The sequence below is a fragment of the Dipteris shenzhenensis genome, chromosome 27 (genome assembly GCF_047967505.1).
Source record: "Dipteris shenzhenensis isolate YYH24624 ecotype China chromosome 27, Dip_SZ_1.0, whole genome shotgun sequence".
Classification (NCBI taxonomy): Eukaryota; Viridiplantae; Streptophyta; class Polypodiopsida; order Gleicheniales; family Dipteridaceae; genus Dipteris; species Dipteris shenzhenensis.
In genome coordinates this window covers 1329703-1473881 of record NC_141622.1, presented here as the reverse complement: position 1 = coordinate 1473881, position 144179 = coordinate 1329703, and the positions used below count along the sequence as shown (strand labels likewise).

The 144179-nt window shown below is 41.2% G+C and overlaps 2 protein-coding genes across 4 annotated transcripts; one reads left to right on the top strand and one right to left on the bottom strand.

Annotated features, from left to right (window-relative positions):
- The first annotated feature begins 49550 nt into the window (after positions 1-49550).
- Positions 49551-74188, top strand: LOC147883715 (uncharacterized). The gene is made up of 13 exons (XM_087398834.1): positions 49551-49619; positions 49818-49904; positions 53633-53737; positions 56732-56815; positions 56910-57025; positions 57179-57280; positions 58441-58554; positions 58694-58750; positions 58914-58980; positions 59189-59242; positions 72878-72952; positions 73564-73599; positions 73715-74188. The coding sequence occupies exons 1-13, from the start codon at positions 49551-49553 to the stop codon at positions 73805-73807; spliced, it is 1059 nt and encodes a 352-aa protein (XP_087254960.1). The 3' UTR covers positions 73808-74188.
- A 22917-nt stretch (positions 74189-97105) lies between these two features.
- On the bottom strand, positions 97106-122600 carry LOC147883714 (uncharacterized). 3 transcript variants are annotated; one of them, XM_087398896.1, is made up of 5 exons: positions 122467-122600; positions 122269-122373; positions 113603-113673; positions 113420-113488; positions 97112-97628 (listed from the first exon to the last, which is right to left on the bottom strand). In XM_087398896.1, exons 1-5 carry the CDS (start codon positions 122540-122542, stop codon positions 97401-97403), a joined length of 549 nt encoding a protein of 182 aa, XP_087255022.1. In that variant the 5' UTR covers positions 122543-122600; the 3' UTR covers positions 97112-97400. The 3 variants fall into 3 exon arrangements, with proteins under 3 accessions (XP_087255023.1, XP_087255022.1, XP_087255024.1); XM_087398898.1 differs by having other exon boundaries at positions 97404-97615; XM_087398897.1 differs by lacking the exon at positions 113420-113488 and having other exon boundaries at positions 97106-97628.
- Positions 122601-144179: the final 21579 nt, after the last annotated feature.

Here is a 144179-nt window from a genome sequence, read left to right as displayed (position 1 = left end):
TCTTGCTCAATAGTGGCCTTGGATTGGGGTAGCATTTTATATGCCCTTTTCACCAAAATGAACAGTGTGTTGACGTGCTATCCATTTTGGTAGAAATAGCACTAAAATGCACACTACTAATGTGTGCTTTCACAGTTGCATTCAACCTATACATTTTAAGATTTTTATTAAATATGAATGCTCTTTGGACATAAGATCTCAAAGAGGAAGAGTGAAGTAGATATAAGGTCGACATAAATGTCATCTATGTAGCTTTCAATTCTGCAAGTTATTTTGACCACAAGGATGATTTTGCCAACACATTGTATGCTTTTGCTTTTAATCTACATTCTTGAATCATGCCTCAAGTTAAAGGAGGAACTCCTTGATTGAGGAAAGTCCTCTATGGAGGGCGGTGAGAGTTTGTGGAATATTGGGAGAAATCCCCAAAAGATCGCCACATGTACATGTATTACACAATACATGTATATATATAGACATGCTTAAGTATTCATAGACATGTATGTGTGTTATACATTTATTGTACATTTATTTATGTCCATATGTCATGTATGAAAATGTCAAGATGTATATATGGAAGTCTGTTGTAAATGTAAACATATGCATGGAAGATGCAGTCTCTTCCATTAGCAAATGAGTGCTGTATGGGTTTGAGAGTTTGAGAGGTTATGTATGTATATGTAGATATAAATTCATACATAGATAAGTTTACACATGCATACATAAAACTATTTACATGTGTTTTTTTATTTGTACATAGAAAAGGATATGCATACATATGCATAAATATGTGAAAACAGATGTGTTTAAAGATAAATAAAGACATGTGTATAAAGATAAATAAATATGTTTAGATATTCCTTTATACACATCTATGTATAGGAGTTTGAATGTTAGCTCTATGTATCAATAATAGTATGTTAGTTTGACTATTAGCTGGGGACGAGCATTTTCTGAGCGAAATCTTCCGAGCGTCCGAGCGAAGGAAAAAAAAAGCTTCCAACTATGCATAAATATGGCAAAAATCGATCAGAAGAAAACATAGTTTCACTTAGAAATATGCAAAGTATCATAGCAATGCCTATTTTATACCAAAATCTTTAGGTGAATCTGTAGGAATGGTGAGAGCATAATGGGATGGCTTTTGAAGAAAAACCCACATGTAGAGTAGACTTCTCTATGAAAATTCCCTTATGATCCTTCTTACAACTTTTACTTAATAGGGGGTGACATTGAAAACCCTCTCTCAACCTATCTTCATGAAAGAGTTTCTTCAAAGAAAACTCATTGAAGCAAGCCATCCAGGTAGTTTCGCCAGCGAAACCCCTTTGAAGCAAGTCTCCCAAGGTAGTTTCGCTGGCGAAACTACCTTGGACAGCACTTTTAAAAGTGACATAACTTTCATATCCAATGTCCAAATATAGTCATTCAACCACTCAAATTGATCGAAACACCCCATTTGAGCACATCTATGGAGTTATATTTTGGAAAATCTTTCATATATAGGATTAAATATTACATCTATTTTATGAGAGTGATATATAAGCCTAAGTTAATACTTATTTATAGTAATTTAAACTTCTTTAGAAACATGTCCATAAATATGCTATAAAAACACTAAAAAGATATTGCCATATGATATAAATGTGTTAATAAGTAATTATATATGCATAGTATTATTACATTGAGAGTAATTATGAGGAATGTTTCTTAAAGGAATCAACACTTTTTTAAGGTAATAACAGGGGTACAAAGGGATGTCTCTAAATAAGAAAATTATGTTGTGTAAAAATGAATGAGTGACTAGTCTGTATATTTTTATGATAAAGGGATCTAGTTCTAGTGAAAATAAAAGTGTAAAAACCATGTTTCCTAAAGAAAAACATTTTTAAAAATCTCTTGAAAAACACGCTCGGATAAACCTGCTCATAGGTTTTTGCTCGTAAAATTGACGCATCCACTATTAGCTCTATGTATCTATAATAGTATAGGAGTTTAACTGTTGGCTCTAAGATAAACTAGACCCTAAATGCATGTGTTCAAAATGATAGTGTAAACATGTCTCTGGTTAGTGTTTAAAAAATTTAATAGTTGTGCTCACATTGAACTCTTGATCTTCATAGAATGTTTTGGAGAAGAATAGCATGTGCCGTGAACAATAGATTTTTTCTATAGTTTGCTATGCTATATTTGCTCTTGGATTAGATTTTCATTGTCTTGCAATCTCATTTCATATGTGACCAGTGTATGAAAAGGTGTTATTTTTGTATTTCATTTCAGGATGACTGGAAGGAAAGGTAAAAAGCCTTAAGAGGCTCTGCCTCCAAAGTTAGCAAGAGGAAAGAAAATAGATCCCCCTGGCCAATCATCAGTAGGTGGGACAGAAGAACTAGGGAGTGCAGCAGGTTGTGAGCCTGATACATCCTCTGCTCGAAGAGATGAAGGACCAAGATTAGAGGAGGTTGAATTGGATGACATTGAAGTGCAAGTGGAAGGAGGAGGTGATGTGATTGGAAAATGTAGGATGCTTGATTCAGTTCATTGTCCTCACATTCCATTATGTAGATTGATCCCCTACGCACGAGTATGCGGACTGCGTGATGATGTGTCTTCACTAAAATGTGCATTCCAAGTGGAGGGCTACCTTCCAGAGAAAGGATCTTTCATAGTGTCCGTTTGCAAAAGTGATGGAGAGGAGGAAGTAGTGACAGGTGATATGATGGAGAGGTGGTCTGCCACTTGGAGAGATGTTGATGAAGAGTTTGAGAATGGCGTGCTATCAAGTCATGAATTTAAATTTATGTCAAGAAGGATGTTTTTTGTTTGGGAGGGAAATCGTAGGACTACTGCTTGGATGAGTGTTATAAAGGATATCTTTCCTACAAACAAAAACGACACATAAGAGTGGTTTGCACAATAATTGATCCTAGAAAAATAAGTGAGATTGCTCTATTGGCTGGCCTACAGCGCATGAATTCGTAAGTACTTTGATACCTTTTTTTCTTTCATTATTTTTTGTTGTATAATTCTTTACCTTCATTATTTTTATTTTGTACAAACGAACTAATCTTTTGATGTATCTTGTAGTATGAATGAGCATGCCATCATCAAACCTAGCCTCCAAGACACACTTATAAATGCACACAACATTTGTGAGTGTGATCCTACGATATTTATGAAATCATTATCTCCTAATGAAGTGAAATCCATAGAGAACTAGAGGGCTCGTGAGATTAAAGGAAAAAGGCCCTGGTTTCCATTGACAAGAGGCTATCTTGCAAGATTGGTCTTTTAGGTTTAATGCTACACTTCTCTTGGTGCTTATTCTCTTTCATTCATTTTCTTTCTATAAAAGGAAATCTTTTGTGTAGGTTGAGTACAATACAGAGCTTAAAAAAGCAATTGATAAGATATCCACGATGCCTATAGACCAAAGAATGGAAGCTGAAGGAAAGCAACGCGTCCTAATTCAAAAGAGAATTGCTGACAGGATGGGAAAGGTGAGAGTTTAATTCTTCTTGTTGTTACATTTTTTAATCATTTTATGCATCTAACATGCAATTCTTGGGTAGGTTTTGAATTGCATAGATCCAAGCTTGGGTGAGGCCTCGTTGAAAAAGTTATTTGCCTTGCGATTTGATGGTCTGGACTCTTGTGTAACTTTGGAGAAGCTGCAACTCATAGCAAAGTTTGATTTGAGATTGGAGAAAAAAATCATTTTTTTTCCTTGTTGGAGGCTACCAAACCAATGAGGGATATGTATTTCATGCCTGTGGGGGATGATGAGTATAGAGGGTGAGTTGTTCCTTTCATAAATAAACTTATTTTGCACAGTGTTTATATGTATGTTTATATGTATTATAGAAGTGCCATAAGTCTTAGTTGTGTGAATACTTTGTTTTTCACTTGTGTAGATGGATTAATAAGGAGATATTTCTTGAGAAAGTAGAGACCTAGGCTTTGAAAGTTCTTGATAACTTGATGATTATAACAACCATGGGCGTTCCTTTAGAGACACCAAAAGATTACACAATGCAACAGTACATGGAGGACATAAAATTAGAAGGAAGAAAGCATTTGTTCTTAGCTCTACGATCAAAGGATTCAAAGATTGAGAGTAAGGGAGGAAAGAAAGTAGACGGTCTCTCTGAGTTGGACATGGCCGCTCATAGGGTTGTCTACAGGTTGGTCCCTTTTAGTTTTAATGATGGTGCTTTTCTATTTGTTTTGTGAAGCTTATAACAACATTGAACTTGACAATCATTTTTATTTGTCTCAGTTTTTTTGTGAACCTTTCTTTATATAGGAGGTCCAAATAATTAGTGATTGTTGATGAATCACTTTCCAGGATGTGAATCCATTTGCATATGTTAATATACATCAAGTTGTCGATGCATCAAATGTGTGGGAAATGGTGCCACCAGGTACTCCCACAGGTACACAATCAAGGGCAGAGGATGGATCATCTATTGGCGGAAATGATGAGCCAAATGTGGCTGATATGCAATGCTGCTTGTATGTATCCTCCTGGCATGCACAATCACTCGCAATGGGAACTTGCAAATTGTCCTTGGTGGATAGACTTCCCCAAAAGAGAAGTCTTGGTGCATGAGAGAGACTTTCACAAGAAATATGCCTCATCTAAGAACATTGAAGAAAGTAAGGATAAAATGGGGGGAAGCTCTAGAAAAACAAAAACACAAGCACAAAAACAAGAACAAGCTCAAAAGAAAGGTAAGAAATATACATACATGTTGAGTCCCTAATGTTGTTTATGATGAGGGTTTGGAATAGTATACTGATGTTATTCTTTCCTATCCATTTAGATGAGGAGCCATCTAGTCCACCAAGGCAAGATAAGGATCAAATGGAGCATGCAAGTAAGGTTCTAGTTATTTTTTGTTCTTGCTATCGGTGTTTCAAAATTTCCTTTGGTTGTGTTTGATATAAATTTTCCATGTAGGTTCACAATCTATCACAAAGCTAGTACAACATTATGTATTTCATAAGGCACAGTCACCGGATAGTCTATCGACTCGTGGTATCATTCCATTATATGCTTGTATGGTGGGTGATTACATAACCATGGGCATGGACTTTTCACAGTCCAAGAAAAATGAAAAGTATACTATTTTGCATGAGTTTTTCATGAATGTAGTTAGCCCTGATTGAGACTACATGTAGTTGGGTAAGAAGATTAAGTGGGCTACGGATTTTATATTGGTTGACTTTCCCACTTGATGAGAGAACCCATCCCAGTTTGGAACCTCTTATTGGAGGACCATGTGCATTATGGGCTTGCCGTTGCAGCAGCTTCATTATCAGATAGTGGTTGGCTGGCAATTATATGTCCTATGGCAGATAAGGTTCAATATCTAGCACTATTGTTGTTATATGTCCTCTATTTCCATTTTTCTTGTATGAGATAGTGTCATTTGATTGTAGGAGGACACTGTATTTCATGGATGGAGCGCTTTGCATTTGTTCAAGGCTTGGAAGTTGTTAGATGTGTAGTCATTCATGACAAGCTTCCACATGGATACTATAAATACCATGGTATAACTCTTAAGGTATGCTACAATTCCATGCATGGTGTGTTGTAATGCTACATTCATGAACTTTTTAATGTGTTTCTTTATGTGGGATTGATAGATGCCATGTTACATGTAGTATGCATGCTAGGTTTTGATGGTAAAATCATATATTTCATTTGTGTTCCATATGTGTGGTCACATGTAGTCTTTCATGCTATGATACTTGTTGGCTAAGGTCATTCTTTGGTATGTGGTTCTCTATGCATGATTCATAGATGCAGTCATCTATGTTGGCCCTAGTATGTAGAGCTAAGAAGACTCCATAAATTTATTTGGAAGAGTGTTCCATATTTCAAAACCTTTCCATTGATCCGCTATCTGATTTATGGACTCACTATGTGCCTCTCAGTGAGAGGACAATAGTGCCTATGTCTTCTCAGATGGCTCGAGGTGGACTTGAGCGATGTTGCTACTTTGTTGGGTGCCTTTTGTCTCTCTTATGTGTTCCAGGAGGATTGGTTTTAGAGATGGGTTGTGGCACAGCTCCTCTCATGCGTGCTTGTAGACCTTGTCTTTCTTTTGATTCAGATAGCAGTATTATGGCTACCATTGTTGAGCCACTTGTAGCAGACCATTCCGGGAAACGGGTGAGGTCAAAGCATGATGGTGATGGGGATGAAGATAGAGTGGACCCCATCACAAATCCATATGATGATTAGTATGGTACTGAACTTAGATCTTTCTTTGATGACATTTGGATATTTTTGGATTGTTGTTATTGTATCTTTAACGTTTTGACTTACTATGGTTTCAAATGTATGTTTGATTGTAGTTTATTACCATGCTATGCAGAAGAAATGGCAAGATTCATGTCAACTGAAAGAAGATATGATGAGAGGCATTCAGATAGGCCACGAGCTCACATTTACTTTGTTGATGATGAGTGTCAAGAGGAGTAGAATATGATTTAAAAGACCATTTTGATGAGAGCTTGGTGATACTTGTGAAAAGAAGTCCCATTTTGAATATGGTAATATTGCTCTATGTATTATGAAATCTTATGCTTTCAGATGACACTTGGATTTCTTGACATATGGGTGAGCTAACAGTAATGTGGTAATATTTCTCTATGTATTATGCAATCCTATGCTTTCAAATGACACTTGGGTTCTCCCACATATGGGTGAAGTGGTATTAATGTTATTAAGTATAATTTCAAGCAATGTGGATGTTTTGATTGTAGGAAAATAAAACCCATTTTGAATGCAAAAGAATTGTTGTGTATGTGATGCAATCCCACGTTTTGAAGTGACACTTCACTTTCTTTTGATTACTAATGACACATATTGGAAGTTACATTATTGAGATAATTCTAATCAATTTTGTATCTTTTCTTGTACTGTTAGTCCAAAACATCACTTTTTGACCTTGGGTTTGTATACAAGTCATTTGACACCCAAATCATTTCAACTTCAAGAAACATGTATTTCATAGACACAATGTATTTCACATGCACAATTTAAATGGGATAGGAAGGACAAATACAATTACCATTTGAGAAAGCAAAATGTACAAGATGTTGTGCTTGGATAGTTAAATACAATGAAAACATTAAAAAAGGCGTGAGATATGTTTGCAACTTTATAAGAGGCAAATGAATACCTAGGATCTTGATGAAGAGAAAGCAAATCAATAAAAGCTTTTGACATGCATATATAGTGAGACTCATAGGCATGAATATACAACTTGCAGCCATATGAGGGACTATGAAATATCAATAAATTGTGTAAGTCATCGTCAATAGACTCACTAAAGGATATGAGAATTGAGTTGTTGGAAAAGTGTTAGTTGCTTTAGTCTCTCCTATGCTACCAAGTCCAAGTTACATTATCAAGATAATTATAATATATCATCAACTTGCTTTACTCTCCCAAATATGGAAAGTAGGTTAAGTTTCATTTTGGATATTCTTCCCAAATAGTGGATTTCACAGAGCTATGTTGGCTACCTCTATAAGGGATTGTGGAAAGATCGCTCGCTTTTTTGGGCCCGCTCGCTTTTTCTTGCTCACTCTATCGACTACCCCCATGAGAGATATTTTAGGCAAACTTCTATCAAAGATAGAACCACTATAGGCCTTGACCTTTCAATCGAGTTGAATGGCTTTGAGCATTGTAAGCCTTGGCATATCAAGAAACTCAAAGACAAGAATGTGTTGTTGTAAAACACATATAGACTTTGACGTGGCCTAGCAAGACTGGAATGACTTCAAATGCATGCATGTTGGAGCATTGCTTCATGGAGATAGGTGCCCATGTCTTGCATGTGAATTCTTAGTTTATAGGACACTTGGATCTTCATCATGTGTTGCGAGGGAGACCAAGTTTCATAGCCTAAGTGCTATGTGGGATCCAATGCTCTGTCCAAAGGGAGAGTGGCACTCCATTAAATGCATTTGTGGAAAATGCAAACATTGAGCTATAAAGGTGAAGCAAACAAGTCTACCCAAACAAAATGAGGGAAGACAACCATGTTTTTGTAAAATGGAGGAGATTTGAACATGTTGATGTTGAAGGATATTACAAAAAGACATGGCTACTATAGTACAAGAGCCCTCAGCCAAGGGAACTTATAGATCCCTTGGTTACTATAGTACAAGAGCACTCAACCAAAGGAACTTATAGATCCCTTGGTTAAATCCATCCCAAAATATGTGCTTTATAATTTGTCTAGCTGGCAAGAGAAGCAACTTATGACACACCTCTCTATCATTTTTGTAACTTCTCTATCCTTTTAGCTTAAGTAGAACCAACTTCACGAGAGGGGACACATACTTTCTAGGTACAAAATTGATTTCAATTTGAAATTTACCTCTTTGCTAAGTCTCTTCCATAAAGAGTTGTGCCATGGGTTCTTATCATTCCTCTTCAATCAATTGTGTCAAAATTTGGTTTTAACGATTAATAGGATGCAAAGGATTAAGTACTAACTTTGGATGTACATTTCATATGCTCTCCAACAAAAAACTTCAATATCTCTTTTGCCATGTATGTTGCATACCTTTGTGTTAGTTTTTCTATTATTTCCCAATGCAATCGTAGAAGCTTCACCATTAGTGAATATGTCAAACACAATTTCATGCTGATCCGTGAATGCTTATATTGTGGCATTTATCACATGTTCTTTATTTCTTTCTTTGTAACACCCTTTCAACTCTCACTTTCTCTTCAAGGCCATCACCATCCTCATCTTCCTTAAGATCGGCAACATACAAAGTATTTGACTTATTGAAATTGTTAACACTTATTTCATTAATTTTGGACACATATGTCTACATTTGGACTATTCCTTAAAATCCTTCCCAAATGAAAAGTTTACTTTATGAAAACATCATTTGAGAATCAAAAGTTTACTTTTTGGCACTATCACTTCCACATAATACATTTCAGAATATCTCTCTACAAGAAACATTTGCTTGTTCGAATGTCCTTTTCTATCGTCACAGAAATGAGCGATCCAAACATTTGCTTGTTTGAATGTCCTTTTTGTCGTCACTTGTCACTTGGGTGCCATCTTCATTCACTCTCATCTGACCACCACCACCTTCACTCTTTCTCGATATTTGAATGGTGTTATCATGGGCATTCTTCACTTGCGCTATCTCCTTCTACTTCCTCCTTGGCGAGCATCTTTATGAACTTTGTACTGTGCGAAATAATTGGTTGCAGTAATTTTATTTTTTCTTCTACATCATACCCCATGTGCTTCTTTGTTTTCTTCGTCCTTGATTTCCAAGATACTATGATTGTCTCTATGGAAAGTTTTGAATTTGCATCATGATTTGGCTTCCATTCCTTTTTCAGACAACTACTATACAATGCATTGTTATCTTGGTTCTCCTTCCTACCCCTTGGCTCATACCATACTACTATAAATGTTGTAGCTCTCCCTTGGTCATCCATGCTCATGTCCACTACTTTTGCAACCCAAAACTTCATGTTCTCATGTTCATCATCCGATGGTCAAACTACAACAAAATATTGGACGTCTATGTCTATTTATGGCATAAACTCTCTCCTCTTGGGTCCATAATATGGGCATGGAAGAAATGATTCAAACTCATTTTCAAAGAGACCACATGCTAGGCACAAGTTGTTACCAATATTTGGCCAAAATAAAGGCCGTACTGCCTTAATATCATCTTCTCACATTTTTGCAAGGTCCTTTATCAATTGATAGGTCTTGCTAATCACAACAGTAGTGTGTTCCTTCTAAGAGGGCTTCCAATCAGCAGAATCTCTGGAGCATTTCCTCTTTGTAGATGTAATAAAAGCTTTTAAGCCTTCTATTCCACCTTTGGATTTCTCGCTAAATTCTTTTATAGGAGCCCATGTTGGATGCGTTTCTTTGCTCAGAATTGAAGTTAAGAGGAGAGAGTAAGGTTCTTCATATATTATTTTGTATCAAGAGAATAGAGTTGCCACTGCATCCCTGGTTTTTTACCCTTTAATAAAAAACGAAAATAGTATGTAGTGCCATGACCTATTAGGGCATCACCACCTTTTTGTATGACGGGTAGAATAAAGCTCTTCCAATCATACATCCTTTCAAGCATATTGTTCCTTCCTTGCGGCCACGAACTTGCCTCCCACATTTTCTTATAAAGTCATCCATCGTGTCCATGTCCTTGTGTTTTAGTTCTCTCCATGTCCTTGTGTTTTAATTCTCTTGAAACCATGCTAAATACCTGATCGATATCCTTGTGTGTGCCCAACCAACAAAAACCCAACTTCAATCTCATTGAAGATTCTATGAGCGATCAGCACTGAGCAAAATGCAAAGAAGAGTACATTCTTCTTCTCTCGTCTGCAATTGTCTGCCTGTAATCTCAAAGTTGCTGGTAGGCGACCTTTTTCTGCATGTACATTGTGAATTGCCTTCATAACGGATGTTGCAACTTGATTGGTATCATGTGGATGCAAGGAATCAATCCATATGTCTGCAAAAAACTTAAATCCATGCACTAACACTCCACATAGATGTGTCTTTCAAAAGTATTTTCCTTGTAGCTTAGGTGGAGTGTTAATGAATTGAGGTAATGTTGTTGTATTTTGATCCATCCATCTACAATAACGTACATGTACTCATTTGGATGAGAAATGGCTTGCTCCTTCCAAAATGCATATTTTATTCTAGAATGTCGAACAAGTCCATGATGAAATTCTCTCTTTTTTTGGTATGCTTCTTTTTGTTTTGGAGATGTTGCACTCTCATGTGCTCACTTTAGATTATTACAGTCATTGCATTTTGACATTTTTTGCCTCTTTAGGATTTTAACATGTCCAAAGCTTTTTTTCCAAAGAGTATACAAAGTATGAAAAGATGCAGGTGCATGCCCTCTTTGCCTCTGTGTTTCTCTAATAGAGTTAAATACTTCTTTTTTTGTCAAACCTATCGAAAGATGCATTTATGATAGATGGGGTTGTGGCATTTTCATGAATGTAGTCTTTCAAAATTACTATTGCCGCAGCCATTGAGGCTCTTGTTTTGTGCCTTCCTATGTTTCCATGAATGTTAAATTTTACTCCATACTTTTCTTTATTAGCCAAATTCCAATATGTGCCATGTGATAATCCTGTAATAATGCGATATGCATTATTGCAAATACTTTTTCCATTTATAAGAGGCCTTATCTGTTGTCCTAAACTTTGCCTTCTTTGATCATTTACAAGAATGCAAGATAGTCTCGTGAGTAGGTATTTATTTCTTTTGCCCCCTTCCTTCCCCAGACATGTTCTCTATAGCCCTTGATGTCATGTAAGTTAATGGATCACATACATCTATGCTTACAGCATGTAGATCGCATTGCTTTTAGCATAACATCTTCATTTATTACTGTTATTCTCTTTGGTTGCTTTTCTGGATCTTCCTGGACTGGCTTTCATTTCATGCATCTGTATGTCCATTTTGGGACCTTTTGTACATCCTTATTTGGACTTGTGCAGTTCTCCTTGTAAGATTTATTTGTCACTTTGTTTTCATGGGATGTTGTATCCTTGATCTTTTCACTCTAATAGTCAAATACTGAATAGTCCTTTGTTGATCTCATCCCTACTTTTGATACATTTGTAGAACCATTTGTAACATTAACTGTTTCATAGTCAAAGTCAAATACTGAATAGTCTTTTGTTGATCTCATCCCTACTTTTGATACAATCATAGAACCACTTGTCATAGTGGTGATAGAGTGTCTAGAATGATCTTCAAATTCCTCTATGCCTGAGAGAACATCACTCATGATGCACTTTCCATGGATTTCATAACTCCATAGTTTTGAAACTCCTCTACTCCTGAGAGAACATCACTCATTATATCATCCTGCATGATTTCCATAATTCCATAGCTACTTGGTTTGACTCCAAGAACTTTATCAGTATCCATGAAGCCATTCATGCTTTATAAGATATCACTTTTGACATCTTTGCCCAAGTTCTCAATGTGTATGAACTCATCCACCTTGGATAAGGCATCACTTGTGAAATCTTTTTCTTTCTCAGTACCAATGAACTCATCGACTCTTGATAAGATGTCAGTGGTATAGTTGAGTGCATTGGAATCATCCATCTTCTTTCTGATCTTTAAAAATTGCATGCTCCATCTCAAATCCTTACCTACCTCATAGTAGGGACTGTCCAATGAGATTGAGTTATCATCCATATCATCATCAGTAACTTTTTGAATTCTCATCTGTGCAAATGTCCAGTGTTCCACTTGTTCAAATCCCAAGACTTAACCTTCTGCTACGTTCTTATTTATTGTGTTGGATAAGTCTTATCTCTGTCCCATGCAATAAATGCTTTGTTGGAAGTATTATAGGGCATAACATCTCCAAGGATTTCCATATCCCCACACTTATGCTTTAGCTCAACATGTGCATTAAGAATCTTTGATATGATAACCACCACCTTATCTTTGCCAAGTCTTCTAAAGTGACAAATAGAATTTGGATTACTTTCATGGATTGTAGCAAATGTAACTACTTCTCTTTTGCAACATAGAATCACCTCCATCCCCAAAATAAAATGTGTACCCATCTCCTTTGTGAGTTTCCTTTGCAAACAAGCTGTAACAACCATTATAAAGAACATTAGTCTCTTCTCAATAATCTACTTTAGTAATTATTTAGAAATGTAGATCTTTTTTAGAAAATATGGGAGGTCTTATTTAGAAATCTGTGTTTTCAATAAAGGATTTAAGATTTAGTAATTAGCAATTTGCTAAACCCAAATCCTCTAAACCCTACCTCCTAAAATAATTCCCTAAATCCTAAATCCTTAACCCAAACACTCTAAACCCTAATCCTTGCTCTTTAAACCCTAAACCCTAATCTTACCTCCCTAAACCCTAAACCCTACACCCTAACCCCTAATCCCCAAACCCTAAACCCTAATTCTAGCCCTCAAAACCATAAACCATAAACAATAAACCCTAAACCCTAACCCCTTGAAACTTAATCCCTAAATCCCAAACCCTAAACCCCAAACCCTAAATCCTAAACCCTAACCCCTAATCCCTAAATCCTAATTTTGGCCCTCAAAACCATAAACCCTAAACCCTAAATCCTAACCCCTTAACCCTTAACTCCTAATCCCTAAACCCTAAATCCTAAACCCTAAACCCTAAATCCTAAACCTTAAACCCTAAATCCTAAACCCTAAAATTGAATCCCTAGTCGATAAACCCTAAATCCTAATCCTAGCCCTCAATACATTAAATTCTATACCCTAACCCCTACGTCCCAAACCCTAAACCCTAAACCTAAATCCTAAACCCCTAAATCCTAATCTATAAACCCTAACCCCTAATCCCTAATCCCAAAATCCTAAACCTAAACCCCTAAACCCTAATCCCTAATGCCTAAACCTAAATTCTAATCCTAGACCTCTTAACCCTAAGCCCTAACCCTATACCCTAAACCCTAACCCCTAAACCTTAAACCCTAATCTTGGCCCCCTAACCCCTAAACCTTAAACCCTAATCTTGGCCCTCTAGACCCTAACCCCCAAACCCTAACTCCCAAACCCTAACTCGTAAACCCTTATCCCTAATCCCTAAATCTTAAATCCTAATCCCTAATCCCTAAATCTTAAACCCTAATCTTGGCTCTCTAAACCCTAAATCCTAACATCCACCCCTAACTCCTAAACCCTAACACCTAATCCCTAAATCGTAAACACTATTCTTGACCCTCTAAACCCTAAACTCTAACCCGTAAAAACGAACCCCTAATCCTTAAACACTAAACTCTAAACCCCAAACCCTAAACCCTAAACCCAAAACCCTAAACTAAAACCCCGAAACCCTAAACTTTAAACCCTATGGTTGATTTAAGTAATATCATTCATTTAAGTAATAGTTTTCATTAGGATTGATAAGTGGGAGTGAAATTGATAGTAGGAATGTGGAAATGGGAGTGGGAGGTGGGAGGGTGGGAGTGGGAGAAAGGGAGAGTGGGAGTGTGGAAGTGGGAGTGGGAGTGGGAGTGGGAGAGGGGGAGGTAAGCATGGGAGTGGGAGAGGGAATGGGAGTGGGGGAGGTGGGGGTGGGACTGGGAGGGTGGGAGTGGGAGTGGGTGGGAGAGGGGGAGGTGGGAGAGGGGAGGGTAGGAGAGACCAATGGAAGAGTAGGTACTTGGATGGAGGGGCAAATGGGAGAGGAAATAATGTGATGGAGGGGCCAATGGGAGAGGAGACAATGAAATGTATGGACCAATGAGAGAGAAGCACTTAAATCCCTAGCTTTTCTTATATATACTCTCCTCCTCTCATTGTTTCTCCCATTTCAACAAGGAAGAGTAAGAGGAGAAGCAAAAGGAGGAGCAAGAGCAAAAGCAAGCACAAGCATACGTTTCAATTATCTCAACTTTCTTCTAGGTATTTTTTTTAAATTTTCTTCTTTGAAATCTTATTATAGAGAGAGAGAGCTTAGAGAGAGAAAGAAAAGAGAGAGAGAGAGAGAGGGGGGGTAGGAGAGAGTACCGATGCCACCGCGAGAGAGAGAGAGAGAGAGAGAGAGAGAGAGAGAGAGAGAGAGAGAGAGATGTAGGGAGAGAGTGCCACTATCACAGTAGAGAGAGAGAGAGAGAGAGAGGTTTAGGGAGAGAGTGCCGCTACCGCAGTAGTGCGAGAGTATGAGAGAGAGAGAAAGGTAGGGAGAAAGAGAGAGAGAGAGAGAGAGAGAGAGAGAGAGAGAGAGAGAGAGAGAGAGAGAGAGAGAGAGAGAGCAAAGGAGAGGGAGGGGAGATAAGTTCTTTTCAGTTTTAAGTGAAATTAATTTGAATTAAAAAAGGGTTTGGGGCTTTGGGTTTAAGGTTTGAGGATTGGGGGTTTAGGGTTTAGGAGTTAGGGTTTAAGTTTTAGGGATTAAGGTTTGGGGTTAGCGAATGAATTGGATGGTTATCTTGCATGAGCACAGCCCCAAAACCCTATCCACTAGCATCAGTAACCATGACAAAGAAGGGTCTCGTAAAGTCCGGCATGGTCAAAACTGGTGTGTGTGTGTGATTGCACCCTTAAGTCGTTGAAAAGCTAAAGTGTGCTGCTCATCCCAAGAGAAAGCACGAGTCTTACGCAGTAGTTTAGTCAATGGATGTGCCTTGTGTGCAGAATTTCTAACAAATCTATGATAGAAACTACACAGACCTAGAAAAGATCGTAACTCATGGATATCTTTAGGCTGTGGCCAGTTTACTATCACTTCTACCTTCTTGGAATCTACTCGAATGCCTTCAGCTGAAACAATGTGTCCAAGATATTCAATTTCAGACTGGAAAAAAGAACTTTTCTCCAGGTTGGCATACAGTTGGTTCTCACGTAAGAGAGAAAACAAGATCCAAGTGTTTCTCATGTTCCTCTCGACTCTTGCTATAAATCATGATATCATCAAAGAAAACTACCACAAAGTCTTGATAAAGTAGGAAGATATGATTCATCATTCGACTAAATGTGGCAAGTGCATTGGTCAATCCAAAAGGCATAACAAGAAATTCATAGTGATCAGCTTGGTTCTAAAAGCAATCATGAAAATATCAGGCTCGATCATTCTCACTTGATGATATCCTGACTTAAGATCGATCTTACTAAAGATTGTGGATCCTTTCAACTTGTCGAGTAGATCATCAACTCTCAGAATGGGGTATTGATTTTTTACAGTGATTTTATTTTAGGCACAATAATCGATGCACATTCGAAAAGTTCCATTTTTCTTCTTGACAAGAAGAACAAGTGTCCCAAATGGTGAGCTACTAGATCGAATTAGGCCTCTAGCCAAAAGATCTTCTATTTGGAATTGAATCTCTTGCTGCTCAGTAGGATTGTGTCTATATGGTGATCTACACGATGTGCGCTACCTGGAATAAGGTCAATCTTATGATCCTCAGGTCTAGATTGAGGTAGGCCAGGGGGTAAGTCTTCCATAAAGCAGTCATCATAGGTAGCTAGAAAAGGATCCAAAGGCTTTTGCTTAGTTTTCTTAGTCTTAGAACTTAGCCTCAATCTTATTGACCATAACCAGGTATGTCTTCTCATGTTTTTGCAAAGCTCTTTTAGCTTGGGTATGTGACAATATAGGCCAAGAGGGAAGATTCTTATTGCATTCTAGAGTCATAGTCTCAGTGCTTTGAGTCACAATAATGGTGCGTTCAAGATAATTAGGTTTGGCATTATGATCGACGCGACAAGGCATCCTTAGAATGAGATCTTACTCATGCAAAGGAGTGACTAAGAAATCACGGCTCTCAACTAATGGCCCTAAAGTCACCTCAAGATCCTTAACCATTTGCAAACAATTATAATTTGATCCTTAAAAAAATTTGACTTTATATTGTGTTTTGATGGTTGCGAGCCCTAACTTTTCAACTAAACGTTGCGAAATGAAATCATGGGTGCTTCCATCATCAAATAAGACTATGTTCTTTTTCGTGCAATAGTGCAGTCATATGTAACAAAAAAGTACAAAAATAAGATGCACTTTTACCTGAATAACACTTACCTGAAGGGGTGTAGTCGGTATCTTCAGTGTCGTCATGCTCATCCTCACCCTCTTGCTAAAAAGATTTATCATGGGATCCATCATCAATGTAGTTGATCCACCATGCAAAGTTGCTGCACTGACTATTACTATTGGTACGTCCATTGGTTCTTCCTCCAATGCCTTCGTTGTTGTTGGTAGCAACTGGAGGCAGAATATGCAAGCACACATTCTTTGGGATATAGTGGAACTCCTCAAAGTGTGCTCCACAATCTTCGATTGCAAGGGAAGAAGCATCTTGACCTTTGGGTGGATGGAAACTTGTATCCTTTAGACCCTGCCACCCAAAAGAGTCCTCCTTTTCATACATTGCATGATGTTGTTCGGTTTTGGCAAGGAACATGCTGGATTGCTTGGTTATTGCAATCGATTGAACCATTCTCAGACATTGGCTATGCAAGCAAGCGAGGTGCAGAGAGCCCAAGCAGAAAAACTTGCACATTTGGGAAATATTACTATTGTGGCAATGCATAATAGTATGCAGGATCTCCAATTGCAAAACAAAGAACTCAGTGACAAAGCACATGCACTGGACTTGGAGTGACATGAGTTGGAAGAATCAATCCAAAAGCTTGCTAAAAGAAAACAAGATTTGGAAAGGTCTATCTATGGCCAAGTTCAACGTGCTGTGGAGAAGGAACGACAGAAGTCGATAGAACGAGTACAAAAGTTAAAGGGAACACCTTTGGGATTGAAGGAGAGGAAAAGACAATTGCAATTTGTGGATGCATTGTCAACCAATAGTGGTACTCGAAAGAGGAGAATACGGGCTGCAAGGTTAGTTCCCCAAATTTTCAATGAAATTTCTTACCCCAAAATATTGGTGGTGTTGCATTCTTTCCACTAAGACTCATTTGTACTCTACTTTAGGAATTTCATGGAGGATGTGATGGGAACAATGGAAATGGATGATAGTGATTCTTCATATCTTCTAAGAAGTTTAATAAAGCCAAGTGATGTCATGGAAGTGTTGAAGGACCCTAGATAAAAAGGGCCACGTAAACAAGTTGCTAGAGAGGTAATGAAGGATTTCAAGGGCCTCGTCCAAGCAAAGGAGGTGCTTGGAGCTTGTGATGCTGCTGGTGTAAGTCGTGAAGCTTACAACTCTGTTTTTAAAATTTTCAAGTCTGCTATGGAGGAAAAGTATAAGATATCTATAATGCCATTGCCAACACCGTGGTCTATAAGGCTCACATGTCAAGAAACAAACCAATGTGCTAGAGAAAAGCTTGGAGGATACCATTGTGTAAGTGGCACAATGACTTGGAAGAGTAAAAAGAAATCTGGCATCCAAATGTTTGAGATGAATGCATTCAATAATGTTTATGTGGATGTAGAGAATTTGCAGAGAGCCATGGTCAAATTCTATGGGATGAGAGAAGAAGGTAAGAGAAATTCCCTCTTCACATTCAACTTTATTTCTTCTTATTTCTATATCCTTTGAATTTCTCTTTCATTGTATAGATCGCAAGCTAGTATTTGTTATAAAAATGGATGAAGCTCAATTGGTAAAAGAGCACAAGCTAGAGAGGGTGAGCATTTGCATTATGAACAACACCTTGCATTTTGCTCAAGGGGATGAGGAAGTTGAGCAGGGTTTCTCAATCCAATCTGAGGACATATGGTCGCTTGCAGCCTTTGAGACCCCAAAGGAGTGCCACGAGACATTGAAGTGGGTTTTGGAGAGAACCGGCATCCCATTGATTATTTGAAGACAAGAGGTAGGGCAAACCTTAATTGTGGATGGGCATGGAATGTTTCAAGTTGAATGGCATCTAGCTGGTGATTTAAAGACCCTCAAGTGCTTGTATGGTTGTGATACAGGTGTAGATGCAAAATGGACACGCTTGTATTGCACCCACTCTCAGAAGATGCAAAAGGGAAGCCTACAGTGGGAAAATGGCATCCTTTCTTGCAACCAAAGTGCAGCCCTGATCGTCATAAAAAGGATCCTAAGTGGGATGCCATTCTACCAATTCCATTGGAGTGGGTACACGTGTGTACTTTGCATGCTGAACCGCGTATACTTGATAAGTTACTCTATCTCGATCTAGTTTATGCTTGGAATTTGAGGCCACAGCAAGTATCTACACAATGCATTGCAAAAGCTGAAGAACTACTCTCACTAATGGGACTTCACAGAGGCAATGTGAAGCTTAAGCAGGAGAAGAAACAATTAAGAAAGACACAAAATCTTCCTGCTAAAGTGTCCATGGGTGGAGGAAAGGCAAGGAGGTCCTTGTCCAACCACAATGCTGATAAAGAAAAACATACATTGGCTCAAAGCACCCTAGGTTGGGAGTACTAGAAAGATCTGTGTGAGTGCACCACAAATCAAGCTTCACATCCACGAATTGCTACTTTGAGAGCAAAACTATGGACAAAGCTTGATGCATTTATAAAGTTGCTTAGACAAGGTCAAACAGATGAGCTTTATTATGAGAGATTCAAAACAGCATTGGGAGAATTCATATCATTGATGGTAGAAGCATGGGGGGAGTCACATATTACACATTACATGGTAATCCTCCTTAGGTTGAAATTTTGTGCTTTAAACTTGAGTCAGTTTATGTTTCTAATACAATGTTTTTCTTTACAGCATATTCTTTACGCACATGCACCATGGTTTGTGGAGCAATGGGGCCCTCTGTCCATTTGGAATACTCAAGGAATGGAGAAATCACACTATAGAGCAAAGGTAGCATACTTCAAGAATACAAGGCATGGGGGTGGTATTGCACGAAGCAATGCACTACACGAAATGTTTAATTGGTTTTATAGATGTTTAGAGGCCAGGACTCTCAAGTGCAATAAGGTAGAGGTCTCAAGTCTCGCAAAAGTGGTTCAACATGTCAAGAAGACAAGGAGATGTGCTGCTTGGAAGTCCTCAACAGGGAGCCATCAATAGGGAGCCAAGGGGTTGCACTTTGGTTGCAACATAGAGTCAGATAGGGGAGGCATTGGGTCCTAAGAGAGCCCTAAATGTAAAATGTTTGATGAAAATTAACACTATTTTGAGTCAATTATAGATTCCAAAATTCACAAATTTGTTTGGAAATTGCAGAATTGCATGTGCGACATGGCAAAGCGGAGGGGTGAGTGGGTTGGGAGGGAGAGTGGTGAAGATTAAGTATTACCAAACTGGAGATAAAAGAATGGGGAGGAGGAGGTGCACTCAAAAAAACCTAATTTAAAAGAAAAACCCTAAAGTGCTTTAAAAAAGACTATATAAAGCTCTTCAAAACCCTAAAATCCCTCATTTCTATGGCACGAGTTAAAGGAACTACTAGACCCACTGGAGGCTGTTTAGATGCTACCTGTTGTCCTCCTCACAATGCCATGGCCTCCAAACACACTGCAAGCCCTAGTGGCCAAGAGGGCAATAATCACCAAGGATCTGAAGGTGGTTCTCATCATCAGGAGTCCAAGCAACGTGAGTCCCCACCATCTGACTCTCATGGGGGATCCCAGGGATCTCAGCACCATGAGGAATCCCAGCATGATGAAGGATCCAAGCACAATGAGGGGTCCTCTCAGTCCTTCCACACAACTAATCGTGGAAGTAGAGAGGTCTTCCGAGAGGGGCAAAATAGTCCAGTCAATCCTGATCAACTACCCCTCCCTCCTCCGTGGGGTCCTGGCATGGAGCATCTAGACCAACAAGGGGAGCAAGAAAGACAAAGAGAGGAGATGGAGAGATTACAGGGGCCACAACAAGAGGAAGTATTTGGCGGGCTCGCAGATATAATGAACCTTGTCCCCAATCCTCCAACCAAGCAGACCACACAGAAGAGCACCATCAACCTTCTGTGCCTCGAGATGATCAGATATGAGGAGCCTCTAGTACGAGCTGAGCAAGAGCCTCAGCCTGCTGTCTCACAGCCTCGTGAAAAGGAAAAGAGACCAAGGACAAAGTAGACCCCTAGGCATGAGAGGCCATCTCGAATGACCCAGCAAACATAGGAAGAGGAGTCTGAAGAGGTGGTTGCAAGGGAGGAGAGGCGAAAGAAGTTCAAAGTGGACAAGCGACCATGGAACCATGTCCAAAGGCTAGTGTAGGGTCCCTCAAAGATTAAGAGGTGCAAAAAATTAGGAGTGAAGGCACTTCAGGAGATCCACAAGTTCCGAACCACTGTGGACAATCTCATTCCCTGTGCACCCTTCCAGTGTGTGTTGAGAGTTCACGCTCAACATCATGTGATCATGTGTGCATAGCACCATCACGTGATCATATGTGCATAGCACTAACCTTATAGAGTGCTATAAAGGAAAGGGTTAGCTTCCCTAACCCTAACCCTAAAAGGGTTTGTATATATTCTATTTTTTCAACTAATTCTAGTGTACAGTTAGTCATTTGTGGTGTGCTCTCTAGCTGTGCCCTCTCTCCTCATCTCCACTCTTCTCCTCTCCCCTCTTCATATTTTGTCATGGTATCAGAGCTTGGTTCTGCCTTCCGTTGAGGCGCCATCCTTCTTGTGAGAGTGATTGTGAGATTGAGAGTTCTCTTGAGTGATTGTGAGATTCTTCCGTTCACTTCCGTTGAGAGAATTTCCGTCCATTGAAAGAAATTTCCGTCATTGTTCTGGAGAGATTTCCATTGTGACAAAGAGAGTGCTTTACTTGCGAGGTATTCTTCTCTTAACTGAGATATAGAGAGAGATATAGGGAGAAATTCTGCTGTGATAATGTATGAATAGAGTCTTGTTTGAGAGCAAGAAAGACTTGGCGGGTAGCATAAGGCTTCTAGCTATCCATTCGGTCACCAACTCCTTCTACAGTAGCAACGTTGCAAAACAACAAGGCCTCAACAACGAAGCGCTCCATCTCCAACTTCTGCATCCAGCGCGACTGCCGAAGGCCTACAGCCGACCTTCATTCACATCTGCCTTCAAAACCACAGCGAGCTCTGCATAGTTGGGGACGTACCACACCCGCACTGCCCTCACCACGCCGATGTCAATGCCGTGATAATCCTCGAATCCGTAAATCCCTACGTTCACGATGCCCGCGAGATCGTCCCTCAAGCTCGCACTCACCGTCCTCCTCGAGTCTTGCTGTCCTGAAACCTTGGTGAGCAGTGGCTCCGTCTAAATGTTGAGGAAGACGATCGGCACCCCTGAAGCTTGCGCTGCGGCAAGCCACACCATGGCGCGGGCGACTGTGTCGTCCACGTTGTTGTAGAGCGGCACGGAGCCGTCCGGTGCGTGAGGAACCACTAGCATGGAGAACACCATGCTAGAGCTCGCCGACGATTGTAGCTGCTTCATCTTCTCCTCCCATGGATACGGCATGTACAGATCTGTGAGCTGAGTGTTTGCGAGGTGCGATACAAGACGCGCACATCGCATTTCCTGCAGCGCGAGACACTCCTCCTCTGTTGAATCCGTGAACGTCACCACATGATTCGGGTCTTCCGGTGCTCTGAGCACGTACTGCTTCTTCAGCACAGTTGAATCATCCGGCACAATGGACGCCTTGACGGTGGCAATCTTCATTCCTTCAACGCAGCTCCTATGCTCCAACTGCTCCAGCGTTCCATCGAAACGTTGACCACGCAGCAGAAGTGCCTCCACTGAAGGTCGACCCGTCAACGACCTCTGTCGCCATCTGTAGCTTCCATCTCCATCGACTTCTCGGAGAACGCCAACGCGAACGTAGAGCTCAAGGCTCTCACGACCGACTCGACGGAATCTCCTTAGATTCCGTTAGAATCTTCAAAAAGATTCTGTGAAGCGACCTAGCGACACGTGGCAGATAGCCTTAGCCACATCTGCCACGTCATCTTATCTGCCACGTGGCAAATAAGCGCCTTATAAATCTGACACGTGGCAATCGACCGCCACGTCAGCAGACACGTCAGCACCGACTGACACGTCACCTCTGCCACGTCAGCTGACACGTCAGCACTGCCACGTCATCATTGCCACGTCATCAGTGACACGTCATCAGGCCACGTCACCTGCCACGTCATCAGTGACACGTCATTAGCCACGTCACCAGTGACACGTCATCAGCCACGTCAGCACTGCCACGTCATCTGTGCCACGTCATCTGCCACATCATCTGTGCCACGTCATCTGCCACGTCACTTGTGCCACGTCAGCACTGCCACGTCATCTGTGCCACGTCATCTGCCACGTCATCTGTGCCACGTCACTTGTGCCACGTCATCATTGCCACGTCATCAGTGCCACGTCATCTGTGACACCTCAGCACTGCCACCTCAGCACAGAGCTTCACTGGCACACCTCTTGCTAAGCACAGTGCCACATCATCACTGCATGTGACTCACAGTGACACATCATCATTGAGCACCATTTGCACTCCTTTTGCCCCTCCACCTAGATCAAGTCATATCTCTTGATCCAGGAAGAATTTGAGGGTGCTCCAAAAAGGAAAGTCGCTCGATTTTTTGTGCTCTACGCGCTCGTTACATCACGCGCACATTTCGGCGCAAGTTACACTCACATTTAAGCCTCGCCAACAAAACCACTTCCTTCACGCACATTTGCCTCTACATCGACGCATCTGACCCAGCACTTAAAAAGAACAAAGGAAAAGGAATTATTTGCTGCTCTTTCATCGATCGACGGTTGGTTTAGATCTAGATCAGAGTAGACTAGATCGCCATAGAGGGGACGCTTTGAATTCCCCAAGTTGCCAATCTAAGCCATGCCCGAAATTCCCGACTAGTACCTACTCGGAGTCAGTCCATACGCTCACATCCGATTTCACATCATTACATTACCTGAAATCTTACGTTCATCAGTTCAGTGAGCAGACTTCAGAGTTCAGAGGCATTGCAGATTGATTCAGTGGGCAGATAGCACTTGATTTCACACACACATGCCACCATTGTAAAGCCTAGTTGGCTATCTCACGGCATCGTGCACATCATTTTTCAGCCTTGTAAAGCCTCTTGGCTATTCCCGGCATCATTGCCACAAGCCTTGTAATACAGGTCAGATCTTATTTACTGCAGTTCTATCTTCACCGACGGTACAGAGATTTCACTTGGCATCTTCAGTGTATTTGCAGTTGATTCATACAGAGTTTTTCCAGGACATTTTTTGAGTACATTGTTTGCACCATGTCGACTAGCAACCTCAATCTGGAGGCATCTGCTAAGTTAGACAACTCCAATTACGGTACATGGAAATACCGAATGGAGACCATTCTTGTGCTTCAGGACAAATGGGAGTATGTTGATGGATCCATACCTAGACCATTGGCCGATCCAGCCACCAGTAGCTCTACTCCATCTGTTGTCACAGCACCAGCAACGGGATCTACATCGGGATCTACATCTACACAAACAGTTTCCGCACCAGTAGCAGATCCTGCTATTGCCCGAGCTCAAGCAGAATGGGATAAGAAAGACAAGTATGCCTATCACCTGATCAAGCAGAATGTGCAAGATGTCATGCTAGCACAGCTCAACACAGTCAAGACATCAAAAGAAGCATGGGATATGTTCGCAGCTCTCTACGAGTCCAAGAACACATCCAGGATTCTCACCTTGAGAAACCAGATCAACCAGAGTTTCTGCAATAGCAATGAAACCGGTCATGCTTATGTACTCCGCATCAAAGACTACAACTATCAACTTGCAGCAGCAGGAGAGACTATGAATCCCGCAGAAATGGTTCAAGTAATCCTGAATGGACTAGGAGAAGGATATGAGAATCTAGTCCAGAGTATTGCCATCCAACGGCAAATTCCAACACTGGAAGAACTTCAGTCAGTTCTACTTGGTGAAGAACTCAGGACTCAAGCCATTCAAGCACGTAAAGGTCATTCTAATGATCAGGCATTCACAGCTTCAGACAGAAGCAGAGGCAAAGGCAGAAACAGAGGTAGATCATATCAGAAAAGTGGTCAAAATCAAAGTCAGAATCAGCATCAGCATCAGCAGCATCCTCAGCAACATCAAAATCAGCAAAGAGGAAATCATTCCAACCGAGGAAGATTCCAAGGACGAGGGAATGCATCCACCAATGTGTCAAACATTCAATGCAACTATTGTCACAAGTTTGGACACTATGAAAGAGATTGCTGCAAGAAGCAGTATGACCAAGGCAGTCAATCCAGCAGTAATCGAGGGAATTCCCAAGGAAGAGGAAATCATCGTGGTGGACATTCTAGTCACAGCCATTTTGCAAATGAACATGGCAATATGTTTCTTGCAAGCGAGGAATTGCATCAGACTAATACAATGCACCAAGACACTGATTTCAATCCCAAAGAGGATTTCAGCTATCAAGTCGACCAAGTGGAACAGGATCCTTGGTACATCGACAGCGGTGCATCATCTCATATGACAAATCATCAGGAATGGTTCACAGAAATGAAGCCATTAGAAGGTCAAAAGAATGTCATCTATACAGCAGACAATACACCGAATCCGGTTCAAGGGACAGGTGTTATCCCTATGAACAATTTCACTGGTGCAAAAGGATTAGTCAAAGATGTGCTCTATGTTCCGAAGCTCAGCAAGAACCTTTTGTCAGTAGGTCAAATGACGGAACACAACTACAAAGTCATCTTCGACGGTGATGAATGCACTATCAGAGACAAATCCAAAAGAGGTCAGCTAGTAGCAAAAGGTGTCAAGGAAGGACGCTTATACAGGATGCTAGCTACAGTACCAGATCAACATGCCATGTCAGCCCAAATGCAACAGATGCCACTATCTGCAAAATGGCACAAGAGATATGGTCATGTCAACTTCAAGTACTTGTTAGATCTAAGGAATCAAAATATGGCAATTGGGATTCCGAAGCTACAGTTTCTTGGAAAGGTTTGTGAAGCATGCTGCTTCGGCAAACAAAAGCGAACCAACTTTGTCAGAAGTACCTCTCGTGCACGAGGTATTCTTGATTTAATTCATACAGATGTATGGGGTTATGCCCAGACCCGCAGCATCAATGGTTCACTTTATTACTTGACCTTCATCGACGACTACAGCAGATATTGTTGGGTCTACTTTCTGAAAGAGAAATCTGAAGTGTTTGCCAGATTTCAAGAATTCAAAGCCATGGTAGAAAACCAGACAGGCAGAAAGATCAAGGTCATGAGATCAGACAGAGGAGGTGAATACATGTCTTCAGCCTTCATGAACTTTTGCAAAACTCACGGCATTCGAAGACAATTCACATGTGCAGATACTCCTCAGCAAAATGCAATAGCTGAAAGGAAGAATGGGACTTTAGCAGACAGTGCTAGAGCAATGCTTAGTGAAAAGCATCTTCCGAATCAGTATTGGGCAGAAGCAATAGCTACAGCTAACTACTTGCTTAATCGGCTTCCTACCGAACCGATACAAGGTATGACTCCTTATGAAGCATTCACTGGACACAAGCCACGCATTGGGCATCTCCGCATATTTGGTTGCATAGCATATGCCCACATACATGATGATCATCGCAGGAAATTGGATGCTAAGTCACGCAAATGCATCATGGTTGGCTACAGTGAAGAAAGTAAAGCATACAAATTGTATGATCCCATCAACCGCAAAGTCATTATCTCCAGAGATGTAATCTTCGATGAGGAATCAGAATGGAAAACCTCACCTACACAGGAGATAGACGCATCGACTTCACAGTCATCTACAGAACAGGTTGATGAAGAAGAGCAAGAATTGCCAGCAACACCCCAATCAGCGTCACAGCAGCTCAGACGGTCTACTAGGGAAAGCAGACCCCCAGCCAGATTGACATATGCTCAGAAAGGCAAAGCAATTCAGGTGGAAACCACCAACTATGCTCTTATGACTACCATCATGGCTACAGAAGAGCCAGTGTACTTCGAAGACGCAGTAGATAAGCCAGAATGGCAAACTGCAATGAATGAAGAAATGGATGCTTTGTATAAAAATAACACTTGGGTATTATGCGACCTTCCACCAGGAAAGAAGGCCATAGCCAACAAATGGGTATACAAAGTGAAGTACAATCCAGATGGCAGTATTCAAAGATACAAAGCCAGATTAGTTGCAAAAGGATTTGCACAACAATATGGTCAAGATTATGATGAGACTTATGCTCCAGTAGCAAAGATGGATTCCATACGGTTCTTGATATCACTAGCGACACTCAGTAAATGGAATGTGTATCAGCTCGATGTCAAGAATGCATTTCTCAATGGTTATCTAGACGAGGAAGTCTACATGCAACAACCAGCCGGTTATATTGAACCAGGACAGGAGAACAAGGTTTGCCATCTCAAGAAAAGTCTCTATGGCTTAAAGCAAGCACCCAGAAGTTGGTACAGCAGAATTGACAAGTATTTTGCTGATCTGGGATACCTGAAGTCAAATGCAGATCATACTCTCTACTCCAACGTTCAAGGGGAGGATATTACTATTGCACTTTTGTACGTAGATGATCTGATTGTGACAGGAAGCAAGGATAGCTTCATCAGAAAACTAAAACAAGACTTATCTGCAGAGTTCGACATGAAAGATCTTGGACTTATGCACTATTGTCTTGGAATTGAGTTCTGGAGAGATTCAGATAGCACATTCATGAGTCAGCTCAAATATGTTGACAGTCTCCTGAAGAAGTTTCATATGGCAGATTGCAAGATTGCAGCCACTCCCATGGAACAGAGTTTGAAACTTACTAAAGATTCAGAAAAGCCTACAGTCAATGACAGATACTACAGGCAACTCATTGGATCTCTTATATATCTGACAATCACACGGCCAGATATTTGTTATGCAGTAAGCTCACTAGCACAGTTTATGGCAAATCCAAAACAGTCTCACTGGAATGCAGCCAAAAGAGTCTTGAGATACATCAGAGGTACAAGACAATTTGGGATAGAATACAGAGGAAGTCATCCACGGTTGCATGGATACTGTGATAGTGACTATGCTGGAGATCATGAGACCAGGAGATCGACACAGGGATATGCATTTTTCCTTGGTCAAGGTGCTATATCATGGTTGTCAAACAAACAGCCAACTGTTTCTTTGTCTTCGACTGAAGCAGAATATAGAGCACTCACTACAGGTGCATGTGAGGCTATATGGCTCAGAAGACTATTGTTAGAAACAGATTACTTTGATGAGTCAAAGCCAACAACAATATACTGTGATAATCAATCGGCTCAAGCATTGGCCAAAAATCCAGTATATCACTCCAGAACAAAGCACATTGATGTCAGAGAGCACTTCATCAGAGAAAGAGTGTTACTTGGTGACATCACACTGCAGCATTGTGATAGCAAAGAAAATGTTGCAGATATCTTTACCAAACCACTCGGTAAAGAGCTATTCGAGAAACACCGACTAGCTCTTGGTTTGATGCAGAGGAAGGACATTCCCATTAAAGGGGTGTGATGGAATGTAATGCTCAGTCCTTCTTCGATTCCCCAGAATCATCATCTTGAGGGAAGGCCTACTTCATGATGTTGATCTTGAGGGAAGGTGTTGAGAGTTCACGCTCAACATCATGTGATCATGTGTGCATAGCACCATCACGTGATCATATGTGCATAGCACTAACCTTATAGAGTGCTATAAAGGAAAGGGTTAGCTTCCCTAACCCTAACCCTAAAAGGGTTTGTATATATTCTATTTTTTCAACTAATTCTAGTGTACAGTTAGTCATTTGTGGTGTGCTCTCTAGCTGTGCCCTCTCTCCTCATCTCCACTCTTCTCCTCTCCCCTCTTCATATTTTGTCAGTGTGTTATACGTGAAATAGCACAGCATTACAAGAGTGATGTGCATTTCACTTCAAGCACTATGGGAGCAATTCAGGAGGCAACGGAGCAGATGACAATATGTCTTTTTGAAGATGCGAACTTATGTGCTATCCATGCCAAAAGAGTAACAATGATGAACAAGGACCTTGCACTCGCCAAGTGCATCCACTCTGATCCCTCCCTTAAGCCCTAGATGTTGTTTAGGTTCATTTGGTGTAACCTAAATCATTTTGTAAATCTCTGCCCTTTGAGGCCATTGAATAAAAGATATTTTTATGTTCTATTACTGTGTGACAGTTGGTCAAACAGGCCCCATATGTGCCATAGCAGGTTTTGCCATTTTTGGGCTCCCCGTGCAATGTTAAACACATTTGCCTTCTATCATACAGTGAGATTCTTATTGGATTGCTCAGAAATGACCATTATAGCACAAATATTTATCTGATCGCATAGAATAGTGAATGAAGATATTAATGCTAACAAAAATTAAAAATACAAAATACAATTATAGTATAAAATAAAGTTTGTAAAAGAACACAAAATGGGGCACTGTATAAAAAGTATAGATGTATTCATATAAAATAAAATTTCTATACAAAAAGGCTTCAGAGCCTTTCTCTCTTCTCTAAAACACTAAGAACATTGGGCTTTGAATTCCCAGACACACTCCTAGCTCTAAACCTAGTCAATAGAGAGTCATTGCTATTTTGCTGGCTAGGGACATGGCTACTGCCGTCAATGCCATACCTTGAAAATTAGTTCCAAAGGCATTGAGGGCAGCCATGCGGTTCACCAAAATGACCTTGTCAGCATTGCGATTGATGTCAGCATGACCAATCACTCTTGACAAGGCCTTGCACTTCAAGAGGTCATCAATGCCATGTGGAGAAAACTTTTTGTGGATAACCACAAAGCGCCCTTTTGCTTGGCCAAGGTAATGTGCCAGTGAGTGATCTCGGCCGAAGCTACTACGAACAAGGCGTTGCCGAGATGAGAATAGGTCGACCTCAACTGCCTCCTGCAACAGTCCAACATTACATTAGAATTCCATTAAAGCAAAATTATACCAAGAGAGAAGATATCTAAAGCTCATAGTTTCTTACCACTATGGAGTCATCATGCTCAATCCCTTCCTCTTTGTCAATGAGGATGGATCCAAAGGCCTCCTACTGTCTGGAGTGAAATGTGGAGGCTTCTTCTAGAACATCAGGCAGGTGGAGTAGATTGATGTCTTTGCATCTTTGATTTGGGCCAGTGTTAAAGCAAGAACCTCTTCTATTGAATCATCTGCTCCCAAAAACCCAGGTTCTTGCATAGTCATGTCCACCTCGTATCCACACAGGATACCAAGAGCTTCATCCTCCCGGAGACCAAAGATAACCTCTATGTCATGGAGAAAGAGGTATTGTTCTCCATCAACAAGAAGGGGAGCAAGAAACCATATCATTGTTGCGAGGTCAACAGAGGTGTACCCAAGGTGGATGGAATTTGAGAAGTAGAATGGGGTTCAGGAGGTGCTGGAGCACTTCCAGGGCTAATGTAGCTTCCCACTTCTTAGCTTCTTCATCTATGGGCTCTTCATTGTAGATGTTGGGCTCATCTATAGAAATAAGAGGATCGAAAAGGGCAGGGGTAGGGTTAGGGCTTGAGGTCAAGGCCTCCTCTTCCATTTGCCCCTCCTGGAGAAGGAAAATAAAGGTCATTTCCCAAGATAGGAATCTATTTCCTGTGTTTTCGATGACTCCACATGCTAGGAGGTCATCAGTGTCCACCTCCCTAAACCCTAGGGGTGTGAGCTGGGCTCGAAAGCGATCTAAATGCTTCACAAACTTGGGTTCTTGATTAAACAAGTACTTCAAATAATCAATCGGGACCCATCTTTTTATAGACTCATCAAGTTAATATGCAAAACTCATGATGTAGTCTTGCATGTACTTAATGAGGTCTTGAAAGTCATCTCGGGCTCCCAAGTAGGTGCCTAGGACATCTATGCTCTCATCAAAGACTTGAAATAACTCCTCTCTATCAATTAATGGAGTATAGGAGATGAAATCGTGGAAGGCAGACCTAGCAGAATCCATGGTAGTTTGGTAGCTAGGAGAACTATGGCTATGATAGTGAAACTTTGAAACTAAAGTAACTTTATAACCTATATATACCCAAATGTTCTAAATATAAAAAATAAAAAGAAATATAAAATTTTGGGGAAAAACTTGACATTGACATGAAACAAGACCATTCAAAACATCAAAATTAATTGCACCACTACTAATTGGAAAATGTTAACATCCACAATTGTTCCACCCCACATTTTCTAGACAATCTTCAATATTGCAGGAGGGATAAAAGTGGCACTATGCATGAGCTTCTCTGCATGCTTTCCTACCTTTTCACCATTTAAGGTAAAGTGAAAGGACACAAACATGCCATCCTCCATGACCAATAGGTGTTCCCGCACGTCCCTGAGAGTCCACTGTGATGTGACAGTGACATTCTTAACATCTCCTAAATGAGAACCAATACATAAACTTACCCCTGTATTATCATCATCGTTAGAGTCAAGGGGGAGCCAATTGTCACCTGTTTTCTTCCAGCACCTATATTGGAAAGCAAAATATAACATTTAGCGGGAGATGTGGTACTTGACAACCACATTGTCCTTACATACATGGCATTGAAATAGATCACCCTTTTGATCACCTGACCTGCTTCCCCAATTCACCCCAAGCAATTCCTCAAGGGAATTCTCATGTAAGCACTTGCATGACCACATAGTTTTTGTTCTGTGCATCTGGATATTATGAAAACAAGAAGCAAAAATGTGTAGAGGCATAAACCAAGACAACCTTACCCATTTAGAGCCAAATGTAAATTTCATGGCCATGCCCACATCCTTTGCAATCTTTTCCTTATATGATTGCATTGTTCTTGTGTCCACCATGCTGCAATCCATGTCTTCAAGTTGTGGTGTTGCAATGCATTGAAGATGGCCATAGCCTGATGCCATCCTTGGAGTAATGTACTTGGCATTATACCAATAGATATTTCTCTGTTTCAAAGCAGAGGACTTATCTCCAGCATGCATTTGCCTTCCTAAATCCTCATGAATGGCAGCAAAATACAATTTCAAACTGACTCATTACACTAGTTCTATCTCAAAATACAATTTCAAGTTGACTCATTACACTTCAAAATCTTACACAAGATGCAGACTTACAATGCGATGGTATTGTCGATTGATTGCTTGACAGAGGAAGGCGCATGTCCTTCCCCTTGTAGATGTGTTGCACCTTTGCAAGCAATCCTTTCTTCCCAAGCTTGAACTTCATGATGGTGCCCTTCCAATCATGTAAAAGATCACCTCTTTTGCTCTTGGGACGCTTATGTGGACCCTTGGCAGATCCTCTCATGACTATCCAATCATTCAAGATGTAGGTGCAAGGCACCCATTCACCCAGTGCATTTTTGCTCCTGTGGGACACAGAGTACATGTATGGTCTCCTCACCATGGTTGTACAGAGGTCACAACAGCAATAGTGGACTAGAAAGTGCAGCTTGGAGGGAGAGAGCAACTCCGATAGAGGGAGAGAGAGGGAGAAGGTATAGAGGGTGCAACTGAAGCTTGAGAGAAGCTCCAAGAGGTGCTGTAGCTAGGAATGGAGGGAGAAAGAGTAAAGGGGGATGCTAGGAATGGAGGGAGAAAGAGCAGAGGGGGATGAGTAGCCACTACAGGAGGTACTATAGCTAGGAATGGAGGAAGAAAGAGCAGAGGGGGATGAGCAGCTGCTACTGTAGGAGGTGTTGTATCTAGGAGTGGAGAGAGAATGAGCAGCTACTACAAGAGGTGCTGGAGAGGGAGAAACAAAGTGGACTAGAGCACGCGGGGGCAGAGAAGATGCCGAATGCATTCCCACATTTGAAAAATAGAAGGAGAATGGAGCTGGACTAGAGAAGAGGAGGGGACAGGCCTATAACAAGCTGAGAGGGGGGAAATTTTCACCCAGAAGGGCCCACCACCTCTTGAATGACTTGTAGGTTTGTTTGGGGGAGGTGCATGTGGGAGAAGGGTCAAGCATGGGTTGAGGGGGGGGGATGGTTTGAGTGGTCCCCAACATAAGAGGAGTAGCCAGTAGGGGCTGTTTGCAGGTCTGCCCGCCATCCACCTCAACATGGCATTGCTCCACAAAAAGGAGCACTCCCATTGGTACACCTCAAATACCTCACTAATCCCTTGAAATTAGGAAACACTAATTGGGGGCCCTTTGGAGACCCCGATTCTCCCCTAATGTTATCATTAGCAAGCGACCTCATGTTTTGACATTTGGTAGCAAGGAAGTTACAACCCTCTCCGACCCTTTGAAAGAGGCTAATGACAAAGTCATGATGGCCATCCTCAGGTTTGATATGAACTTCTCTTGGCTTGATACTTCAATCATTTGATTCAATTTGCTTCCAACATTTGTTTATTTATTGTTGCAGTACGATTATAATCTCACTTTCCTAGATAAGTACAGAATCATGTGTTTATGCTCAATTCTCTCCTTTCGGCTGTACTTAGTGATACCAAGAAGATGGTAGATGATGTTTGTTCAATGCTACAACCTTTAGACTTGAATGGCATGCTAGTCGTCTTTTTGCCATATTATGAGAAGTATCATCTCAATCTTTCTTTTATTCTTTTATTTGTAATATTATGTGAGTTAATACTTAATATTGTGTCAATAAATTTTTTTTTCTTTATCGGTGATGTAGCTCACATTAGAGCCTGATAGTATGGGATCTCTTGATGACAACCATTATTTGTTTGTCAATTCATTTAGAGGCTTTCACGAGGTGTTCAAGTAAGTGTTCTTTTATCAAATCATTATGAACATGCATCTTATTATTTACTACTACACAAATTCACTTTGTCATATGTCATGATGGACAGGTCTGCAAACAAGTTAGTATCTGCAATTATAAAAATCAAGGAGCATCAAGACCAACCAAATTTCTAGACATGCCTCATAGTGGAGCAGAAAGATGGGTTTAGTAGTGGGTTAAGAGTTGCCTATAGCTTCATGTTGTTCCTCAATGTCTCAATAGAAGCATATACAAAGCTTGAGCTACAAGATTTTATGGCTAAAACTATTCAAGACCTAACTGCTACCATTGGGAAACAACATGGAGCCAAAGAAAAACAAGAGACAATTTAGTCTCCTTGTGCATCATAGCCTCAAGCAGAGAATGAGTCTATAGCAAAAACATTACAGTCTCCACTTGAATTAGAGACTCAATGCATTCTTCCTACATAAGAAGTAGAGACTCAATGTGCATCTACAACATCACATCTTGAGGAGGAAGAGATTGAGTCTATCCTAAGATTAGCCCTACCAGGCTTGTTATAGATTGCACCAGAAGTAGAAACTCAATATACACCATCTACTCAAGAAGTAGAGACTCAATGTACTCTTAGAGCATCACAGCCTCAAGAGGATTCATCAAACTCTATTCCATTGTAAAGCATGTAGAAAGAAACATGAGTTCTTGAATAATTTTTACCTTGTTTGTGTTGATTAATGATAGTGTTTCTTTTACTTATGTTAAATGTTACAATACATTAGGATATTTACTTATGATATTTATTCAATTTGTATTATTATTTGATTATATGTGAATACATAAGGGGCATTTTTCACAGATACACTTGATGAGAATTTGCAATTCAAAACAATAAGATTACTCAAATCATGCTATAGGGTCAAAGTTTATAACATTATAGAGTCATAAGGGCCACACTGCATGAGAATTTGCTACTCAAAAATAAATTGTATTAGCAATTCTTATATGATCTGCTCAGCCCTACCAAGTTTGTTGTAGAGAATACAAAATAAGATTAACAACTATTATAGGCCACACACGTTGAGATCACACTAGAAGATCTCATCATTAGTATCTCTTATCTTCTCAACAACAACCCAATCTTCCACGGACTCCACATCCGTATCCTCAACATAATAACAATGAAGGAAGAAATTCAAGCAGTCACAGATTGTTTCTTTATAATCTCTTTGGGAGGCCCTTATTGTTCTTTCAGCATCTGCATCAAATCGGCCATACCAAGTGTTGTGATAATGTAGGTTGCTTAAGAAGTCTAAGAGATCTTGTCATGCTTTTATAATACATTGTAGACATCTTTCGCTCTCTACTATCTTCTGACTCTCCTCCCTCTCTACTCGCCTCTGTGCATCGAATTCCTCTCTCTCCATCTGTGTAAGTGGAGAGCCTTGTCACATTATTGCATCTCTCCTTGCTCCTTGGTCACAACAATCCATTCTTTGAGACTGTCAATTCTGGACTCCACGTCTGCGATGATGCCAAGGACATCCATGGTGGGTGGGGAGATGATAAATTAAGAGTGATGAAAGAAGAATGTGCTTGTAGAAGGACTAGGATGGACAAAAGAAGGGAGTGTCATAATAATATTATTCATGTCTTCAATCACTTTATTTCATAGATTTAAATGTATTCAAAATCTATCATCTCATATGTCTCTCACATTACAGTCTTGCATCTTTTACTTCACTCAATTGACAACTCACCTCTCCAAATTTCTTTAGTCAATTTACTTTATTTGAAGTATAACTTATTATATACAATAAATATCTCATGATATGAGAATCTAATAATTACATCATTCTTGTGTTCCATCACTTTATTTTATAGATTTCACTGTACTCAAAATCTATCATCTCACATGTCTCGCATTACAGTCTTGCATCTGCAAGTCTAACTTATTATATAAAATAAATAGCTCATGATGAGAATCTAATAATTATATCATTCTTGTGTTCCATCACTTTATTTATAGATTTCAATGTACTCAAAATCTACCATCTCACATGTCTTGCATTACGGTCTTGCATCTATTACTTCACACAATCTAGTAGTCTAGCGTTCTCCAAACATCATCTTAGCGACATCTCAGCCTCTCCCAATTCTTTATTCTAAATATTTCATCTCACATTATGAGTCTCTAGTTCTATAAATCCCTCTCTAGTCGTTCGTCTTCTACATCTTGCCCACAACTTTATAGCCAAACATTTCTTCCACTTTGCTCTCATTACCTTCCTCCTCTCCTCAAGCTTACTCCTTTCATCTTGCCAACAGTCTTACAGCAAAACACTTCTTCCACTTTGCTCTTGTTACCTTCCTCCTCTACTCAAGCTTACTTTTTCCATCTTGCCTGTAGCCTTATGGCTAAACACTTCTTCTACTTTGCTCTCATTACCTTCCTCCTCTCCTCAAGCTTACTCCTTCCATCTTGCCCACAGCCTTACTCTAGAACTCAAGTCTACTCCCATTATCATTCTTGCACTCATCTCATAGCCTTACTCTCAAAATCTTCTTTCATCTCGCCTTACTCCCTCACTATCTCTTGTTCCTATGGTCCATATTCCCATACCTTAAATCTCCATGGATCTTTTTGAAGTCATCGATTCCGTGGAGCAAGTCATTAGCACCAAGAAAGAATGGATCGGTGAGAATGAGGCAAAGAGGGAGTAGAGAAAGAGACCAAGCTCCATTAACCCAAGATAAAAAGGACGGATTTGCTTGTTAAAAGAGCCTAGAAAAGGAGGAGAGGAAAAATAAGTATGTCTACTAGCAAAATAGATAGATTACATTAATATAGGAGAGAGCCAATGGACTTTCTTAGTGAGGTTACTTCATGTGTGGCTCGTTATGGGAGATTTCCACCCCAGGAAGTGCAAGCCATACGTAATCAAGAAAGTGCTATGCAAGAGAAAATTTATAATTCCTTACTTCTCTTTTGTAGTTTTAACTACATCGATGATGATGAGATGAACTCAACCCTTGAATGGGTTGAATCTAGGATTTCAAGAGAAAATATTAATGCCTTCCAGTGAGAGGCTTGTTGTAACTTTTGGTGTTTATCAACACCTTTATAAATATTGTGAGAATTTGCTTAATATTGTAACTTTTTAAGGTATTTGCTAACACCATTATAAGTATTAAGAGAGTTTACAACTACTGAATCTTATTTTTTGGTGTAACTTATCTGTGTCACATTAAATTTTATAATTTTAGTTTCATCTCCTTTAAAAATCTCAAAAAAATTGCTTGTTTTTATGTTTTCATTTGTGCTTTAAAGATTGGGTTTTTTCTTAAATTTTATCCAGAAACTAGTCCAAAAGTATATGTAAAAATGAATTTGTACATTGACAAGTGCAAAATTAATGAAATAAGTGTTTGATACGCATAATCTCCAAGGTACTAAAATCCTTACCTTTGCTTACAAGTGTCAATGTAATAAATGAATCAATGGCACCACTAGTAAAAGTGTTGGTAGTCGGTATGAATTCAACACTCCCTTTCAATGTAATGTAATTGCTAGAATTTGCTCAAAGGCATATTTCAAGGCAACCAGGTTCTGAGTCACGAACAACAACATCATGAATTGCTTGATATCACTTGTGATTTCTAGCATTGACTTCAATATGAGAAGCATTCCATTTCATTCCAATCACATCATGTGTTGCATCCATTATAGCTACACCAATGGTAATGGGTTCTTTATACACATTCTATATTAGGTTAGTTCTTCCAAGTTTCTTCCAATCACATATACTTGCCAACATGGATCAAAGGATTCATGTTGAGGATTATGCTTCCTGCCCACCACAAAATTTACAATATCCCTTGAACCACTATGTAGTTGACTTACATCACTATGGGCAAGCTTCTTTGATATCCAATCACTACAAACACCCACAAAATTTGGATAAACCTTATCATTAATATCACATTCCACAATAAGCTCATGCCAAGGTTTGATTGTGCCACTTTGTGGTATTAACCCATTGAAAAGAACCATCAATGCATGTTGCATTATTTTGTCTTATTTCATTTGTCTAGCCCTTGTCTCCATATCAATGTCTTTGTTGTTTCTTAGTAGTAATATATTTTTCTATTTGATATCTTCTTCCAATGAGCTCATCTGCTTTAAACCCCATTAGACAATGAAATTTTGATGGTGGTGAAGCCTATCTTTCCTTCTTTCCTAAGGTCTCATCTTGTGATAGAAGCTCAATCTTGTTGTATCTCTTCATAATAGCAACCCAACCATAAAATATCTCCTTGGAACTAACCACCATGTGGCTATCTCTTTGTGCAAATTTCTCTTCTACATATTGTACAAATCTTTGTAAAAACAAACCTTAGTGTTAAGACTAGGTACGATGCTTTGGTTCACTAAGCATAGTGTCGTTATGACTAGGTGCACAAGTCATGAAAAGAAACTATTGGTGCTAGCCTTGTTACATTCAAAGAAGGTGGCCAAGTGATGGGCAATGTGGAAGGGTGAGATGGTTTTGTCAGCGAGTGCTTGCCAACATGGCAAGGTCATCAAGCAAAGAAACAACACCTAATGGCGATGCCACATTATGCCGTTGAGCTCCATTTCACTAGAAGTACTTGTTGGCCTGGTTTAAGTCTTCCATGGATTATTTGTGAAGCATAAATCACAAGAAAATAAGGACCGTCAAGTGAATTCCAATGTATGTGAGGAGTGGGCAAATGGAAACTTAAGCATGGGAAATAAAGTATCATGACATGATAATGAGATGGAGACCCTTCTACCAACTAAATACTAGGTTAGAGAGGGTGAAAAATAAATTGTTGGGTTACAAAAAAAAGTTTGGCTGTAGTAGCTTAGCCACCATGGGGAGATTGAACTTTCCTATCAATGATGCAACAATAACCTCACTAGCAGCTAGCCATAATGTGGGGATGTGCTCTTACATGCTACAGCCTACCACTCCCATCCTTGCCCTAGGTCTAGAATAGGCCAATCTATTAGTAGCCCAATCCATAATTTGGGGATGTGCTCTTACATGCTATCAGTATGTGTAAATGAGCCCTTAGTGATCCATTTCTTATTGTAAAGGTCATGAGGTTGACGAATAATCAATCCCCACTGTCTAATCAAACACAATGAAAAGAGAGAAATTATCATGTGGCTTTCCCAAACACCAATTCCAACAACCACTCCTATCATTGAAATCTAAATTTTCCCAAAGTTTACCATAGTTAACTACTGGCATGCCTACCATATCTATAAGTAACATGTGTCAACAACAAAATAGACCAAATGCATGTCCCCAATTGAAGAGCCAATCCCCCACTAACACCACATTCTCATCCATAATATCATCTTCTCCACATGGAGGACATCCCATTCTTTGAGCTCTGCATAGAAGATCAAACCCCCCTTCTGATAACTCCTCCATTCTCGAAGCACCTCCCTCTAACAAAAACAAGTACAGATGAAGGCAATGGACATCGATGCAATGGAGACATTTGATCTTAGAGTCAGACATCCAAAGTTCCACGTCTTAACCTAGACAATCATAGACCAAGTGTTCAAAGGAGGTGAAATTCACAGACAACGAGATGAAAGATGATTGGGCCTACTGCCTGACCATTGGAGAAGAAAGAAAGGTATGGATATGAGCACTGTAATTGAAAAAATCATGTTTGAGCTAAACGGCCTCAAAACATTCTTTCTTCAAGTTATCAAATTAAATAGGAAGATATACAAGCTTACGGAGCATGTATAGATGCTTTGGACGGCTCCTATGGAAAGAAAAAGAGGTTTGTATAGCCCACATAAGAACAATAGAGGTGCCATCAAACATTTTCATGATAATCCAATCTTCAAAGGAAGCTAAAAGGCACTCATTGTAGTGCTGAGCAGGTTCATGAAAGAAGGATGCTCAAGATCTAGGTCAAAATAGGTCTACAATAGGAACCAGTAATCCTCTAGAACTTTGACTTTACCACAGCCTCACCACGTGGATCCAATGCCAATTTGCCTTCTACAACCTTTCCAGATTCTGCATACATATGATGGAGCAAAGCTATAAACGATTTGACTTCATGTGACAACATATGATTCAATAGGACTTTTCTAGAGTACGAGTTGACTTTCAAACATTACTAACAATTCTAAATTTCCATCCATTACAGATACTAACTTCCTTGCATGCAATGCCGATACAAAAAAAGGCTCTCGAAGAATTATAAAGTTGACAAGCAACACTACAACAACGAACACTTGTGCCCTCCAATTTGCATCAAAGAAGCAGATCTCTTGCTTACGCATTCGTAATATGAGAAGCATCTCCCTCCAATTGATTCCATCGACACATAGGAAAATAACCAATTCATGTTCCTACAACCAATCCTAAATCCAAGGGGAATTGTAGGTTCCAATACCTTACACAGTCAAATAGAATAAATTTCAGCAAATTCTATTGTGCATCTAACACTGCTACAGGTACTAGATTTGGTACAATAAAAACAGGATAGGAAGAAAGACACTTGCTACAATCATATAGATACATCAATCCAGGTAATTAGATTTGCTATAATCATACAGATACATAATCTAGGTAATTTAATAAACAATTCTCTATTCAATTTGTTTCACAACTTAAATAAATAAATTGTTTCTCTACTTGCAACAACAATTCACAACATCCGATACAAATTCACACTCGAGAGACCAACACCACAAACAAATTTATTCTTCACATCCCAAGGTATGTATGCCAAAAATTTTTATGATTTTTGCACTCAGTTAACATGCACACACACTAAAATGTAAATGATAGTGCTCTACACGCCACTAAAGATACAATTTGTAAAGCAATTCTAGATCTATCTCAACACCGCAAATCACAGACATCAATGCTCCAATATAGATTCAACTCGTAGCAACTGATATACAGAATATGACCTCTCCAATAGACAAATCTTCCATCTTTACAAATAGCTACCACCATAGCCACAACCAAGGGACTACATACTTGAAATTCATCCAAGAATGCTGGACCTAAGTAGCAAAAGTGCTAGACATGGAGAAATGTAGCATCTTCATCAGATCCTCAATAGCCAGCATTCAACAATATGTGGAGGCACATCTTTGGTAAAAAAGGATTGAATTTTAGCAATTATCTCTCTGTCTAATTCAAAAAACATACAATAGATAAGACTAAAGCAAAATGCATAAATTTTCATTTGGCATACTTGTTAGAATAGTTTTTGAATAGTTTCATATGGAATAGTTCTTACAACAATTTCAAGCAACACCTTTTGGATGCTGTGAGGTTCCATTCAAAAAATGAATATTAATACAAACTCTACTGAGAGTTTATATCTTATTGAAATTGTGTCTTTCATACTCCCCATCGCCGGCCCATTCACCCTCTCCATCTACTATTAAAACCAGCCTTAAATGGCCCTCCTCGTCTTCTTCTCCCTGATGCCCATTCTTTCCTCATGTTTTGTTTGCTTAATGTGCTGCTTGTCCACAATAAATTCAGAACTTACTACACGATTCCAAAAATTCTTCAAATCACATGGTTCCCTTATCGTGGTACTTGAGTATCCACTACGCCTCACACTTCTCTTGCATCGTGTTGCTGAGTGTATCCTTATAAAGTTAGGGGTAGTGATATTGTAAGCCAATAATTTCTCTCTCGAACTTTTGCCCCAAACATTGCTTTATAATGGTTGTTAGCCTAGCCTAAATTATAGCACCGGTAGCCAAATTGTGGTTGATAGATTGTACACAATAGTTCCAATCTATTTGTAGCTTAGAAGGTGCATCGAATGTGCTAATGACCCTTCAACAACCGTGCTCGTTTGGATTGCTAATACCTTCATTGCAAGAGATGGTATTATACATAAGTGGATGCCTCAGCTTCCAAGTAAGCCTACATTTGTACTAAAAGACCAATACATTATGATATTAAGCATGTATAAAGCACTCTTCCAAGCAAAAGGAGTAAAAGGAAGAAACACATTGACTCTAGTAAATGATCTTGCACTCTTGTCATCTTTCTTTGGCAGAATGATGAATCCTATTTTTCGATGGTCCTGCCTCTTCCAATGAAACCTTGCATGCTAAACAAGTTGTGTGAATGGAAGGAACGCATTGACTCGTATAGAATAATGTTGCACCCTTGTGATCTTTCTTCAATTAAATGACACATGCTATTTTTTTATAGTACTTCAAGTGATCCAATAGAGTCAATGAATAAATCACGTATCTTCTCTCAATACTAACTTGCTCTATAGCAAGTTCACAATGAGCGGCATAGCTTCTTTTCAATGGCATAAATCCACATTTGAATTTGATCTCTATGGCATGCTTGCAGCATTTTAGAAGGGAAAAACAGCAAACAACAATTAGCACTAGTAAGACACCTATATAAACCTGCTTTCAAGAATTCACCAACATAAAGCACCTATGTATATTGGAGGCACAGAAAAAGCACTTGACATATATTCAAGTCACTCAAATGGGTTTAAGAACATTGCTCCACCTCAGATAGGCATTAGAGCCATTCGAATGATGAGTGAAAGCCATTTATACAAGGAATAAGTAAAAACCTTCAAAATCATCCAAATAGAATCTAACATTAAAGAACCAAATACAATATGCATTTTGGAAAGGGGAACAACACCTCTCTCTCTCTCTCTCTCTCTCTCTCTCTCCCCCACCCCCAACACACACACACACACATGTGACACAACCTTGTGGATCCATGTGATCAATGGGTGTGCTTATAGTTTTATTAAGGGTGTAACGACAAAAGTTTCATTCCCAAACATGAGATGGGTGATGGGGCAAATGTTTTGATCCTAAGTTTTTCTATATTTCATCCAAATTGTAAGAGTATTTTGAGAATCTAGAATATTGCATTTGTGAATAGGTTAATAGTTGGCAGTTGCAATAATGGAGGAGAAGGATGGACACTTCTACAATGGATGTTAATTGGTGGTGGGAGAATAAATCTTGTGATGAATATATGTACCCTACACTCATTGATGTGGGAAGCACACAAGAAGCACGTGCGCTTGAGGGTAAAGGAAAAAGTAAAGGCTCGTCCCTAGCCATCCATAAAAATCATATCAGTACTTCAAAATAAGTTATGTATTGGTAGTAGCAGTAATGAAGGAAGAGTATGGACACAAGTACATTGGGTGCCAATGGATGGAGTACTCAGAAAATTCAAGACAATTTGCTTGGGAAACTCATTGAAACTTCTACTTGCTTGCCTCCAAACACATCTCCACAACTCGAGCAGCTTGAACTCCTTCCATCCAAGGCTCACCTTCCACCAAAACGTAATGTCTTGAAAGAGGCATGTGAATTGAGCAGGCTCCCTACTCATACGCAGCTTGAGGGAAGGCTCTCACACTGGTAGCTTGTGAAGGAACATCAGTCCTCGCTTTGTAGAAGGGTCTCACAAGGAGGTCAAGATACCCGAATGGCTCTCAACACTAGTCGCCAGCCAGGTATTACATGTTGTTTACTTGTACCTTATCATATCATAGGAATGGTGGAATCAATGAAGTGTGACGGAATGTCTCCTCCTCTTCTGTTATGGAATCTCCTTCCTCCATACCATTTATGCCTCAAATATAGCAACAAGAATGAGCTTCGATTCTAATAGTGCCACTAGCTTTGGATTATTAGAGTAAGAAGAAGACAATGTAAGTTCTCAACTCTTTGAGACATCTAACCATTGCACCAGAGATACTCGCCACCCATGTTAAGAACCGGGGGGGTAGAGAACTACTACAAGGTCCTCGAACAAGGGATTGATAATAGTTGATTGGCCATCTGCTCCGTGTATACGAATTCCATGCACCACAGTGCCGCAAGCATAAGAGCGTCCTACTAGAGACATCAAGAGAATGCAATATATGCATGACCTTAATTCTTGTATTCTTTGGCGGATCAATTAGGCCCTAGGAACCGGTATTCTCACAAATATTGCTCTGGCATCAACTCAATCCTGGGCTCTTCCTACTGACTGTTATGGGTTCTCCCTCAAGGGGAACCAGGACCTTTAAGCCCATTTGGTTTATCTCCTCCTCTATCGAAACTTATTTAGCGAACGCTTGACCACTCACGTAAATAGCGAACCATAGATGTGGCGGAGTAGCCAGATGGTTCTAGGGAACTAGCTAAACGTGGAGTCGAGACCCAGGTAAGGATCCATACTAGCCACCATTCTCTCACTAATCTATTATGTCCTGGCCTGAGGCCGTGAGGATCCATTACTTGAACTGTATCTTGGTATCTTGGTATCTTTTGCAAGTAGGCCGTAAGGATCCATCTCATTTTTTCTACTAACTAGCTTTGAGCTAGACTCACCGATGCATGATAGCCTTTTAGAAGCTTCGTAATGCTTGGTCACGGTCTTTTTCTTCAATGGGCTAGATTTTTTTTTAGAAGCATGGACCTTCAATCGGCTGAATTTTCTCTATTTCGCTTACGGTTACACAATTTCTCTATTGGAATGAACTTCCCTCACCTGCTGCTAAATTACTAGCTACTTTATATCCTGATTTGGAGGATGCTCTTGTTTGATATGCCATTGTCTTAATTTGACTACTACCCGAACCTTGTTTGGGACAATGTACACAAAACTGGGAGGTCAGAACCTATTCTCAGGAGGATTGCTCGCTCTCTTATGACTCAGAGTGCTCTCTACTTGTCTACAAATGTATCTACTACAAACCCTTACTATCAACCACCAACTCTACATATGATTCGACAAATAGATGGAGAGCCACGATTAACTACTATTTTTCGGCTCCAATACATATAGAATTTTGTAGTTCAAAGGTTACAATGCTCTGGGCTCCTTCAGGTAATCTGGGTTCCCTTTCAACCCCTTGCATTGCACATTTTTCAACAATTGCTACTATGATGGAGATTAGATAATCTAAAGAGAGCTTGGATGGAACTATCCTCTAGCCTACGAAAGGCGAAGCTTGGCATAATGGTTTGACAAGTAGATGGGAGAAGCAACTTTCTGAACATGTCAAAGGTTGCTCCTCAATTGTGGAGCTTTTATGATTGTTCATCAACTACATTGAACTTCCCTCACGTCATGTTATATTCGTTCAAGAGATAGTTCAGTTGCTCTTTAGTTATAACATGGTCTTCTACTAGTAGAGACATTACACTCATTGATCATCCTATCTCTAATTAGAGTGTTTAGCAGGATTTCGACATACTCTTGATACTTTTATTTGGCAAAATTATGGGCAAACTGTTAGGACAACTATACATTAGGGGACAATCCCACATACATATAATGCATTGGATAATCTTACTACCCCCTACTATTGGGGTTTCCATGTGTTCCCTTAGAGATCTACTTAGAACTATGTAAGGCACTTTGTAAATGTCTACATTACAAGAGGTGGGGAGCATTTTATTTTCAATTATTATTGGTTATGATTTTGACTTTGCTCTTGAAATTCATGCTATAACTGAGTTCTCTAGAATTTCTTAATACCACATGGTTCTTGTCATGTTTAACATATGATGGCATTGCTTCACACCCATGAAGATCTAAGACATTATCTTTGGGCCAATTCTCTATATGATTTCCCTAGGAAAATGGGACCGTATTACATGGGAATATACCACCTATAATTTGCTATTGATAGAAGAATTACCATCACACTCTTCTTTTATCTTATTAGGTATCTTATGGAGAGATTTCCTATCTACTAAATTAAGAAACATTCATAGTTTAATTATTAATAGAAGTCAAGAATATAGCATGAGTTTAAGTGTGAAATGGTGAAAAGGCCATGTAGCATGGAGTCTGTCCTTCAATTTTGACATTCTCAAGGACCTTATCGCACTTTGATGTGTGCATAAATTTAATTGTGATACTGATAATTGGAAAGTGCCAATAGGAGATCGAGGAAAGGTATACGTATATTGAGATTATATTTGGATTTTTTGACCTTGGGAATTCCCCTGGACTAGGTTGGAATACCCAAATTTATGGTTTACTTGAGATTCCCACTAATTACTTGGATTTCACTAACATTTTATATGCATTAAATTTCTTCATATCTTTAATTGCCCACCTCTGATTACTATTGAATAGTAAAATGCCAAGATTTGATTATGCTAATCTAGATCGAGTGACACAGATAACAACTGTGTGCCAACATTGAAGGCTGGCTTCCATAGCTTAAATGAATTGTCCTGACTTTCATTTGGTTGTGATGATGCCAGCTGAGTCAGCATACCTCTCCATCAGGTTTGCATTAGAAAATCTAAGGCATGAAGATGTGGTGTTGGCAACTTCAAGGAGCACTCTACAATAGATTTTCTCCAAATACTGCGAAGTAAGATTGAACTCTTTATTGGAGACTAGTCATCAGTATCGTTGTACTTTATGCAATGTACTGACATAGATGTGAGTATAATAATTGACTCCCACTTTGACACCTTGTTAAGAGGAATGGTATGATATGGATTATTCTCACTTATGTGGTATTGAGAGGTTGGTTATTAACAGACTACTCTCACTAGGTGTTTGAAAAGGGCAATAGTAGATGTTTGCAATTGGTTTACTTTGACATTGAAAACTGGTCAAATAGTATAGTAGGATAGATGTTTGATAGGATGAACACACACACAACTTGCATGATATGAGAACTAAGTACAAGGCGTATGCAAAATGCAAGAGAAATATTAGTTAGTTCCATATTAGCCTTGTCATATTTTGCACAAGAGCTACAGAAAGTTGAAATGAAAGATTGTCCCTAGCCCTCACTTAGCTATTGAAATGAAAGGCCCTCATAGAACTAAAAAGCAATTGGAGTATTGTAAAACATATAAAAATGCAAAACCAAAAAACAATTGCAACATCATATAAAAAATGCACACCGTGCTACACAAAGCTCTCCAGATATGCCTTCATGAAGGACCTTTCCAACCATTCCCTAGCTCTCACTGAGCAAAAAGGCACTTGAGTAAATGGCACATTGTATGACCTCTGAACCTGCAGCTTGTGCCATAGACCAACTCTTGTTGGTAAGAAAAATGGCCTAATGACAATGTCAAAATCATATCATTGGCTTTCCATTGTAGATCCATTCACTAAAATGTCTAACATACTAGTATTGCTTCAGCACTGTCAGGAAACCAATAATGATTCAAAGAGAATTGCTTCCTTGGGGGGTTCAGTCCATAAAGGACAGCAATGTCGAGCTCAGAGACCAATGCATAAATTGAGTCAATGATATTCATGCCTGGACGTTAATCCAAAGATGCTGATACGCCTGATGCAAGTAATCATGCACATAAAGAGTTACATCTTGACTGAATTCATTCAGTCAAGAAGGTAGATCTATCCCTTGCTGCTCAAAATTTAGGAAAATAAGACTGTCTTGCACCATGGAAGAAGGGCACTCTACTCAATTTGACTATTGTGGGGTTCTAGATCCATTCTTAAGGCCTCACTCTAGAAAAAGAACACCCCAAATGTTCTCTTCATGGTCAAGACTATTAGCAAAAGACCTTCATAGGGAGGCATACTATCTTCTCAATCGAATGAATTTAGTCTAAATGCAACTTTTTATGTGTCCATTTCCTCATCAAGCATATGAGCATCTTTGCATTATCATCTAGCCAAAAATATTATCGACCCAATCTATGAGTTGGTATGTGAGTTAGCATAGTCTAATGGATGTATACATGCAGCATCCTATATTTAAAAGCCCACCTATATACATGTAGCTTCTTATATTTAAGATATATACTTCAAAATAAGCATCATAAAATTTCTTTTGTATACATTTAATGTTATTATAATATAAGCTACAGGTCTTAGGAACACTCACGATATCATATGATCAAAACTGTGAGAGACTTGCTACATGTGACCCTAAGATCATCACTTAAATCATGCTAAGCTCACCTTGGAATTTTAGCATATTCATGATCAACAAATAAATTGAGCTCAATTGAAAAGCTCATTATATTTTGGCCTTCATCAAGCATCTATGAATCCACCTAATGAAAAAGGAAATGTGAGAGAATAATTGTGCAAGCATACCATTGTATGTGATACCTTCCTTCCTTGAAATTTAAGGTATATTACATTCCAACATTTAAGCATTTCAGACACAATTTCTTCATTATAACATAGAAACACTAGAGCATATCCTACTTATATCGAAAGCCTAGCCTATCGAATAAGGCATTACAAGGAGGAATTGAGAGTGTAAAGCACTGATAATGAAGTTGGTGACAAACATATGAAGTCCTCCCAATTGTCTTTGTCAATGTCCCAGGTTGGTGGAAATGAAATTCCCATTTTTTGATCTCAATCCCTTCCAAGTGATGCTCAACCACTTATCTCACCAACACGTGTGTAAGGGGAGGATTGACTTGTGCATGTGTGCAATGTAACAACTGCCGAGCAAAACTAACCAATAGGGTTCAACCACTACAATAGACTTTGTAGACACTTTACACATGCATTCCCCAACCTTGACAACAAGAGCAATATCAAACTCAACCAAGGAGAGACACCTCTACATAAGAATACTACTTGATAATCCCACAAGTATTTTAAGGATAGATTCAAATCTTGTTATAGCTTTAAGAAACTAGTTCATTGGAATAACAAAATCCACCTATCCCAATTGATGCTTTGATAAGCATACTCGGATTCTCCACTAGGAAAGGAAATCTAGTCAAGTTGCTCATTGGTAGGATCAAGGATGATTAAGTCGAATCTTGAGAGGATCACAAGACTTCAAAGGGTTTTTAATCGATACTGATTAACCATTACATAAATGTTCTATGAAAGACTTCCAACTGCAAATGCCTCTCTGGATTCCTAATGATGGTGCATATGCAAGCCCTGATGGATAGAGCAGTTACCTAGAACCATAGGATTCAGATAGTTTGGAAGGCCAATCCATCTTTCAAGCTACATTTGTTACTGTGGAAAGTGATTGTGGGCAAGTTGCCAGTTATGGAAAGGCTTGCGAAATGGAATTCAAGGATTTCTCCTATGTGCCTGTTATGCAGAATTTTAAAAAAAACTCGCTTTCATATTTTTTATGGTGATTCACAATGTCTAGTGAAAGGTGTGTAAGGGCATCGAAGCATATTATGTTTTTATCATACCCTCATGGAAGATGGCCATCTTGGGTGACAAGCCTAACCTTAATGATACTCTTTATGCAATATGGCAAATTGTGAGGGCTTTGTTCATTTGGCATAGCTGGAAGATGAGGAATCAGATAGCGTTTAGGAAATCTATGTTTTTGATTAGTCCCCTTCATCAAGAGGTTCTTCAAGACTTATTTGCAACTGTGAAGTATTCGCTAGGAAGATGAGATGTCTAAGTAGCTGTCATCTATCATGGGCCACTGAGTTTTCTCTGCCTTCCTTTTACAGAAGGTTGTTATCTGTGTATTCTTTTTTGTGCTTAATGTATAATATCTCTTTTTTTTACGGAAAACAAACAAACAAAACCAACCTAGTATAAATTGTTCCATCAACAAGTACCCTTAATTTATACTACATGGTGCAAACATTGAAGCGCATAAACCACATAGCTAAAAAGTTCACTAAATACTAACATCAAGGTTAATAAACTATATAGTTTCCAACTTGCAAGAAGTTCACTGGATAAACTGCAAATAGTGTTCTCACTTAATAGATGAACAGACCGAGGAATAGAGCACCTATATATGTTTCTCACATAGAAAAATACTTAGAGGCGACATCTCAACATGATGCCGCCTCCACACAAAATCAAGATCTAGATAAAGTACCTCCACCATCAACGTGGAAAAGTGTTGATCCGTGTGCAAAGCCTGGGATATATTTGAAACTCCTTGAGAAACACCAACTTCAACACAACTATACGTGCGCATGCAACACCATAGATGGAAAAGGTGGGTGATGACATTTCGACATGGAAAAAGAAAATTACCAAGCAAAAACGAAGACACAAGTCAAAATTCATTGTTAAAGGAGGCGTGCGTACATTGTCTAAAAGTAGCCGGCCAGCAGCCGTTTGATAACTTCCCTACGTCGACGCCACACCATTGCGAGCATGCCATGCTGCTCATCACCGCTCGTCGAAAGACGAATTCTATGAGCACGTAAATTAAAAATGATCGGCAAGGACAAAAAATTTGTAAAGATCATCAGTTGGTGGTAAGAGCTCCGTCTCTCTCTCACCACGGAAAGTTGATTATTTCCTAACATTGTTCTAGAGTCTGCAGATCGGCAGTGACACAAAAATTTTCACTTTGCTTTGTCTTTGGGCAGCGGCATCTTTAAGAAACCCACTGACGTGATGAAGGTTCTTTTCACGGCTGTCCTTGGCATCTCCGTCGGAATTTTGATCGGAATCACATCTACCAGAGTATATTTTTCAACTCCCTGAAACGCATTCTCAAGGCAAAGGAGAGCACTGACCTCCTCTCGAAACACGGATCTTCTCAACGCATCAAACACCAAGGAATTATAATGCATTTAAGTTTTAAAGTTTGTGTTTTGTCTGTTATATCCTATCCTCATTTTAGCGAACATTACAACGGTGTTGCAATGTTAAGGTGTGCAGTATGGCTTCACGACTTTACTTACGTCGAGCACAGTCTTGATCGATCAGGAAGCTCCTGCACCGCCCTGCAATTGCCCGCCTCCGACGGTATGCATCATCCTTATCGAACGGACCATACCACGAAAGCCCTACGAATTTCTTACTAAAGTCTATGCTCAATTTCCAAATCGGCCCACATTGGAAGATCAACTTTCCACACGTTGATCTCTCAGTTTCGTTTCTTTTCATTATTAGCTGTTATTTTCAGCACATCTGTTTGCTCGTTCATCGAATCGGTTAACTAGAGACTTAACTAGAGACAATCTGAACGGAAAAATTATTTGTCAGCGTTCTCACTGCTCGAAATCAGTCGTGTGATGGACTTAAAGCCACCCTCGTACCAGAATAGCTAATTATCAGTGAACAACGACGGAATAAAGAACGGACGATCAAGGAATGATGAGCAAGAGCGATACGATGATTGAGCGAGCTATTTAGGGGCCGATGGTTGTCAAGCCAACCTTGGCACCTATATGATGGTCAAGGGTAGGCGAATTCCCGACAAGCGAGTATGCTTGGCTGACAATGATATCACATTTCTCTTCTATAGGTGATTGGTATTGCAAAAGCAGTGTGCACTTTCTCGGAAGGATTTGATCATGTCTATACACAACCACCAAGCTATTTCGTCAGTCTACCTTCAACCTAGATAGAAAGAAGGGGATCGAAAGGATGAGAGATGTAAGGGGATGGAAGTGATACTACGAGGCTCTTCCTTTTATGGCAGCAATAGTGGAGGGCACTGCAGGTAGGACCTGTTTCGGTAGAAGGTTGCTTCTCTTGTTTTTAGGCCTTTGAGGGGCCACGAGGCTTTCATTTTATGTGGCAATTAAGATATAACCTTTTGTACATAAAGGAGGTCTACTTGCAATATATGTGAAGACCTGTCATGTGAACTAAGGGATGGCGCTAAGGTCAACCTTAGACCTTTTAAGCATATAGGGGCACAATGATAAAGACCTCAAACCTCACCTTGATCCCCACCCCAAAATTCAGCTTGTAACGATAACCAAGAAGTGAATGTTTAGCTTCAATTTTGGCAAAGCTTGACTTGCAAGCCAACTGGATTCACTTTTTCCCATTTAGAGGTTGAAGGCACAAGATCAATATCCAATGGGAAGAACACTTTAGAGTAAGAGAAGATGGGAGGAAAACCCAACCGAGTCCATGTCACCCCTCGAACAAATTTCCACTCTTGGCACTTTGGGATTTACATTAATAGGCACACGTTCCCTTAAATGTGTCTCTCAAATTTCAAAGCTCATAAGTCTATAGAGAAAATGCACAATAGATAGAGATTCCATTCTATGTGGAGCTAATTTTTAAGAGAATAGGAAGAGAATATGCATACATGTGAATACATGCAATATAAAATTGCATATGAAACACTCTAAGATGCACATTGAAAGCACATGTTGAGAGAGAGAGAGGAGGGGGGGAGGGGGGGTAGAGGAGAGTAAACTAAGCAAAATAGCTTTTAATTCTATAAGGCTTGAAATAAAATTCTATGCTTGGAAAAAACATATAGAGGCAAAGGAGAAAAACATGTAATCTATTGCTCTCTTCACCTATATCTCTCACAACCCACCACAACCTAATTAACAGACTCATTCCCCCCCCCCAAGTGTAGGGGAATGATTTTCTTTTTTAAAGGTATTCTCTCACAATATTTTGAAATCATTTTGGTTACAAATGAGAAGGAACTACATTGCCTCATAACCACTGAACAATCATATGTGTCATGGAAGTGGTAGTTGCCATAATAGATACATTCTATAAAGAGACAAACACAACACTATGTAAGTAAGTTTCTATTCTTTCCATGACATGAGAAATGTATCCATCTCATATGTTATGCTTATGAAAATAAGCGCACTTAAAAGTGGGAAGAAATACACCTCAGAGGTACACATGTAGACGAGTCTACAGAATTTGATAAAAAGACCAATCCAAAGTGAGTACCATATTTCATTATTTGTTTGTGCAAGGGGGCGAACAAAGGGGATCCATGCAATAGGGTGAAGGGTAGCAAGTTCCAACATTGCAAGAAAGGAAAATGATGAGCTTTAATCAGGTGGGGAGGTTATTTTGAAAAAAAAATCCTCTTTTTGTGTCTTTCCCCTCACATTTGCAAAACTTTTTACTCTTCCCTTACATCTTCTCTATCCCTCTGCCTACATAGTTTCTTGTCCCTAGCCTCCCTTGCCATGTTTTCAATTTGGTCCCTTGTGGCCTTTTCTTCCCACTTTCCTTGTCTTTGGTGCCATGTCTTATGCATAATTAATATTTCTCCCCTCCATAAAGTAAGACATAGCTTAATTTTTTGCATTTTAGTGAAGATCAAATGGCATTAGGTTATAGTATCTCCCAAGAGAAGCCCACAAAGGCATGCACAAAGGATGAGGTAGAACATCATCTAGAGAGCATGGCTCAACTAAGTGGCATTGAATCGATAAAGCCCAAGAGTACTCCAATCTCTCATAGAAGACCTAAGGCCTTGAAAGAGAAAGCCAAGCAACTAAACCCCACATCATGAAGAAGGGGCAATGAATGAAAGTACTGAAATCCTGGCTATCCCCCTCCAAATAATCACGGCCTATCTTCAATCCTATAAGCAATGTTCAACTGACTCCATAGCAAAAAGGCAACAAGGACAAGTAGGGTTGGCTCCGAACCTAGATCTCCATAGGTTCAATGCAATCCCGCCATGAATAGAAAAACAAAAGAAGAATGTGAAATTTCTATTCTTGAGGGATTTCTAGATTCTCTTTTAAAAGTTCTTCTGTAGGTTAGTTGAAATCTCAACCCCCCCTGCAATGGGGTGCTCTAGAAGGCCTCCAACCTCTACAACTCAATTGATTGCTAGCATATACTACCAGTGTAATAAAAGAAGGGGGCTCTCCTCTCAGTGCTCTTATATCAGGGCTACTTTGCTTTGATAGTTTGGTATACCTCATGCAGTTTTAAATCATGGGAGGTTTGTGCCACCACATCTATTGTTGGAAAACATGCTATTTTAAGTTTCTCTCTTTAAATTTCAAAGAAAGACTATCACCCAAATTAGTTTTTGTCATTTGTATTTTCATTTAAAAGTTGGATATTTTTAAAAGTTATTCAAGGGACCCATATTTTACAAACGAGTCCATAAAGCCCCTTGTGTTGAACTCTCTTATTTAACATATATTTTTGGTGAATCATGTGATGAAAGTTTTGTGCATGGAGAGAGCATAAATAAAGAGAAAAATATGTCTTATAGTGCCCAAGTTTTGGTGTATTCATAAGACACCAAATAATGGCGGTATGTAGTTGAAAAGAAGAGCCTCTCTAGTCCTACTTAGAGTTACCTTCCTTGATGTTTACCTCTAGCACCGAGCTAGCACCCGCCTTGTAAATGCTCTTGTTTGTATTAGCATTGTCTATCTACGGATCATGATGCAAATGTATGCTTTATAAAAAATGAGGAACTATGAACACATAGGAAGAGACTACCTACACTTTCTCCTTTATAGGGTAAACACCCAATAAATGATTTTATATCACATGCGTGCCGTGCCCTTATGTTAGTTGTTTCTTTCTTTTTTACATGTGAAGTTAAGTTACAAAGACATGTTCTATCAAAAGTGTAGAATTAATAGTTTATAGAATAACGTAAATTATATCATTTAAGGATCTCATAGATCATACATCTTAAGCCACATTTATCATGATGTTGTAAATTTTATACATCATATGAGTTTGTAAAGGTAAATAATTTTAGATACTTTGTCCTTTTGTAGGTTATTTATCAAAACTACTCCCGTGCGGTAGAGCTTCTACCCCCAAGGATTGTTGTTCCAAAGACAGACCTATACTTACGAAGGTTATGGGGTAAGCCTGAAGAGGTATGTCTTCATCTTAAATTCAATGTCAAAAGTTGAGGATTAAAACAAGATTATTGTTTATTTGTTATAAAAGCTTGAAGACAACAGTTACTCTTCTTCTAAGCCTTAAATTTAACATGGTTTGCTAACATTGGCTTTGTATTTTTCTTGTCTGTTTATATTGAAAAGTTATTTTCTTGTCCTTATTGGAAACTTAAGTTGTATGCTGTATATTTTGTTGCCTCTTTGTGTTAAAATTGAAAGAATGTTCAAGAAAATTCCTTGGATACTATGGAGGCCTGAAATATCATTACCTAGTAAGGTGGATTAGTGCTTATTCTCTCCATAGTTCTAAATAACTAAGGGATTATTGAAGTTATACAATAGATCTTGAGTCGACGACCTAGGTTACATAAGGGTCTATTCATGACGATTATTATGATTGAGACATTTTTAGCCAACAAGCCTTTCCTATTTCCATTTGTATTTCATTATGTGATAGATCAAGCATTGATAATAATATAGGAACTTCAAAATAGTTAAACAGCCATGAAAGGAGTGTCTAAACTAAGCAATCGGAGAGAGAGAGAGAGAGAGAGAGAGAGAGAGAGAGAGAGAGAGAGAGATGAGTTATTTGCTTTTATGACAATAAATACAAAGCATTAGCTTTAAATTAAAAAGCTTCCATATTGTAAAGGGATCTTAAAAAGCAAAGGTTATTCAAAAATCTAGAAGAATCTAACCATTAAATCCCCCTCAAATATCTTTCCTTGAGTCCATGATTGCATCTTACTAATCCGTTTAAGTTTGTTTTTCCAATGTTTGAGGACTTATTTATACACTACCAATTTAAATTTAACTAATTTAAGAGTTTGATGCAAGTACCATTTTATATACCTTGGAAATAATACTGAAAATAGAATTCCCTTGGAAACAATTTCAAGCATTTAAGGCAAGTACCATTTTAAATACCTTGAAAACAATACTGAAAATAGAATTCCCTTAACAACTTTCATCTTCAACAGAGCATCCCATTGTTAGAGTTAAGTTCCTTCTTTTGCAAAGCATCCTATTATTCTAGGAAAATTTTATCTTTAATAAGCCTCCCACATTCATTTGTTAATTTGAGCTTTAATGAACACTAGACTTGGAGCTCATCCTCTCTCTCTCTCTCTCTCTCTCTCTCTCTCTCTCTCTCTCTCTCTCTCTCTCTCTCTCTCTCTCCTCTCTCTCTCTTTGATGAGACAACACTAGCAGATGTATCAACTGTTTTAGTCTCATAGGCCGTCTGGCCTTTTAGAGACGTTAATATATATATATCTATCTATCTATCTCCCCCCCACGTAACTTTGCTTTCAATAGGCCATGGCATGGTCGCATGGATATTCATGATCTCTTATTTTCATATTTTGGCATTGTTTCTCCACAATAGCTCCTACAATACCTATTGAATCCAATTAGGTTTTAAAACATGTGGACCATCGTTAAACCTCTTTAATCACGCTTGGGAGGTACATTTTCTTAAGGCCAAAAGGACGTGTGTACATGCGCGTGCGTGTGTGTGTGCATGCATGTGCGTGTGTGTGTGTGTGTGCGAACGCGTGTGAGTGTGCATGGGCATTTTGTCTAATGAATACAATTGCTTACCCCCAAAAAAGTATGTGCGTGCGTGCAGCATGCGCGCAAACACACACACGTGCAAAAAGTGTGTGTCCACGCTCACACATGCTTTTACACACAAAAAATGTGTTTGTGCTCGTATGCATGCACGTGCATGTGCACACGTGTGTGTGTGTGTGCGCGTGCATGCATGCGTGCGTGCGTGCGTGCGTGTGTGTGTGTGCGTGTGTGTGTGTGTGTGTGTGTGTGAGAGAGAGAGAGACAGAGAGAGAGAGAGAGAGAGATCCTTGCTCTTGCTGTGAGCCCATTTTTGTTAATAACATATCCTTACCCAAATAAAAATTGCAAAATCCAGGAGCGTTAGTTGAGAAATGGAGTAGACAGGCAAAAGGGAAGAGGATATTGCATAGCTAAACTTAAAAAAAAGGGGGGGGGGGGGGAACATTCACATTAAGTGAAGGGAGAATGGTATAGTGAATCGAGCAAAGCCCTTTTATGCATTGCAATACATTCTTTTCACTAAAAGCATACTCATAATTGTTTCTTTCTCATAGAGGTAATAAAAGCAAGGATGGCATAGTATTGAAGCCCCATGGAACAATAAGAGGTTGAATTCAACCCACCACCTATGCCTGTGCTTTGAATCCATCTCAACATCTATGACAACCATGCCAAACCAGTGCTTTGGATTCATCCCACCATCTATGACAACCATTGCAAATCATAAATAGCCCTGCACTCGGCTAATAAGGACTAAGCAGAAAGGTTAACCTATTTAAAAGGATAAGCTTATTGGTGTGCCCTTTTATTCACAACACATGGGTGAATCCCAAGAGAGACCAATTTACTGCCTTTAAAATACATTTTTAAAGCCGACAAACCTACACATAATGGCAAGGGTATGGGGATGTTCTAGCTTTATTGCTCTCCTTTGCTTGTGTAAGTGTGGTGGCACATGCTATCAGTAAACCCTTTAATCTCGTCAAAGCATTTCCTTAGAAATAATTTTGGCCGAACTCTGCATGTGTGGTTGCATTTTGGAGACAAGATAGACAAAACTCGAAAGAGAAGAGAAAACAACATAGGTAGCACGTCAAGAGACACCCATTGCCACTAGCATTGGCTGGTTCAATGGCTACTTGTACTCCGGAGCTTATCTCTATGTCCTTGCTACTTATTGTCCGACTAGCACTCCATGAGGGACCACGAGAGTGGGCTAAATCTTCCTTAACCATTGAGTTATACCTCTTTCTTTTGGATGCACACCTCAAAGCACACACATCATCCTTCAATGTCATTATTCCCATATTTTTACCCATAGCAAGAGGTTATCGGAGACTTTAATTAATGAGATAGAGTTTTTTTTAATTTAAAAACACGAAAAATGTCTTGCAGGATCTACCATTCAAGCCAAGGTACTTGGTGACCTTCACCGTGGGCATTGATCAAAGGGAGATTATTAATGCTGCTATTTCAAAGGTCTCAATATATCTACGACTTATTTGGCTTTAGAAAGTCTCATGAACGCAAATAGATGTTGTTAACCTCACATTTAGGTGAAAATGATGTTCAGTTCTCCAAAAATTGGACAATTGTGCTGTTTCATTACGATGGCCACACAAGCGAATGGGAGCAATATGATTGGGCACAAAAGGTTATTCATATCAGTGCACGAAAACAAACAAAATGGTTAGTATTACTGTGGCTCTACTTATTGTTACGAAATACCTTAGTAGCATTTCGTAACATTGGGCATTCATCCTGGCAGCTTTTTCATATAGGACAAGAAGTAACTTTCCCCTTGATGAATTGATGGTTTGTGGGTTTTTTATGTATGGACAGGTGGTTTGCAAAACGTTTCTTACATCCTGATGTGGTGGCACCATTCGAGTACATATTTATATGGGATGAAGACCTGGGTTTGGACAACTTTGACGCAGAAGCGTGAGTATCTCATTCAATCAAATAAAGCATACCATCTATCTAGACTGGTAATGTGTTCTTTAGGTGAAGGAACAATCAATCTTTGGTCCTTTCTTTGTTAAATTCTGTGAAATTGATTAAGCTAATAACCAGAGAGCATGAATGGTGAGAGAGATTCAAAGCGCCAGTATCCAGAGAGTAACAAAAGGGAGTTGATTAACATCCATTAACTAGCAAAGATTCTCCACAAGACCAAAAACACATGGAAAAGCACACTCATTGAGTTCCAAGTCCTTGCTACTGCACAACCTCCTAGCACATTGGTAAAAAGTAGTCCTTGTGTCAATTAATTGAACAGTTGTTATGCAAAGCATAGAATTTGTTGGCATACCTTTTCCCGAAGTTCTACAATACATAAAACGTAATAAGATAGTAGGCAAGAAGCTGATCTTTAATAAAGTCCAAATTGCTTGTCATCGTAATTTGAGTCTTGACCATGTATAGTTCATTGCTCTTTATGTCTTTGTTTAAGATTTAAATGAAGGGTACCATGGAAGTTGACCTGGAAAAGAAATACAAGACAAATGTTATAGTATGTGATTTGTTAGTCATGCCTTCCGTGTAATACCTGCAAGACATCATAGTTTTTGTTCCAAATGTCTGCCCATGATACATTGGAAAGGACCAAGATAGGGTCTTCTCCCACTTGAAGGCATAGCATGTTCAAGTTTCCAATCATGTATCTGTAGCACCAAGATATGTGAACTGTCTTGGATTCCCAGAAATTTGTTAGGCACACTTATACTTATATTTTAATTTGAGCATCCCCTCACATGCATTTCCATCATTTCTGTTCTCGTAATAGAAAGGACTTATGAAACTTAAGTAAAGAACGTTGTAATAGTCTGTTGCCTTTACAAGTATCGTCACCATAGCTGTTAAAATCAAGTGGTCACGCATTCGCTGAACCAAACTTCTATCTATCCCAAGTGTTCAGTGAGATATTGTTTACTTAGGCAGTGTCTGTGGTGTTTTGATCCTTGGTAGTTCTACTGTAACACTTAATCAAAAAGGTCACACAATTTTTAATTGTAATGTGAGAGATATGGACGATTTTCAACCTGGATGATACACATATGTTTGTTCTAGTTTACAACCAACTGACCTATTTAATGCTTCAGGTATATACATCTTGTCAGGAAGCATGGCCTAGAAATCTCTCAGCCTGGTTTAGAACGAAATAAAAGGCTGACCTGGAAAATGACAATGCGCTTAGTTAACTCTGAAGTGCACAGGTGAAAACTCCATATTTTCTATATCACTTTGATGTCCTTGAGATCTTATGCTTTACAAGTTTGTGAAGGGTTCTCTGAATTCAGCATTTGTCTCTTTTGTTTTGTCAACGCTTTGAATTTGATTGGTTTTTAATTCCAGGATGACTGTAGAGAAATCTGGCCGATGCAAGGACCCTTCCAAGCCTCCATGTACAGGGTATGCCAACTGCTCTTTCTTGAGGATGCAGTATTGCTATATTTTTTTGTCTCCAGCCCAGGGATATGCAGAAGTATAAGCGATATCCCTGGCTTTGTCTTGATATCAAATAGTTTAGATAAATTATTCTGGAGCTTCCTTCCTTCAATATCTTTTTGTACAGGTTTGTTGAGATCATGGCCCCTGTTTTTTCAAAAACTGCATGGAAATGTGTTTGGCACCTGATACAGGTACAAAACTTTGTTGCCTAGCTGTTACTATGCCCTTCCTCTTTCTTGTTTGCTTGGGTGGTATCTTTTAGCCCTAGGTCTCACAAAAATTATAAAGAAAATTATTTGAAAAGTTCTAGCTACATTTGATCAAAATGATCAGTGAAATATATTAGGATGGATGCTACTTAGAGATTATGGACTTATCTAAGTATTGTGGGCTTTTCAGAATGACCTAGTTCATGGTTGGGGTTTGGATTTTGCCTTGGGAAAGTGTGTGGAGGTAAGTATATTTACTTTTAGGATATATGGAACATCAAAACTTATTTCTGTAGAAGTTTCTGCCATTTATCATCTTATGTTACTTTGGTTGCACATGGTTACATTTCATTGAGTTTGACTTCTATAGAAATATTTTTTATATAATAGTCTGTGGTCCACGTGCATGCTGGCTTTGACTGAGGAAAACTGCTTCTATTTGGGAATTATTGACACTGCAGTTCGATGCATACATGCAGATTTTTATGTACTGCTGAGATTACCAGCAAGCTAGTAAGATAATTTAAGATAGGGACAAGAGGTATTGCCATGCAGTCCAGGGAGTATTACCACATTGCTAGCAAACTCAGGTTAGTTAGTGACTCACCTGTGGATCAACGGAGGCCATTGTGGGCGGAGTCAGTGGGTTACGATCCTGATAAAAGTAATAGCTAGAAGGAGGTCTAGATAGGAATGGAGCCCTTTGTGCTATATTTAACCATATCCTGAGGCTATATATTGGCATTAGGGCTTAGTGTTAGGACACATTGATCAACGTGTGGATGCTGCTAGTGGCATAGCATTGGCTGGCAAACTCGTTTGATGCAACTTTCCTGGATAGGGCTTTTTTGCTGAGCTAGGGTTCTTATGACCTTCAATGCTAGGGGTGTGCTGATGGCTTTATGGGTTGGATGATGAATTTTGAGATATTGCACTCTATGGTTTGGCGGTCCATAGCCTACAATTCGGGGAGGTTGATCTTGGCTAGCTGAGTCAAAGAGGAAGTCATCTAAGTGGTATCAGAGTAGATCGTTGCATTTAGTGTGGGAGGATATAACTGTGGGCTGGAGGGAGTCCTTTCTAGTGTGAGAGAGAGAATTCAAAGAGCATAAGAAAGCTTGGATGAAGCTTTCCAACCTTTAGCTTTTTGAAAACCTGAAAGGCTAAGAATGTTATTATAAAGGAGGTAGGAGAGCTTAAGGCTCAATGCCAACTTCTGCTTTTGCTCACGTTCAGCAAGATTTGCTTGCACTAGTTATTCTATGTACTGTGTTTGATGTGAAACAATTGCCCGTTGCACTTTTGTGAGCAGAATGTATCTACTGAATCGCACAGAAATTGCCTTGTTGATTGTGTGGCTACCAGAATCCTTTTCTCAAGGGATATAAGATTTGAATAGCGTTTTTGAGTTCATAAGCAGGGAGGAGTGTTGCCTTCGACGGCTCTTGCTAGAGCTCTCAAGCACGTAACAGTACATAGAAGTTGAGTTATTGAGCAGCGTAACTGATATTGCCAACAGATCGGCCTTCCAAGACCTATAATAGAGTTGCATAATAAAATTTGACTGAACCGTAGGAGCGGTGAGGCTTTGTATCAGCATAGTTGGTAGTTAAACATACAATTGAGCAAGAGCAGAATCAGAAAAGTCGTGAAAGTGTTATGGTTTTGGCCTGATTTATGTGAGAACCTCTATGGTAGAATGATATAAGATCATGGCAAATACTCAAGAACCTATGTCTTCTCAAGGCCCAATAATGGATGTAGACATGGAGGACGATGAAGATCCTACAACAGTGTTTGAGATTAAATTGGAAATTTGAAAGTTAAGAGACGTGGTTAATTTGGTCAACGAGAATTGACATCTCTAAGTTGTTCTTCTGGATACTTCTTTTGTCCCCAAGGTGTGGGAAAAATAGTGATGACTGGGACCTAGTTGAATGGATGGGCAAGTCAATTACACTTGTATAACTTCAACGATCAACATCGTCTGATACAATCCATGCCCATTCCCTCATGCCCTCTCCGCAACCCATCATATGTGGGATAACTCCTCTGCTACATGGCACTCTCCTCCTGAATCCGAATTTAGGCCTCTCCTACTAGATTCTCCACAAGGCCTACAACAGCACTAAACCGTTCACCATGCCGGTGGAAGCAAAACAGTGAAATGAGGAAATATGCCTCCCTTTATAACATGAAAAGTTCAAAAAGCATTGGAAGCCCCTGCTAGCATCATGTGAAAAGTACATATTTCAACCTTTCCTTCTTCATGGAGAATGATTATAGCCAAGCTATCCAAGCATATTCGTATCATGATAACAAGAAACTAGCCTACTTTAATGGCTCTTGAGAAGAGCTAGATACTAGGTTGTAAGCCACCCACTTCAACACCCCTCTGAGATCTTCTTCCTGAACCCATCATCACAAAAGAACCATACATGTGAGCTAATTTCTCCAGGTCCATCCTGTCTCAATCAATCACTTTCATGCTTGCTTGCAATCATGGTCACAAGAAGACCTGTCAATTAAAATCTGTGTACAAGATGCATACCTAAAAAAGAGGCAAAAAATAGGGTAAAACTGATCTGCATTGCTTCTTAATTGAAGGGGGTTTTGCCACCCCTCCTTGCTGTTGTTGCCATTTGATGAGTTATTACCTCTCTTGATACCCAAATCTCCTTCTTGCTGGTTGTTCACTCCTTGAGCTCTCCTTTGCTCATCTTGTCCCTCTCATGCCATGGACAGCAGTCCCCCATCTGTAGCCATCACAAGGGGCCTTGCTGAGCATTCTCTATCAGTTTTGAATTCTGAAATTCTCTCTATGTTTGGAGTAGCAAAGGACTTGTTAACGGTATATATCGAGAAATTGGTTCTTAACCCATGCAGCCACGAATCTTATGTGCATGCATCTTCCCTCATCATAGCCAAACCCTTTGAAGCAGTGTTGCCAAGGAACTCCATTTCCCTCATAATGAACTTGGGCCGCTCATGAAGACAATAGGTAACTTCTAAAGAACTCCAAGCATGAGGATGGCTTGGCAACATCTAGTGAATTTTCCATAGGCAAAAGTGTGTGTGTGTGTGGGTGATGAGTGTGTGTGTGTTTACAATCAAGGAGCGCGATGGAGATCTCCTCCTCCGCACAGCCAGCCTCGTCCGTACAGTCTTCCGCCCTGATTCCGTCCGTACAATCTCCGTCTGTACAGTCCCCTGCCACGCCTCTGCTGTTTGCTCCGTCTTCCGTACAGCTACCGTCAGCTGTATGGATTTCCGTACCACCTTCGCTCACCCTGCCTCTGCCCCCCGTACAACCTCCCGTACAGCCCCCCGTACAGCGTTCGTTCGCTGTGGACCCTTCCGTACTGTCCGTCCTGACGTACGGCCTTCCGACCGTACAGCCCGTACAGTCCCCTATGCAGCCTCCTCCCTCTTTTATCTTCTCCGCCTCGGCACCTCCCTCTGCCTCTGCTCCTACTCGTGTGTTTCTTCGCCGAAAACATGGTGGTCTGCCTGCCTCTCCTCTCGTCAAATCGGCAAAACTGGATGGTTCTAATGGCCCTTCTTCTTCACTCCAGCTGGATCTCTTCGCCAATTGTGCTCTGCCTCTGTCACAGAAGTTCCTTCATCGAGTTTCCCGCTTGTTTGCTCCTTGGATTCTGCCCTTTTGGTCTCTGGTCTTCGACAAGCTCAACAATTTGGAGTCTGCCTCTACTTTATGGGCAGGGTTTTATCCTCAGCTCAGCTCCATAATTGGGCTGATGTTGCGGTGGGTCTGGACTGTATTTCTTCCTTTTTCTTTCTAGGCAAAGGGTTTTACTATGCCCAGTGCTCTTCGACTGAGGTGGTAGAGCGCCTTGTCAATGATGCTGGTGTTCCTAGAGCGGGTTTCTTTGCTTATGTTATGCCCTGGGATCCACTTTTCGATCCTTCTGCGACACTTCTGACTCCCTGTCCGGTTTGGATTACTCTCAAAGCGCTGCATGTGCCTCTTCTTCAGCATCTCACAACTCTTGCAGCTTTTTTGGGAAGGCCTCTCCATATTCCAAGACAGGAGTTCTTGCAAGCCTCTCGTGATGTTCGTCTTTGCATTCAGGATATGACGCAGCCCGTGCCATCTACTCTGGATCTTGATTTGGGATTTGCTCATCCGATGCGCATCAGGCTCCATTTTGCATCTTTCCCCACTGCATGTTATCGGTGCTGACAGGTTGGCCATTTTGCACGTGCTTGCCCTTCCATATCCAAGCCCATACCACCTGCTCCTTCTTCAGCTGTCAAGGTTACTCTCCCTTCTCCTCCGGTTTCTGCTATGGCTTCTTTGATGAAGTCCTCTACTGCTCCGAAGCACTACTGGAGGAAGGTTGATAAATCACAAGCAAATCTTCCCCTTGCTGAAAAAGCTCAGGATTGCACTCTTGTTGAGCACCATCAGTTTCCTTCTATTCATGATATGGATGTGCATGCTCTCTCTCAGGATACTACCCCTGCTCTTATTCAGATTGATCCTCCGAATGAAGCTCAAATGCAGAACCCTATTTCATCAGATGTAGCTTCTTTATCGGAAGACATGGACGTTGAGCTAGCTCCTATGCCTTTGATGCCTGTGCCAGAGCTTTCTTCTGTCAGGGATGCAGAAGTACCTTTTTTATTGGAATCTTTCCATCCCATGTTACAACAAGTTTTTGACCCTTTGATTCAAAAATTTCGGGTACCAGCCTATATCAAGAAGAATCATAAGGGCAAAAAACAGCTTGTGTTTATTGATGGTGTGGTTTTATCGCTGCATCAGTTTTTACAGAGCAACAATTTGAAGCTGGAGGATGCTGTGTTTGATTCTCCTCCAGCTTGATATGTAATATTTTACTTGGCTACCTCATGACTTTTTCTTTGAGGTTTTACTTGTTAAAACTTTTCCCTTGTACTTATTGGTGGGTTTTTGTTTCCCACAAAGAAATATAAAGATTTCACTTTTTTTTTTTTTAATAAATAAATGTTCCATAGGCTGTTCCACATGACACACTCATCATTTGATTTTTACTCCTTGTTACCCCTTCATCTGAAACCTCTTGAGCACTTTTGTAAGAGTGTCTTTAATATTTTGAGGCTTGATGATTCATTTGTGAATCCATAAATGTGCCATTGTCACTATTCTAAAAGTTAAAATGTGTGATTATATGTTTTCTTTGCAATGTTGTATATGTGTTGCAACCGGCCTATAATAAAATCAGGGCGGTAAAACACAACTTAGTAAGTATTATCCCACTGGCAACACACCCACAGCAATACAATAACACAAGGGAGCTAGCATGCTCCTCAAAACACAGTACACCGATTGGCCCCAAATCAGCTGGCGCCCCTTGCGGTATGTCTTTATTGTTTATTCCACTGAAAATAAATTACAACAAGCATTGAGTGCTTCCTATAAGCATCCAGATAACAGCATAACCTCTGCTTCCAGCAAAATTAGCCAATCATGACAACACATGCATCTAATCCAAGGCAAAACCCTTCTGAGAACCTGCCTCCATCTCTCACAATGGAAATCGCCCAACAATCTCAGCCCCGCCTAGCTGTTATGGCATCAAATCCCTTGGAAAGCAAGGCCAGCACTCAGCCCTTGGCTGTTACGGTGCCCCTCAACTAACAACCAGTGGATTGCAATGCACAGCAAGGCTCAACAGCTGACCAATTGTGAGCAATCTCACCGCACAATCACCTGGAAAGCAGCCCCAGCTTGGAATCAGCCCAAAATCTCAACAACCAGCCTTCCACTGCCCAGAAACAAACCAACCACAGCATCCACAACCTGGTCTGTATTAGAAATCAGCAAAAGACAGGCCAGCAAACAAAAACACAGCCCAGAAGACCCAAAAAGCAATTCGTCCAATCTGTAGGAGCTCCGGAACAGCCACAAATCAATTCGCCCCTGACTTGGCACACTCTGGAAGCACCTGCACAGCCCCAAAGCCAAATCCCATTAATACCTGATCTGGAAATCCACAGAAATCACCTCCAAATGAAATCGCCTTGCCTTCTAGCCTCTGCATCAGCAGGAATCCCCTCCTGGTGAAATCGCCCTGCTTCCTTGGCACCTGAATCAGCAGGATTCACCCCCAAATGAAATCCCCTGCCTCCCTGGCCTGGAAAACAGCAAAATCCAGCTTCAGGAGAAATTGCCCAGGCAGATTTTGCTCCAGAACAGCCTGCAAACTTCCGGGAGCAGCTCGCCCTGATCAGTTCTGCCCAGAATCAGCCTGGAGACAGCACAAATCAAATCGCAATCTCCTAGCAGCCCCCTGCACACACCAGAGTGGGTGATTTTTTCCTCCGGACGCCTCCTGCATGTAACTTATCTGATGTGACCCCTGGTTGCACCTAAATTGGGTTGTTTTTGGCCCCTGGACACAGCTTGCAAATTTTAAGCTAAAAATAGCAAATGGATTTTTACCACTCTTCTGGGATCACTTGAAAACTGTCCCAAGGCACAAGAAAGACACCAACAATTGCACAATTTGCCTGGGATCACTAGAAATTAATTCCCCAAGCCTAACACACGTACCAAGACTCCCGGAATTCCCGTACCACCAAGGTCCAAGGTATTCACACGTAAACTCAATTACGTTACAATTCACGTCCTCGTGATATACCCCCCTCTTACCCGAATTGTCAAACTCTCCCCTCCAAAAAAGACTCATCATGCGAGGATCCCTATCACTGACAACAGATCTCAGCATCCCATAAATAACCGTGCCATGTGATATGCTGTAATTTTCTTCCTAACGGGTATAAAATGAGCTTGCTTACTGAATCAATAAATAATCGTTGAGATTCCATCGAGTCAAATCTGCATATGAGGAAGATCGAAGATGAAATCCATGACAATGCTTTCCCACGGTTTGCTAGGGATCGGTAGTGGCGGTAACAAGCCTGGTGCCTTCTGTTGATCATACTTAACCTTATGGCTTTTCAAGCATGTCATGACATGTTCTTCCACATCTCGGTGCAAACTAGGCCAATAAAAATAATGCTCCACCGCTCTGACTATGGCATCAATGCAGTGCCTTGCATATGCTGGTGCATGACTGTAATCAGCTTGTTGTACCACTACGTCAATTTTCTCTCTCTCTCTCTCTCGCTTGCATACCATGGCATAACAGCAAACAACTCTCTCTCTCTCTCCCTCTCTCTCACAGGACACTAGGGCCCAGGACAAATCGACGGGCTAGACCCCCTTGAAGGTACTTTATTACTTGAAAAGATTTTGTACACAGAGAGTTCAGCGTGGAAGCTGTCCTCCCAAAAATCCAAAACGTAAATCCATTACAAGGGAGCTCAAGGCTCATTCTTTTGGCAAGTTGCCACTTGTCTAATTTCTAGCCTAATTCTAATCCCATGTCCATGGGTAAGGTCTTCTGGGGTCCTCTTAGCACTTCGTCACGCGAATAACTCCTAATCGCTCGTGAGGCTCTGCAATGCCCAAGTCTAGAACCTTTCTTATACTTGCAACAATTAAATAAAGCGCATAACCATGGCACCCATTGATTGTTAGCGTTTCGCATGCGAATAATAAACTATGGACTAATCCTAGTCACTGTGGGCATCCCCACTAAGCAAACATATGAACAAAACATAGAACACAATTCTTAGTCGACCAGAGTCAACCCTCCTGGTCATAATTAAGAGCGTTGACCGTCAGTCAAAGCGCCTTAATTACGGTGAAGTCTCTCCAACCGAAGTTGGCACATCTTGGTTAACAAGGTTAACCCTCTTGGCGTAGGCCATGTCTTATTGACCGAAGTCAACACTCTCTGACCAAAGTTAGCACTTTAATTGCTTGGTTAACTGTGGTTAACCATCTTGGCTGAAGCCAAATCGTCCCAACTGAGGTTAGGCTGGCTTAAATTGGGGTTAAGTATCTTTGACCGAAATCAAGACTTGACCAAATAAAGGTAACTCTTTGAACATAATTAAATAAAAGAATAACTCATTAATTATGATCAATAAATGGTCAACTTATGCTTTGACTTTGGAATATTTACAATGTGGTGACAATGACTCTTTGTGATCACTTTGGGCCAAGTGCTTGGTTACACACAAGTGGCCATGCATCATTAAAAATCCTTCCTTAAGAGCATAATGCTCTTGTCGCTGCCCGTTTGATAACTCATCAAAAATCTGAGCAAAATCTTCATCCTCAGCATACTAGCCCTTCATTGGCTCCAATGCATCATGATAATCAATAGAAACTACAGATACATGTGGCTTCTTGGACAAAGCATCTGCAACCACATTCTTCTTGCCCTCCACATGAATAATCTGAAAATGGAACATGGACAAGAAATTTGCCCATCGCATATGCTTTTCCGATAGCTTGGAGTGCGTGAGGAAATACCGCAAAGATTGATGATCAGTCTATACTGTAAAATTAGCACCGCCTAATTAATAATGCTTCCAAGTAGAAAGGGCATGGATTACAGCCAGCATTTCCTTCTCGTAAATCTGCAAATGCTTTTCAGGAGGCTGTAAAATGCGACTTTCGTAAGCCACAACCCATCCTTCTTGCAGAGTTCCTAGGCTGGGGGCCAACTCCTGATTGCCTTGACCTTAGCTGAGTCCATCTGTACCCAATCCTTGGAAACAATATGTCCCAAAAAGTGTATTTCTTGCATGAAGAATTCACTTTTCTTCGGATTGACAATCAACTTCTTTTGTGAGCTCAGCAAATACAATTGCCAAATGCTTCCTATGCTCGTCCTCATTCTTCGAGAACACAATTATATCATCAAAAAACGTACCAACGAAAGACATGTGCTCCCGAAAAAACTTGTCCATCATATGATTGAACGTGGCCAGAGTATATGTAAGCCCAAAGCTCATCACCAGAAATTCATATAAGCCAAAAGTAGTCCTAAATGATGTCTTATAGACATCCTCTAGGTGTATCTGAATGTGATGATAAACACTTTTTAAATCTATGCAGCTGAAGACCGCCAACCCCTCAAGCCGATCCAAAATATCGTCAATCCTAGGAATCGGGAAGCGATTCTTAATGGTGATCTTGTTCAAGCTGCGGTAATCAATACACATATAATCTTTCTTCTAACCAAGCAATACCGGTGAACAGTACGGAGATGTGTTGGGCTGGATCAGCCCCTTCTCTAAAAGATCATTGACCTGGCTCGTTATTTCTTCCTGATGTGCCGCACTGACCCTGTATGGTGGCTTATTAGGTAGGCTATTGCTTGACACTATATCTATACCTTGATCCTCTGGTCTCTCGGGCGGAAGTTCACCAAGCAAAGCATCAGAAAAGCCATCAGCAAACTGATTTATAAAACCTGCCCGCTCTTTATCCAACTTAGAAACAGTGAACTTTTCATCAATTGGATTAGATTCCTGAGCAAAAACCATGTATGCAGAAAGATGATTTTTCATTATTGTAGAAATGGCAGAGGCCGATACAATATAATTTCTATGCAATGAGACTAGTTTGTGAAACTAAGTTTGGCTGGCTTGTTTCCATGTAGCCTAGACCTATTTACTATTTAGTATGCCGTAAATCAGAGGTAGTCGGCAAGGCTGAGATCTATAGGCTGTGACACCAGACTCGATTGCGGGGTGACGCACGGATTGGGTTGGGGGGATCTTCCCTCCATGTTCACTAGATCGGGGACACAACCGATGGGGGTTATGGTGGCTCTTATTAGATGCATGGTTGTTGTTAGGAGACCACAATGGACACCGGACCACACGCATGGACCCCTGTCAGCGCTCTATCACAGGTTCCCTAACATTACAACCTTTTTCATCGCTAGACCCCCCTTGAGCTTTGGCCATTAGTCCAAATTTCTCTTATGTACTAGATCGGATATGCTTTGATTTGATTATGTTGTATTTATTGTGGGTGATGATACCCGAATAGGGCCCCCCAATCAGTAAAACTCCTATTAATTAATTTCTTTGTTCCGAGGGGAGCGCGATTAACCTATTCTTTGGGGGGCAGCAATTAATGTGACACGATTAGCCTATTCTTTCAGGAGGGGGGGGGGGGGGGGGCGTATGGTGGTGGCTCTTCTTGAAGAAGCCACTGTTTCCAGAGTCTTCCGCTCCAGGTATATAAGAGGGTCGGGGGAGCAAAGTGAGGCGGGGGGCTGTGAAGCCGTCCCCAAAGGAAGAGGAATGGGTGGAGGAGGAGGAAGGAGGACAGGAAGAGGGAGGGAGTGGAGGCATAGGAAGGAGGGGAGGAACTAAGAGCAGGGAGGGGAGGAAGCAAGAGGGAGAGTTGGAAGGAGGAGTGGAGGAAGGAGGACCGGAGAGGGAGAGTAGACGGAGAAGGAGAAGCTGGAGCGGAAGCTGGACAGAGGAGGGAGTAGCGACAACAGCAGCCGGAGGATAGGTTAATCGCGTACAGATAGGTTAATTGGTACATAGCAGGGAGGAGAGTAAGATTAATTAATTAGGAGAGGTAGATGATCGAATAGGAGAAACACCCGATTAGTAGCACCACCCTTTCAGCTCATTGTATCAGATTTCTTTGAGTCTCATAGAGCCTTCCATCTTTCAAAGACTTCTAATAATCTCTCTCTCTCTCTCTCTCTCTCTCTCTCTCTCTCTCTCTCTCTCTCTCTTTCTCTCTCTCTCACTCAGATGTTGTAGCTACTCTATTTGGTGTGTATTTCGTGTCATAGGCCCATGAGGCCTCCTGAAGACATTAATCTCTCTCCGTCCTTGCCCCTCCGGCATCCCTCCTACCTCCCCCGCCATCCCACCTAGCCCTCCCGCTACCCCTCCCTCAAGATAGAAGCACTGGGTTAAGAAGCAAGTTCCCAAGGAGGTGATCTCTAGATTTTGGTCAAGCTTATGGACCATCCACAGGTCACATAAGATTTTGTACTTTGTTTGGATAGTGGCCCATGGTGACTTTCCCAATGCACATAGATGGTAGATGCCATCGTGCGTGGATAGAGATATGGAAATGATTCCGCATGTTCTTTGGAGTTGTCCCGCAACAGGATTTGGATGGGGGACCCTCCAGATTGTTGCTAGGACATAAAGGATCCTTCATAAGTTTGGCTATGACATAATCTTTCTTCTAGGAAGACTTCTTTGGCAAGTATCTTGGTCAAAGACGATGCTCATTATTTGCTTGATCCGATTCATGACTTCATCACCTTTATCATCCACGATGATCTCTTATACCTCATCCACATCATATTTTAATGGAACATCTGAGGGATGTAGAAGGGTGTGGATGGACCTGCGATACCAAATGGTGTCTGAGTGGCTCCTATATTTAATGGCATGGTAGTGGCTCATGTAGTGGCAAGGGTACTAGATGGAGGTGGGTTGTTGAGGCGGGCTCGTATGTGCAAACTCTACTAAACATGAGTACCCTGATATATGATGATAACATCATGCCCCCAGCTGGACCATGCCTGACTATGAGCTAGCAACTCTTGGCCACTACATAGGGACTCACCAGAGACAGCAGCAAGACTTCACTTAGGGGATCGGTTCTTGGTTGACAGAGGGGGTCATGCCTTCTCTAAAGTCCATCAATCCAGCCTCTCCGGCTTACAAGATCCAGGGTTAGTGGGTCTCCCAAATAGAGGCTCAAGACACGACGCCTCCTTCTCAACAGTGCCCTATGCCATCACCAGAGGATAATTTATGCTTGTGCTTGGTGGCTATCAGGTTACCCTAGCAGCTGCCCTAGTTGCCATCTAGTAGGACATCATCTACACCTTGCGTGCCATCTTGGAGCGTGGGACGTGAGAATCTCGGACAACCAGTGAGAGTCAAGCAAGTTTCTACAAGGCTTGGCCTGCAAGTTTCTTTTATGTATCTACGAAGGGATGCATTTGCTAGATGCATGTCCATCTTTGTTGCTATCCCCTATTTTACAAAGATTCTCTAGGCAGTAAGCTGGGATCTCTGAAAATAGGCTGGCTGATAACCAGTTTCTTTTCTTCCATGATCAACAACCCATGGTTGACTGATTTGTATAGTTTTTTTTCTTCCAAGCATCAATAGAAAGTTATTTCTGTAGGGGAAAAAAAGTAATGCAGTGAGAAGGGAGGCACAACAATCTGAAGCAATTGCATGACGGACCAAGATCTAACTGTAAAACTCCATCAGAGTCAACTGGCATGTATAGGGCCAAGAGTAGGGAGAAAATGTTAATTGACTCTCCCTCCGATTTGAATCCAAAAAGACTCCAGTTGGTGAAAGGGGTACTCAGCTCTCTAAGCTAAAAGTGCTTGTCGTTGAGCACTTGGTGCAACAGCAAGGCACTCCTAAATCCAAGCATCTGCAGGCCCTTTCTGCTCTTCCCTTTGTAGGGCTGCTAATTGTTGATGTCTCACGTCTCAAAGTCTCATGTCTCTTGGTACAAGCAATGGAGTGATAGAGATCACTAATACCAGAGAGGGCTACTGCCACATCTAAAGGTGAAAGCACACCACCCTGCATATGAGACACCCAAATCTATAAAGATGCCTTTGAAATGCCCTCCTTTGCATACAAGGCGTTGAGAATTCTAATATTGGTAGACTGTGTTGGAGGATCGGGGGGGAGAGTGGAGTTCACAGGATTGGTAACTGTACACTAAATTGTATTGAGCATAAACATTAATATATATATGAACCCCTTAGGGTTAGGGTTACCCTATGCCCTATATCTATGGTGCAATTTACGCTATCCTTAACAGAACGGGCATGCATACGTGGCTTAAAAACCGTAAAGACCAAGAAGATTATCCAAAGCGGAGATCCCTATGGCAATGCAAATAGTAGCCACCATCCAATGCCCAATTTCTATAATCATGGTCTACTAAGTACCATCTGATACGTTGCATGAATGTGATAGCACTCACGCATGGTAGGATTATTTTGAAAATGGAGAGTACAAGGAGAGGTATTTGGAGCTGGAGACCCACTTTGCGGCAGATTGACAAGTGGACAAGCTACATGAAGCCCAGGCCCTCAATGGAGGAGAGGAGAAGAGAAAAGCTCCAACAACAGGAAGGAAGACTGATCTTTACTATATTGTGTGGGATTAATCTTCTTGTGCCTTCTTTGCACATGGGTCTCATATCTGCATCTTGTGGCCAGTCAAAAGGTGGCGTTGTATGGAATGGGTAGCTTGGCCTTGCATGACCCATAAGAGGTAGTGTGGTGATGGGAAAACTATTTGAATTCATTTCAATGATAATTTCGAATGTCTAGAGAGGCAATACTCTCTCCTGGAGTTTTGTGGGCTCCAGCTACTTTTTTCTACCTTTTTTGATTGAACGATGAGCTAGAGCTTCAGAAAAACATCGTTTTGGACTATCTGTCTCTTTCATACTAATAACCCCTATGATGTTGATAATCCAAAGGAGATGTAACAATACCAAGCAGGACATATTCAGAATGAGTGCTATGTCAAAGAATGAGCTCCATTGAGGGCACAACTGCTGTCTGTTGTGTCCAGAATCGGTCGTCTTTATTAATTTCTTTTTTTGTTAACATATCAGTATCTGGTAGTTTTTGTACTGTTTAATTCTTTGACAGTTGGAGGGATTTTCATAAAGAAATTGAAAATGTCGGGATAGCAGAAAATGCTTTGTGGAATCCTTGATATAACTTAAAGTGGTGAGAAATAGTCTGGACTGCTCAACTTCATAACTACTATCATCAGCTTTGTTAAAGTACAGGATATATAGACAATTTAAGGCCGTGTGCTTTTAAAGTCCTGGACCATGTTTCTATATCCCCTCTACAATTTCTTAGCTCTATTGCTTCCCTCAGATGCGCATTTGTCAGTCCCTTTGATTCGAGTAGTACTAAAACTGATGGTGAGCTCTGTAATGCCTCCATGATTTTCTTTATTTGGGCAGCCTGCACATGAGAAAGTTGGGGTCGTGGATGCTCAGTGGATAGTTCATAAGCTTCTCCCCTCTTTGGGTTCACAGGTAGTTCTCACCCTTGTTTTTGTCAATAGATTTTTTGTTTCTATTAAGCAGTTTTCCATCGATTTGTCATCTTTTCAAAAGTTTGACCTCTGAATACTATTTGCAAAGCTTCTATCTTCTTGGTTACCCTCAATCTACAAAAAGTTGCATGTGAAATTAATTCTTCAATTGATCTCAATATGCGTGTGCTTTCTCCATTTTGAAATTGTGTTTTTGGTATCAAAGCTCCAGTCTAAATACAACAGATGTGTAATTTATGCATTTACATATCCAAAGCATGATGGGGTTGAAGGTGTCAAAGTTGTTAGTGTCTTTTCAGTATTTTCAGAGTTCTTCTTAATTCTTTACGAGAAGGGGAGGTGAAATTGGCGTTCTATTTTCCTTGAACAGAAGCATATCTCCTTTTGAGCTATTAAAGTATTAAATAAATTACCTTCAGGAGTGTTATGAATGATGCTTTAAGAATTTTGAAATTCTGAAAAAACCTCATCATGATTTGATTTTCTTAATCAGCAGAATGGTGATTAAGACCAAATTGATCAATTGGTATTGTTAAAATGAGACTCCATACAAATGTGACATGTAAAACATCCATGTTTGTGTTGTGGCAGGGAGAATCCACAAATGGCAGAGCTCCTTGGGAAGGGGTAAATTTTCGAACAACTTCAACAAGTCATTAACTTCCTGGTAGAATCACAAAATCATCTTCAGGATATTGTTTTTTCCAATTAACAAATGCCACATGGTTCAAATCTCTGCCAGGTGCGGAAACGTTGCCATTATGAATGGAAATTATTTCAAGAACGAATGGCACAAGCTGAGGGAGTAGCCTTAAATGAGCAAACTAACTGGTGAGCTCTATAAGAGAAGTTCCCAGGGCTCCCAGATATAATGCACACAGATTTGGCCTCGTTTACCAACCTTCTGAGACGATGTTGGTGTGCCTTTTTCTGATACGTCCATGCATTGTGATTTTGTGGTACTCATGGCAAACAGTCTTTAGTCAGATGGTATTCCAAAGTCACTTTTAGCCAGGGATATGTCTTAATACTTTCTGGCATTGTAACAACAAAAATGAGCGACATAGTCACTTTGAAAAGTTGCTCATCAAGGTGCTGTAGCACATCTCCACTTGATGTTGTGGGGGTTAGGTTTTAAGAGGCACACGGCACCTTGTCACATTTTGCCAGTTTGTTTAATAGTATCTTTGTGATTGGAATATAGGAATTTATGTTTTAGCAGACGATCTTCTAATATGATGCCTATTTAACATAATCTGTCCAAAGGGATGAAACTTCCATTCTACACATTAAAGAGACTAATCTACACGTTGAACTAAGCAATGCACACCTAACAAGTGATTTTGGTTGCAATTTAGACTGATTTTTCCCCTTTAACCCAATTGAAGCGAATACCAAGCATTCTTTGCTGCATACTTGGACTAAATAAGGCATTAGTTGTCATGGAGAGTTGAGCTGAGCCTTCACATTTTGCATGGGAGTCTTCTTGGTTCAGATGGGGGGAAGAGTCTACTTTTTCTCTACTGGTTCTAGACTTGGTAAAGAAATGTTGATTGATTTGGATGGGATCTTCAAATCCTCCTACTGTCCGACCAGGTCTTATAGTCAGACCCTCGTACTGTCATGCCTGTTTCTTCTGATTTTCTACTGTCTTGCATATTGCTTCTGATTTTCATGCTTCCTGTTCTTTGATGTCCTTGAGTTTGCTTTGGTCATAGCAAATATCTAGTTGAGTGATTGCCAAGTATATAAGCAAACCAATGAGTTGTCTGTAGTACTTTTCATAAATTGATTGTTGTCTTGTTCTCTTCAAATTTCGCTCCATTGGTGTCGATGCAATTTTCTAGTCTTGCATGTGGAACTTTTTGAGTAGCATAGCAACATATTTATGTTGACTCGTGAAGATAACTTTTGCATCCCTCCAAAATTCAATACCTAAAAGGTTATGCGTTAAGCCTAAATCTTTCATGCCAAATTTTGAGAATAGATTTGTTTTGAGGAAGTCTTTATTACTTCCTATTGACTAGGCATACCTTCAATTCTTTCCCTCTGACAATGTAGCCGTAGGGTTGATGCATATTTACCTCTTCATCCAGGTATCATTTTGGAATCCATTCATTACGTTAAGTCAACTAAGAATGTAATGGAATCCATTTTGGCAACTGATGCATAGGTTTTGTCTTCTTCATACTCGTGTGCAAATCCTTTTGCTGCAAGTATAGCTTAATATCTTTCAATGGTGCCATTGCGATTGATACTTAACCTTGTATAGTCTTCAAAGTAGATTGGCTCATTTGTCTGCATGATTGTCATAAGAGCATCATTGTTAGATTTTATGAGCTGCTACTTTCCTTTTAGTGCATAAGTTAGAATTTCCTAAGTGGGATGACTTTTCCTATCCCATTGAAGAGAATACATGTTACATATGTACTTAGAATGCTGAGAACTATGCATACTCTACAAGTTATGCTTGGAATTTGAGATCGAAATATCTTGTGATAAAGACCAAACGGTGAGTTGCTTGGAAGTCATATACAAAGAGCTGAGGAGTTGTACTCAGATTGCAATGTAGAATTTATCAAGGGAGCGAATGGGTGCATGAGTTGATTAAGGTATTAAATGAATATATATGGATCTACAATGAATATTGTAGAAAATTTTGCAAAGATGTATTTGGTGTTAAGGATGGTGTAAGTTACGCCTTACCTTAAGAGCATAAAGTCAAACCTTAACCCTAACCCTAAGGGGTTCATGTATGTATTCATATCTATAATCAATACATTGTAGTATCCAAGTGCATAGTGTATCTAGTGCACTCCACTCCCCCCTCAAATCCTCCAACATGGTATTAGAGCTCGAGAGAGTGCAGGTCCTTTGCTTCATCAAGGCGTAATCGTGTGCTCCATCAAGGCACAAGTCTTCCCCTTGAGGGATCTTCTTACTCTGACTTTAGAGCTCCACCTTTGATCTTAAGAATTGAAGCATTTTAGAGCTTCCTGGAGCTTGTGATATAGTCTGTTGAATAATCATATTCTTTGTGAGGTTCATTTTCGTGAATGTTCTAAGGCTTTGAGGGACTTTAGCAGTTCTGTGAGGTAAAGTTCTTTCTTTGTGAATGAGAATTTTGCCATTTTCAGTTTCTACTAAACTGAACAGAAACAAGAAGCAGATGCCACTCGCAACAAAGACACAATAGACGGCCAAAAGCAACAGGCAAGACAGATGCAGAGGCAGGCAAACAAGCAAGCTAACAACTTGGCTAGACAGACATCCACAAGTAGGTAGACGTCTTACTACACCAGAGGCAAGACCACAAGTTGCAACTACAGCGCATCAAGCTACTCGACGCCTGCGGGCAAGCAAACAGCTCCAACCACACAACACGGGACCCAACGACAACTCAGTTTAGAAGCTCAAATGAACACAGACGGTAAAGAGCAGAAAAGCCCGAGCCTGCCTCAGCCACCAATAGTCACTCAACTCAGTAAAAGCAACGATGGCACTACGTAATTGCAACGACGCAACGAACAAGCATAGCGGCAAGCAAACAAAAAACGCAAGCCGACCCGTCCCCGACACAGCTTGATTTGCCTAGTTAATGCAAGCACATACAAGGAAAGCGTCGATGACCTCAACACCAGGCAACGCAAATGTCAAGCAACAAGTAAGCGATGCCACACATCGCAAGCAAGACACGCCAACAAAGGCACGAGTCAATGCACTAGCTAAGCAAAGAAACACGGACTAGCTCCGATCGATCACATTCTCAACTTAAAGTAGCATCCAAATGTTTGCCACATGGCACAACTACCACTGGGTGCCATGTGTCAATAGGACAAGTCAGTAGCCACTTGTCAGCTTGCCATATCAGCAAGTGGCAAATCAGCCATGTTAGCAAATACCACATCAATGCCACATCATTAATGCGACCTAAGCAATGAGTGATGTGCCACCTCATCAATTTTACCACGCCTTGGACAAAGTTTGGCATAATTTTCAAATGACCAAAACTTTTGATCTTGAAGGAATTTTGCACTAGTATAAAAAGCAAGAAAGTTCAACAAATCATGCTCTGCGCATTGATGTACATTTTGAATGTTCCGCAAGTCAAAATCATTCAATCCTCATCATTGGAACCACCTCCTCATCACCCCAATTTCATTTTGTTGCATTTACAAATTCATGTATAGCTTAGCTATAGACTAGCAATCATAGAGGAGATTAAACTCCCCTAATCCAAGTGATGTTGAGGATTCATCTCAACATCATGTGTTCATAGTGTGCATCGCACTAACACCAAGAGTGCTAAAAGGATTAAAGGTTTAAAACTTAACCCTAATTGTAAAGGGCTATGTATATATACATTCCTTTTAACTAATATAGTGTACAATGAGCATTTATGGTGTGCTCTCTATCTATCTATTCATTTCAACTAACATAGCGTACAATGAGTCATTTATGGTGTGCATTTACAAATTGATGTGTAGTTTACCTTGTAGACTAGCACAATCATAGAGGAGATTAAACTCCACCAATCCAAGGGATGTTGAAAATTCATCTAAACATCCCTTGGATTAAGGGTTTAAAACCCTAATCCTGACCCTAACTCTAAAGGGCTATGTATATATACATCCCTTTCAACTAATATGTACAATGAGTCATTTATGGTGTGCTCTCTATCTATGTCCTCTCTCGTCATCTCCAGTAGTCTCCTCTCCTTTTTCATGTTTGTTTGTAGAGCTCCCTTATCTTCCGCTAAGACATTGAGATATTCTTATGAGAGAGAGTGATTGAGAGTTTCTCTTGAATGATCTTCTTAGAGGTCACTTTCAATGAACAATTTTTTATTCATGCATGTCTTTTGTTCATTTCTGTTGTGAAAGAACATTGAGAGCATGATATGTACTTTTTTGAACTGGAATATCATCTGTTCATGTTTCCCAAATATTGAATTCATTACTCTTTGCAAGAGCTTATATGACTTGATGACCTGATGGTTCTTCCTTGGAGGCTTATCCAAACTATTGATGATGATGGTGCACACGCAGACGCTTACCTATTTTGTTGAAAAAGATGCCCTTTGAGGCTAACCCTTTGCAAGAAAAAAGAGTGGTTGCTTCTATATCAAAAGGCTTATTCCCATATTTACTAAAAACTTTGATTTATTGAAAAAATCTATGAAAGATCAAAGAATTCACTTGGTATTGATGTTTGATTTGCCAATGCTTAGTAAAAGGACTGTGCATAAACTATTGGCCTAGGAAATAGCAAGTTCAATATCTATATACACCCATGAGAATTTGGAGGAATCAAATGCCATCCCAAAGATGGTGTTCTCATGGAACCACACACATCACTATGAATGAGCTGTAATTTTCTTCCAACTCTAGCAGATTTGTCCCTTCGAAAGGCATTCCTGTGCATCCTTCCCAAAATGCACCCTTCACAAACAAGTGATGAGTACCTAAGTGCTCTTAAACGTTAAAGACTGGTGAGTGCTCTAAAACCTTAAAAGATGTCAAATGATTGGTGAGCTTGCTTACAAGTCAGCCACACTAGAAGCATGTAGAGTGCATCCAGGTTTTGATGTTAGTTGTTTGACAAAATAGCTACTTGAATGATACTCTAGCAAGAGAGGAGATTCTACTAGGCTTGATGAACCTTTAGTGCTTCCCAAGAGCCACAAAAGCATGTGCTTCCACATGAGCCACAAACGCATGTGCTTCCACATCTCAATGTTAAAAAAGGCATACGTGCCATACACATTCAAGAACATTTAGTAAAGCGAACAATATTTCAGAAGAGAATGCTATCTAGGAAATTGTAAGCAAACTGAAAAAGTGATTTCCTAGTATTGTTGCCACAACATCAACTCTTCTTAAGATGTCAAAAATAGTGTGGTGCAACATTACTCCTAGGTTGGGTTTCTTTGGTTAGAAATCAGGAGGTAGTGCCCAAATATGACAGCTAGTACAGTAAGTATTGATTACATATCCTAAATGTCCTAGGTCGCTGGTCTTAGGGGTGGCAAATAATACACCCAAAGCCTCCTCATAATGTCTCCTTGTGGTGAATGGCCGAGGTAGGGTTGGGTCTCCTTTAGTCAATTTTGTAGTCATATGTGCAACACTCCAAGGCCTGTGCAAAGTACTCCATTCAAAGTCCATCACGCTCTTCATCCCTTCCATAATGAGTTTCAATCTCGTATCTCCTACCTTCCTCGTGTCAAAATTATGGCTAAACTAAACCTATGAGCTCAAGAGTTTGTATGACATCTTTAGATACCACGTTGATATGAGCATGTAGTGATGTCCCCTAGAATCCATTCACAAAGGGCGCACGGCATCTCAAGCCCTACTAATTTCAACAAACCAAACAATGCCTGGGTTTTACAACTTACACAACCATCTCCTTTGCTATATTAGAGATATCCTAGAACATGTACATTGAACATACTTCCTTTTCAAGCATGTATATTGAACATACTTCCTTAGCCCTTTTATACGTCATAACTGCTTGAGTTCCCAGTAGACCATTAAACTGATCATTCAAATCCGTCTCCTTAAAATCAGAGTGATTTGATTGTTTAAAATACTGAAATTTAGAGACTAATCGATATTTTTAAAAGCCATCCAAAATCTTGAGAAGCATTCACTGATCAAAAAGTATCACAAGTCTACTATCCTAGCAGTGCCCATTGGTTTAGAACATAGGAGCAGGTCGATGCCTTCTTAGCCCATCAATGATCATGCTGATGCTTTCGGCAAAAGTGGACTCAAGAATTTCTGAATATTTAGAGACACACCCGCGATTGTGGCATTGTGATCATTAAAGTAGCTCATCAAAATTCATTTAGTGATTGTATAGAGAGCCCCTTGGTTATTTCAAGCATCACTCTCTAACTATTAGTTTCTCAGGAGTAGTAGGAGTACCTTAAGTAGAAAAACTTTTCCCGAGTATTCACAATCCTACTAGGCTGATACAAAAGAAGAGGTGCCTTGAACTTAATATTTCCAAAAACTTTTGTTATACAAGCAAGGTGCCACCTGCAACTTTCATGCCCATGATCTGTCCTTCCTGGGCGGCTTTACTAGATCCGCTCAGATTCTTCCTCCCACCATCTAGTACTGCTCCTCACTATCTTATGCGCCCTTCTTCTAGCATAATTAGAGATAGTAATTGGTCCACGTTTGAGCCGTCGATTTAGGATCACCTCCCATGGCCAAAATCGAGCAGCACCAAAACCCTGTGTACACAATTGTTGACCATCATCAGGGGGTCCTCATTCTTCTTAGTATTCAGTCTTTCATGAGAGAGGAGAGAGAAATAGGTCTCTATCCATTCTACTTGAATGCTAGCCTGTACTCCATGTGACTGGTTCTTCTACTTTATAGCATGATAGAAAAGATAAAAGCTACAAGCTCATTCAACCTATCACCAACAACTTTACCAATAAATAGGCCTATATAGTAGCGACAAACTTGAATGACTGTTGCTAGAGGCAACTAGCAGAACATACAAGGAACTAAGCCCAAGAGACTGCAATAAGCACTAGCTTCAACCAAAGACTGACGACAAAAGCAGCCTTGATTGTAAACTCCCAGCTATTACATGCAAAGCAGCGCAACTGGTATACGCGATCAAGCAAGATGCGAGGCGGACCATCAAGACGACACGAGCAATAAAAGAAACAAGGAAGCATCCAACGCAATAGTAGAGAAGGATTGCAAAAGCAAAGCAAACAACAGATCAATAGAACATCTACAATGGCATGATGAACCACGAAGCTCCAATGAACATATTGAAGTGAACCAACACACGTATGACTTGAAAGACTCAATAACTAAGCTCCAAGACTCAAGTAGGAGAAGACAACGCGCTAGTGATGCACAACACTCAACAGAGTAGTGCAGCATCAACAAACAGTGCAAAGTTATGACATGCAAGCAAAAGCTTAGGCAGAACGCTACAATGGCAAGCTAGTCTAACAACATGCAAATGCTAGCAGCATGATGGATATGGCAAACACCAAAACAAAAAGGCAGACAATGAAAATTGGCTAAAGATGATGGTGGCAGCACATCATGGAACTCTCTACAAGCTCCACAGAGAGAGGATAAGGCCATGTGACACAACCACATGGCAAAACCCACCCAAGAGATAACCACACATCCAGAGTTCAATTAGTAAAATTTAAAGTTTTTAGAGATATTAAAACTGTATCAGTTGGTAGATTGCACTTCTTTCATTTTGCACTTCACATGCCTTTATTATAAAGCCTTATTGGCTTTTTTTATACAAACTTTCGAGCCTTGTAAATACTTCTAGGCTATTCTCGGCATCTTTTTTTGCATCGATCCTTGTAGCAAATTGGATATATTGTAGTTTCTATCTTTCACCAATAGAGTAGATCACAGTTGAGATAGACAATATTTGCACAGGCTCTTGAGTACTATTTTGCATTGCATCATGTCTACATCTAACAATTTCAATATGGAGGTATCTGCCAATCTAGGCAAGTCTAATTATGATACTTGGAAGTATCAAATGGTGACCATACTTGCTTTACAAGATAAGTAAGTAGCACCTAGACCATCTAGCGACCCCATAGTAGATCTTGCCATTGTCAAGCATAGGCAAAAAAGGATAAGAAATACAAGTAAGACAATCACTTGATCAAGCAGAATGGTCAAGCTGTCATGCTTGGATAGTTGAACATGGTCAAGATATCAAAGGTAGCATGGGATATGTCCTTAATTTTTTATGCGCCCAAGTAAAGTTCCATAATTCTCACATTTAGAAACAGATTAATCAAAGTTTCCACAACGATGATGAGTCTACTCATGCCTATGTACTCACAATCGAACACATCATCAATCAACTTACTTAGCAAGAGAGACTATGAAGCTCGTAGAGATGGAACTCAAACTTTGGTCATTCAGCCAAGGAAAGGCCAATCCAATGAGCAAGCACTCATAGCCTCAAAAAGACATAGAGGTAGAGCCAAAGGTAGAACATCTCATAGAAGTGGTCATCAACATCAACAATTGCATCAGCATCCAATAGGAAATCATTCCAATAGAGAGAAATTTCAATGAAGAGGAAATGCATCCACTAATTGGCAATATGTCAAACTTGCAATAAAACTATTGTCATAATTTTGGACATTATAAAAGAGATTACCACAAGAAGTAGTATGGCTAAGAAGCAATGTGACCAAGGAGTTCAACCCAATAGCAATAGAGTAAAATTCCATGGAAAATGAAATTAAGTCACAACCATTATGCCAATGAACGTGACACAATGTATCTTTTGGTTGTTGAGGGTATGCAAAATGTCGACAGTGATTCCAAAGCAACATGCATTCTGATTTTTTAGTTGCATCAAGCTGATGAATTTTATTTTTCCATATCTTTTTTGCCATAATTTTGGCATGATTGATATTTTGCTTATCATTGCATGTAAACTAGGTACTCAGGCTATCATCTTTTGCCTTCTTTTACTAGTTTTCTAATAAGTTAAATCTTTTTTATAGTGCAAAAGTTTCTAACAAAAATTTCCCTACAGTTCTTTTCTCTCATCTGTCCAAATTGACAAGAGATTCTTGCTAAAATTTGGAATATAGAGTATAGTGTCTCATCTATAAATTCTTTCTTGCCTGAATAATTTTCCCACCGATACTTTGGGCTAGAAGAAATGGTATGAAAGGGAGATATTGATAGCTAGGGAGGATCAAAAATGGCTACAAGGGAAGATAAATCCAATGTGTTTATTCATGTTGCACTGCCTCTCAAATAGGCTAAATGGATACATCATAGAGAACTAGATTAAACCCTCAATTATCTCCTTAATTTCCTCAATCAATCATGTTACATTCTATGTCTATATCAAAGATGACCCAGACTATCTTCCACCTAAGCAATCACACCAACCACTTAAACACCTATTGGTCGCACACAAACACTCTTGGATAAGCACACACTTGACACCTATACTTGCCTTCATCCTTTTGTACTCAAATAAGACTTGTACTCTAACCCCCCTCTCAAGCATTATCCTAGTACACATATCCATGGATTAATCTATGCTTTCTGACATAGTTTCACCAGAGTATAGGGACTTGTAGCCGTATAAGACCATTGGGGGTTCACTATTTAGAAAATTGCACTATCACATGCATCCAAGTGATATATTATAAATCCCTTATCTGTGAATTTTGAGTGAAAAAATGAACCCTTTTTCTATACAAACAACTTTGTTTCAAAATCCATTTAGAAAACCCTTTAAGTAGATATATTTGTGTAATTTACATAAAAAAGTGACTCTAATAATGCCTTCTTTTGAACTTGCATGATAGTTACATATTTTGTGGTGAAGCCCCCTAGGATAAGACATGTACCCAACACCCACCTCAATCATTATCCTAGTACATACCTCCATGGATTAATTTATACGTTATGACATGGTTTCACTAGACTATAGGGGTTGGTACAGTCCTTGGACTAAAGTTGGTTAATACATAGAAACACACACAAACAAGTAAAACCTTGATCCCAACAAGCCCCCCCTCAAGGTATTGCCTCACACTATGTCAAGGATACATCTTTGCTCATGGTTTCTCATGCCAAAATTTTTGGTCAATAATAAATCCAAGGCTATAGGTTCATAGGCTATTTATAGGAACCCAAGGGTATAAGGACAATGAGAAAAGAAAGGGATCAAGTAATCTGCTCATTTTGGATTCGGACAGGACACCCAACCACAACACGAACACAAAAGAAACACATTTTACATTCTTTTTGGGGTTTTCTCGGGTACAGTACCCAGCACATAAGGTAGCCACACACAAAAACCATTCTAGGCTTTAGAAAGCACAATGTCAAACACATAGTTGGCTTTACATGTCCACTTAATTGAAAAAAGTCATACTTGCATAAAATCTTTGAGATCATAGGTTCTTATGGGAAATCATGGCTGATATTGATTACATCCAAGGAATTTGTGCACAATTTACCCTAAATGTGTACTTTTCATTCACTACCGTGGCTACTAAAACAAAGGTAGATAAATTTGAAGGAGAAGGCTTTCATACATGGCAAACTAAGGTGAAATTCATTCTTATGAATAAAGGCATATGGAATGTTGCTAATGGTAAGGAAAAGAAGCCGGCAACTTGAGAAGGAGAAGCTTCTTGGTTGTTCAAAGATGAGAAGGCCTAGGACCCTCAATCCCATGCTTTGGATTCCAAGGATGGAAGCCACAAAGCTAGCACATCCTTGATGGGGGTGGAAGCCATGTGAGGGTTCCCTCTGACTCTAACATTCAAAGCCCTGTCGGCCCTTTGCTATGCTACTCTAGGATGGTAGAAAATATGGTTGACTTTGCAGGCTCCCAGTTTACAACATCCACCCATTTAGAAGTCCTTACAGTTGCTAACTACATGGTGGCTATCTATGCCTCTACTGCTAGTCCATTGTCGAGACTGTCACTTTGACTGCCATGTCCTTATAGACCTATAATATATTGTGACCTAGGCTATGGATGAGGAGATTCTTCTTGATCCCTTGTGTACAAAGGAAATAGAACTCCATGATAATCTATCCCATGCCTCAGATGAAATTGGGTGTGCCTGAGGTGTCGAGTATGGAATGGGGACCTAAGTGATGGTAGGTAGGGACATGGAAATAGAGGGTTGCGAGTGATGAGGAGAAACCTTGCAAGGTAACTAAGGCTAGTCCAACTATAGATGTAAAAAGTAGCTAGCTGACTAGTAGGTCTAATAGGAAGGAGGGATACTATGGGGAGGCATAGAGGGGTATGGTGGTGATTGGGCTAGCAGGCCAAGTCAAGGCCACCATGATGTCGAAATAGATATTAGTACCGATTTTGATATGTTAGTGTCAATGCCGGTGCTATCGCCTCCAAAGTGAATGATGATGATGGTGATGATGATGATGGGAGCTAAAATTGATGCTAGAGCTAAAACTACAAAGGCTAAGGTTTAGGTTGTAGTGGATTTCTTGTCCTATCAGCCTGCAAACTACTACAATTGCTATGTTTTTTCATGTCCTTGATCTTGAACTACTTTTGTTTTCCGTCTTCTTTATTGTCTTCCTTCTCTTCCATTCAAGGAAGGTCAATAGGAGAGCAAACGCTGATTGTGCAAGAAACAACTCAACATGCTTCAAAAAGCATGTGATTTGAGATGATCAAGCAGTAACAGTGGGCATGATAATAACAAATATGGATACGAAGGTGGTCATGAGATCACAAGGAGTGGCCCAAACAAGCCCAAAGAAGCTAATAGAGTGAGGGTTTCACTAGAAAGAAGTTAAAAAAAAGGAAAAGGAGATAAGGCATGACCTCAAACAAAAAGAAACCCTAAGTTAAAGTAGGGGAGTCATCAAGTGGATAACCACCAAATGATTGATTGATGGGACCAAAGGAATGAATGAAGGAGAATAAGGAACTTGAGAGCTAGGATGAATTTTAAGGACTAGCAGAGTAGAAACAAATCAATTTAGCTTGGGAGAAGTTTCGAGAACTTAATGTGACATCTCCATTGGTCAATTGATGGAGCTTGCTCTCCATAGTGCAAAATTCTTCCAAAGTCGAGTCATTGACTAATGACCTGCAACTCCAACCCTCACAAGAAGGATTGAGGTGGCTGATATTGCGATGTGGGATGAAGAGGTGCCCATGATTGACATAAAAGTCTAGAATCATATGGTAAGGGAGTGCTTATCGATGGGGGCTCGAAGTAGATGTCATTTTCAACAATTTACAAAAGATGCTAGAGTTGAAGAACTTGAAGCCCTTGTCATTCAAAATCCGGATGGCAGATCTGAGATTGTTGATGCCTATGGGCATGCTTAGGAATGTCTAATCAAGATTAGTGGAGCCTACTTCGAGGTCACATTCCTCTTGGTCAAGATGGAAGCGAAAGGTACATGATGGTAACGGAACAACCATGGCAGTAGGGTGCCAAGGTTCCCCACACGATGAACAACTAGACCATCAAAACCCCATTCCTGCTGCCATTTACCGAAATGATTCTAGACAAGGTAGTAGGGCACAAAATGTACTTGTTCATGAATAAATACAATGGGTACAATATGATAACACTGACAAAGAAAAGACCACTCTTATCATCGAATTGAGGGCATACTCAAGCAAAGTGATTCCATTTGGGTTGAAGTTTTAGCATATCATGGTGGATTCCTTCCAAGAATATATCGAGAATTCCTCATAGTATTCTTGGAGGATTTCTCAAAGGGTATAGTACAAAGCAAGCACACTTGGAATGCTTGCAACATGTGTTCAAGAAGTATAGGGTGACTTGAATTCTCCTCACTCTATACAAGTGTCAGTGTCAGTGGGTCACACAATATTTGGTGAAGGCATCATGACTAAAAAATCTACGATCGATGCCATACAAAAGATGAAGAGCGAAACAATGTCAAGCAATACACTCATTTGTGGGATTCCTCAATTTCTACCAATACTTCATCAAGTTTGCAAGACTCATCAGATTGCTTCATTAGCTAACAAGAGTAGATATGAAGCTTGAATGGAGCAAAGCCCAAAGTGAAGCATTGCAAGTCCTACAACCAATGGTGCTAATCCTCAGAAAGCTAAACTAGAATTTGATCTTCCATGTGAATGTGCTCCATTGTGAGATTTTCCAAAGATGGATGTCTAAGCCAAAGTACACAGTTAGAGATGAATGCAATGATATGAAAGATGAGATATCATCACCACGATTATGGAAGTCTTTTAAGGATGCCATGAGGATAACATTGCTAGGCATGGTTGCATTAAAAGCTCTAGACTCAAAGGCACCAAACATTGCTTAGATGAACTTTTGGGGCATAGATCAAAGCACTCATTGCTAGATATCCACCAATTCATCTGGATGAGTAGGATATAAGAAGACACTTCAATGCAATTAACTGAAGGGAGCTAGGTATTTTCCTCAAAAGTGATGGGAGAAATCTCATAGTCCACTCAATAGTGTTGGGTACCTCCTTGATCTAGAGTGGTGGAACATGAAACTTGAAGAGGTTCCTTGTATTCATGAATGATTTTCATAAGGTGGTTAAGCATAACATCCAATAGATGCTGCATTTACGAGGCATTGTAACAAGCTCTCTAAGTATCAATGCAAAGAGGATTTTTTTGCATCACCTAATGTACGAGCAATCAAAAGTACAACTACATGGAAAGGTGAATGATCATTGATTCTTCTATGTCCACTTGCCATGAGGATTCTGGAACACCATACTCCAACTCAAGTCTCAAACGAACTTGCAGTCACTACAACTACATCCACAACACTTTTAGGAATAGACTCCTAAAAGATTAAGCCAAGAAGCTTGTATATATTTATTGTAATCATAAAATGTTAGCTACCTTAGAAGATGGGCATCAAGCTCTGAAATGGACTTATGATGTTGTTTTCTATTCCACCTTTTGTAAAGAGTTTTCTCCCATCAGTGAAACTACAGTTGTTGCACTCTAAACAACTAAGGTGATACTAGCAATGAGGACAATGAGGAAGAGAAGGATGAGGGTGACCTTATTGGTCTAACAAACCACAACCATGAGAAGTAAGATGAGAACAATGATGATGACTTTGGACCTTAGAGCCTTGGTGATTAAACTTTATGGGTTTAGGGTGTGAATGTTTAAACTCTTTTACGTGTTAACCCATGAGATGAATGGTTTTGATCTCTCTCTCTCTCTCTCTCTCTCTCTCTCTCTCTCTCTCTCTCTCTCTCTCTCTCTCTCTCTCTCTCTCTCTCGCACACATACACTTTCAATTCCTTTAGTACTTTCATTATCCCTATAAAACACACACACGTGCAATGTTATGATTTGAATGAGATGGTCCAAACTTTTATTTATCTTTGTGCGAGGTGCCTATTTTATTTAGAGAGATTGCATTGATGTGTGTTTATGCATTTTAGAGTCTAGACTTTTTGTTTGAAAACAAGATTTGCATGATGATTTCCACTTGGTTGCAAAAGTGGTTGACTACTCCGATATCTATCATAATGCAATCACAACTGTAAGCCAATGAATGCAAAGGAGGATATGTGAGATAATGAGATTTCTAAGAGGTTATTTTTACTAATATTTTTGGATTGGGAAGATGGTGCAAATTGCCTTTATATTCATATAGGGTGTCAATTCTTTCGAAGAGATTGTATTGATGTGTGGAAAAGCATTTAAGCTTTTGGTGCCACTTTTAGATTTGGTATGGATGGTGATGCAACATTAAATGTGAGATAATGAAATTTCTAAGAGGTTATTTTTACTAATGTTTTTGGATTAGGAAGCTGGTGCAAATCGCCTTTATATTCGTATAGGGTGTCAATTTCTTTCGGAGAGATTGTATTGATGCATGGAAAAGCATTTAAACTTTTGGTGCCACTTTTAGATTTGGTATGGATGATAATGCAACATTAAATGTTGCATGATGCTAATTGCAAATGACTCAAGAGGCTTAAAAATGAGACTCAAAATGTGATTTCATTAATCAATGTAGCAAATGTATGTATAAAGGAGATTGTCTTCATTACAATTGGGTAATGTGCAAGCCTTAGAGTAAGATTCTCTGCTTCAATGGGCTACATAGCCAACTCCCTATCACAACCAAACCATTGGAGTTCTTGCACGATCGTTCATGTATAAACCTCTCCAACGGAACTTTTACTATCATCCTATTGCCAATGTGTATCCGTATTCATTCCACAAGTGATTGGTCAGGCATACGAAGACCCAAAGTCCAATAGGTATGGGCATCCCATAAGAACAACATTTCCTTGATAATCCAACCAAGAGGCAGAAGTTTCATATTCTAGATTGTATCTCCCGCTTCTTGCACTTGTCTCTTCTTATATCAATTGTCTCTTCTTGCAATTATCTCTTCATACTGTAGTGCCTTCTTCCTTTGATCGCTCAACTCGCTTCTTTGCAATTCCATATTTCAAGGCCAATGTCTTCCTGCAACTCTCAATCAAGTGGTTCTTCATGTTTGATGGTAGGACTTTGTCTTTGTGCTCAGTCCATATTGTATCCCATTCTTTCATATTTTTTTCACTAAGATCTATGGGGGCAAGTGACAGACTTTTAGCACACCTCTCCTTAAACCGTGTCTGCACATTGTCGATTTGCCGAGCTGAGCCTAATAAATGCATCTAACTCCCAATCCACCATGCTGGCAAGCTTATGGTTTAGAGAACCTTGTTTAAGCATTGAATTTGTGTCCTGTTTGCTTTGCTTCATTGTTAAACCATTCTTATGCTTAGTGCCAATGGAACCTTCCATCTTATTGCTTACGAAAAAAACTATGGAAGTGAAAAATATATATCAGATACAATATGTACATGTACAAAATCCAGATGCTACTGCAACCTATGATGTACAAAGTACAAAGCATGAGACAACATACATGGGGGAAAAAAAAAGACAAAAACCACCTCCCTCTTCGAGAGAGTCTAGGGACCAAACTCCTAGATCCCATCTAGCTCCCATACCTTGTGAGCACAAGGGCCAAGAACTAACTTGCGAGCGAAGCTCTAGCATGGAGCTAATGATAGAAGACGAGAATTACCTCTCAAATCTAAAGAAATTAAAAGTAAACCAACATGGTGCTTCTATAGATATAGCGGTAATTGTACCATTGATATTTATCCAAATACCAATGGTAACAAGCACACTACAGAAGATTAACTAATAAATATTGGCATCGGCAAATCGTTTAGTACTACAAGTTATTTGCATAAAACTGATCACAAAATTTAAACTGGATTTTTTCTCCTGTATTTTTATTATTGATGTTGATAATATGAACTTTCCTTATGGTTTATTGCTTATTACTGACATATTATGCGAGTTTACCAGTGGTATTTAACCAATTTCTCCTTTTTTAAACCAATGACGTTTGGTCATCATTGCATGAGTGACTTCATGGAAGCGTTTTTCATTAATACAAATCATGCAAAAAGTTATGTGACTATGTAAATATGCAATCCTTACTCTAGATGGATTACCAATCAAAGGATGTTGCATCCTATGAATACTTGGGGATTATCTTCTCTTGCTCATTTTCACGATGTGACTAGCAATGTAGGCTCGACTGAAGAGGGGATATGCCGCACTTGCTAGACTTGAGTGACAATGCTTTCACTTTCATTTAGGATCTCTGGACCAAGTCTCTTCTCTTTGAGTCCTTGGTCCACCCAACGGGTATGTATGGTAACCCTTGTTGGGCATTAGGTTTATTAGAGACATATTGGGATCGAGTGGATAGGCTTCAGGATCACTTACTTTCACCAATGATTCGCAGTTAGCCATCAGTCCCACATCAATGAGTCATGGCTGAGTTCAAGGCATTCCCACTACAGCTTGATATAGCCTTCTAGGTCTTTACCATGTTAAGGATGATGGCTCTTATACTGCAAGCCAATGTAGGTTACCATGGTTGGCCCTACCTTCATCCATGGGTTTGGCACAGCAAAGGGTGGTTAGAGGTGTTGGTATGCATGTACACATAGATGGTTTTGAGATTTTGGGGCTCCACATGGACAGATTACCTCAGGGCCATTTCAATATCGTATTGAGGCCCCCTTTGTCCCGCTACTCACGTATCACGAGGTAAACCAAGTTATCCAGGAGGCTCTCTTACAACTATGCATATTCAGGACTTGGTTGGCACCCAACAAGCTTCTTGTAAAGCTTAGCTTCTATAGGGACCACTACTTGCGAATTTGAGAAGGTAGCTTTATTGACCCACTAGGGTATACATGAATCCACCTTCCCCCACTCATTGAGGAAATTGATCGAGTAGTTCTGTCTCTCATCACCCCAACTTCACATTGAGCTTATGCAGGCTGAGGGCATCCCAAGAGAGGGTTGCATATGGTACTTTATGTGATTGGCAAGATGTCAAGTCAAAGGAGCACTTCACTTTCATATGCCCTCGATAATATGAGATCTAAGGTCAATACCGCTGTCTCTTCAAGGATTCTTGTCCTACCCAGATCAGATATTCTTGGTGACTTTCAGTCATGAGGCCATCCGACATAGGGAGTATCAGCTCAGGACACAAAGGCAAGATCAGGGTGTACACTCAGAGTTAACATAAAGTGTGATTGCTGAGTTTTTCTAGTCAAACAGCACGAACTTGTGGCCTCCTAGGAGACGACAGATCTGAAGACCGGAGCATAGACTTACTAGCAGACTGAGGGCTTGGGGACTTTCCCTCCATGCTCATCAAGTCAAAGGCATGGCCGATGGGACATTTGTCTGACACATGGCCATAGCTAGGAGACGCACAACAAACCACATATAGCAATCGTTGCTATCTAGTGCTCTTGTACATCGTCAGGCTTGCTCTTAGGCTTGACCTCGCCACCAACTTCGAAGGATAATCACAGTGATGCCACACCATAGTAGCCATCCTCTTGTTGGGCTCAAAGATTTTTATGTATTGTTGTTTCTATGATTATGGAGGCTCCACCCTTTCGTCTCATTGTATCAAATTCTTTCACTTTCATAGACCCTTCACTCTTTCAAAGACTTTTAATAAACTTTCTTGCTTTCTTTCTTTTACTCCTAGTCAAGGATTCATCTTCTTCAACGATCATGACGAGCCTTGTTGTCTCAACTTTGATTTTGCCAATCCACTCTTCTCTTTGTTGTTGGTATCTTAGTCAGCATCTTGTTCTTACCTTCCTCAGCTCTGATATACACCATCAATCGATTCCCTTGTACGTAACCACTTTGCACCCTATATGATTAACATTACGTGCTTCGCTTTCGCTTTAGGCGCTAACCTCCCCAAAAATGGTTCCAAAATGTCAGATCAAGGCACTATATGCTAGTGTGTTGCTACGTCTCATTCCCCTTCATTTCATCTGTGCTAGGACTTCCTCCCTCATAGTACGTCGACTTTTGTATATGATGCTTTTGCTTAAATCTGGCTAAGCTACCTTGCAAACTAGGCCTATTTTAAAAATTTTAAGAACCATGGGGGTATTCAGTTACGAGATGAAAAAGATATGGCTTGCTCTCTAATTTTGGCTATACCAGACAGGGACTACCTCCCTTATAGTACATCCACTTTTGTATATGATGCCTTTTGCCAAATTTGCCCGCACTACCTTACAGACCAGGCCTGTTCCAAGAATTTTGCAACCCACCATGAGGGTATTCCGTCAGGAGATGAAAAAGATATGGCTCGCTCTCTGATTTTGACTATTCCAGACAGGAGTTGCCTCCATCATAGCATGTCCACTTTTGCACATGATGAATTTTGCCAAATCTGCCCATGTTGTCCTACAAACCAGCATGATCCAAGAATTTTAAGACTCAATATGACAGTATTTTGATGCGAGATGCGAAAGATATGTCTTGCTAACCAGGCGTGTTCCAAGAATTCTAAGACCCAACATGAGGGTATTCTGTCGCGAGATGAAAAAGATATGGCTCGTTCTCTAATTGTGACTATTCTAGATTGGGATTGCCTCCATCATAGCACATCCACTTTTGCACATGATGTTTTTTTCCAAAACTTCACATGCTACCTTGTAGACGAGAACTGTTCCAAGAATTTTAAGACCCAACATGAGGGCATTCCGTCGTCAGCGAGATGAAAAAGATATGGCTCGCCCTCTGATTTTGACTATTCCAGACAGGGGCTGCCTCCATGGCATGTTGACTTTTGCACATGATTTTTGCCCAATCTACCCATGTTGCCTTACAAACCAGGCATGATCCAAGAATTTTAAGACCTAATATGACGGTATTTCGATGTGAGATGCGAAAGATATGTCTTGCTAACTGATTTTGGGTATATGAGATAGGGACTGGCTCCCATCATAGCTTTGTGAAAGCAACTGAAGACAAAATTATTACTTCTCTTATTCGACATCGGAATCAAGTTTGAGATTGATGGATTTAAAACCAAGTGCATGTTTTCTCCTCATCAAATTTGCTTTTATATACTGTTGAATTATTTTCATACCTTCTTAGTAAAAATTTACGCTTGTTTTAGGTTTTTTTTTTTTTTTGCAAGAAATAATTTTACCAAACGTTACTCTTATTAAGCTCTTATTTTTATAATAGACTTTTGTAACAAGGCAACAATATATTTGACTCTTGCTTTTAAATCTTCAACTATTATTTTTGAACTTATTGCCTTGCCTTTGGAACCTTGCCTATAAAAACCATACTTGCTATCAATAGATCTCTCTACATATAGCAAGCTATATATATAGCATTCTCTATATATAGTCCTCTTGTTATATAGCAAGCTCTATATATAGCGCCTACTTTCTATCCTCGAACATACCAAGAAGACTTGTATTATGTAAGAGCAATCAAAGTATATGAGGCTATCCAGGCTGTTGTTGATAGGACAAGGCCAACACATTATTTGTCAGTCCAAACAAACCATCACTTCAACTAACAAGTTATTATCTCTGCCTAATGCTCGCCGTTTCTGTATGGAGTTGGAGATATAAATGGATATCGCTATCCATCTTGCATGTATATGTTGTATGCAGACTGATTATGAAACAATTGTATCTATATTGATTTTGTGCACTCTCTCTCTCTCCATGTGTGTGTGTGTGTGTGTGTGTGTGTGTGTGTGTGTGTGTGTGTGTACTCATTGATTCACGTTACCAAGAGACACATTAACATACCATATGTCGTACCACTCTTAACAAAGGTGTGACGATATTTATGTGACAAGCTCTCAAATAAACCAATGTTTATTGTTACTTATATGCATGTGTTTATGCCTTCATACTTGTCCTTCGTAATATAAATGGATTTATTGAAACTATGTACATATAGTTATTACTCTATTCTTGATCTTTCCAACAAAAATTACATCTGGTGATACAATGACCGGAAAGAATCATGGAATTGATGATCTAACCTTATGCCTTTCTCGCAAGTTTTAGTCTTAAGACTCAAGCAAGGCATGGTTTGATATAGCCAACGAGTTCATCCATCTTAGACTATATTGTTTTGGGAAAATTTATACTTTTGTGTTGCTCATGTACATGTTCCTCCTAGATGTAAATCAGATAATCATTAGATGTGAGTCATATAATCAAGTGTACCATTAGTTATTGAATATAGTGATCACATCCTTACATAGATATTGCCTTTGGTGCAATTGGCCTCATGATTTATTTGTATGGATTACATTTTGGTGTATGTGTAGACATGTATGAACTCCCACATCCTTTCAACATTAACGTAGGATAAGATTTTTTTCTGAGCCTGCACATACAACTTCGAAGATTTCTTTCGACTGTCATTAATATGAACCGGACAAAGAAGAGTCTCTCTTTCTCGTATAAGATACTTTTATCACAGTTTTCTCAAAGATAAACACGATATTATTACCTTGTCATACTTGAGATAAGTTGGTCATACTCATGATAAGAGAAATTGTTAGTTTCCTACTATACTGCCATGAGCCCTAAGAAAATTTTACCACATCAAACATCATGGAGTATGTGTCAATTTATTGGACCTGAGAGAATATTTCATAAGGTTGTCTTTTCCTGCACATTTATACTCTTTGAAGTGCACTTTTACTATTAGTGCTATGTTGATCATGGCTCTCTCAAAGATAAGCATGATATTATTACCATGGATTCGTGACGATGCAAGTTTATAGTCATATTATGCTATGAATCATATCCAGGTTTGCATAAGCAAATGTATTGATCTATATATTTTCCCATGTGAATCATAATAGTATGCAACCTGCATAGGCACTTGTGTGAAATACATTATACTTTGGAGTACATGCAAATCTATCATATTTAACTAATTATTCAATATTACTTTGAAGGACACATTTACTTCAATGTTCAGCAAATTCATATTTACTTATCATACACAATTGTGTTTAAGAATGCATGTATGTTTTCATAAGCACTTAAAGAACTTAGATTATGCTACTTACTACCAGACAGTGGTCCGTGCCTTTTTTACTGATTACTACAAGATTACTTACTGATTATTTATCGAATAGTGGTATGCACCTTTTTTATGGATTACTGTAAGGTTACTTCTTGATTACTTGTTGGACGATGGTCCATGCCTCTTTGTTGATCACTGGACTTGATTCTTGTATGCTCAAAAGTTTTGTATTCCCGGATGTTCCTCATTCCCATTTGTTCTATACTTTTGGATGCCTGGATGCTTGTGTTTCCCGAATGCCCGGATGCTTGTGTTCCCGGATGTTCCTTAGTCCCGGTTAATCTATACTTTTGGATGCCCTGGTGCTTATGTTTCCCGAAGGCCCGGATGCGTGTGTTCCCGAATGTTCCTTATTCCCAGTCATTCTGTACTTTCAGATGCTCGGATGCTTGTGTTTCCTGGATGCCCGAATGTTTTGGTATTCCCGATGCCCAGATGTTATTCTATTCCAGATGCCCACTCCATTCCGCACGAGACTTGACATGGTAGCAACCACAAGACTTAACAAGGTAGTGACAGCCGTTGTCTGACATTGGTCACTCTGTGCCATCTAGCACTCCTCTATAGTATCTTCACAATATGTATTGTATCACGACATACAACCTGCACTGTATTTTTTTGTGCATCACAAAATTAGTATATCGTATATTTTGTTTATATATTTGTTGTTTATTTGCACACTATTAATATATATTCATGTACAATGCGCATGCACACGCACATACCACACCCCAACACACCTGATGCGCATGCATCCACAAATATATATATATATATATATATATATAGAGAGAGAGAGAGAGAGAGAAAGAGAAAGAGAGAGAAGTTTATAAACGTCGAGCCAAAAAAGCCCATGAGCCAAAATTCATCATGAGAATTACACCCCCATGAAGGGAAGTAAAGGTATGTAGCACACCTCCAAAGATAAAACCATTGATGAATTGGTACATAAAAGATCAAAGTTGATAACACGGACTTAGAGAGAGCCTCTTCAAGTCGGGAGTAAATCTTGTCATGTCATGTCATGGCCTTCTAGTTTTGAGATGCATGATCTGAGCTTCTTGAACCTTGGAACCGATGTTTTAGGGATTCAACTAAGGCCAAAAGCAGATGCTTCGATCGAAGAGCGAAGCAAACAAGCGGAGCTCTCGATCGAGGAGTAAATGGACAAAGGCCAAGGTCGTACTTGCCAGTGGACGTTGTGTATCGGATGTCCAATCCTATGTACGTGATACTAGAAGACAAGTGAGATGGTGCTATGTGACCAGACGATGCGACGAATGGACCTTGACCGTTAGAAGCCTTAGGCGGATGTCAGATGACAACGAATATCTGATCTGTGAAAGATCAAGCGTATCAGTAGGATTTGATGCATTGTAATGGCAGTTGTAAGTGGGTAGTACCCCCCATGACAATCAAAAGAGCATGTATTTAAGTTCCTTGAGTTTTAGGAGTTCGGGTCATCCGTGCTATTGAGGCAATCTGTGTGTGTAGAGTGCGGCCTTGAGCCGATTCTACTTGATAATTGATTTTGACCAAGTAATAGAAGAAGATTGATTCCCATTTGTGTGCTTACCTTTTCTCTCTCCCTCATTACACATCATTCGCTTTTTGCATTGTGCGTTCTTCCTTACCCCAGTACTAGTAGTCACTACACAACGATTCACATCGTTTAACAAAGGACGGACATCCCATTGGCCATCTGAAAATAGCAAATATCCCACGCTAGAAGAAGAGGGTGATAGGAGTGAGACCCAAGCTTGCTCCTAGAAGTAGTGAATGTATTCATGTATCATGGACATATATATAGTTGACTAGGTTGAGTTGGAACGAGCTATATATAGCTCCAACACTCCGGCTCAAAATTTGTGCCACTATATAAATATGCAAGTAAAATGTACAATAGTGGTCATAGACCTTGTTTAAGATATATACAGTGCAAATTGTGAAATACATCATGGTAGAGTGTAGATATATACAGTTTTTACTTATTTATTTATCTATATCTTGAAAAACTCCAAGAAATTTACCAATCTCTTACATTTCAATGAGCATATAATAAAATGCAAATCTTTAGGAAACAAGTAAATATGAAAATGAGAATCAACCTAGATTACATGATGTGGAACTTTTAAGGCCACAAGCATATTTTCCCTGCCCATATAATTGATCTTTGACACAAGGTGCGATTTTGATAAGACATTCAAAGACAAAACCAGTCCAAACTTTGTACTACCACCTATTTAGCATTTGCATGCAGATTGCAGAGATTAAAAAAGCTTCCCTTACAAAAAGCATTTACACATTCTGAAACACAGACCTTGAGACTTCAGTTATCTTCCCACATTCAGGAATATGGAAAGGACTGCTGTGAGCTTTGGGTTTCTTCTACAGATGCTACCACTATGAATGCATTATAATGGTTCTATTTTCGGTCTTTTTTTCCTCCTGGAAGGTAGATCATCCTTCTCGTCCTCTGCTAGGATATCCTCTTCAGCTTCACTGTCTGTGCTTTCACTATCAAATTGTGGATCACCGTTATTTCTCAAGGGTACTACATTCAAGACTTGACCACTAACCAGTCGCTCAGCTGCTGCAACAGCTTCAGGAGTGCGAAGTTCTGCCACACCTACAGCCAAATCCTGTATCCATTTTCATTGCACAAGCAGGCTAATTATCGGTGCATAAATGGGTCTACTTCTATCAAAATTCTCTATTTAATAGTGGATTATAATAACAAGCAGAATTCACCGTCAGATAAGCCAAACCCACAACCCCAAACCTTGACCCTATCACAGCCATTCAATCATTTAAAACCTCTCTTTTATCTCGAAGACGCTTTCTATCTTATGCCAAAACTGGACGCCTTGTCCATGTTGGTTCAAGACTCTAACACAAGAGTGAACGAATGCCTAGTCCAATGCATGAAAGAAACAGCCAGATTCATCGAGATGCATAAGTCTATTGCGAAAGAGAACAAAAATCTGAAAAAGATTGTGGAAGAGCAGACCTCCAACATCAAAGCACTTGAAACCATGGTCGACAAGATCAAACAAAGGCGAGTTGAAGGGTCAGAAGCACTAGAGGCTTTGATGCATGAGAATGCCATTTTTAAAAAGACCTTGGAAGAGATGAAGAACGCCCGAGGTCCGTCATTGAGGACTCCTAACTTATGAAGGCCAAAATGGAAGCTAAGATGGAAGAACATGACAAGGAGGCTAAAACATGGTCACAGGTTCCGAGCAAGCATAAATCTCAAAAGGTCATTCAAGAGACCTTCGAGGAGGCAACCCTCCACCTCAAAATAACTGGGCAAAAGGAGGATGCAACCAGCCTGCTAGACACTATAAGAGAACTAGTTTGCGGTGGACAAATTGCAAAAATCAAAAACATATGGGAGAGTGGGAAAGGATAAACGTGCGAGAAGCCTATAATTATCAAGTTACAAATGCCAAGTCAAACAAAATGTCGTCATGAAGAGGGCTAACTTTCTTCATCAACGAAGATCTCACTCAGATACAGATTGAACAAAGGAACGAACGAGGGCATTAAAAGGGTGAGGGTGATAAATGGGCACTTTATAAAGACAAAAGAGTCATCATCCAAGAACAAAGACCCTCCAAATACGGTACACAACCCATGGGACCACCATGTTTTGTACATGCAAAATTCGCCATGACACCACTACAGACTGATGCCATCTTCTAGACAGTAGTACAGACAGAATTCGCCATGACACCACTACAGACTAATGCCATCTTCCAAACAGTGACATTCATTCATAGAGTCTAGAACCTACCCCATTGGAGACTACCGAGGCTAGCCCTGGAGTCATCCAGAAGACTAACTGAGAACGAGGCAGACACATGGTATGCACGTATATCCACATGGTTTGCTAGACACCGAATTCAGATGGATAGGCTCCCTCCCTTGCAGTACAGTATGGATCACCCCTTGAGTCGATACCGCAAGATGAGATTAACCGTATTATACAGTTAGATCTCCTCCAGCTCCACATGTCTCGGACTTGGGGGGGGGGGGGGGGGGGGGTCAGGAGCTCCCCACCAAGACCCAGTTCTACCGCAACCACTTCTTGAGCATCTCGAAGGAGGGATTCATCATCAGACCCCCAGTATCTCGAGGACAAAGGAGTCTCACATACACTGAGGATCGCCATTGGGCAAATGCGGGTTTCATCCCATCACCTGAGAATTGAGACAGGGAGAGCAGCACGTAAACCCCAAGAGCAACGGATCTGCATGCTATGCACACTCGGAGTGATTGAGATAGAGGAGCACTTTCTTTGCACTTGCCCAACCCACTACGAGATTTGAGGGCGATACCACTGTCTCTATCAGGATGGGAGTGGCTTCGGTCCACCATCACAATTGATCCACTTCTATGACTAGGTCTACATTGGGCTCAATCTGCTTGAGATGTGCCGACACCAGGAGACCCTCCAACAATAGATCAGAGAGCATCAGGAGGCGATCAGACCACAAGGTACAGAGGCTGACCAAACACAACGACGAGTCACAGATTTCTATGTTTTTGAGTCAGCTCCAGGACACAGTGGGGTGGAGGAGGAGGAGCTAGCCGATATGTAGGAAGTCTGGATTACCGAGAGAGGGGGTGCAGAGGCCACCTGCGACATGGAGAGCAACTAGAGCACTCTCTATTGAGGTCTGACCTATCACAGCTTTCCTCAGAGGAGACCGCTTGAGACGGGTCACCCTGAACATAGCTCAGCGGGTTCAAAGATCGAGGAGACCAGACGCAGATCCGAGACATTTTCACCGCTCATAGATGAGCCACCACAGTGCCGGGTTTCGGATTCTGAGAGCCGGCCTAACTCAAATAGCACATGATATGTTTTGTACTTGTTTTTGCTTAAGCTATTGAGCTTTTTATTTCAGCGTAGTACTCAGCAAGGGTCTTAGCACACCCTTTGCTCTAGCCCTTTGTGGCTTGAATGAGTTCTTTTCCCTTCTGGTGTGTTTTGCAATTCGTCCCATAGGCCCACAAGCCTTCCGCGGACGTTAATATATATTTCTTTCTTTCTCCCCATCGTGCTCCCTCCCTCCCCACCTTGCTCCCTCCCTCCCCATCGGTAGGGACTAGCTACTATGACATCCCCACTGACATCATCAGCGCCCAACAGTGGGTGTAGACCATAGTATAAAAATATGCTCTCACACACACAAATCCACACACCCACACATATTTGAGCATCCATTTATACAAATTCTTCATACTGAGTTTCTGTTGACACTCCGGAGGTGAAGGGCAGACTCAGCCATGACGAAGGCTAGCACTAAAGGAGAAAGCGAATCAAAAAGTAGTCCAAAATCTCTTCATTCAAGCTACAACTATTTGTGAAGTCTAAACGATTTCAATTCAGTCTCTCGCAAACAAGAACATCACCCATAGTGCTGAAGAACCACCCCAACATCAAGAAGGAGCTGCAGGACCTGCAAACACAGAAAGGGGAAAAACCAAGAAACATGTAGTCACAAGCTGCGGCACATTTTACCAATGAATCTCAATGCTACCTGGTAAAATGTCTACAAGAGGCTATGAGCAAGATATTTGTAGAAATCAAGCCCTAGCAACAGCCATGGCAGCCCTACCAATAGGAACAGCCCACAAGGTTACTTCAGATGTGATTACCTGAATCAACAAGATACTCACACTGATAGAAAGATTGACAGCTTGGAGGCTACAAATGTGGCCTTGCAGGCTCAGAAAGCTGTCGTGGACAAGACACTAGCCGAGATCAAGAAACAAGGAGGGAAGGTGCAAGAAGAATGGAGGAAGGAAAAGGCCAAGAAAGAAGAATGGGAGAAGGAGAAAGCAGGATGTGTAAATGAGAAAGTTGAGCTACAAGATAAGATGCAAGCACTTGGGATTGACCTACAGCAAATGAAAGACATGCAAGAAACCACAGAAGGGGGCAGCAAAGTCATGGAAGAGCTCAAAGCAGAGAATGCAACTCTTAAGAGAGAGATGGCTGCTATGCAGGCCACCATGAATGGTAAGCATGCTGAATTTACACAACAGCTCATTAGCCACAGTGACTTCACAATCTTGCTCATCAAGCATTACTTTGATGTTTTGTTTGAGCTTTTTCTCTTTTCTATGTTCCAAGAGGAGATCCCCAAGCTCCAACCACCTGAAACCTGATTGGATTGGCCAAGAGCAAGTTTATGATGCGTGATGCTTTGAATATAAAGATCAAGAGCATTGAGTAGTGGAGGGAGGTATGGATCAAGTGAAGACCGATTCATTGCTGCAAGCATACAGATTTGAGAGTTTATCACAAAGTTTTTTGAAGACCGCCGCATCTTGGTTTGAATTCTCCCATAGGTTTACTGACCTGAGTGACCCTATTAAGACACTATTCCTACCATTTGAATGGGGATTATTGAACACAACTCGATGTTGCCAAGATCAAACGATGAGGCCTGCTCACCAAGGGAAAAGAGGAGATGCTCGAATGGGCAGCAATGGTGAAAAAGGGGTCCACAGCCACCAAGAAAGTGCTTATTTCTGAAACCTTGGAAGAAGAGAAAAGGAGAACCAGCAAGGCATTGAATTCATAGTGAGAGGCCTAACAGTGGTAGATACTCCAACGGCACATGCCCAAACTCTATTCACTAAGACGGGTGTTAACCTCACATGTGAGACAGCCTGGACAGTTGGCAAAATGGACCTACCTACAAGACCATTAGTGTTGAAACTCCGGACAGCAATGGACAAGTCTACCATCATGAGCATGAGGGCAACTCTAAAAGGGCCTAAAATATATCTAGATGATGTCAGATGACCTCACGCTCTCGCAGCAGGAACACGAAGGAATGGTACATGTAATGGCAGCCAGAGAAGCAGGAAAATGGGCTGCCTACAGAGATGGTAGAGTGATCATCAGGGAGAGAGTAGACAGGGAGGAGAAAGAAGATCGGGAATTATGACAGTGTCGGGCCAATGTGCTGGGTGTACAAAGGGGACTGAAAATAGTAGTGTGGAATTGCAATGGTACGCTTTAGTCCGATCCTGGGGGTTTCTTGGAAACATATACCGACAAAGACATGATCTTTTATTTTGAGACTCGTGAAGCCCAGAAAGAGGACTGCCCACAGTGACGGAATATATATGGGAATCAACCCATAGGAAGGAGATGAGAGGAGACATTGGGATATGGGGCTCGGGAGGCGTGGCTTTCCTTTTTAGATCACACCTAAGACCACTCGTATTTGTGATCCAGAGAGAGAAGCATGCACGACATATGTGGCTGCGAGTTGAGCTAGCAAATACACGTCCGATTTTCATCGCAGTGTGTTACTTCCCCCCAAACACATCATCCTATGCACGTGAAGTCACCGCCGACGCACACACCCATATGAGACTATTCATGATGACATCACAAAGTTCTCCAAACAGGGGGATACTCTCCTTCTTGGTGACTTCAATGCACGCATTGGGGACAAACAGGTTGGCCTGCTAGATTTTTTATGTTGATTCCCTCATAGTACCGAAGATAGATGCAGCAGAGTTGGGGATAGGGAGGCAATCAGCAAATGCAATACATGTGACGGGATACGGGCGACATCTACTTGAGATAGGGGCTGTCCATGACTTGATCATATACAACGGTATCCGGAGATGGCCATCATCTCGTGGGCTCACTTGTTTCCCACATGGTGGGGGGACAAGCACAGTGGACTACCTGTTGGGTCCACTAGCTTTTGCCTCATGGATACACGATGTTACTGTACCCCCTCCTCCACTCGGTGCTGAGCACTCGTATCTAGCCTTTTGCATCTCGACCGCCATGCCAGTCACGCGGAGGGCCCCTCCTACACCCACTTGTGTTCAGATCCACTTTGATCGTGCTCTTGACCCGGTATATGTGAGCCACTTGGCCTCGGAGCTTCCAGCCCTACTTGGAGATGAGATGGACCTTGCTCACGCCTCGGATGTCCTTATCTCAATGATACAGGATACTGCCACCATATCTTTCCCCACAACTCGATCTACACGTGTCCCAGATGGGAAGTTGCCCTAAAACCCTTGGTTTTTCGACAAGTGTAGAGAGATGAGAACTCACCTCACATGCGAGCGAGCCTTCGGACATTTGACTTCCACTAAGGCACAAACGGATCTCACGCCGAGTGACGCGGCGTAAGAAGCAGGCTTTCCTCATACACACGATGGATGAGGTGATCGGATCCTTTCATGGGGTGATCCTACTATTGCTTGGGGGCTCTTATCAAAGGGGAAGCCGCCCATCCCCATCACAAATCCAGATGTTTAGCACACTTATGCATGCTCTCTCTATGATGTCCCAGGTCAGACACCACCTAATATGTCCTCTATGCCCAAGCCCACTACATGGTAATTGTTCACTGCACAAAATGTACGGGCTTCCCATCTCCGACTCCATAACCGGAGAATGAGGGGCTACGCACTGAGCGCTTCGCACATGGGCAAGAGGTCTTGACTCCGGTTCTAGCGCAGTTGTTCAACCTGCGGTATGCCATGACTTCCCACCTACTTGAAGCACTACCATCATAGTACCGATATACAAGACGAGTGATCCCATACTCACTACGAACTACCGCACTCTTATGATTGGCCACACTTTAGCTACGATATACGGATCGGTACTAGAGAGGGAGATCAGTAGCCACACAGAGGGTCATGGGCAGCCGGCTCTTGGGCAAGCAGGTTTTCGGAGACAACACCCCACCTTGAACCGCGAATCTTCACCTTGAGGGCTATCATTGAGGAGGCAAAGTCGAGACACCAGAAAGTCTACACTTGCTTTTTAGACTTTCAGAAGGCCTTCGACATTGTTCCACATTCCTGCTTGATCAGAAGATTACAAGAGTTGCAGCTCCCAGAGGTCATGATTTGGGGAATGATGAGCCGATATCAAAGGGAGAGTATGTGCCCCAGGAGGTCTATCGAATTGGATTGAGAGCATATCGGAGTGAAGCAAACCTGATGTCACCACAATCTAAATATCCTAAGTCAAAGTACAGTTGACCATTTCTTTTATCATAATTAAAGAGTTTTCATATGTGTTAGTTATGGTCAAAGAGTTCTTTTGATGGTCAAAGAATTGACTACGGTCAAAGATACTTGACTCTGGTCAAGTAAGCCTAACTTCGGTCAGGGAGACTTGGTTTATTACCAAGAGGGTTAACTACGGTTAACTAGAGAACCACAGAGCTAACTACGGTCAAAGTGTTGACTTCGGTCAACGAGACCTGGCATACGCCAAGAGGGTTAACTACGGTTAACCAAGATGTGCCAACTTCGGTTGGAGAGACTTGACTATAATTAAGGCGCCTCGACCCTTGGTCAAAGCCTCTTAATTATGATCAAGAGCGTTGACTTTGGTCAACCAGAGAATAAATATATTTTTTTATATTTGTTATGTGTGCACATGTGTTCAGTGGGGACGCCCACCGTGACTAGAATTAGTCCACAGTATGTTATTTGCATGCAAAGCGCTAACAATTAATCGGTGCCATGGTGGTGCACTTTAATTAATTGTTGCAGGTACTAGGAAAAGTTATTTTCCTAAGCGCTACGGGAGCCTAACAAGAGTCTAGGAGGCGGTTCGCGTGACCAAGTGCGCCGAAGACTCCAGAGTTGCCCTTAGTGGCATGTAATTAGGAAAGTAATGTAGAATTTGACAAGTGGCTTGTTGCCAAGAAAGGGAGCCTTAGAGCTCATGTAAGGATTCATTCACGTTTGGATTATGTATGAACAACTTCCACACTGAACTCATGTACTTGATTTCTCTCTGATGAATAAAAACCTTCGGGGGGGGTCCAGCCCAACGATTGTCCTGGACCCTAGTGTATCTGTTGAGAGAGGGAGAGAGGGAGAGAAATGAGAGTGTCTCTGCTATCTTTTTTCAAGGAAGGTTTCATTGGTATCAGAGGGTAGGCTCTCTGTCTTCCCAGGCAGAGACGATCTGAGCAAGAGAGATTTTTTGTAGAAGAGTAACGCATTATATACGATCGTCAATCTCTAGATGGGAAAAAGATGGACTGCTCATATTGTAGCGTAGCGTGAGTCTGTCTTTCATTCCAGGACTTGTAAGATTGGTTGGGTATAAGAAGGCTTCCTCGAGCAACCGGCGTGATGACGGAGAGTTGGTGATAGAGAGGATAATCCGACTGAATCATGAGTCAGACGGGGGGGTTCCCAAGCAGCGTAAGAGCAAACGAGGCACCTTTTTTTGGATTGCGTTGCCAGTCCCGTCATCCATTTGCACAACGACAGAAAGCATTTGGCGACACCTTCACGGGGATACATGGCGCAGACCTGTTGTTTGGCGGGGATACCGATGGGTAGACCTGAAAGGCGCCTGACAAATGAGTTGAGGCGCCAAACGACGGGAGGTGTTGGGGTAATGAAGCTCTGATTGCGTGAATGCAGACACGCGCAACGTGCAACACCGTGACAAATTCTATCGCCCGTCTTCAGCGCAACCTTAGGGTGACATGGCTTTTGTGACGTGGCAGACGCGTGTACTGAGCAGACGTGGCAGAGATACTCTTGGCAAGTCAACAGACATGTGGCACACAAGTGACGTGGCAGCCACACGTGCGAGCTGACATGGCAGTACATGTGGCAGCCAGATCAGATGCTGATGTGGCAGTACATGTGGCAGCCAGATCAGATGCTGATGTGGCACTGACACGTGGCAGACAGGTGGCTGATGTGGCAGACATGGGTTTATCTAACCTAACCTTGGTTAGTAGACTGGTTAGAGGTCCAGTTAGTTGGCTCAACCAAACCAGACCAGAACAGAACCAGTCTGGTCAGTTTGACCAGACAGTAACCATCCAGTCACAGACTAACCAGACCAGAGCCAGTTAGTCTGGTTAGTGTAACCAGCCAGTTACCCACCCAGTTTTTTTTTTTTAATTAGATAAAGACAGTTGCAGAGACTGTTTCTGCCAGCAGTTTTCACCTATCTGAGAGAGTATTTACTGTCAGAAAAAGCAGAAATCAGAGATTTGCACAAATAAAGGGATGCATGCCTTTGTGCTCAGGAAAAGGGAATCAGATGCATACTCAGTGCTTTTTTTGCAGCAGCCAGAAAAGGGGCAATATAGTTGTTGATGCCTTGGCAACTTTGTGGGTATAGCCTTGAGTTGACAGCCCGCTACTGGCATAGATTGTGAATGCAAGACACCTCTTGTTGAGGTAATTTTTCTCTTTGAAAAGCAAAGGTTGTGTGCATCAGTTGCATACATAGTGTGTGTGAGAAACTTGCAGATCTCAGACAAGTATCTCAGACAAGTCTCAGACAAGTTGTAAGAAAATGGCCCAATCACCTATCCAGTGGGATTCACAAGATAGGAATGCACATCCAAGACAGAGAAGTGTGCAGCAAAATCAGCAAGAATTTGAGCAGATGGTACGCACTCGTATGCAGGAGATGGAAAATCTCAGAAGGGATCCAAGAGCTCAGCATTTGTTTCAAGCAGAAGCTATGCCTAATGCAGCGTATGATGTGCCAATGCCAGAGGCACACTCTCGTGTACAGCGAGAGAGAGAGAGATCTCTTAGGGAACGGTCTCATAACACGAAGAGACCGAGGCATCATCACCGATCTCCCAGTCCTTCACCATCTACCTCGAGCTCAACTTTTGTATCTTCTTCTTTATCAGATAAACCATCCAGGAAAAGGAGGAAATACAAGAAGTCTAGGAAGAGAGAGTCTTCCAAAGAGACCAAGGAATTCAAAGAGGGAGGTAAATCTGTCAAGTTTATGACCTATAATGGATAATATGGTCATACAAACAAAGCATTGCAGTTCATCAGGCAGTTTGATGCTGCATTCGGTACATAAAAGTTTTCAGAATCCTCCAAGTTAAGAATGGTCAGTTTGCACTTGACAGCGACAGCTAGTGCATGATGGAGTGCACAGACCACAGATGGGTCAGCCCCAAAGAGGTGGAAGGACTTCAAGAATGCCTTCTACCAGCAGTTTATGCCTAAACAGTTTAGAGATCATGTTCTTAAAGATTGGGACAGTTTGCATATGGATGCAGGAGATACAGTGGATGTGTACAACCAAAAGTTTTGGAGTGCTTATTTGCAGGTTGCACCTTTCAAAAAGATCTCCAAAGAAACCCAAATGAGAAAGTGCAGAGCAGGTCTCAATCCAAGAATTCTGGCAGCAGTGAATGCTTTGGGGGAAAAGAACATTCAAGACCTTATGCATTCAACTTCAGTAGCTAGTCTTGTGCCGTTACAAGATCCATCCACGGCTAGTACACAAGAAAGATTGTTCATTCCGTATGTGCGTTGATTACCGTGCACTGAACAAAATGACCATCGAGAATAGATTCCCTATTCCGCGCATTGATGATGTGCTGGATCAGTTAAATGGAGCTTCAGTTTTCAGCAGGATAGACTTAAAGAGTGGCTATCACCAAGCGAGGATACAGCCTCAGGATGTGCACAAGACAATGTTCCGCACTACCTTTGGGTTGTATGAATATGCAAGAAGGGCAGTCCACCAATCAGAGATGAGGAAAAAGATTTTGGAGGAATGCCATGCACCTCCATATGCTGGACATAGAGGAATTACAGCAACAACTCTAGCACTAGAGAGGTATTTCTTTTGGCCAGGGATGCGGAAAGATATACATCAGTTTGTTACTGAATGCCTTAGGTGTCAGAAAGTGAAGTATGATAGACGGAAGGCACCTGGCCTACTTATGCCTCTTCCCGTGCCTCAGGCACCATGGGAAAGTATTACAATGGACTTTATTTTTGATTTGCCACGATCAAAGTCAGGGAATGATGGGATTTGGACTATTATTGATAGATTCAGCAAGCAAGCTCATTTCATTCCGGTTCGCAAAACCATAAAGGCAGATCATATGGCTAAACTTTTCATGGCACAGATCTTTAAGCACCATGGTATGCCTAAGTCCATTGTCAGTGATCAAGATCCCAGAATGATCAGTCTATTCTCGAGAGCTTTATTTGATAATATGGGGACGAATCTGAATTTTTCTTCTTCTTTCCATCCCCAGACAGATGGTCAAAGTGAAGTAGCAAATTCTACAGCATTGGATATGCTGAAATGCTACATGGATGACCAAGGTTCAGACTGGGAAAAGTACCTACCATTGGTAGAGTTTGCTTACAATAATACAGTACACAGCTCTACAGGGAGAGCCCCCTTTGAGGTCACCTATGGAAAGGTGATTCTGCCACCTATCCTAAGGACCAAGGACGAAATATTTGCAGCTGATCAGTTTGTGAGAGACCTCCAGACAGCTTACAGCCAAGTCCGGACAGCAATCGAAAGGTCTCAAGAGAAACATAAAAGAGCTGCAGATAAGCATAGGAGACAGTTAGATCTCAAGGAAGGGGATTGGGTACTTTTAAAGTTCGAGAAAGCTAGGCTCCGTAAGTTCAAAGGCAAACAAAAAGTGTATGCAAAGTTATCTCGCAAGTACTATGGCCCTTTCAGGGTTACAGAAAGAATAAATAAGGTTGCATACAGGCTAGCATTGCCTTGGAGGATTCACAATGCATTCCATGTGAGTCTTCTAAAGAAATTCCAGGGGCCAGAGCCTATAGAAGCAATATCAAAGGATCCACCAGAAGTGGATGAGCTGGAAGAGGTTCTTCAACCAAACAGATTGTGTACCATACTGTACGCAAAGGCCCTCAGGGCAAGGAGTTTTACAGGTATCTTGTAAAATTCAAGAATTATACGGCATTAGATGTCAAGTGGATCGATGAAGACATGTTGTCCGATCATCCACAGCTTTTGGATGTTTACAAGGAAGCTTTTCAATTGAGGTCAACTGAATAGAAGCCGAGGGGATGTCACCACAATGTAAATATCCTAAGTCAAAGTATAGTTGACCATTTATCTAATCATAATTAAAGAGTTTCATATGTGTTAATTATGGTCAAAGAATTGACTACGGTCAAAGATACTTGACTTTGGTCAAGTAAGTCAAGTAAGCCTGACTTCCGTCAGGGAGACTTGGTTTATTACCAAGAGAGTTAACTACGATTAACCAGAGAACCACAGAGTTGACTACGGTCAAAGAGTGTTAACTTCGGTCAACGAGACTTGGCATACGCCAAGAGGGTTAACTACGGTTAACCAAGATGTGCCAACTTTAGTTGGAGAGACTTGACTATAATTAAGGCGCCTCGACCCTTGGTCAAAGGGTTGGAATGGTCACCTCCCCATCTGTAAGCCCCCAAATGAGGAGAGCGTGGGGGAGGGAGACCTAGGGCAGGATGTGCCCAAAGAGAGAATACCTGGATGTGTGGATCTGGGACAGATCTGGAGCATTCATGGTTGGTGGGGTATCCCAAGGAAGGAGGGTACCTGGCTGATCTGCAGCAGCAAAAGGCAAAGCAGTAGCCAGACAAGGGACCCAGAATAGGAGGCGATCACATGGCGCTGACATTTGCAGGGTGTACAGCTCTGTACACTGCTGGAGAAGAGCCTGGCAGAGGCGCAATGATGGCAGGATGTGCAGGATGGATAAGCGCAGATGTGGAGCAGGTTTTGGGACTGTTTGGAGGCCCTGGTTTAGGGCTGGAGAGTGGGCACCCAGGTGTCCAGAAGCAGCAGCAAGGAGGGCTGCAAGGGACTGACCCTGGGGGGCATATTTATAGCCCACACAGGTTGGCCAGGCGGGCTTATATAGGGCTGGGATCTTGCCTAGATTGGAAGGCCAAAGGCCCTAGAAGTGTGGGGCCAAAAGCTCCGGGTTGTGAGCCCTTAAAGGGCTGGACCAGCCACAGTCTGGTCGGCCAGATTGGGGCAGGCTGGTCGGTTTTTTGACAGGCCCCTAGGCCTATAAAAGGAGAGGCTTGATGCCTCACAATTCATCCAACAGTTCAGCAAAAGCAGGAGCAGACAGGAGCCACTCCCTTGGGCCTCACACTGGGGGTGAAGGAGAGTTGAAGGTGAGCTGCAGACTGAGTTCCTAGAGGCTGGACCTTGGCTGTCTTCTAGGGCAGGAAGGTGTTGTGATCACATTCTCTCGAGCAGCCCTCTGACTGCAGACAGGAGCAGCAAGAAGGCAAGCCTTGGGCCTATACACAGGAGGTGAAGGTGACCCTGAAGGAGCTGCAGACTGAGCTTGAGTGGCAGCCCAACTAGGCTGGTTTCCAGACAGCAAGGTGGAGAGGATCGTTCTGGACAGAAAGTCTACAGACGCTTGAGGTGGAGCACGCGGGCTCGAGTCTAGAGACAACTGGCTGATAGGAGAAGGACCTTGTGATAAGATCAGAGGACCACACCATTTGTGGGACTCTAGATCTATCTCTTTTGTATTGTGTCCATAGTTTTGGACGGAAATATATTATTTTGGTGGTTTCTCTATCCGGCTGGTTCATTGTCTATTGATTAGTCTGCACATCTAATCTATGTGACGCACATTAAGTAAACAAGTTTGTGATTCCACACCCCACACGCACACTGTGTGAGCTCCTGGGCATTACTATAAGTCTTCCACTGTGTGTACCCTCTGTTGGGTCATTTCTAACACAAAGCCTCTTAATTATGATCAAGAGCGTTGACTTCGGTCAACCAGAGAATAAATATATTTTTTTATATTTGTTATGTGTGCACATGTGTTCAGTGGGGACGCCCACCGTGACTAGAATTAGTCCACAGTATGTTATTTGCATGCAACGCGCTAACAATTAATGGATGCCATGGTGGTGCACTTTAATTAATTGTTGCAGGTACTAGGAAGAGTTATTTTCCTAAGCGCTACGGGAGCCTAACAAGAGTCTAGGAGGCAGTTCGCGTGACCAAGTGCTTCGAAGACTCCAGAGTTGCCCTTAGTGGCATGTAATTAGGAAAGTAATGTAGAATTTGACAAGTGGCTTGTTGCCAAGAAAGGGAGCCTTAGAGCTCATGTAAGGATTCATTCACGTTTGGATTATGTATGAACAACTTCCACGCTGAACTCATGTACTTGATTTCTCTCTGATGAATAAAAACCTTCGGGGGGGTCCAGCCCGACGATTGTCCTGGGCCCTAGTGTATCTCTTGAAAGAGGGAGAGAGGGAGAGAAATGAGAGTGTCTCTGCTGTCTTTTTTCAAGGAATGTTTCACCTGGCCCCTCTCTCCGACTCTTTTCGGACTCTATATCGATGAGATTACATCCTTTGTAGACCGCCTAGGCGGAAAGGATTCACTCCTGGCTAACTTGATGGTACAAATAATGTTGTATACAGATAACATAGTCCTCATATCATCCTCAGCGGAGGGGCTGCAAAAACCTCTGGAGGCTTTGAAGGTATTCTACAGAGCAAGAGACTTGACAATTAACCTTGGGAAGACCAAGGTCATGATCTTCAACACCTCACGAGCAATGTTCCATCGACATAGTTTCACGTATCGAGGTGAGCCAGTGGAAATAGGGCAATCTTAAACGTATCTGGGGGCAATGTTCACAAAACTAGTCTTCACAATGACCCATGCAGCCAAAGCACGAATTACACAAGGGGTGGGGTGCGGGGTGCCCTAACCCGACTAGAGGGGCAATGCTTCCAGGTGCACTTCCAAGATCCCACGACAAAGGGTTGGCTTTTTGACACCCTGGTTAGACCGACTAACATGTATGCAACACCTTTCTGGAGGAGTGACCTTTCAGCAACAGAGTGGAAGAGATTTGAGAGGCTACAGGTGACTATGGGATCTAAGATGATTCGGAGTAAGCCCTTGGTCGCCCATCAAATCATACAGGCAAAGTTCGCCATGACCCCTCTCCAAGTTGATGCCATCTTTCAGACAATAACATTCCTCCACGCTGGAGATTACCGAGGCTAGCACTAGAGTCATCTAGACGACTGGCAGAGAGAGGTGTTGATATAGCATGGTATGCACCGGTGTCCACATGGTTTGATAGCCATGGCATTCAGATGGACAGACTTCCCCCCTTTCAGTACAGCATGGATGCACCGCCAGACCTAAAACCATGGGATGAGATCAACCGTATCATACGGTTGGACCTCCTCCAACTCCATACGTCCCGGGCTTGGGGTGGAGACCGGGAATTCCCCACCAAGATCTAGTTCTACCATGACCGCTTCTTGAGGGTCTGGAAGTATGATCTCGTCATCCGAGCTCAGTATCTTGAGAATAGGAGAGTCTCACATGCACTGAGCATTGCCATCGAACAATTACTAGTTTCGTCACATCAGCTAAGGATTGAGGCAGGGAGAGCTGCAAGCATACCCAGAGAGCAAAGGATCTACAAACTATGCAAGATGGGGGAGGTCAAAACAAAGGAGCATTTTCTATGTGTCTACCTAGTCTATTATAAGATCCGAGGGCGGTATCACTGCCTCTCTTAGGAGGGACATGACTTCGGTTCGCTTACACAGCTGATCCATTCTCTCAACCAGGTTTGCATTGGGCTCTTTTTGATTGAGATGCAACGACACAGAGATACACTGATGCAATAGACCAGAGGGCAACAGGAGGTGATGCCACATGTTATTGAGATCAACCGAGCACAGGCACGTGTCACGGACTTCTATGCATCTGAGTCAGCTAGATGAGGAGGTTGAGGAGGAAGAGCTAGATGAGATGAGAAATCATGGATTAGCATTGAGAGCCACCACCACGATGCTGCCGGACGAGAGGCACACACACCACATGCGGCGCAGAGTGACCAAAGCACACGATCGAGGTCCGATCTATCTCAGCCCTCCTCAGAGAAGACCGCCAAGGACAAGGAGTCACCCTTGACATAGCCCATCGGATACAGAGATCGAGGAGACCATGTCCTCCGCCACCTCAAGAGACACAGATACGAGAGCTCTTTGTGTCTCATCAGAGAACCACCATGGTGCTTGGATACATGGAGCCTCGGCATGTACTCGGAGCATTAACTTGAGCACCTAATGCTATTTTGCTATTTTGCTATTTTGTTGTTACTAGCTTAGCATTTTAGCATTCAGCAAAGGCCTTAGTGAGCCCTTTGCTTCAGCCCACAACGGCCTATATGAGTTGCTTTTTGGTTTGTACATTGTCTCATAGACCGAGGCCTCGCACAAACGTTAATACGTCTCTCTCTCTCTCTCTCTCTCTCTCTCTCTCTCTCTCTCTCTCTCCCCATAAAACACAAAAATCTAGATTCTACATGACACATGTACACACAAACATTCTCAAATACAACTCATTCGCTCTCATTATAGCATACCTACCCTTTGTTTTCATTTACACACATTTTCTCATATAGTGAGATACCCTCACTATCCCGTTGTACACACATTCGCCATACACTTGCATAATTTCAATCACGAATTCCCTACACATATATGCATTCACTCACACACTTGTGCGCACACCCATTCACTCGTTTTTCTTGTGCATTACAAATGAATGGGTGTTTCTTACCATCTGAACATAAGTATCCCTCCCAATATCATTAAGTACTTCAATATTGAACTCCTCTGCTCCTTGTTCCTACATCCAATATCAGGTGCACAAGTTTTTGCCCTATAAAACTTTTTGTTTACTTTAATTTCCAGCATCAACAATGTATATGCAATAGGATAGAATCCAAAAGCTTTGCATTACCTCAATGGCCATCTTTAGCTTGCGGTTGGCCTCATCTAAAACTGGAAGGAAAGCCTTTACCCTACTAAGCACTGTTGACAAACCCAATTCACATAAGCAAACCTATAAAGATTGTCAATTTAATCATTACACGAATGCTAGAAACCTCTCTCTCTCTCTCTCTCTCTCTCTCTCTCTCTCTCTCTCTCCACCTGCTTACAGATTGAATCCCATCGTCTATAGTGCTTGACATGCCCATAGGCTGGCTCCAACCCTCTATCGTGGTCACAAAAGCTTATAGCTCCCTCTCAGCTACTTCTAGGTAGCCCAAGCTGCCCATTGATCAGGCATAGGCCTCTACCCCTTGGATGAACTAATATATGCAAAGCACCTATGAAAAGCAATGGCCCTCATACCAGTGTTGTGTGACACGTGGTCTTGGGGGATAATGAATAGTCCCAAATGCAAATTAATGGTTAGCATATAATGCGGTGGGGGTGCTACCGTCTATGGACCTCTAGCCCCTAGTTCATTTTGGACATTGCGGCCTTGAGATCACTCCTTGGACACCAAGACATTGTCAGTGCACGGAGATGTTGGAAATATTGTAATATTTAAGGCAGAGTTAGGGGAACTTCCTTCTAAGGTTTTTAACCCAAATTGCATTTAGTGGTGACTTAATAGTTGAGTGAGTTTTGACTCAACTTAGGCTCACCCTAGGGTTTTATGGTTTTACCATGTTGATAGCCCTCTTGGATCTCATTCTTGCAAATCTCAATTCAGCTCAGCTCCACATTCTTTAGCTTTTTCCATCTCCAAACTCTTACAATGTTTGCAGACTATGGAGAAAGCACATGTTCAATGTGAATTCTAGCAGTGCTTGCAAAAACTGGCATCCTGCAAGTGACATATAGCAGCTGCTGAAGCAGGAGTGGTGACTCGTGGCAATCGATACTGCTTGGTGATTGCAAGATGGACCATTGAGGTATGGGACTTACTACAATTGCAATAATTGCACTATGGCTGGAGTGAATTTGGCAGCTGCTCATGTGTTCATTGCAGCTTGTGTTGATATGACATGATCTCAATTTTGGCAAAGGCTCACAGCATCTTGTATGAAGCTTTTGTGTAAGGGTGGTTGTATGACCTATGTCATTAATAGTTCCCGTTTCAGTCTATGAGGGCTGGGAAGAGGGGACGGGGGGGTTGTCGGGCAGCGAGATGAGACATAGGTGTTGGGATTATCAGGGTTACATGGGGGAGGTGTACCAGCAGGGTTTGAGATATGCCACAGCCACAGGGGCAGATCTGAGGGAATACGTGCAGGGCTGCCAGATGGGTCACATGCAGGCTGCCAAGACCAGAACAAGCAGCAAATGCAGCTATCAGAAGGTTGTACAGAGGGGTGCAGTTTGGAGTAGAATTGCAGGTCGGGGCAGGCAGGAAAGCAACCACAAACAGGCGCAGACTACAACGCTGCCCTGTGGCAGCAAGTGGAAGAATATTGGCCACCTGTGTCTGCAGATCAGTCTGCAGACTGGTCGGTTTACTTCTGGGGGCATTCCAGTCCTACCCAAAGAGCTCCAGGGGGGCAGGTCATTCATTCAATATTTGGGGTTTTTGGTGCCTCGGATTATGCTGCCTACACAGAGATAAAGAAACCTACAACAGGTCCTCACATCAGGCTGCCATCACAGCAGCAAGGAGGACAGGAATCAAGGGAGACTTGTGCCTCACCATTGGCTGCAGACAGAGAAGCAAGCAGATCAAGGATCAAGGAGCTCACAGCGCCTCATAATTGGCTGTGCACCGCAGCAGCAAGGAGGCATGTTTGCAGGACATCACTACGCAGCACACTAAAGCTCTAGGAGAGAACGCAGGCTGACAGTGTTTTGAGGTGCCACGAGAAGGTAGGAGAACAATTTCATAGTGATAGGTGTCCACATCTAAGCTGCACCTTGCTGCTAGATGGTGGAACACTTCGCACACCTTTGTACAAGGTTTTGTCCATCTTTGGATCCATATATATTTAGTAATTCTAACCTCTTGAGTGTAGTTCAATATAACTGTCTGCATCTCTCTCTATGCACTTGTGCACATTAGGAAAGAAGTGAGAATCTAAATAGCACTGTGTGGTCTCTGGGTATATGCTTTTACAATTTTCCACTGGCCGGAAGAGTTGGCTATTGCAAGCAACCTCCACCTCTGTTTTCTAACAATAGGTCTCGACCCCCTTGGATGATCTAATATATGCAAAGTGCCTGTCGAAAACAGGAGGCAACGACCTTGATGCAAGCAATGTGATACATGTGGAGGACGGATGATGAATAGCCCCATATGCAAATCGGTCACACATAATCATTAGAATATAATGTAGTGTGGGTGCTAAGGGCCTCTAACTCTTGGATCCATTTCCGAAGTTGGAGGCCTCCAATGGTTAGGTGGCTAGATGATGGAATGCTGGCATGCATGGCCCCTTTGCAACGTCTAGTCCTCCATTATTATGGTAGCATGGTTGTCCAAATTGACCTTAGTAGCCTTGTGGAGTACGTTGACCCTTTGAATCAGGCACAACAATGCACCCCTACTTCAAACCCCGTGAGAAAGTCATCAGTATATACTCCTATTACTCCACACACATCAACCATCCCCTCCCCCCCCCAAAAAAAACCCCAATTCATGGACAGCCCCAAAGTACTCTCACTCACCTTCTCACCCTTTAAATCTACTCATCAAAACTTGAAAATGACGCACACCAATGGGAGACCATAGAACTTTTGCTTCATTGTGAATAAAGAGGAAAACTCAATCCAAGACCAACAAGTTTGTAGCTGCAATAGATCCGATCGAATGACCAGGTTCCTCTTTGTCTAGAGAAAAATAAAGATAGCAACATTTATTGACATATGCAAAAGGACAAAGAGGCATATGACACCAAAAAGTAGATGCACTAGGTGATCTAGGCCCTCATGAGCAAGAAAACCAATTATGCTTAGTGCATGTGATACATTGAAAGTGCGTCCACTCTTAAGGAAGCACTCATGTGCTCATCGTAATTGAAATGCTAAGGGTGCCATCTAGTATTTGTGTCTCTAGAGCACGTGAAATATGAGTTTTTGGTGGGCTCTGCTCACCTCAATCCATTGAACCACGTGTTGCGCACACCGAAATCTCTACGTCTGTCTAGCAATCCCTGGGTGTCCTCTTTGTAAGGACTCTCTCTTGAAGAAATATGTGATTCTTTGCTATCGAGGCACTTGCCTGGATGCAATCCTTGTGCTTTCCTATTTGTGGTCACTTTGAAAGATAAAGAGAGCTCCACAATGCTTGCCTTAGTAATCAATTTTTAAGCTCATGACAAGGAGGCCCTAAGAAAATAGACATGGGTAGCAACCTTGGATGTCATACTATCTCCCCAGTCTTCATGTCCTACATGTGGCATATAAGCATAGCCTCAACTCTTGCTAGAATGCAACACCTTGTACGTTAAACAGCCTAATTAACATTGTATCGACCGAGGCTGTTTAACATTGTATCAGCCGGCAATACTACTCAACACAGCTGTACCTGATATTTTGTTGTCCCCTCTCTAAACAAAATCAATTCTTATTGAAAGATGACGAAATGGCATTTTGAACATTCACAGAAGATCTCAGATAGGAGAATCTCTCTAGAAGAAACATGTGATGCTTTGTTGTCGAGGCAGTTGCCAAGCTGCAACCCTCATGGTTTTCTTGTTGTGGTTACTTCAAAAGATAAAGAGAGCTCAACAATAATGACCTTGTGACTTAATTTCAATTTTCTAGCTCATGGCAAGGGCATTATGGTCCTCTCAATCTTCACCTCTTGCATGTGACATATAAGCATAGCCTCACTCGAGTTGTCTCCTTTAAATCTAGTCTGTGTGTGAGAGGTGGAGTTGCAAGTACCTGGGTGGTTAAACAGTCTTATTTACATTTTATCCGTAGGCACTACAACTCCACACAATTGTATCTTGTACTTTGTTGTCCCCTCTCTAAACGAAATAAATCCTTATTGAAACTTCATAAATATTGTTACCCATTGGGAACAATGACAAGCTAAATAGAAGCAATTACCCAACCTTGATAAGGAGCCACATGGTGGAAAGCAAGATTTGGAAGGTGACCATGGGAGCAGAAAAAGAAAAAAAGAAAGTTTATTAACGTCTACGAAAGACCAAAGGGTCTACCTGAAAGAAACCAGATACAATGAAATCTAAGGGTAGGGGCACTAAAATGGGCTCTCTACCCAAGGCTGATGCTTGTGCAACGAGAAATAAAAGTAGTACATCGCGCTATCGCTGCAAGAGAAAGCAAAAAAAGGGGGGGCAAACACCAAGGAGAATCCCTTGGTCATCTATCAGTCAGTCACCGCCCTCGAGTGACTAGTGCAATTTGTGGGACCAACACGACTAGATGACTGAACAGAGATGAGAGGATTTCATCTGATAATGGCTCAGGATCTGGAGAAGGTTGGCATCGAGAGAGAAAATTAGTGATAGAATGCTGCTGTTGCTCGACCTATCTGGGTCCATCTCTCCTCCATTGTAGTCTACGTGATGTGGCCCACTCTCTGACAAGTGCTGTCATCACTCCAGTGGTCTGTCTCCCACGTCGAAGAGAGAGCATAGGAAGATGGCTCTCATGTGAGTGTCCAATCGAGGTCAGATCTAATGAGTTGTGTCCTTTGGCTCTCTCCTGTAAGCGGAATGGATGGAGCCTCAAGGCTATATTGGAACGGTGGCAATCTGTCTATCTATAGCCCTAGGCCCATTATCTGCGTGTCCTAGCATACCAGCTCCTCTGCCTCCAATGCCATAGATGAAGTTCGGGCTAGCCATGGCAGTCTGCGCCGTCCAGCTACCGTGGTATCAAAGTCCCTGATACTATGAAGATAAGTGACCACCTAGAAGACTACGTGAAGTTGTAGAGGGGTGGCTCTAAACTCTCTAAGTATGATCTGATGTGTGACCGATAGTTTACTACGGATCATGCGAGCAAGAAGCATAACCTAAAGTCTCTCTATGCGGAACCAATTTGTCTCCGATAAGTCTGTTCCCCAAAAGGACTACCATTCATCCTTGCCAGGCGGATCATATTAAGCAACTAACAATCCCCAATTTCTAGGGCAATCTAACAGCTCACAGGCCAGCCAAAAGGCCAGCCACCTCAGCCAAACAAATGGCCAGAAAGTCCAGCTGGTCTGGCCAACCAGAACTGGCCGACCAGCTGGCCGACCAGCTGGCAGGCCCACCGACCAGCTGGCCGACCAGCTAGGTCTGGCATATAAAGGCACAAGCCTCCACACTCCTCCAGATAGGACAGGACCTGCAGCTGCTCCTCTTCTCCTCCATGCTTTGCTGCAGCCCCGCCTGCTCCACTTCTACCTCTCCTCTTCAGATCTGCTCCTCTCTGCCTCCTGGCTGCTGCCTTCTCTCTGCCTCTCCTTCCTGCCTCCTGGCTGCTCCATCCTCTCCTCCAGATCTGCCCCAACTTCTGCTCCTCTGCTCCAGATCTGCCCCCCCTGCTCCAGATCTGCTCCTTATCTTCATCATCATCGAGCCACACGGAGGACTACGTTACGCTCCCTCTGCTGCTATCTTTTCTAGCAGTTTCTCTACATGGAATCATCTTTTTGATTCACCTCAGCCACGGTCCTTGAGACACGACAGCTTGAGGTTCTTGTATTCAGTTTTTCATATTACCGACAGGCACTATGTTTCCTGAGTTCCGTTCTTCAGTTGTGTCTGAGTATTGTCTATTTTTTTATCGCTCCACTGCAAACCCTATCGTTTCTCTATATGGTATCAGAGCCATGGTGATCTAAAGACCCCAGATCTCTGGTGATCTAAAGGTCCTACTTCTTCAAGGAGGCCATAGGTACGGGGAGCATCACTCCTATGAACATATCAGTTTCCTCTTCATTCCGCTGCGCACTAAGGGAGAGAACTCCATCTTCTACTCCCATCCCTCCCTCCCTTTCAGAACTCCATCTTCTACTCCCATCCCTCCCTCCCTTTCTTACCTCCATCTTCTACACCCATCCCTCCCTCCTTTTTCGGTTTCAAGCTTGACACTCCCCATTCCTTCGAACAAGGAGGCCATTATCCTTCACCTCTACCAGATCTCCATCGGCATCGACTTCCAAGACCTCCAAGTTCTCCCTAGGCGGGACCCTTTCTGTTCAGATGTGTCTTGATGACTGTTGTTTCGAATTCTTCTACATTCATGGAGGCGGGGATAGACTCCTCTCTCCCGAGGTTCAAGATCGGGCACAGACTGGATCACTATTCAGCTACGACCTCTTCCTTTGATGAAATCCTACCATATCTGGATTATCAGTGCTGCTTCGACATATTTGTTCTTTACCTTTGCTTTTTCCTCCCTCTGATCACCTTTCGGCGTTGAGAGGGGGTGGCTTATTCTCTCAAGCTTCACAGTGTTCTTATTTCTATATGGTATCATACGTGTAACTCAGACACTTGAGGAAGTGAACAATTCCCTTGCAAGGGCACTCCTCTTGTGATCACCTCTTGGGCATTTCACAGGGATAGCCAGCACCACCATTGACATCCCTACACGAAGCTCCAAGCACACAATGTCTGCCCTCCAAATTGGCAATTGAGAGGGGGTATTAAGCAACTAACAATCCCCAATTTCTGGGGCAATCTAACAGCTCACAGGCCAGCCAAAAGGCCAGCCACCTCAGCCAAACAAATGGCCAGAAAGTCCAGCTGGTCTGGCCAACCAGAACTGGCCGACCAGCTAGGTTTGGCCTATAAAGGCACAAGCCTCCCAACTCCTCCAGATAGGACAGGATCTGCAGCTGCTCCTCTTCTCCTCCATGCTTTGCTGCAACCCCACCTGCTCCACTTCTACCTTTCCTCTTCAGATCTGCTCCTCTCTGCCTCCTAGCTACTGCCTTCTCTCTGCCTCTCCTTCCTGCCTCCTGGCTGCTCCATCCTCTCCTCCAGATCTGCCCCAACTTCTGCTCCTCTGCTCCAGATCTATCCCCTCCTACTCCAGATCTGCTCCTTATCTTCATCATCATCGAGCCACACGGAGGACTGCGTTACGCTCCCTTTGCTGCTATCTTTTCTACAGTTTCTCTACATGGAATCATCTTTCTGATTCACCTCAGCCACGGTCCTTGAGACACGACAGCTTGAGGTTCTTGTATTCAGTTTTTCATATTACCGACAGGCACTATGTTTTCTGAGTTCCGTTCTTCAGTTGTGTCTGAGTATTGTTTATTTTTTGATCGCTCCACTGCAAACCCTATCGTTTCTCTATGGATCAATAAGTAAAAAAGAAGAGACTTAGTTATGGGATCCTGAAATGTGAGTGGAAGCATTGGTGTTCGAGTCCAACGAGTGCGGCATGTCCCCTGCTCAAACGGGCTTGCGTAGCTGGTTGCATCGTGAAAATCAGACCTGAAAAGAGGACACCCAAGTATGTGTAGGATGTGACAATCTCTACGATAGCTCTGTCGAAGGTAAACTGCTCTCTGTGTGCGATCATAACCTTGGTTTTACCCTAGTTGACCTTCAAATCATGTGTATCGCAGAAAGACTGCACATGTAGATGTCGGTGGAGACCCTCGGCTGAGAAGGAGAGTAAGCCCACGCCATCTGCGTATAATCGGATCGGAATCAAGAAGTCAGCTAAAGAACAACATTCGCCTCCTAGAGTCATGACGAAGGACTCAAGCGCATCGATGTACAAACCAAACAAGGTCGGTGATAATGGACAACCGAGGACTGATGATTAACTAGATGCCATTAGTAAGATATTGACACCAACAGACCCAGTAAACGTGGGAGCATGGAGAGAAGGACACAGAGGTGTTATCTCTGATCAGCTCCTTGCAGAGTCTAGGGCTAGACATTCATCATAAAGAAATTCGTCAATACTGAACGCTGGGTTCCATAAGAAACCAGCACAGCTGGTCCAACAAACATGATTGACCAACCCGCTCAGCATTACGAATAGGAAGAATCCCTTACCCAAAGTCTATGCATCAGAGGCATCCGAAGGCAACTCGCATTCAGATACTAACCATTTTGTAGGGAGCCTTCCCTTGAAGAACAAATATGCTTGGCCAGTTTGGGTTTGACCTTCTCCAAAGGAACACTCATAAACCACAGGGTGGTCAGCTTTAGAAACTGAAATACTTCCTCGTAAATTAAACATACATGACCTGCACACACTCAAGCAAGCCGCTAAGTTTATTAAAGGCAGACCTCAGACCTCGCCTTCTCTTGGCTCTTACCCAACGCATGGGAATGATAGTAACCAAACCGATAAAAGAGCTAGCATGCATTGTTTGCCGCTTCCCGCCCTCCCCAGCTTTCCGTTCGGGATGCTTTCAAATTCATATCATCGCTCCGTTATTACAAGAAAATATGACGGTTTATCTTTAAAAATTAAAAGCAGGTCGAAGAAGGCGAAAACGCAGCGCGTGGGTGTGTTCATCAAAGGAACAATGCATTGCTCGTTTCCCCCCAATAAGAAGTTAGAAATCGTCACACATTTGTATTGCACTGTTCATCTCCTCTCTTTGTAGCTCTATTGAGATCCATGGCTATAGGCTAGCGAACCAAATGCAAAGAGATAGAAGATGAACAAGGAATCCCAACCGAAAACTAGGAGCGACAAGACCGATACCACTGCTTTCGCCAAGAGGTCGTACAGGATGATCAAGAAGGGGGCCTCCGCATGGCTGCCCATTTGGGTGTCCGTTAGCGTTGCATATTGAAAATAGCTTAGCTCCTGCAATGAAATGAAAATGAATTATGCAATGAAGAGCATAGCAACAAGAGCTCTTCAAAAAGCCTGAGCACGATGGATGGGAGGTATAATCACCGGGTGGAGACGAAGAGTTAGGGCGTTCCAACTGCAAAAGATCCTTGCTTACTGGAGCACGTGGAGAGGTGCCCATCTCTGCAAGCTTCCAAGACGAGCTCCAAATTTCACGTAACTTTTATACTCGAACACATCGAATGTACAAACGCTGCATTAGGATGTGGGAGCTAAGTTATTTAACCATGTAATTTTTGCGAGAAAAAAAGGTGATAAATTAACCAAAATAATAATAATAATTACAAGAACGAGCTTCAATCAAAGGCCAATGTCAACTAGAAGCCTTGCTGCTGCAATGCAATATGCAGAGCATCATGCTGTCTACCAAAGTAAAAGAGACATTCTTGCCTCAAACAAGAGTGCAAATCCCTTGTGGCAATGGGATCTTGTGAAAAATCAAGGAGTTCCTCCACTTCCATAACCTTGTGTCACCATCGCTCTCACCAAATGCCAAATCATTAATTGATACTCAGTCATCCCTCCTTTGTCGTCAAACAAAATAGTTTTCCAGTGCACTCCAACGTGAATATTAGCTCTATCAAACCAAGAGCGAATCATTCTCCAAACACCTTTAGCTGTAAGCAAGCCTAGAAAAGATGAAAATGACTCACGCTACATCTTACAAAATGGGAGATGTCCCCTCTCCATTTGATAAGCATGTCCTTCGTGGGCATCTTACAAACCAAAACTTGCCATAACAAGAAATTAAGGCAAGCTGAAGGAGTAGTGTACCAGACTCGCCGCAGTCTATGTGCCTATACCCAGTAAGAGTTATGGGGTGCTAAGCGCAACCATGCCAATCTAGAAACAAGAGGAATGTCAATCACAGTGGGCAGCGTAAAGTCCTTACATGATAACCACGACAATTCCTTCCCAATCAGCATTAGCCTAGCGTCGCAAATCAGCGGGTGAGGTGGCATAATTGGATAAACATGTGCGCAATAGGTAATTATCATGGTACATTAATGGCCAGATGCATGTGTGGCAGAGAAGGCTTTGTGGAAATATATGATGTCAATTTAAGGAAAGCGGGTTGGCGAAGAGGCTAAATAGCTCAGGTGCTCACCATGAAAGGTAAGCAACTAGCTCGCTCCTGCATGCATGTAAAGCAAGAGCGTGCAGAGAGGAGATTGCTAGAGAAGACGATGATGGAGAGGAGATCCGGGACTAAAGCGAGAGATAGTTAAGCTAAAGACGATGGAGATGTCCAGTGTAAGAGTTGGTCGATAAGTCTTCATCATCGACTCTTATTCGAGTAGCATTTTACATTCGATAGGGGCATATTATTCGAGCAGTTTCCTTTTACTATGGGTCGTGACTTGCTTTTCATTGACTTTGGTATTGTAGGTGTATGGGATCAAAGGGGTGGCTCTGAAAGGGAGGTGTGATAGGTGCTGTGAAGACCATGGAGCTAAGCATCGCTATTGGTGTGGGGGGTGCATACTTGGGGACTTCGGCATCTTGCCAGATGTGGAGAGGTTTTTGCAGACTTGTGTGTCTGGGTTGTGCACTATAGAAAGAGGAGGTGCATTGTTCCATCTCCATTTGTTGATGGTTTTTCGGAAGTAGCAATCAGTACGTATGGTGTGAATAGATTGTTGTAGAAGTACATTGGCTAGGATAATGAGTGTCCGATGGGGGGAGTGATTATATGCAAGGCATTGAAACAAAGGAACCTACACATGTACCATGGTATGAAGGACTTCGAGCAAGCGCATTTCAATATGTTTCTAAAAATGTCAATGCAAATGTGATTTTCAATTGGGCATGGAGCTATACATCAGATATGGAGCATATGAATATCTGGGGATTATACTTGCCTTGGACAATAGGGAAATTCAGGTTGTACTCGCCCTTTTGGAAAAACCATGTCTACTTAATGAGTGCAAATATGTTTGAACTGTGTTTTATATACTAGAAGTATAAGCTACGATGCAAAATTGGGACGCCTTTCAGTAACTATTTGTTGAAAATGCTTCAAGATGGCCATTACTATCCCTTGCCATCATGGGTAACCCTTTATGAGGGACGTGGTATGGAAGTTGTGTGTGTTGAATGCTTGTGGACGTCTTTGGTATTACTATCTTCACTCGGTCCTAGCGATATCAGCTTCATCTTGTTCAGTTTTGATGCAAGGGCAAGCAAGCCACATGTAGATGATCACATCAAACAACTGCTTAAGGTCGCTTAAGGTCGCTCCAAGGTACTTCAAACTTAGCCCTCCAAATGTAGTTGTCGTTGTGGATGGCACTACTTCCAATAAGACATCACGCACATCAAGGGAATCTCCCAATCCAATTATGATTGAATCTCCCAAGCCAATTACAAGGCGACATGGCAAGGAGATAGTACTGAATGGAAGCATCAAAAGAATCTGACAACAAGACACAGCCAATCTACATCCCATTGGTTTTTGGAACAAAGTGTGGGGGTTAAAGGTCACTGTGCCTTTACCCCGGTTATGTACAATACTCAAACACATATATAAATGAATGAAAAAGAAGATTAGGGTGGTTCTGCACCCACCAAAACTTGTGTGGCTCTCTGTCTCTCTCTCTCCCTCTTCCGTTCTTGCTTCCGTTGAGAGCACTCTCAACTGGTATCAGAGCCTGAGTGATCTAGCTGAGCGTGCGTGAATGCTTGGAAGCTCAGTAGCTCTGTGGGAGGAAGGAGAAGCTTTGTGGGAAGCTTTGTGGGTGACTTTACTTGCATCCGAGTGTGCAGAAACCTTGGAGAAACCTTTGGAAAAGTCACTTAGGCTTTGCGAAGTGGTTTTGAGAGCCTGTTAAGAGCTTTCAAAGAAAAAGTCGTTTTTTGAGCTTTTTCCTGTTCCGTTCGATGACAGAGACTCCATATTGACTTGTAGAGGCAACTATTGCTTGCTTTTGGTGTCCACATTACTTCAGGAGCTTGGAAACGCGTTCATTCTTGAATCTGGGATCATTTCATTGGATTTCTGACTCACTGTGTCAGTTTCTGCGTTTTTTGCCCGGGTGTTGGAACTCAAGTTTGGAGCAACCATTTGCAGATCTGTCAGTTCCGGTGGACTCAGGAGGTCCTAAAACTTCTATGTTGCTCATCATTCGCACTCCGGTGGAGTTTACAGAGGTGGAGTTTACAGATAGCTCTGTTTCCAAAAACGTTTTTCAGTCCGTGTGTTGGACCCAGTGATTGAGACCACGGTTTCCAAAACCGTCTGTCCCATTGCGTTCCGGACGCCCAAAAACCCCTACCTATCAGTTCTTGCGTGATTCGGTGGAGGATTTTCAGAGTTATAAATCTCTGTGTATTCGATTTCGTCTCTCTGTTATGCATTTTTCATACTAAGGTTTTGAAACCTTAGATTTATGCCACATGGCAGTGGATAAGTGTTGACTCCCATTTCTCACTCATCGGTTGGGATTTTGGAGTTCTGGCAGAAGAGAGATATTTGCAGATTTTCTTGCTGATTCCGATTATGCAATGGCGCCCATGTTTTGAGGCATCTTAGGTTCTATTTTCAGTAGCACTCATTACCGTGGGACTATGATTTCTTGAGCATACCTTATGCAGATCACTCTGGTTGCATTTTGAGCAATGTGCGCTCATTCGTGGTATGCATTGGGTTGCAGTGGATGATTTATAGGCCATTTGGATGCATTGCGGTCCTTGTTGGATGCGCTGATAGGCCCAAATTGCCTTGTGGGATGCTATTTTTTATGGACGCTTTGCACATGGATGCTATTTTATGCTAAGGGATAGCTTTGAAACATTGCAGGTGATGCACTGATAGTGCTATGCTCTCTTGGATGAGACATTATTGATGCATATGCCAATGGACAGTGTTTATGCTTGAGTCATTTGGCACTTATTGGCATTTTCTTTTGGGCCAGATTTGCTCATATGGATGCATAGTATATGCACATGAGTCAGATGCATCTTTTGATGCTTTGAGCTTTGAATTTTGGTGATATTTCACTCTATTGTGGCATACACATTTGGGTGCACCTGGTATTTGGTGTGATTCTCTCTTGCAGGCACTAGCATTTGGGATTTTGTTTTATTTGCATCATGGCATCCTCTTCCATGTCTGAAAAGGAGTTTTTCAACATTAAAAAGTTTGATGGGACAAACTTTTCTTTGTGGAAAGAACAAATAAGGGATGTGCTTATTCAAAAGAAGCAGATTAAACCCTTGGCAGGGATTGAAGCTAAGCCTGTGGATATGCCTGAGGATGATTGGAATGAGTTGGATGCATTAGCAAAGTCTACTATTAGACTTCATCTTGCAGAGTCAGTTTATTTCATAGTAGTAAATGAGCAGACTACGGAAGATTTGTGGAAGAAACTGTGTGCCACTTATGAGAAGGAAACTGCCTCTAATAAAGTTTACCTCATGAAGAGATTGTTTGAGCTGCAGATGAAGGAAGGGGTCTCCATTGCTTCTCACTTGAATGAATTCAATATTATTTTCAGCCAGCTTCAGGCTCAGAAAATGAATTTTGATGCGGAGACCAAGGCAATATTTCTCTTATGTTCATTGCCATCCTCATGGGATACCTTCCGTACAGCTGTCAGTAACTCTGCACCTGGTGGAGTACTGAAATTTGATGATGTTGTGGGTAGCTTGTTGGCCGAGGAGATTAGACGGAAGTCTATGGATGGCAACAAGCAGGATGCAGCCTTAAATGTGCAAAGGGGCAGATCACAGTTCAGGGGGAAGTCCCAAGAAAGAGGGAAGTCTCATAGCAAATCCAGGGCACGGAACATTGAGTGTTACCATTGTGGCAAGAAGGGCCATATGAAAAAGGATTGCTACAAGCTGAAAAGAGAGCAAAAGGATAAGAAAAAGAATGCAAATTGGGGTGCAAATCAAAAGGAAGAGAGTCCAAGGGAGGACAAAGGAAAAGTGAAGATCGAGGAGATCAATGCAGTCACACATGATAGTGACAATGATGTTCTCTTCATGTCTAGTTTATCTACAGAGTTGCTTACCACTTCAGATGATGCATATTCCTAGGATTAGATTTTGGATTCTGGTGCTTCATTCCATGTTACTCCCCATAGGGAATGGTTCTCCACTTATGATAGTGGAAAGACAGGTTGTGTGCATCTTGGAAATGACTATGCATGTGACATAGTGGGAGCAGGTGACATAAAGTTTTCTTTTGCAAATGGGTCTGCATTTGTTTTGAAACATGTGAGACATGTGCCTAAGTTGACCAAGAGTCTTATTTCAGTGAGTCAACTAGATGATGCTGGTTTTCACACCACTTTTGGCTTTCAGAGTTGGAAAATTCAAAAGGGCTCTATGCTTTTGGCCAGGGGTGCCAAGTGTGGGACTTTGTATCCCTTACATGTATCAGGGGTATTTGATCATGTTGTTGCAATAACCGAGCAGCCAAGCACTTCTTTGTGGCATTGCAGGTTGGGGCACATGAGCCAGAATGGAATGAAACTCTTATGCCATTTGGGTTATGTACCGCATTTGAGTTTCTCTGATTTTGAATTTTGTGAGCATTGTCTCTATGGGAAGCAGACTAAATCAGCCCATAAAAGAAGGGGAAAGAAAGAGTTTGAAATGCTTGATTTGGTGCATTCAGGACGTATGTGGTCCCATGCCTACACGGTCATTAGGCGGGCCTGAATACTATGTGACATTCATTGATGATGCAACTAGGAAAGTGTGGGCTTATGCTATAGCTCGGAAGAGTGATGTGTTCCAGGTATTTCAGAATTGGCTGGCCTTGGTTGAGAATCAGTCAGGTAGAACGCTTAAATGCCTACGGACTGACAATGGTGGAGAGTATCTCTCTCATGACTTTCAGCATTTCTGTGATACTCGTGGGATTAAGAGGGAGCTTACATCCCCTCGTACTCCAGAGCAAAATCCAGTTGCAGAAAAGATGAATCGTACCATTCAAGAAAGGTTGCAATGCATGCTTTCCAATGCAAGTCTTTCTAGTGGTTTTTGGGCTGAGGCAATGAAGACTGCAGTGCATGTGATCAATAGATCACCTAGTAAGAGTTTGGATGGTGGTATTCCTGAAGAGGCATGGAGTGGCAAGAAGCCCTCTTACTCTCATTTGCGTATATTTGGGTGTGAGGCATATGCACATGTGCCAAAAGAGCTTCGAAAGAAGCTAGATCCTAAGTCTAGGAAATGCATCTTTCTGGGTTATGGTGAAAGTGGAGAGATGGGCTATCGTCTCTGGGATCCAGAAGCAAAGAAGATCATACGCAGCCATGATGTGGTCTTCAATGAGAAGAAGATGCATAAGGCACCCATGAGGGATGTGGAAATGAGGAGAATCACTTTCCAGGATGTGAATCCACCTACATATGTTGATAGACAGCAAGCTGTCCATGCACCAAATGTGCAAGAAATGGTACAACCAAGTACTCTCACAGGTATACAATCAAGGGTAGATGATGGATCATCTATTGGTGGAAATGATGAGCCAAATGTGGCTGATATGCAAGTGGGACAACAAGCTGAAATGCCATTGAGAAGATCATCTAGAGTGTCTAGACCGCCTGATAGGTTTGTTCCAGGGGTAGACTATGTGATGCTTACTGATTGCGGGGAGCCTTCTTGCTACAAAGAGGCTATGATGCGTGAGGATCAACGCAAGTGGGAGTATGCTATGCAATCAGAGATGAGTTCACTTATGAAGAATAAGACTTGGGACTTGGTTTCTTTGCCACATGGAAAGAAAGCATTGCCATGTAAATGGGTCTACAAAATGAAGGTCACAGGTGATGATGTGCCTAGATACAAGGCCCGTTTGGTTGCTAAAGGGTTCAAGCAAGAGAAGGGTGTGGACTTTGATGAGATATTCTCTCCAGTTGTGAAGATGACCACACTTAGATGCATGCTTGGACTAGTGGCAGTAGAGGATATGGAGCTTATGCAAATGGATGTCAAGACAGCTTTCTTGCATGGGGATTTGCATGAGGAAATTTACATGGTGCAGCCGGAAGGCTTTGAAGAAAAGGGCAAAGAGCATTTAGTTTGCAAGCTGAAGAAGAGTCTCTATGGTCTTAAGCAAGCACCTAGAGAATGGTATCAGAAGTTTGATGCTTTCATTCGGTCCCAGGGTTTTAGAAGGAGTGAAATTGATCACTGCCTCTACACTAAAAGGGCTAAGGATAGTAGCCTGATAATCCTGGCACTATATGTGGATGATATGCTATTGGCTAGCAAGAATACTTATGAGCTAGATGCATTAAAGGCCAAGTTGCATGAAACCTTTGATATGAAGGATTTGGGACTTGCAGGTCATATTCTTGGTATGCGCATCACGCGTGATCGGAGTAGGAAACTCCTTTGGCTTTCACAAAAAGAGTATGTTACAAAAGTATTGCAGCATTTCAATATGGAGGGGGGGAAGGCAGTGAGTACTCCATTGCCTCCATATGTGAAACTGAGTCATACAGATAGTCCCAAATCAGATGAGGAGAGGGCCATGATGGCCAAGGTTCCTTATGCATCAGCAATTGGGAGTCTTATGTATGCTATGATAGCTACTAGACCAGACATTGCATTTGCAGTGGGAGTTGTTAGCCGCTATATGGCTAATCCAGGAAAGAGGCATTGGGAGGCAGTTAAGTGCATCATGAGGTACATGAAGGGTACCAAGGAGATGTGCATTTGCTTTGGTAAAGGAGACATGCGTGTACTTGGGTACACAGATTCAGACTATGCAGGGCATGTGGATAGTAGGAGATCCACTTCTGGTTATGTGTTCACCTTTGCAAGTGGTGCAGTGTCGTGGATGTCTCGCGCACAGAAGTGCGTTGCTTTGTCTACCACAGAGGCTGAGTATGTTGCAGCCACAGAGGGTTGCAAGGAGGCTATATGGCTTGATCGGCTAGTGGGAGATTTGGGGATGCATACAGGTGTACCGACATTGCATAGTGATTCCATGAGTGCTATTCAGCTAGCACGGAATCCGGTCTTTCATGCAAAGACCAAACACATTGAGGTCAGGTACCATTTCATCAGGGAGGTACTTGAGGACAAGCGCATAGAGCTTGTCAAGGTTCATACAGATGATAACCCTGCAGATATGCTGACGAAGAGTCTACCTAGTCAGCGATTTGAGTATTGTCGTGTATTGATGGGCATTGGATAGTATGCTCACTGGTTGTTCTCCCTTAAAGGCACATTGTCCTTTAAGTGGGAGGTTGTGGGGGTTAAAGGTCACTGTGCCTTTATCCCGGTTATGTACAATACTCAAACACATATATAAATGAATGAAAAAGAAGATTAGGGTGGTTCTGCACCCACCAAAACTTGTGTGGCTCTCTGTCTCTCTCTCTCGCTCTCTCTCCCTCTTCCGTTCTTGCTTCCGTTGAGAGCACTCTCACAAAGGGAATACTTATTGCCTTTGACAACCGTTCAACATGCTTGTTACAAGTTTTCGAAACAAACTTCACACTTGTCTTTTATGTAGATGGAAATTTTGCGTTGTTATAAAGTATCCTAATGTGGCCCTATCGAATGTATGCACTCTTATTAATGAAACCATTTGTATGCAGTTTTCCTAAATGAGCTGAGCCTAAAACTAGTTTCAAACTTTAAATTTCACAAGTGTTGATTATTGCACGGTTTTCTACTCAAAAGTACAGAGAGAATCCAACTTGTTCGAGTTGAATTGACAATGTTACTATAATGTTACGAATTTTTAAAGTAAAGTTCACCCATAATGATTATACAAGGGAATATAATTTTATTTTTTAACACCCATCCACCCACTCATACACTCATGGTCCACTACAAGGGGCTACTATAGGACCTGCACTCTCTGAGCAGGATGCGAACAATTGCAGCTACTCAACTAGACAAACACTCTACCGCCTAAGCTATGAGTGCTCCTCAAGGGAGTGGAGGACGGGTTTCTCTCTCTCTCTCTCTCTCCACCCCCTACTCCCACTCACCTAAGCATTTTTGAGTGCTAATAACTAGCACAAGAAGATAAAGCAATATGTGTACATAATGTAGGGGTGGCAGGTTGAAAATAAACTCTACGATGGGGAGGTAGACCTAGAGCATCGAGGGGAAACTAGGTTGGGTAGGCCACCTTTAGAATAGAGTAAAGAGCCATCAACAAAGCTGAAACATGGGAAAAAAATAGACAATAACATATCAAAAAAAGAGAGGAGATTATAGCTCTTTAAATGGCTTTTTGAGTAGCACAGTAAGAGACAGCCACAAATGAAATCCATTTATCCTCGCATCCCTTGTTCATCCTTGGCATTCTTTTTTGCATTGATTGTTGCCTATATTTCATAGTCCTTGGCATTCATTCATTCATTGCTCGTTCCCTATACTTTACAGTACCATTTTTGGCATGGAGCATGTAATAGTGACTTGAAATTGCACTTGAATCCCACCATTTAATGATCTTTTAAAAAAATAAGAAGAACGAGTAAAAATATGGACATGAGACATGACACAGGGTCCATTTGGACCGGATCCTCCTTGCAAATATCAAGGGTGGTGTTTTATTACGAATTTGGTAATGTGCAAAGATTTGTGGTTTTTGGGGCCTATATATCATGCTTGGTTGCAACCTATATACTATTGTGACATGGACTACCATATGAATTATAATCCTTTGAACTTGGCTATGTTTGTTGCTGATTCTGAATCTTCCCTCGCATCGAGAACATGTAAAAAAAGAGAGGAATGTTGTACGAATTTAGAAGTAAGGATATCGAGAGGGCAAGGAAAGCAATTAAAAATATTTATATAATTAGAATTATTATAACCACAGATAGTGTTGACGAGGAGGCAACATGCTTCCTTCCCCAAAGAGTTATATTCCGAGAGAACAGGCATTCCTGTATTCGTATTGCAAGTTGAGAAATCAATACCTTGCATGCTCTAGTCACGTAGATCTCTTTCACTTTTTGCAATCATGAAAACATACATTTAAAACATACGCACATTGAAACGCGCTATCCATTATTCTCGAACAATGCAAAAATCTAAATTTGACAAGTTACTAGCTGGATCATTAGGATTCAAAAGCCAGAACTTGAAGCATATGTTTACCATTAAATTATATCTATCTAGTTTCATTTTAGAACAATGTGCCACACACCATATTATGTAGGTTCATAGTCTTTACTTGAGGTTGAGACTTCATTTTCCTCTTCTTTTGTACTTAAAGCTTCATGATTATGTTGTCCAAGTCAATTTTGCCGAAGTCGATTGTGTTACTTAGGAGGTGATTCTTGAATGAGTGGCAAAATTCAAAGCAACAATATATTTGTAGCATAGACCAATCTTTACAGAATTTGCCACCAATGATGCACAAAACAAAACCTTATCCTTTAATCAAGTCCATAATAATCTGACCATAATAATTGTGTCAAGATCAAATACCTTCAGAGTCCACTGCCTCTATGCATTAAGTGTTGACACAACGTGTGGTCACCTTGAGTGCATGCACTTATGATCTGACCCATTGTAGTCCCCCAACTGGGAGGAACTTTAACTTATTCCGAATTGAGTGGTTTTAAAGAGACTCCCAAGCCACTAATCTTAGGTTTTCTTTAGGTAAACTTGTTGATAAGGTTCACAATCAAAGCTATCCAAGTTCCAAGCACCAACACATACATAGTTCCAAATTTCATGTAATTATCAAATGTGCGACTAACCTTCAATCATACATGCCATTGACCTTCGATTATGGATCAAAGTGTCCAAAAGTTTTGGCACCTTGAATGCACCATACTTGGTGGGCAATAGGATGTTTCCATGCTAAATTTATGAAGGAGATGCTCCTTGCCAAAGTCTAAGGAATCTCGACTACCCAACTTCAACACACAATGCAACCATGATCGAGAATTGCGAGCTACAAGGACGTTGTGATTGGATTCGAGGGAACCACCTAAAAATCATCTAATTAAAATCAGTCGACCAATCCAAACTCCTTTTAAGCTCACGAGTCGATTATAAACTATGGGCCTGCCTTGAGATTGTTAATGCTTTGGAGGGAAGAAAAGCTCGGGAAGACCAACAGCATCCAAAGTTTGTTCTAGTTGACCCTCTCCTTATATAGATTTGTCGTATTTAAATCAAGGAATGCTTTTTTACCATGAAAACCTTTCACAGGTTCTAAATGAAGGCTTCTAATTCTGACACGTGGGTGAAGGAGGGATAAAAAAACAAAACTTCCTCCTAGGCTACCTATCGTAAAGAGAGCAATAGGGGGATGAAGCAATAAAGGAGGAGCTGTGAGTTGGGATATATATGTGGAAGGTAGATGAATCTTTTTCATGATCTACAGATAGCAACTCGTATAGCCAAATTCCATCAGATAAAGAAAAGAGCGAGAATTTCCCTTTTCAATAGTTAAGGTCAAAAGAACGTATATGTGCCAAAACAAGAGTCATATTTTGTCAGTTTTGAGAGGGACCAAAAGGCCTAGTCGACCGATCATTTTTTCACCACCATATCACCCAACAAGCTCAACAAGAGACCACTTTTTAGGAAAGGGTGATTGGTATTAGCCAAGCCCTCTTGGAAAATGGGGACCCCAGGAGCAAGTTTTACATAGATTTTTGTCAAATCAATGCCCTTTTCCACCTATTGTTATGTTATGTTAGTAAACTTAGCATAGCTAGTTTAACTATATTGAGGTTAACCCTCACAACACAATTCAATTTGTTTGGTACCCATTATGTTATTCGCAAAGCAATCTTGAGAAGGATATTCGGATCTTTTTTCCAAATGGCAATGAGAAAGAGATTGGGTCAAGGTCTACCATACAATGTGGGTGACATAATGGTTGTGTGGAAAGCAATCGAGGTTATGAGGAATGTGCTAGATTGGGTGATGGTACTCATCAACAAGGACATGGGCTACCTATAGAAGTTGGTTAACCGGTCTGATATAGAGGGTGAATTTGTCAGGTGGCACCTTGAGTTATTTGTTGTGTTCAAGTTATGTATGAAGTATACTTCAAGGATGAAATGGTACCATCAAATGGATTAGAGAGTGGAGTAAAGACCAAATTGGAGAGTAATGACTCAAAAGATGATGAGACAAAAGGGACCAACTATGGGAGAGTTGTGAGGCCACATTATGGAGCTGCAACAGCCCAACTGAGATGATCGGCAAGCAACTAGCCAAGTACAAAGGATGTTGCACATCGCAAGCACAGTGACAAAATATGAACTGGATGCAAATGGGCTACCAAGGTGACGGTTGCACAGAAAACAGTTGAGATGAGGAACCGATTGGGATATCAGGATGGAAGAGTGAAGGTTTCAAAGTAGAAAGATGGCCATAGGACAACGATAGAAGATGCAAACAATCAGGCAAGCAAGGAACAAGTTTGGATGCATCGATGGGTGGGTGAGGCCCCAACAATAAAGGGATAAGCATCAAGCAAGGCCATGAGAGATTGTTGGAACTGGAAAGCAAGGCTGAGTGGAACTCAAGTGGAGGAGCGAGCTAGGCCCTAAAGAACCTGTCGAAAGTGGCAAGAGAGGCCACAGGGAACTAAAGTAGATGGATGAAAAAATGGCAACCGTGGTCAAATATGAACTAAAGAACAACTGGGCAAGCTAGGCCCAAAAAATATTCAAAGTGTAGAGACCATTAAGTGAGGTTGAACCTAGGGGAGCCATTAGGGAACAGGTGCCAGGACCATGGCAACACCCGCTCCCTAAGTTGCTCCTCCATCTCTTGCTCCCAGCATCTTCCTCTGCCTCCATCCCCCTGCCTTCCTCTATCTCCTTTGCCTCCTCTCACCCTCTCCTCCTCTGCCTCCCGCCATCTCCGCCTCCCTCCCTCTCTGCCATCTCTTCCATCTCTGCCTTTCACCCTCTCTGCCATCTCCTCCTTCTTTGCCTCCTGCCCTCTCTGCCTCGGCCTCCCGTCACCTTCTCCTCTTCCCCCTGCCTTCCTCCTTTGCCCCTGTCTCCCTTGCCTTCCGTCATCTCACCCCCCTTCACCTTCTCTGTCTGCCTCCAACTCCTCCTCCCACCTCCTTCTGCCTTCTCTTGGAACAGAGAGAGAGAGAGAGAGAGAGAGAGAGAGAGAGAGAGAGAGAGAGAGAGAGAGAGAGAGAGAGAGAGAGAGAGAGAGAGAGAGAGAGAGAGGGGGGGAGAGAGAGAGAGAGAGAGAGAGAGAGAGAGAGAGAGAGAGAGAGAGAGAGAGCATGCCTCACACAAACCACACTGAGAAGGAGATAGGAAAACATATAAATTTGCAAAAGGATCTCAGATAAAATCCCCAGAACTATAGGGGGAAACCTCTATTGTATAGATGCACAGGAGTGGTACAAGAGGTGCTCAACTGTTGCACCCGAAGTGTGGAATTCTTGATCCACACACCTACTCCAATTGATAGAAAATGAAGGGATTGGGGGGGAACCTATATAGGCTCATCCTCCCTCGGTCAGCCAGCCTACTAGGGCACCAATTAGCTACTCAAAGGGGCCGACCCCACTGCTGTATAGGGGCCAATTAGGCCAGGTGTGCTGACCCAGTCTAGGGTTGCCCACAGTCCTATAAGAGGGGCTTGGTACTAGCCCTACTGCTCCTCAAAGCAGGGCTAACTAGGCCTCCTGCAGTATGCTCTCCAAGGGGGTTGCACCCAGCCACCATAAAAGGGGTGCCCCTCCTGCTCACGCACTTGGCCAAGCAGAGCCAGGTGGACAACCAGCAGGTCGGACCACCTCTACCCATAAAAGGGTCATGAGGGTGGGGCTGCATCATACATAGGTGGCCACACAAGCCCCACCAAGTAGATGGGCCTCCTCATAGGCTGCCTTGAGTCATAGCAAGAGGCCTAGGATGGCCACGCAACTGTACTATCATCCCTACCCTAGACTACCCTCATGAGGGGTAGACACACCCACAATACAAGCTTTCTCAACCTACCTAGCCTCTCATTGGGCGGGTACACCCACAAGCAAGGCCCTCTCTCTCTCTCTTTCTAGGTGACATCGAGAGATGTTGACCTCTAACAATGTGATGACTTGAAATGTTGCATCAAGCTGTAATGTGGATGTCCCGACTCTCATCAGTTTCTATAGTAGCTTAGATTCAAGCACACTAACCTAAATTTTTTTTCGCCATTTTTGGGTCTAAAAGTTTGTAATATAAATTTGAGCATAATTGCATGAGACTTGGCTTGTTGGGTTTATAAGTTTGTAAAGTCTAGGACAAAGATCTACTCAAATGTATTTAAAAACCATTCTATCTTCTTTCTTAGGACTTGGGCGATTTTTTGCTTGAGGCATTTGAGTAGATCTTGTTCTATATTTAGTACTCTCATCAATTTGGAGAGTAGATTAGATTAAAGCACACTAACATGATTTTTTGCCATTTGAGCATAATCACATCAGACTTGGCTTATTGGGTTTAGAAGTTGGTAAAGTCTCCTGAAGTCTATGGCTTAACTTGTTACGATGATGTCATCACTTTGCTTTTAATTGTATCTTTTGCATTCTTTTACATTGTATCTCTTGCTCAGTGTTTATTATTGGGTAGTGCTGCATGTACTCATGCCACTTGTTATTGTTGTTTGTATAGGTGGTGGGTATGCTACCATTTGTATGTCGGTGACTGATGGATCAATGATTGGTGGGAAATCTACATGCATTACAAGACAAAGGCACTTTGGCTTATTTGTTTAGTCAAAGTAAGTCTCATTGACAAGTAATAATGTAGAGATTTTCATGTATGTTAGACATGATTTATTAATTTATTGTTTTTTTAATGTCTACAAGAGGAGTATATGAAGATATGGAGAGATTAATTGAAAATAGTGGACAATTGAGAGGTAAGTTGACGTTTTCGTTTGATTTTTTCATAAATAAAAAACAGCCCTCTCTTATGTAGTTCTTATCATGTGCAGATGAAATAAAACAATGCAAGGATGAGATCAACCAATCTAAACAAAAGATTAAACAAGGTAAATTGAGTTGATTTATTAGCTTGATTTATCATAAATAAAAAACAACCCTGTCTTATGTTGTTGTCATCTTGTGCAGATGAAGTAAAACAATGCAGGGATGAGATCAGGCAGTGTAAAAAGGAGATTAAGGAACTCAAGAAAATGATGGAGAGGACAATCTTTTAAGTAGGTTTAGGAGTCATTATATTTTTCTTATTTCCAAACAATGTTTCATTTCGCATGAAGTAGAACATGCATTATGATCAGCATCTCTGAATATACTTAGGTCTTGCCCAATTTTCTTTTTGGCTTGCCCTTGGAGGGTAGGTCTAATTGGAAATGAAGAGGTGCAGCTTTCTGAGATGTAGAACTAGATTGAAAGGGTTGCTATTGCTGAAAAGGAAAAACTAGAGTTTTATCTCAAGTTTTTTGTAGTGGATTCCAGTCGGTTGGTAGGAAAATACATCTGCCATTTGCTATCTTTGAGTTTCCTTAATACTTACGTCACCATATGGTGTCACTAATATGGTATGTTGTGTCTATTGCTTAGGGGCCATCCCTTGGATCGACCTGGACAAAACTAGGCATGGTGGTGAGTTACAAGAGGTTGCAAGTACTTGAAGGCATTCTTCCATGATCTATATTTCAACTCAGTACATGAACTATCATGAGCTGGATTATGGTCAGTAGATCCCACTTGATGGGTGTTTCATTGGCAAAAATAGCAGTGTTTTCTTCTTGTCAAAAAGAGAGATCTTCATTAAAATCAATCTTACTGTTTTTTTAAGGAGAGTGGTATCTTATGCAGGGGCCTAAGAATGCTGGATAATTTTTCTCTTAAGGCTATTTTCATCCACTCTAGACTGGCGAAACTTTAAAATGGAAAGAGGCTACTTATTATCTTGGTGGGCTCTCAGTTTTTCTTGAAGCCAAGTGAGGGCTTTTCCTTTGCTCATATTCTAGATGCCATCCTTGACCATGCAGTATAGTTGGCCTATAATTAACTGATATGGCACTGCATCCTTGATGAGATTGTGGGCTCTATCCTTCTTGAGGGCTTTGTCTAGAGGCAACCTGTAGGCCAAGTAGTGGCCAATTTCGACTGCCCATTCAAGAATTATGTCAATGAGGAATAGAGGAGCATTGGGGAGATCATCTTTAACTCCCTTTAGAGCTTCTCCATTGGGGATCCTCAAGAGATGATCGGCTAGGATGTGGGTCTTTCCCTTACGCATTGCGACTATGGAGTCAAACTCTAGGAGGATTAGCATCCACCTTGTGATGCATCCCGTCATGCAAGGCTTGTTAACCAGATACAGTAATGCTTGATGGTCCACAAAAAAGATGAACTTGTTAGCTAACAAGTAATGCCTAAACTTTTTAACTGCATAGACCATGGCTAGGCCTTCCCTCTCTGTTGTCGTGTAATTGACCTAAGTAGAAAAATTTGAATTCATGATTCAAAAAATGCAAGAAATTCGGATGAATGATTCGAAGGGAGGAAAAATCGAGCAAGAAAGTGCTGACACCTCACGTTTATGAAAATTCGAAGGGAGGAAAAATCGAGCAAGAAAGTGCTGACACCGCATGTTTTTTTCATAAATCAACGTGTCATCCATTAATATTCATACAAATAACTTTTATTTATACGAAAAAGTATTCGTATGAATAAAACTGTACTAGGACAATTATGGGACTCTTTTCATATACTTAAGCTCACAATTTTCTAGTTTATCTTATCTCATGCTTGGTTCCCTAGCTGAGCATAAGAGATCAAACAAGGAAAAGAAAGAAGGAAGACCCTCCAAGGTTGCAAAAGCAATCTAGAAGGTCTAAACTAAGATGGGATTTGTTTGTGGGAGTTCTAGGTTCTCTTTGTTGAGTTCCTAGATCTCTTGTGAGAAATGTGGTTTTGCTATGTGTTTGTGTTTATGAAATTTGTTTGTGGGAGTTCTAGGTTCTCTTCAATCCTTGAGTTCTTGGTCTTGCAGCCTGCGAATCTAAATTGGTGAGATCCTCAAAATCAAATGTGTTAATATCCTCAGTAGCATCCAAGTTCCCAAAATCATCTTTGTAGTGCAGAAGCTCAACCTCCATCATGTATATGCGTGCTCGCAAGTCCTCAATCTCTTTGGCTTGAGATGCAAGGTGAGCTTGTAAGTCCTCGGCGGTAACACCCTATTGACGAAGAGGTATGATAGATGTTGCTAAGTCAACAAGGTCACTATGTGCCTGGGGAGTTAGCACGTGAGGCCTTAAAGACATGGGCTCTCTGTTCTCTGCTTTTGCTCGCTTGTGCTCACATACCCAAAAAATGCACTACTCCAAGCTAAAGTTGTTTGCACTATGTGTTGGGCTGCCAAATGTCATGCTATTCACAGGATGAAAAGACTAGCTTAGATCAGTGTACTTCATGGTTTGGGCTTCAATGGTAAAGATCTCACCGTTGGGGCCTCTCTTGCACCTTGATGCTATGGGTGAGTTGGAAATTCTAGCCTAGTGCCGTAGCTTGTCCAGACTAGACACTTCACCCAGGTGGAAGTTCTGGCTAGGAGACTCTTGTGGTTGTGTATAGATTCCAAACTCCCACATTTGAACACATGTTTCCATGAAAGATCCATAAGGAATCAAACTTGTGCTTCTATTCAAAAGAGATTCAATGCTCAAAGGCATATCAAAATTTGGTTTTCAAAAGCTGTATCCATGCTTAAGATGCTTGTTTATGTTTATGTAAATATGTTCGCTTTGTGTGTAAAAAGAAAGTCCCCTTAACTTAGTCATTCTTCATTGTAACACCCCCCATTATGAGGAGAAGATGATCTTTTTTTTTTGAAGTCAAGGCTAGTAGTTAGTTGGTGTGTGGCCAAGAGGCTTTTCTTGAATTGAGGCTAGAGGCTTTGTACATGTGTGTGTATGTGGCCACTCATTCAAGTCAATCTTGTTCAAGATTAGGCTTTTGTTCCAACGCTCTCATGCTTGAGATGGAGTTTAAGCTCTCTCAAAAGGGGGTGAGTATATGGGAGATCGAGCTCTCTCATACAAGGTCTTGTTTGGACTATGAGCAAAACATGAGCTGTTGACTAGGGAACGTTCGGCATAGCTAGTTGTGTACACTCTCTTGTGCAATCTAAGTGCCGTTTCTTGTTAACTCCTCCTTTTTCCCTTGCTTTCTTGAGCACATGCACTCATAGGAAAGGTAAAAACTAGGAAAAACTAAGCGCATAGAGGATCGGTGCGGGGTGTGTGCATTGAGAGTTGGGATAAGTTGTGTGATAGCGTTGGGTAATATCAAGAATGAGACCCATGTGAATGACCGAGGATTGGAAGGCCCTTGTTCTACAAATTGGTGCAAAACTTGCAAACCATTTGGTATCGAGCTTGGACTCGAGGGTGAGCCCGAGGGGTCAAGCATGCTGACCCTATGCAAAATGCTACTAACCCATGTGAGACCATGTTGGGCTAAGACCGAGACATCGCACAGAGGGCAGCTAGGATCCTTGAAGGGGACCCGTAACCTATGGAGGGTAGTTGGGATCCGAGGAAGGTCTACTGGCACCATGCGTATGGTACGAGGATGCATGCTAGTACACTATGAAATCCGTTCAATGAGCTTGCAATCACAATGGTCTCTTCTTTTCAAAGGCTTCCAAATGAATAACTATGTAGTAATTTGGTCTTGTCTAAACTAGCAACACCACATGACCAGCCCTTCCTGCACTTTGTTGACATTTGGCTTAGGTGTGTCATTATTGCACAATATGACCAAAATCACAATTTTAAATCTTGATCTTTTCTCCTCAATCATATCAAATAACTTTGTTGAAAACTTAATCTTTATAACGTTTTCCCATTATGGGTCCTATAGCTTTATTTTGTTATGGAGCACATAATCACTACTTTGGAATATAATCTCAATTTTAGCATTTTAGGATCTTCTTAAGGAGATAGAAAAAGAAGTAGGGAATTTTTAGAGATGAGATGTGAACCTGATGCTCCCTATAAATATGAGGGCTAATACTCTTATTATTTGTGATGGACAAAGATTAGAACTTTTCGAAAACTAAAGCTAAATAAATACATGAAAAAGGGATTGCTCACATGAGCTTGTGAGTTCTCTTATTGATACTATGGAAGTAATCATCACTGCAACCTTTGAGATGTTATGAGTTGGACTACAATCATAGGAATGATGATGTTAGCTTCTATCGCTTATGCATTCACCATGGTCATTTCTTTGAGTTTCCTAGTTCTTGCTCATCATCAAGAACATGCATAAAATGAGAGGGTTGGTTAAGTATAATCATAAGTTTTAAAGTTTCAAAGCATTGTAGAAAGGGAACTCTACATATTCATAGGAAGCTTGTCCTCTTTTAAGAAAACCAAAATAATAAAATTTTAAGAATAATAAAATTGAGAAAAATAAAAAAGCTGTAAAACAAAAAAAGAAAATCCATCCGCGATGTATGGGGAGAGTCCTCTCGAATTATTTATAATGGGAAAGAGCATGGCCCTCTCTCATCATCTTTGGTTTTATTCTTGATTTTAGCTCTACTTTTGGTTTTTCTTTTTGCTCCATTCTTTGCTCAGTTTTTTTGTCTTCTTTATTAATTTTGAATCTTGAAAGTTTACCTCTAAGGATTTGCTCATATGTCCTTTTTGTTAATAGAGATTATGTTTGAATGAATGCCTACAAAGCAACAAAAACATAATTTTAGTGAATAGTTCCATCATTGACGAGGAGAAAGGTTGATTTCACATGAACCTATATTATTTGTTACAAAAATATATAAATATTATTTGTGATTATAAAAGCTCAATATCCATGTACCACTTTCTCTAAGATTTAAGAGTGTTTTTAGGGTTCATTTGTTTAGTCATTTAGGTAGACTTTCAATGTATGGTTTATAATAACTTTATACATGGCTCAATATTACTTTAAAAAATTTTAACCTAGACTAATACTCTAGCATGACAACTAAGGAAAGAGCATGGAATGCTTTTGAAAATCAAAGGCTAACATGTTACCATGTAGACTTGAACTTGATGAAGCAAAAAGTTGACTCACTCTGTCAAGTTCTTTGTAACAACATAAGTAGGATGTTGGCATAAGGGATCGCATGAAAACACTTTATGTAGCAAAAAATGTGGAAGAAAAGCATCTCATTCAGCAAACGAGTAAAGAGACCTAGTCAAAGAGGCCCAAAAATAGCATACTTTTACAATTGATTGCAACACTACCCAGATTGAATTAGACTCCTAATACCATTTTCTTGAAATTTACATAAAAATACAAATGTACAAAGCAAGCCTTTAAAAGGGATAGTGTATATGAGAAAACTTGCGATGTGGAGCAAAAGTAAGTCCAAAGCATTTAGCTTCTACAATCTTTCAAGGCTATCCAAATTCAAGTCTAAATTGAAATAAAAAATGTAGTCCTCTATTTCCTCGATTTGCAGCATCATGAACTAGTCACCCACATATCCTCATTTGTATTCCTACATCTAGTATTTAGACCTAAATCTAAAATGTTATATGATCAATAATAATTGGTTTCATTGTTTCAATACAACAATACAAAATTAAATCTTGCGATGATTGAATATTTGAATATATGGCTGGGAAGCAATGGACCATCTCCTTTGTTGATTATTGGGCCTAGCTTGAAATTTTGGTAGCTGTGACTCAGATTTCCCTCATAGAGACAAACTAACTCCTCATTTTTGAGCGAGAATTATTGCTCAATTGCTGGGAAGCCAAAAACATTAAGCACATTTCATGTCATGTAAAATTGATCATCAAAAAATTGAAACACTAGAAATGAAAAAGAGCTGAAGGAGCATCCACCACTAAAACATTTAAATGAACCACTTTGATGCCAAACAAATGAAATCCTAATATTCCATCAAAAAACAACCCAAAACCGCCTTAACAAAGGAAACACCACGAATGTTGTCGAACCTTGTTGTTAAGTAGCACACTATCAATTGAGAGACAAATTTGTAGTCAGAGTCATGCAGGTCACATATGTTGAACACACAGATAGTGTGACAAGTGTTACACATTATGGGCTAGAGAGGATAAGAATTAGCAAAAATATATATATATGTTTGCAAGTAGAGTGTTGTAAAAAATTTGGGGCATATTTTCAATTCTTTCCACATCTATGCATGTGCTTTGGGTGCTATTGACAATTTAAAGCCATTGTTGGAGGAAGAAAACACTTACATAAAGTCCATCATCTCTACAAAGTTTTGATCATTAATTTCATTACTACAAAGGTCCATCAAACACTACCACGTCCACCCACTAGCGCTTCACCTTGAGCATTAGACATCCTATTGAAAATTCTTTCAATACAGTGGAGGCACAAAAATTTTGATCCATAGGTTGGCTTTTCCCACACTTTTGAATCGGTTGGATTTTCCCATGCTTTTGTGGACATATCCAAAAGGCATCTAGTTGATGGAGGTAAGGACACATGGTTCAAGGAGAGCTCAGCTTTCCTAAACTTGTCTAGGCTGGTCATGTAAAACTTGAAGTAGCATTCTCATTTTCTACCATTAAATTAAACCATTATTTTTTAATATTTTCTTTTACAAAAGTCCTTAAATTACTATTCTAAGGGGATTATAGTTTCAGGCTTTCTAGTATGTTGTTAAGAGATTAAACATAATTAGACCCCCTGTGGATCCCAATTGGAATTCACACTTTGTTAAAATCCTTAATTAGTCATTATTAATTGGTAGTGGAAATGGGCCCTAACTTAGTACCCATTCTTTAGGAAACATGTGACTTGGCAATTAAGAGGGAGCGGA

What these genes read in the sequence shown, in the direction of transcription:
- LOC147883715 (XM_087398834.1), top strand. Translation starts at nt 49,551, where the DNA reads ATGAAGGTTCTTTTCACGGCTGTCCTTGGCATCTCCGTCGGAATTTTG. An exon ending in GCAATTGCCCGCCTCCGACG is followed by an intron (nt 49,905 to 53,632) that starts GTATGCATCATC and finishes GTCCTTTTGTAG; the next exon opens with GTTATTTATCAAAACTACTC. An exon ending in GCACGAAAACAAACAAAATG is followed by an intron (nt 57,026 to 57,178) that starts GTTAGTATTACT and finishes ATGTATGGACAG; the next exon opens with GTGGTTTGCAAAACGTTTCT.
- LOC147883714 (XM_087398896.1), bottom strand. Translation starts at nt 122,542, where the DNA reads ATGGGCACCTCTCCACGTGCTCCAGTAAGCAAGGATCTTTTGCAGTTG. An exon ending in ACCTCTTGGCGAAAGCAGTG is followed by an intron (nt 113,674 to 122,268) that starts GTATCGGTCTTG and finishes GTTTGTCAACAG; the next exon opens with TGCTTAGTAGGGTAAAGGCT. An exon ending in AGCTAAAGATGGCCATTGAG is followed by an intron (nt 113,489 to 113,602) that starts GTAATGCAAAGC and finishes TATTGGATGTAG; the next exon opens with GAACAAGGAGCAGAGGAGTT.